General features: G+C 39.2%; 1 protein-coding gene across 1 annotated transcript; it reads right to left on the bottom strand.

The window, feature by feature from the left end:
* Nucleotides 1–44,064: 44,064 nt before the first annotated feature.
* LOC116488050 (follicle-stimulating hormone receptor-like) lies at nucleotides 44,065–127,979 on the bottom strand. The gene is given in 15 exon segments (XM_032185345.1): nucleotides 44,065–45,113; nucleotides 45,116–45,508; nucleotides 45,511–45,535; nucleotides 45,537–45,563; nucleotides 45,565–45,632; nucleotides 45,635–45,765; nucleotides 53,459–53,644; nucleotides 58,803–58,877; nucleotides 58,995–59,063; nucleotides 61,966–62,043; nucleotides 64,171–64,242; nucleotides 70,835–70,909; nucleotides 71,372–71,446; nucleotides 95,041–95,112; nucleotides 127,775–127,979. Coding segments are annotated over 15 exon segments (2,106 nt in total). The 5' UTR covers nucleotides 127,960–127,979; the 3' UTR covers nucleotides 44,065–44,538.
* Nucleotides 127,980–144,179: the final 16,200 nt, after the last annotated feature.

Here is a 144,179-nt window from a genome sequence, read left to right as displayed (position 1 = left end):
GTCCTTGCCACCATTAACAGAAAATTTAAGATGGTTTAAATGAGACAAGTTTTTATAAGATGCTTGTGGGTGAACGGTGCAGGGTTCTCTCTATCCCCCTCAATATTTATATAAATACAAGGCTTATGATAAATTTGGGCAATTTTCTCTTTTCCCTGCTTTCATTCAATTGCTTCCTCTGTGTCTGTGCAGGGCTGAAGCATGATAGGCCTTACGAATCCAGAGCCCAAACTAATCTTTTTCACGAGGTTCTGAATTTCTGTAGAAGTTAAACGTCTGCTCACCTTGGGAACTCAACATCCATTTCCAATACAACTAATATATCATAGAATCATAGTATGGTTTGGGTTGGAAGAAACCTTGAAAATCACCTAAACACCCCTGCCGCAGGTAGGGACACCTTTCACCAGAGCAGATTGCTAAAGCACCATCCATCTTGGCCTTGAACACCTCCAGGGATGAGGCATCCACAGCTTCTCTGGGCAACCTGTTCCAGTGCCTCGCCACTCTCGTAGTAAAGAATTCCTTTTATCTAATCTAAATATATTCTCTTTTAGTTTAAAACTATTACCTCGTCCTAACACTATGCTCCCTGACAGAGTCCCTTTCCATCTTTCCTGTAGGCTTTCTTTAAGTACTAGAAGGCTGCTATAAGGTCTCCCTCCCCAGATCTATAAGAACCTCCAAGATCCCCTCCTCAAAGGTGTAGAGTCTGTTGGTACTGGCTTTGCTGGAGGAGTTACTGGCTCCTTCTCAGGGTTAACTTCTGGACATTACCAGGTGTCTCGCATGACAGCCATCCTGTGTGGTGTTTTCAGGTTTCTGGTCAGCCTGGCTAGGAGATTGCCAGGCTTGGCTCCTCAGCCAGGCAATTAATGCTGAATGAGCTCCTTCAGAGTCACAGCCCTGTCCCTGACTACTTCCAAAGCTGCCTTTGCAAACCAACCCCTCCAAATTTCTGTATCAACTTGGGCATGTGGGCTAAGTCCTGCCCGGTACCTTACCTGTAATTGAAAGCTTGAACATTATTTTAGTAGGCTCTTTGCAGTCTGGTGTGGTTGATACAGTTGCCTCTGATCTAAGTGGAAAGTCCTATTATTCTTCTTTTGGCAAGAGCAAAAACCACCACACTTCTAGAACTGAAATTTTAACTGGGCTGTTTTTAGGAAGTTCAGCAAAATAAATCAATAATGGTGGAGATAAAACTTCAGTTTAATGGTAGCTATTATAGTAAAACAGCACTCAGTACACAACCATTTAACCACCCTATGGCCATGGTTTCTACAGTTTACTCTGACAGATTTGTTATTGCCTTCATTTAATAATCTACTCCTCTCTACACAACTACCATCATTCTAAGTTTAAAATAAGGTCTTTATAATTGTAGGTTGCTCAAAATAATAGATATTATATCTACTGCCTAGCTTGCAAAATATTTAAATTCAAACTGCTCATAAACAGAACAACAAATAAATACAGTTTAGGAACTTTTTTGGTGAAAATTGGATGAGCCTCATTGACTTTAGCAGAGAAATGTGTCTGCCAGCATGTAGGACGGGCAAGCCGGGGACTGTGAATCTTTGAGAAAAAAAACTAAGAATATTGTGTTGTGTGATGGGCTCCAACCAGCAACCTGTACCAGGAGTGTGGGATGCTGGAGGGTGTGTAGGACACCAGTGTCAAACTCTGCCTAAACAGGATCATGCCCATAGCTGAGGTTCAGTGAAGGAAGGGAAGGAGGGAACTGCTTAGTTATCTGCTTTTTTGTATGCAGCTGTGAGGCAGGGGTTGAAGCTATTGCCAAGACAACTTGTGAGTCTTATGTTTTTGTTTAATGGATTTGGGTGGTTTATTATCTGTTGTCTGTTCTGGTTTCATAAAATTTTACCTTCCTAATAAAATTGAATTTAAGTAATTGAGGGCTGGAAAGTCAGGGAGTACAGAAAACCATGAGAATCTGAAGTAACCTGGGGGGAATAATTTCATGCTTTGTCAATAAAACAAAGCATAGGCCAAGTGTCATGCTAACACAAGTCCACTGCTTCAGATGCTGGGAACTAAAGGACATGATCATTTTTCTGTACTGCCTTTTGTGGACATTCTTTGACCTGTACTGGGTTGGCTCACAAGAGGATGGGTTTTACATGGCATGCAATTTACCTTGCATGCAAGAACAGAGAATAAATGCAGTAAAATCAAATGATATTAAAGAGCTACAGGAAGAAAAACAGATAAAACAGGAAGGTGCTGTGGCTTTGTATGTTGAATGAGAATTTCAGTATTGCATATTCCTCTCATTGACATCAATACTAATACTCAGAACAGTAACACTGATCCAAGGCTGGACATTTCAGGTTGTCATGCACACACAGAGTGTGCATTTTCTCACACCATGCTTCTGGGGTTGTTCTGTTGGCTTGCTGTACAAAAACATGATGGGTAGGAGATTAGACATGCTGAACATTGTATCTGACCTGGGCCAACAGGAATGGCACACAAAAGAATGTCTGCATGAGAAAGTTTGAAAAGTTTGAAAGCAGAGAGGTCCAAAAGAAGGAAAATTAAGTGGATCTCTTGATAGGCATTTGCAGTAGACATTACTTCCTGCAGTATATTTTTTCCTCATGCCTTCACGGAATTTGAGTTTTCTTGATTTTTTTTTTTTTTTTTCCTGGCCTGTGTATTTGAGTGTGATCATTGATAGCCAGAAACATGTTAAGTCTTGTAAAAGCACATAGAGCAAGCTGTGCAGGAGCCAGGTGAGTTTATAAAGCACAAGATTAATGTCACTGTTCCACAGATTAAATCAGGATTGCAGTGAGACTCTGTCTCAGGACTAAAAATAGAGCACGGGCCTATGAGTCCCTTTAGCATAAAGCCATCCCTCCTCTATGAATGTGCTTGTCTGTTCCTGTTGAAATCCATCCCAATATTTCCACTGATTTTAATGAATCAGAACAGGCCACCAGCACCTGTTCCTTCAGGTCTGTCCTCTGCACTAATACGTAGTTTGAATTGCATTCTGCAACATATGTCAAGCACCTGATAGGAAGGTATTAGAGCAAATCCATTTTTTTTTTTTTTTTTTTTTTTTTTTTCCCCCAGTAGAATTTCTCAGTTAAGGAAGCATAAATAATTAGAATTATTTTATTACATCATCAAATACAAAAAAAGTTGGCACTTCAAAGCACAGAGCATTTCTTTTTTTAAATTAATACAAATACCTGCTGTACCCAGTTAGAAAGTTAATGAAAAATCTTCACCTGTATTGAACCATTTCCTCTGTGTACAGAATTACTCTACCAAAAATCTTTGGACTATGTCTAACTTCTCTGTCAGCAGCAGAGGAGCTGGCACTTATCTTTCTGGAATCATGTTTTTTTTTTTTTTCCTCATTTCTGCTAGTTTGGGGAGTAAGTAATACTCAGTTGTACCAGAAAGTTGGACCTGAACCAAACGTAGCCCTTCTGTACTATAGGGAAATGGAGTGCTGCAAAACCACACTTATAATTTGAATGGGCACAAACAGTTTTACGTGTGATTGGATTATGTGTCCGTTATATTTTCTTCCTTCTCAGCTGCTTATCTTTCCATTTATAAGTCCCCTTCCTGCAAAAGGAAAATTTAGAGAATTAGGTTACCTGTCCAAATCTAATAGATTGCCTTTGTGTACAATAGCACAGTACATGTCTGCATACTATTTTCCAACCTCATCATCTTCCATGTACAGAAGAGGTGGTGCTCAGGGAACAAGCAGATATTCTGTAGTGCTGTTTTCCTCATTGTTCGCTGTGCAGCTCCATGAATTATTTACGCACACTATTCAAAGCATATTCGGAAGACAATTATTAATTTCCTCCTGGGCTCTCCTTTGATGTTCATTGCTACAGTATCCAAATGCTTCACAAATATTAATGTACTTGCTCTTACTGTTCACTGTGAGAAGTATTAGCTTCATTTTAGTGATCAGGAGCTATGAGACAGGGATAGAGGTCAAAAACATCTCTGGTTGCATACCCACAGGGAGGCATCAGGGATTTGATCCAAGACTATACAACACATTGCCTTCGGCTGCAGCTGCACCTGCTCCAGCCTTCTGCAAATATGACTCTGGTGCCTTGCTAGGCACCCAGTGGTGCCTACACTGCCAGCCCCACTGAAATACTCTTTGGCAGAGTTGGAGAGGTAACACAGTTTTTCAGAGACAGGGAACCTCCAGCACTGCTAGGTCTGGAAACCGGATGTTGAGCTGCCTTGAGCTTGTATTGTCATGCCACAAGGCTGCCACAAGACTGGCTGGTGGCCAGTCACTGGTAAACTCCAGGACTCCATTTTGGAGAGCTTTCCTTGACAACAGTTACTTATACAACACCTGGGCACAAACATTTACATTTTCATTTCAGACCACTTTCCCTATTTATGTGATTCAGCAAAAAGAGGAATTTGCTTACAGTAAAACTTAGGGACTATGACTTAAGGAAGGACCCATCACTGATCTGAAGTTGTACAGGTGTATATGTAGATGTTTCCAACCTCCTTTATGCAGAAACGTTCACCACTTGGCATGGCTTCTCAAAGAGAGCTGCTTCCTGTGCTGGTGCTTGTCTTCAGGGTGATTTCACAGCTTTGCTCCTTGAAACTTGGCAGAATCATGGCATAGGGTGGTATGGCCTCAGGCCAGTTTCTACAGCTCTCAGCAGTTGCTGTTGGAATGCTTTGGAGGCATTACTCAGAAAATATGTCTTAAAGAAGGAGAGGAGAAAGGCTGAATTATTCTAAGATCTGCAAAAATAATATTCAAGTGTCTAAGCAGTGCTCCAGCATCCTTTATTGAACTAGAGGGGTAGGTCAGTCTTATCACTGCTGATCGATCTCAGGCACTGGTTAACGGCACCTCTCGCTGCTTCCACAGGAAGGTCATTTCTGCAACTTAGAAGAAGGGGGAAAAATACCTTGACTGCAATATTTTGCACAGGGTGGCAAGACTGCTTCCTAAGGGGATTTAAAAACCTCACAAAATTCTGTGATCATCCCTTCACTGAAGAAATAAGATGGATGAAGGATTAAGGTTCCTTAGGAAATTGACTGGTGGTTCTGAAGATATTATGAGACCCTCTGTCTCAGATATCTATTTAGGAGGTAAGCACTTTTGTTTTTTCAGCGATGGGCTTTTGCTAAACTTTCATCAAAAGCAGTGGAAGAAATGGACATTTCTATTAGAAACAAAGAAATTAATCAAGTGATTGGTGAGTTGCCTTCTGGGAAAGACCCTGCAAAGCATGGATGGGCTCCCGAGAAACATTTAATTTTTGTAGCTATCAACAAGAGTTTGGACTGAATTTGTGAACATCATTAAAAGACACATCGTTATCTGATAAATTGAAAGGGTACTGGAGGTAGACACTGGGATGACATCCAACCAGTAGTTCTAACAGAAAGCAATTATTGCTAAAACAGAAATAATAAAAATCAAAACTCAATTTTTGAGACCCAAAGATTGTCAGCCTTGTAGATGTGATTACAAAATGGTTCTGGACCTAATTTCTGTGTTTCATTTTTCAGGCTCAGAGGTGGTTACTATCACACAGTAATAACTGGGCACTTATGCGCAGTCATACAGCAATGTTATGGATTGCCTGTGGAGGATTTTCATCCTTAATTATTTATTTATTGAATTACAATGCAGAGAGATTGATTAGATTGAGGGTATGATGGGAATACTAATGAAGATTGGCTCTCAATTTGGGATGCATTTTGAAGACTATCCCATCATTTTGAAGAAAATCCCATTAGTTTTAGCCTTGGGGCAACAACAGTCAGTGCTGGAGTCATGCGTGTGCAAACACAGGGGTAAAAGGTGTAGAAATGTGTGGGTGACAATCATATTCTGTCAAACAAGGCTTGCTGAGAAGTATGCTGTGCCTATATTGCTCGAGCAAAGTATATAATATCGACATCCCTGGAATTTTGCTGCCATGATACTGCTGAAACAAGAGGTCTTTTCTGTGAACGTATTCTTTAGTTATAAATCTTTGCTACTCTGAGTTAACTGCCTGTAGTTTTTGTGTTGATTTCATGCAGTTCATCTTCACTGTTTCATGTTAACTTAGCCTAGTAGAACAGCTACCTCAAGTGGCATTGTTTCTGCCTTCTAGTTGGGTAATTTAAACTTCTTAAATGGGAGATTAGGAGATAACATTTGCTAAATAATTAATCACATATACTCTTGTTTGCAGGCTAAATTTTTTTCTTGTGGGGATAAATGGATACTTGCATGAAGAATGATCCTTTTGCACGAAACTTTGTTGCAGCCAATATTAAGTGTCATGGGAAATCAACATGGCTGCAATGAATAGCCGTTAAGAATATAAATGAGTGTGCTTAAAAATTCTTGGGTTATCTGAATTTCAGGCTGAATACAGAAGCAACACTCAAAGAATGATTTTTAAAATCAATAATTTAGTGCATGCACAAAGCCTGCATTTTATTTCTGTTCTGCTTTGGATTTGTAGCGTGTTTTTGTTAGTTAGTTAGTTTTGTTGTTTTTATGCTTTTTCTTCTTCCAGCATAAGGGAGATGTGGAAGCATATTCTTGGCTGCATCGTTATAAGGAGGGATGTAATTCTGCGAGTAGCGAGGGTGCTTCTTCTGTGCTGTAACTCTGCCACAGAGCTTGACCCATGATACAGACTCTGGTATCCTCTTCTCTTCACGCACGTCTGAGGAAGGCAAAAATTGAGAAGGATATTGCACGAAGGGGGCAGGAAGGCTGAGGATTTTCTTCTATCCTCTAGTGCTAGCAGCTCTGCTAAATGGAGATCAGCAATGGCACCATGGAAGAGCTCAGGTTGCCACTGAAACGTGCAGCATAACATACAGAAAAACAAATGAGCAAACCTTGAAAAGGGAAGCAATACACCATCCTTGCCTAGAAGAGCCTAAAAGGGACTGTAAATACCTTTGTGAGTTTTTACTCCTACTTCAACTTAGAATTCACTTCACATATTGCTTTAGTTCCTAAATAGCATCTTAGAGCTTTAAAGATCAGAAGCCCCTAGACCTCCTGCTAGTATAATAAGATTAGTTTCCTGCTTATTCGAGTGTGTCTGTGCATGTTTAGAGAATTGGGGCTGGAAGCAGGGGACAAAGGGAAAGGAAGGCAGGCTGAAGTACCTGTTTTCTCACTAATCTGCTGGGAACACATAATTATAGTCTGCACCTTAAAACATCAAAACATCTTTCAGAAATACTTGCACTCTATAGTGGATAATTATTGCTATAAAATCATGAGGAAGCAACATATTCAAGAACACTTGGTGTAGTTCACTTTAGAAGAACATCTATATTCAAAGATTAAAAGAACAATAAATGGAGTTGTTCCTCGCAAAGCACTGAAATTCATTTAAGCTGATGGATTTGAATGCACGCTTGTCAAATATAGGTAATGTTCAGCTATACTGTAAATCACACACTACCATAGCTTGTGCCTATTGATGTTACATAAAAATGATGTGCTAATGCTGCTTCTTCTTGATTTTATCAAATATATTCAGCCTCACATTGAATGGGCTAGACCTGTATAATTTAACATGGTTTTACTTATTAAATGCAGATTTGGTTTGACTTGAGGCAGAGGTGTGAGAACAGGTCAGGCAGGAAGCTGTCTCAGAATCTAAAAATTTAGTTGAAATTAAAATATTTTTAGGTTTTATCAGATTTAAGCAGTCTATCCTTTTTGCTTGGATTTATAGGCCTGAAAAGATGGTGACCTGAGCTAGTTGAAAACAGGGCTTTAACCATCTCCTGCAATAGCTGTAGTTTTGCTAACTCTGAAAACATTTAATTAAAAGACTGAAGATTTATACAACACTCAAATGTATCAGGTCTGGAAACTGCTTCTAGTCTTCATGTTGATAAAATTGTTCATGAGAGTTTATTTTTGTGGTAGTAAATAGTTCTGCTGGGTGGTTCTTCTAGGGGCTCAGAAATTTGATGTGCTCTTATACTCTCTGCATTGGGTTTGAGTCAGCTTGTAAGAGAAGTGGTATTAATCCTCATTCCTTCACTCATGTCTGTCATCACTGACTGAAGCCTCCTGTCCCCTACAAAAGGAGCTACTGCTTTGTTAAGAGTCCAAGTCTGACTGGCTGAAACACTGCTCTGCTATTTTTGCATCTACTTTTTGGTCTACATTTAAATACCCTGTCCTTTGAAATCTTTGAAATGTGTTATCTTGTTATAAGAAGACATCCTGGGAAGCTGGTGAAAGGAAATAGTCCAGCTAGATGATAATGAAATGACCTAAGCCTTAAGCTTCAGACACAAAGTGAAATATTCATTGTTTTTTAAGTGTTAGTATATATTTTTTTTCCTATTTTTCTCATATGGTTTCTGCTTTTCAAGGGAGGTAAGGGGGAAAACTATATTCTGTCCATGGGTATGAGGTTCTCAGAAAGCCACTTAAAGCATTTTACTTTATTACAAAAGAATAAAGACACTGGATGGAATTAACATTTGGGGTTTTCGTGTGTCAGAACTGGGAATAAGACGAGGATGTGCTGAGGGACCAGACCATGCTAACTTTTCTGCCTTGAGCACACTCTTACTCTGTAAGAGTCCTGCAGTATTTTGCTTCCAGGCAAAATTGAACCCAGTTGTTCAGCTTCTTGGGTGCATTAGTGCTGGTGGTGTGAACAAAACTTTGCAGAAGATGAGCCTGAAGGAGTTTGGTTTAGTTAGTTACTTGCAATAGCTCGAGAAGAGTTAGGGATTGTCACTGAATTTTTAGGGGTTAACAGTTTGGGATAAAAATGTATTATTTTATTTTATTTTATTTTATTTTATTTTATTTTATTTTATTTTATTTTATTTTATTTTATTTTATTTTATTTAATTTATTAACTACTGTTTTCATCCTTTTAAAGCATTTTAAACTGCAAAACCATTAATTTATAGAATCATAGAACCATAGAATGGCCTGGGTTGGAAGGAACCTCAAAGATCAGCTAGCTCCAACCTCCCTGCGGAGATGCCACCCATTAGATCAGGTTGCTCAGGGCCTCATCTAACCTGGTCCTAAACAATTCCAGGGATGGGGCATCCACAACCTCTCTGGGCAACCTGTGCCACCCTGACTCACCATTCTCTGAGTGAAGAATTTCCTTCTACTCTCTAACCTAAATCTCCCCTCTTTTAGTTTAAAACCATTCCCCCTCATCCTGTCATTATCTGAGAAAAGAGTCACTCTCCATCTTTTTTATAAGCCTCCTTTAGGTATTGAAAAGCCACAATGAGGTCACCCTAGAGCTTTCTCTTCTTTAGGCTGAACAGTCTCAGCTCTCTCACCCTTTCTTCGTGGGAGAGGTGCTCCAGCCCCTTGATCATCTTTGTGGCCCTCTCCTGGACCTGCTCTAACAACCACACATCCTTCTTGTGCTGGGGGTCCCAGACCTGGACACAGCACTCCAAGTGGGGCCTCACGAGGGCAGAGCAGAGGGGAACAATCACCTCCTTGACCTACTTGCCATGTCTCTGTTGATGCATCCCAGGATGCAGTTGGCCTTTGGTGCTGCAAGCACACACTGTTGGCTCATGTCAAGGTTTTTGTTCTCCAAGGAACCCCCAAGTCCTTCTCGGCTCTCAATGAGTTCTTCTCCCAGTCTGTATTAATGTCTGGGATCACCCTCACCCAGATGCAGCACCTTGCACTTTGACTTGTTGAACCTCATTAGGGTCACATGGGCCCAATTCTCAAGCTTGTCCAGGTCCCTATGGATGACGTCCCTTCCTTCTGTTGGAAGGGACACCTTCCAACTACACCACTTGGCTTGGTGTCAGAGTTGACCCACAGTTGGGTGGCATGATGAGCAGATGCTACTTACCTGTTCACTGGCATCCCAAGCAGATACTACCTGCCTTCTACCAGGCATTATAAGCAGATTTCTTGGCAATGTGAGAGAAAAACACCTTCTGTATTCCCTGGCAGAATGTGGAGGTGCTACTTGCCCTCTTCTTATTATTGTAAGTAATGAGCTGGCATGTACTTTCTGCCTTGTATCAGCAGTAGAGATCACAGATTGCCATTTTTTTCAGCATAATTCTCACCTTTATATACATATAGAATCACAGAATATGATGTTTCTTTCTTCGCTTACAATTAGTAGCGGAAGCAGTCATCATAGTAGTAACAGCAGTGTTGCGTTTGTATCTAGAAGCCCTATCTCAGATCTGAGTTTCTGGATTTTTCTTAAAATAAAATTTAGGGAATGTGCCAACTCAGGTTAGGTATTTTCTCATTATTTATCTTGTGAATGAAATTTATGGTAGTGTTCACACAAAGCTTGAAGAATGTGTGAATGCTTTGAAAGGCGTTCTTGGTGTTAGGGAGATTTGCTTTCTCTCTCAAATAATTGATCGCTAGAGGTGAAAACAGGCTTAGAAAGTATTCAGTCTGGAGTGGGCACAGTAACTACAAATCCTGGCTGGAATGAGCCATCTTTTGTAGCAAATGTGCCTACAGGATATCCAGATGTTAAAAGTAAAAGCTTCAGTAGATACTGCTCCAAAGCTCTGGAGAACAAAACAGAGTACCTTGGAGGCTTTTTAGCTGTCCTGTGAAATGCTGAGAACAGAATTCATAAGAGCTTTTTCCAGAGTGAAGGACCCTTACATTCATACACTTCCATGCAAAGTATCTGAGATGGTCAAGCACTATCTTTTATTTATGACTTGCGTGTATCGGTTCCAAATGATGTTGCAAAGAGAATTCTTCTAACCAGTCTCTTTGACTGTGTGCTTCATTTTGTACCTCTCTACAGCTCTCCCTTGTCTGTCAAGCCCTAAATACACATTGTTTGTCCTCACTTTCAGTGACATATTCTGATAACCTTTCGGTGTTATCTCTCAGTAAGACATTGACTCTCACTTTCTGCCTGCCCAAAACAGCAGCCTCCAATACCTTTGCTTTATTAACATTGTAAACACTTCCCAGTCTTCCATGTTGCCTTTCATACTTAAAAAAAACTTCCTGTAAAAATTCACTAACCCCCTCATTATTTTCCTTCAAATCCCTTTTAAAAACTCTTACACAAGAAACTCCTTGATAACAGATGACCAGGTGTGAAGACTGCTGTTCTTTGTGATGAGTGACAGCACCTTGGTGTTCCCTTCCATCAAGTGACACAGTTTTATATTGCCTTTAGCTCATTTATTGAGTGAACAGCGGGATTCTGATATTGTGTGTTTACAGCATGACTGTGTGGTCCTAGCCATGACCATGCCTTCATCCTAGCTCAGCAACTCCTAACATGGACAGGTGAGGGGCCAGGCAGAACTCCTGCACACCTGGAGGGGACACAGGTATCTCCTGCAGAAGCACTTACCCTAAGGAAAGGCCAGGCAGAAAGCTGCCTTGAGAAACTCTCTTGGGCAGCATGAAAGCCTAAATATAGAGCTAAATATAGGACAGTGTGTGTACTCCTTGTTTGAGCCAGGATAAAAGCATCTAAATTTCTTTATTTTCTCTTGCCAAGTTAATTTCAATTTCAGTTGTTAGTTCAATTTCAGTTGTTTTCAGTTTTCCATTTCTACACAGCTGTTATAATCAGGATCCAGGACTCTAAACTACTGATGAACCTCTTGTTTTAAGCATTCATGATGCCAGTATAGCAATGTTATGCCATGAGATGAGTGACCAGCAAGCTGTGTGGGCAATACAGACCAGTAGACAGACTTTCTAAGGATGCAGGCGTCTATTTGAGCTAGCTCTCAGGCACAGCAAACTGTCACATAGGATTTCCATGAGGAGCAGGCATGAAATTCAAATTATGGGCAGCTATTGCTTTCCACTCTGCTGACAATTTATTGGGAATCACACTGAGTCTCTGCTGCAGGCCACTGATTTAGCTTAACATGATCTGACAGACAGTGCCCAATACTGTGCGTCATAATGCAAAACAACACACAGCACATCTGAAGAAGAGAAAGGGGTGATCTTGGAGATAGACATGCTTTTAAAATGTTTCATAAGGAAACAAGAATCTTTATGCATGAAAGCACTGGATGGAGGTATTTGGCCCTTCAAATCCTCATGAAGTAAGTGATGTGCGACTATTGTAAAAACTACCTGGCATATTTTGTGTCTGTCCACAAGGCAATGGGACAGGACCAAGTCTCTTGATAGCACTGTGCCAGCACATGGATTCCTTCTGCAGGGATTCCAACCCCACTGTGCACATCACACCGACAGCAATTCCCTACTCTGCTTCACGCAGCTTTCAAACCAAAACACACCACCAGTCCCTCCTTCTGCAATACAAATTGCACTTAGACTCTTCTCCCTAATTTAATTTGGACATAATATAAATCTCAACTCTCTCAATGCAGGTGATCAAAACTGCCTGTGCTCTTTCAGGAAAAGACCGTGCCCAGAAAGTTAGTTTGGCACAAGTGGCTTTCTTTGTGTGTAATATATCTAGCTGCATTTCAGAACTCATTATAATTTATCTTGCTTTTTCCTTCTCTACTCCTTTCCCCCCATATATTATGTCCTATGCAGACTACAAACTTGTAAAACTTAATGTGCGAATAAAACTTTTCACTACACTCTTTTACAGTGGGTTTCAAATTTGATCAAATAAAGAGAACCTTCACTTGCACAGCCAATGTCTCAGCCAGCCTGGGTCCTCCCAGAAGGTCTGCTTCTGCAAATTCCATATTTCAGCAAGGCAGGTGGCAATGCATTAAGGCACATAGACATGCCAATGTGAGCTGGCTTCCCTGAAGCTGGCAGTGGCCAACACACCAGCTGCATTCTCAGTGTCGAGGCAGTTGCATTGAATAGCTGGTAGATATGTTAGAGCAGCCTGATTTGAAACGATCTGGGAGAGTCACAGCCTTCTGCCTGACCTCCGTGCGAATACAGATATCACAGTGTCCCTGGAGAGATCTGGCATGCCTTTTCTTATTTCACTGCTGCACTGTGTGACTTGTGTCAATCGAAGGCCAATGAGCTTTTCTAGCCAAGGGACTGCCAGCAGTTTGGTAGGAGGTGATCATGGGTTGCTGGTGTAATTACAATAGGTGAATGTGCTTTAGTAAGTGGCTTTTCATGCAAAGGGCTGCTGGGCTAAAGCAGGGGAGGAGGGCTGTGCAGTTTAGCAGCTGTGCTACTCTGTATGTGCAGAAAGTTAAGTGGTAGCCTACAGGACCAGAGCTTTTGGCTCCTCATAGCTCAGTTCAAAAGCAGAGTTGCAGTAAAGATATAAGAGAATGCACAGACACCATTCAGACATAGTGGAATTAAGGTTTTATGTGGATTTACATTCATTTTCCAATTTTTGATTTTCAAGACAGAGCTTTTCCAGAATTAGCAAGTTCTATCAGCCAACCTGAGCTCTTCACTTTGCAATTCAATCCCTCCTTTTCTCTGGTGGGAATAAAAGCATTATTTGTAAGAGTTAGGATTATACAGGGGGCTGTAATTGCCAACCATATCTTCAGGTCACATGATGGCTTGGATAAAGGATATGTCATTTCTGAGTATTTTCCACCCTATTTTGTTTATACTCTAGTCAGTGAAATGGATGTCATGAATCTTCCCCCCCAAACCAATTTCTCCAGTGCAGTATTGAAAATCCTGCTTATTTTATTATAAGAAGGTAATGGTAACTCTTTGAGTACTTGGTACAGCTTGCCCTCAGGTGTACCACCTCCCACCTCATCAATTCCCTGCCCATAAGATAGATTCCTTCTTGACTAGCACTTTCCCCAGCTGTCTATACCTCTCATACTGCTGTAATGAGCTAGCCAAATTTAGGCATTATATTGCTACACCCACTTCCCCCCCTTACTTAGATGTCCCTCATCCATGCTGCTGGGTATCCTTGTGGTGTACAAATGCAGGCTCATTTGACTAGTCCAGCTTCTCTGCTTGCCAGCCAACTCTCTGTGAGCACAGCCTAGCCCCCCTGCAACCTCTTGTATCCTCTTCCCACATTCTTGTCCTGATCCTGAGAGCTAGGTCATTCCTGGCTACTAAAGTTCATCTGGGTTGAGAGCAACACTCCCTGTTCCATCCTAATAGGGATGCCTGCTAGCTAGGGTAAATGCTGAGTGATTAAGGCTCTCTGAGAGCCTGATTAGAAACACAGTTCAATTAATCAAGTGCATAGGAAGAAGATAAGGAGCGGGGGTGAGGCCAATAGCTCAGCTGAAGTGCATCTACACCAATGCATGCAGCATGGGCAATAACCAGGAGGAGCTGGAAGCTATTGTACAGCAGGCAAACTACAACGTAGTTACTATCACTGAAATGTGGTGAGACCACTCCCACAACTGGAGGGTTGCAATAGGTGGCTATAAGCTCTTCAGAAGGGGTAGGTGGTGGTGTGGCTCTCTATATTAGAGAGTGTTTTGATGTTATAGATCTTGGGGCTGGGAATGATACAGTCAAGTCCTTGTGGATAAGGATCAGGGAGAAGGCAGACATCCTGGTGGGGATCTGTTATAGACTGCCAAACCAGGATGAAGAGATGGATGAGTATTCTACAAGCAGCTGGTGGAAGTCACACAATCTTCAGCGCTCTCTCTTGTGGGGGACTTCAACTTCCCAGACATAAGCCCTGAGGAAGCAGTCTAGGAGGTTCCTGGAGTGTGTAGAAGACAGTTTCCTGACTTAGCTGGTTAGTGAGCCTACTAGGGGGGTGTCCTGCTAGACTTGCTGTTCACAAACAGAGAAGGACTGGTGGGAGATACTGTGGTCAGGAGCTGCCTTGGCTGGAGTGACCGTGACATGGTAGAGTTCTCTATCCTTGGTGAAGTCAGGAGGGGGGGGGTCAGTAAAACTGCTACCTTAGACTTCTGGAGGTCAGATTTTGAACTCTCCAGGACACTGGTAGGGAGGGTCATGTGGGAGTCAGTCTTGAAGGGCAGAGGGGTCCAGGAAGGCTGGATGCTCCTCAGGAAGGAAGTCTTCAAGATGCAGGAGCAGGCTGTCCCTGTGTGCTGTAACATGAGCTGGTGGGAAAGAAGACTGGTGTGGTTGAACAGGGAAATTTTCCTAGGTCTTCAGGAGAAAAAGAGAGTTTATGTCTGGTGGAAGAAGGGACAGAAAACGTGGGGAGATTACAAGGAAGTTGCTGGCATATGCAGGGAGAAAATTAGAAACGCTAAAGCCTGGCATGAGCTCGATCTGACCACTGTGGTAAAAGAGAACAAAAAATGAAAAAGGTTTTTACAAATATATTATCAGTAAGAGGAGGGACAAGGACAGTCTCCATCCTTTACTGGACATGGTGGGGTACATGACAACTGAGAATAAGGAAAAGGCTGAGGTTCTTAATGCCTTCTTTACATCTGTCTTTATTAGCCAGACCACTTATCCTTGGGGTACTTAGCCTCCTAACCTAGAAGTCTGGGATGGGGAGCAGAAGAAACCGCCCACAGTTCAGGTGAAAACAGTTAGAGACCTGCTCCACCTGGACAGTCACAAGTTCATGGGGCCAGATGAGATCACTCTGAGGGTGCTGAGGGATTTGGTGGATGTGATTGCTGAGCCACTTTCCAAAATCTATCAGTGGTCTTGGGTCAACTGGAGAGGTCCTGGATGACTGGAGACTTGCTATTGTGATGTCCATCTATAAAAAGGGTCATAAGGAGGACCTGGGGAGCTACAGGCCTGTCAGCCTGACCTTGGTGTTGGAGAAGTTTATGGAATAGATCATCCTGAGTGTAATCACACAGCATATGCAGGAAAACTGGGGGATCAGGCCCAGTCAGCATGTGTACATGAAAGACAAGTCATGCATGACCAACCTCATCTTCTATGAGCGGGTGACCTGCCTGGTGGATGAGGAAAAGCCTGTTGACATAGTCTACCTAGACTTCAGCAAGGCCTTGCACATGGTCTCCCACAATATTCTCCTGGAGAAGCTGGCAGCCCATGGCTTGGACAGGTACACTCTTTGCTGGGTTAAAAACTGTCTGGATGGCTGGGCCCAGAGTGGTCACAAGTGGTGTTCCCCAGGGGTCAGTGTTTGGGCCTGTCCTCTTTGATATTGATGATTTAGGTGAGGGAATTGAGTATGCCTTCAGTAAGTTTGCAGGCAACAGCAAACTGGGGGGAAGTGTCTGTCTGCAGGAGGGTAGAAGCCAATGGGATAAGGTTCAACAAAACCAAGTGTTGGATCCTGTCCTGCACTTTGGCCACAACAACCCCATGCTGCACAACAGGCTTGAGGCAGAGTGGCTGGAAAGCTGTGCAGAGGAAAATGATCCAGAGGTGTTGGTCAGCACTTGGCTGAACATGAGCGAGCAGTGTGCCCAGGTGGCCAAGAAGGCAAGCGGCATCCTGGCTTGTATCAGGAACAGTGTAGCCAGCAGAACCAGGGTGGCAATCATCCCCCTGTACCCTGCTCTGGTGAGGCTGCACCTTAAGTACTGTGTTCAGCTTTGGGCCCCTCAGTACAAGAAGGACCTGGAGCATGTCCAGAGAAGGGCTACAAAGCTGGTGAAGGGCCTGGAACATAAGTCCTGTGAGGAGTGGCTGAGGGAACTGGGGTTGTTTAGTCTGGAGAAGAGGAGGCTCAGGGGAGACCTTATTGCTCTCTACAACTACCTGAAAGGTAGTTGGAAGGTACCTGGAAGTGTGGGGAGCTGGGGTTCAGCCTCTTCTCACGCATAACTAGTGATAGGACTAGAGGGAATGGCCTCAAGTTGTGCCAGGAGAAGTTCAGGTTGGAAATTAGGAAAAATTTCTTCTCAGAAAGAGTGTTAGGTATTGGAATGGGTTCCTGGGGAGGTGGTGAAGTCGTCGTTCCTGGAGATGTTTAAGGAAATGGTAGATGTGGTACTTAGGGACATGGTTTAATGGTCAATATTTGTGGTAGGTGGATGGTTGGACTGGATGATCTTTGAGGTCTTTTCCAACCTTCATGATTCTATGATCCTTTAACTCATCTGATTGAGGGAAAAAAAGAGCATAGAAGATGCTGTTTTGTTTTTCTTCCTACCTTGCTTAGCTACCTACTATCACACTGCTTTTAACCTCTTATTACCCTTTTCTGCTTCTCCACCCCTTATGTGAGTCTTCTGATCCTTCTTGCCTCTCATATGTCCTGTTCACTTCCCCTATCCCTTTCTTCAAGCATTTACATATGTCTACCACTTTCTTTTTGAAAATGCATCTAAGCATCTTCTGTTTTTCTCAGATCACATCTCCCCAAGATAAAACCACTACAATAAAACCCCTTTTGACAGAGTCAGATAGCAGCAACATTCTTTCCAGGCTCTTGCCAGTTCTCTGATCTGAGCTGACACTGACAGGGTGTAGGTCAGATTTGGTGGCTACTGCATGTCCCCCCAAGCTACCCAGTGGATGTGAAATCTGGCAGGCTAGACAGCCTTTCAGTTAGTTGGCCTGCACATGCACTGTGCAATTTATATGCTCTATGAGCATTAGGCTCTATCTTTATCTCTCCACTGAGCTTAACTCTTCACTGGATGCTGTTGGAAATGGTGTGGTTTCCAGGTGTACAGTAGATGTCATTAAGTGAAGTAATTGTCATTTGACTCCATTGTGTGGGAAGTATTGAGAGTTCAAGGAAGCCTCCCCAAGACAACTGGGCTGTCATGGTAACAGATGGAAAGAATTATATGTAACCAGATAATTATGCAGTGCACAAAGTAAGTAATGAGTGGTGCCATACTGCACAACATGGCTCAGTCCTATGCTGCTGTGACAAGGAGCATCTGCAGTGAGTGATGCTGGGGATACTAAATGAGAAGAAAAATAAATGTGAAGGGTTGAATGAATATTTAAAATCCAAAGGAAAGATTATCCTTAAAGAGTACTAATATTCACCTGCTAGGGCAGAAAACAGCAAATTCTTGAGGTGAATAGGGGTATCTGCAAATAGGAACCTTTGGATAAAAATAGTGGCCCAATGGTAGGTGAATGTTCTTCCCTGTGCCCCCCCCTTTTTTTTTTTTTTTTTTCTAAAAAAAAAAAAAAAACAAAACTCTAAATAAGGCAGAAATGATTTACCACGTAGTCTTTTTCTTGTTTGTTGGTGGAAAAATTCCAGCTGATCTTTGCATGATTTTTATATCATTTCCTGGGTATCCAAACTCAGGTTAACCTAGCCAATGCTACACCAACATATTCTGACTGTTGTGCTTTGTATTCTGAATTGATATTTATATTCTAAGTTGATATTGATTCTTATTATATTCTAGCTCTGATGGCAATATGATATCTGCATCTGTACCTGTATCAATCATAGAATAACAGAATGCCTGATGTTGGAAGGCACCTCTCGATGTCCATCCCCCTGCTCAAACAGGAACACCTAGAGAGTGTTGCCCAGGACCTTATCCAGATGGCTTTTGAGTATCTCCAAGGAGGGAGGTGTTCCTCCTTGCATGCTTGTTTTTCTTGCAGGCTAAATACTATTCTGGGGCATACTAAAAGAGCTACAATTACAACACGGCTCCATACCGTTGAGAAGCCAGAATGCTTTGGGCAGTTTCACAATCTATTTGAGACTCAGGTCCACATCAGTGGGGTACTTTAAATGCTCTGAATACTGACTTTTAAACAGAAGAAATTGTCCCCCTTAGCTTTGATAATATAACTGGCTTGTCTCTTGTAAGCTGGCTGGGAAGGTACCAGTTAGGCTTAATCAGTGAGCTGTGCTAGCACTTGAGTGCTTTTGGGGATCCTTTTGCTGTAGTGGCTGTGGTTCAAATAAATGTACTGCCTTTGGGAAGGATTTACCATTCCTGTAGGAAGACAGCAGCTCATGATAAAGTTAAAAACAGTGGAGAGGAATGAAATGGAATGAAAGATATCACTGATCCCATAAAAGGGCATTTGGAGCCAACTGAAATACTAAGAGTTTATTCTTTTAGTGGTATGGTCAAGTGGGGACATCTGTTTTTCAAAATTGAGCCTTAGGATAAATCACTGGCGTTACTGGGCTGGATTCACTATTTAGAGACCACACCATCCCTTTACCAATGTGCTGTTAGTTCAAATTAGGCCAATTAACTCAAATGGAAAAAGTCTGAGATTCACTCAGACAGTATTCCTGACCACTGATGAAAATAGAATGAATTAAAAAAAACAAAAACAAAACACAATTATTTTAGATCTTAGTTAAGCAAAATAAATCCCACTTCACAGATTTTTCAAACTAGAAAATAGCAGATAATAAGAACTATGGAACAGCAGATCTGATAATATATTCCATCAATAAAACCCAGTAAGCCAAAACATCTTCTGCATGTCAAAAGATGGGATTTCTTCATCAGACCTAATAGTGCACAAGGGTTATGCATAACCATGATGTAAAACCTGGGGGGGGGGTGGGGGGGGGGTGGCGAAGAGGCAGAGAATCACATTCCTGAGAAAACTTTAAATGCTCTAAAATGAGTTTATACATATCAGTGTATAACCTCAGATTCATGGTTCTGATACAAGTAATTATCATTGGAGGAGTGGATGACTTAATATATCTTTGAGACCAAAATCTGTGAGTGTGATATTGCTAAGGCACTTTTCTTTTTCTTTTTTTTTTTTTTTCCTTTTTTTTTTTTTTCCTTCCTACAACTGGCTTGATTCAAACCTACTAAGGCCCATCCTGGCTCTGTTGTGAACTCTGCCCAAAGCAGCCTTCAGTGCATGCTGAGTTATCTACAAAAGAGATGACCACAGCTACATATCCAGCAGCAGACACTTGATTCACAGCCAGGATATGGCAAAAGAGCCAGCCTTTTTGGCAAAAGATGGAGCACTGGGAAGATCTTGATGCAGGTTGTGACAGCAACCCTTTTTCTGACTATCAGCTCCCATCAGCAGGTCTGCTGCATACTCCCTGTGTCCCACTGTGGTCTTTCTGGCTTGCAGTGAGAGAGAGAGACAAAAGCAAATTGGCTTACTGATTATCTTACTCTGATCAGCAATTACATGCCTTTCTTACAAGGAATCAGACTGTGAACCTGAGGCACGCCCATCTGCCCAGGCTGTATTTCATGGTTCTCTTATGGTACAGAGCTGCAGTCATCTTCACATGCCCTACATCATCTTCCTGTTTACCAGCTCTTTGGTTTGGGCTTGGGAACTATGTGCTGAATGTAAGATGCAGAAACTGGATGTTTTTTCAAAGGGGACTCTTTTTTTTCTTCTTTTTTTTTTTTTTTTTTTTTTTTTTTTTTCCTTTTTTCTCCCTAATGATTTGCTTTGATCAGTAGATTCTGGACAAATGGTTAGTCTGGGGACTAAAATCACTTTTCTTTGAGAGGTAAGACAAATACTGGATACTGAAAAGTAAGCTTATAGGCACTGCAGTGATAATCTGATTTTAGAATTCAGCAGTCATCATTTTTTCTACATCAAGACAGGTAAGAAAATGTCTTGACTGTAGCTTTCTATTCCAGCTGGCAGAAAGGATTCACTTACCTTCAACAGGAGTTTCCAATAAATCTATATTTAGTAGCCTTCATAGTCTATCACTTGATGGAATTACTTTCTTCTGTGAATGTGCAATAAAGTCTGACAGTGATATATGTAAGAACATTAAATTTTCAATGACCGTGTTATGAACAAAGGTGATCTAACAAAAAATAATATACTTTAAGGAGCAGACAGCAGGGCCCTGTTTCTAATCTCATTGACAAGGCTTAACAGCGGCAGACTTCTCTTTACATTAGTAAAATCATTCATTTATATGGATGTATGGAGAGGAGGCCTTTCTTCCACAGGTCTGCTTCTCTCCCATACATACTTACAATCAAATGATTTTTACTAATATGAAGTGTATTATTTTTTGTTAGATCACCTTTGTTCAGTTGGTCCAGTTCAGTGAGACAGAGATAGAAATTCATTAAGGAAAAAAAGAGAACCAATTATGTATGTGACATAGCCTGAAAAGACTATTATTATCCCACCTAGAAAAAATATTCCCCTTAGCAAACTATGAAACTATGATTTCCCGGATGCTGTTTCCCATTTATGTTTGGAAAGCTAAAATTGTGCTTTTTCTCATACAGAATAAAATCTTCATGCTGGTAGCTGGATCTCTGTGGGTTCTTGATGGCTATTATCTGCTGCTCTGACACAGTTAAAGATCCAGTTCTATTTTTAGAGGTAAGAAAAAGACTTGTCTTTGAGGATTATGGTTAAAGTGATTGATGAGCTCATACGTGTTTTCTTATGACCGGGTACTTTGCATATTCACTTTTTGTTTCCAGTTCACCTGGGGAAACTGTCCTTGCACAGCCCCTTGCTTTTCTCCCTCTCTTTTAATTGTGTTCATTTATTGGATTTCATTTCTGGAGGACCCCTTGCAGAAAGGTTTCTTGTATCCTAGTTAAAAGGCACTGCCATTTTATCACTCGACTAAGGCTGAAATCCAATTTGAGCCCTCCTGTGTGCCACTCTTTATTTATGGTATCATTACAGTTTGTTTCAGAAGAGCAAACCCTCAGCAAAGCTTTCAGGATACTTATCTAGCAAACACTGTCACTTAACTACGGCTGGAGTCCAATCTGATGCCTTAAATTCTAGCCTCACATAAATATAACACTTTTAATCAGAAAAGTGAGACAAGTTATAAGAGCTTGCTTGCAGTATCTGTCAGCAGGGAGCTGGAGTGAAATCAGGACAAAGTCTAAGCTGTTGTTTCCAAAGATGTTTGCTTCTTGAGCTGCAAAGGCTTATTAATGGCAGGGCGAGATAAATGGGTTATCACAAAGAGAGGCAGGGTGAGACTGTGCCATGTTATCTTGTGTTTGGTAGCTGCTGCACCCATGTAGGGAGCAGATTAGGAAATGTCAGGTAGCAGATCCTCAGTTATAGGGAGGCAAACAGCAACTCCCTTTTGCTGCACAGCAAAAACATGTATAGGGGTGGATGCTGCAGAAATGTGGATGTGGTGCAGGAGTCCAGCAGTAGCCTGAGGGTCTTTTATGGAAGAGGTCAGAACGTGATGGCCCAGAAACACTTGTTGAAGTATCTACGTACATTGGTTACTGCAGGGAGTATGTGTCAAATCATTTTGCCTCTTCTTGGAGCCCAACGATGACTTTCTACAGAAAAGGTGTCAGCAGAGAGACTTTGGAAATAGTTGACTAATCCAGCCTGCTGATTGTCTTCTAGATGTAACTAAGATTTCTAATCCAACATCCCTGGTTCACTTCAAACACTTCCTCTTCTACATAAGATCAGATAAGAACAGACAGAAGTGCTTATTAAATTAATGCAGGAACTGATTTACATATATGAGGGTAAATTCCTGACTGGTGGAGATCAGGCTCTTTTGAGCTGTAATAATTTCTACAAACACAGAGCGATATTCTGATGCTGTATGGAAAAGAAATAATTTTATTTAAAATAAACAGCCCAATACCCGACAGAAATCTCTGAACTAAATATAAAAGTGTAGTAATGTTTATAAGCTTGATGAAATTCTACTGGATTCAAAAATTTCCTTATCACCTCTCTATAACTGAGTGTATAGGGAAGTGCTATCCTTACAGTTTAAAGGAAGCAACATACTCAGACAAGATAGGGATAGTTTAAACAGTTATAGTTTCAAATAGAAAAGATTTCTATTAAAGCTTTTTTTTTAAAGCTTTAAAGCTTAGTTTTAGCTTACTGTAAAATATAAATATTAATTGGCTTTGAGTAAAAGACAAATCAAAAGACATGCTGTTCTTAAAACCCAGCTAGGTTTTAGGCGTGTATTCAGCAGCATGGATCTAAAATCACAATTCTCATATAAACTGCCCATAATGATTAAAATACATTTCTGAACCTCACTACCTTACTCTTCATAGTAGTTTTTAGTAACATGGAAAAACAGCAGAAGCACTTATGACCCATACCTCATTAAGGACACTCAATTTTTAAAATCTTACGCATTAAAAATTTATACACTACTTGGATGCAAGGAGCTGGAGTTCTTATTCAGCTGGAACTCTGCTATGCACCTACACCAACTGAAAAAATCCCTGCATAAGAGAATATCAGGTCTATATGAGGCCTATAAGCACCTCACACCTAATCACAAAAACAGCATTTTGGGTTAAATGCCCTGCTTGCATCAGGATTGGTAAAGGATGCAACCAGTGAAGCAGGGTGAGAGTTGCACATACAGCTTCTCAAAAATCCAGTTTCTGGTCAAAGCACTAAGACACTCTGTGGTCAAACCACTCCTTGGGAGGGTGCAAAAGGCTGAATCTGAAAAGTGGTTTTATGACTCCTGGTCCACGTCTGCATGAGAATCAGAAATTGAAGTGAAGGTGTGAAGACACTGAGCAAAATTCATAGCATGCCTGGATGCTGTCCCTCAGGTGTTTTAAGTGGCTGTAGATCTCTAGTTTATGCCTCAGAGAATTAAATTACAGTGACTCTGCTGCACAAACTCAGGTGATTCATGTTGCGAAGATTTCCTTCCCCTAGCCTAAGACTCTTTCAGCAGGGTCATAGCTTGGCCTGCCCTCAGCCTCTCTGCAGTGCTGTGCTTATCACTGACTTATTAATTGCTTGCACAATCAATTGTGGTTTTCATTAACTCTTGAGTCAATGAGCTGTGGCACTGTGAATTAGACTCTTCCTGTTTCTTGAGCTCTTGCTTTGGTGACAGGAATAAGCAAAGAGGGCAGACAGGTGGGAAAGGCAGCATCCTCTGTCACACCAGCTAAATCTTGAAGAGTTGGACCCTGGAGCCATCTTAGCATCTTCTTGGGGGCTGATTGTGCTTTGAATAATGTGCATTGCCTCCTGCCTGCAGCAGATTGGCATTGACATACCCCAGTATGCCTGTGTGTGAACAAGTCCTTAAAAAGGAGCTTCTGTGCTTCTGAGGTGAATGGCAGAGTGTTTCTGAAGCATAGGATTGCCCTAGCAATAGTCATGTGGGATTTAAAAGGCACTTCTGCTGTTTGTCTGTTTCCTTACATTGCCTGGTTTTCTTACGGAAAGCATAAGCTTGAGATTGTTGCTACAGACTAGGATGCTGAGTGACAAAATGTATCATTTCAAGAAAATATATGCCAACACTGGGTTTGTGTGGATGGAGCTGAACTCCATTGAGGGGGGGGGCATGTAACTTCACACATGGCTGAGCATTATATATTGAAGGACAACAAATAAAAGGGGATGAAGGGGTGAACGGACTTGTATGTGATGATCTTGAGGGGCTGACCTGCCAGCAGTGGCTGGAGAAGCATGTGCTGTGGGTCCCTTTTCTGTGCGCACTGAGGCCTCCTGTGGTGGGACCTGCTGAGGTCCCTTTGCTGTTGATGGCAGGAGGGCAGGGAGGCAGAAAGCAGAACAGCTTTCTGCCTCTTATGTAGATCAGGAGAAGGAAAACAACAGGCCAAAACCTGAAAGCTGCCATCAAGGTCACAGGACTGCCCTGAGCTAATTCTCATTTGAATTATTAGTGAAACCAAACAAAATCCTACCCTTATATTACAACATCTTGTCATGGAGAATCCAATTTACCAGTGATTAAGTGCAAATATTTTTTAAAAGTTGTATTGGATTTCCAGTCTTTAGCTTTTCCTAGCTTCAGGTTCTAGCCATCTGATCTTTGATGTATTTTACTGTTAGATGTCAGACTGAATACTACTCAAAATATTTTTCCCTGGGACCTAACCAAGTAACCCTGGTGACCTGACGTGATAAATAGCTTGAGCTCCTTGAATTAGTTGTTCTTAACTGTGTTGTCATATCCTCAAATCATTCTCAGGATATTTTTTTCTTTGAGCAACAGACACAACAGTATTTCCATCACAGGTGGGTGAGTATCATGTGCAGAGAAAATCTAAGCTCTCTACTTCTCTATCAAGGCTCTTTAATTATGTACCTAATGATTATATTTGTCTGGGACCACAGTACTGTATTGAGTTCACACTGAAGTGATGATCTGCAGATCCCACTGAAGATAATGTTTTTTTACTTGCAAGTCATGGGGGGATGTATCCTACTGGTGCCTTAGTATGCAAATACTTTTTCTAGATTTTTGTGCAAAAACATGCAGGATGCCATTCCCCCCACTTAGAGAGGCAGGCTCAGCCCAGATAATGCTTTGCAGTGACTTGCTCATGTTTTACCATGTGGGGATGAGAAGGCTGTTTTTCTGCAATATGATGTGTCCCAGACTTTGTCTACGGACATGAGAAAGGATTTAAATAGACTGCTAGGTGCCAAGGGAACAGGGGGAGACACAACACAGTAACTGGCACCTCTCTCACTTGATCTCCTACCAAAGCTTTGTTATCAGGCCTAGCTGCACTTGTCAGATTTCCTCTCCCTTGCAGGGAAAAAAAAAAAAAAAAAAAAGAGAGAGAGAACAGTTGACAACAACACATCCCCGAGGGCTGCACACCCAGAGCTAATCTGTGCAGCTCATCCCAAGGCTGTACAGAACTGCCTGAGGAACACCAGTCAGTGAAAGCAAAACAGCTAGCATGCAGCTTATTTATAACAGCAACCAACACCAGGGAAATGGCGCTTGGGGGAGGGTGGAGCTATCAATCAGGGTTCCTGTATAACAGGGTGGATGTTTAGTCTTCCAGACCTCTGTTGATGCTGCAAGTTGGCATCACAATAAGATGGGCTGCCTGTAACCTCTGTTAGTGGAGCAGCAGGTGGTCATAAAGCTTTATATCCTAGGGAAATTATGTTATACATGGAACTGGAGGCACTTTATATGTGCTGCAGCAGTGAATTACACAAATAGTGGTCAGCAAAACCAGCATAGTTAATAATTTTGGTGCAATAGGTACACATCACTATGTTGTACGGACATACAGAAGAGCTTTCCATGGTGAAGGTACTTGGAAGGAGGAGGGGACCCCTGGGCTTAAAAATTATAGGATTTAGATAAAGGAGGAAGTACATCTTAAAAAGGCTTTGGACATGATTCTCGACACCAGTACTTCTAAGTGAGAGAGGGAGTGTTTTATACCTGCAGTAAATCGGCATTGCAGAGTTGCAGGTGACAGCACACTGCAGGGCATGACAGGGGAGGGCTGGAAGGCGTGTGAATTGCCTTGGGTCTAAGACAGCTGTCCAACTTCTTGGGAGTTACCTGCTTAAAGTGACTCCAAGGATTTTAAACCAGCATAAAAATGAGACTGAATTAAGGGACACTAACACAGTACATTTGTTCAAGTTGTATTACTTAAACTCAAGGTTACAGTGATGCAAAGAACCAAAGCACTGAGGGGTTTAAAGAAAAACAGTCCTTTAAGAACCTTTTTACCAACACAAGAATCTTGGGTCATAAACAAGAGTAATTACACATTCCCCTTCGTGAAAAGGAACTGGATATTATTAGTATTATTGAGAACTGGTAGCAAGACCAAGATAGCTGCAGTGCCCAAATCACTGGCCATAGCCTCTGCAGGAAAATTAAATTGGGCAGCAGGCTTTGGGTTCTTGTGGTAGCTTGGAGAAACTCTCTGCATTCAAGATGCTGTCTGTACCCTGGAGTCATCTATTTCTCAAGTTGAAGAGCTCCTGCATGTTGATGGTCACAGGCCTCCATACGGAAGGGCTAAGAGGCAGTGGTTGAATGGAGGAGAAAGAGTGAGGGAGAAAGACTTTTGCAGGTCACCAGGAGCATCTCTTTATAATTTGAGTGAGATAAGCAGAGGGAATAAGCAGTTGTTAAAACTGCTTTCACGTGAGTTTCTAAAAATGTTATGTAGCTTTCTAAGAATGAAAGAAAAATCGCTATTAAATATTATTAGGTAACACTCATATTAGGCCTTACTTTGTTGTGTAAGGCAACTTGATTGCTGTGCAAGAAAGCAAACAGTATTGATGAAACATGAGAGATCAAACCCAGCTGCATTTACTGATTGTAACTGGAAGACAGATATATCCAGCAATTTCTCTCACTTGCTTTTTCTCTTCTCTAAAAAGGGATAATTCTCAAAAGACAAACTGATAATGAGAAAAATTGAAACATCAGTCTACAACTGATAATAGAAAACTCTTGAAGAAAGATTTATTAAATTTCAAGCCCCTGAAATTCAGCAATCAGGGAAAAACAGGTTACAGCCTGCTGCAGATTAGAAGTGAGAGCAGCAATTATATGAGAAAACAGATATGTTTACACATTCATACATGTTACCATATAGGAAATGGAATGTGAGGCTCTTAAATCCTACAGAAAATTCAGAAAATAGATAAAAGAGGCTAAAGAAAGTACTGAACAGTCTAAATCTCTTTGTTTTTAAGGGATTCCTTAAATGTATGAGAAACAGATGAGACCTTAGCTTTGGTGCATGAAAAGTCATAGACAAGCATGATAAAATTAGTCCTGACACTGAGTTTTTATTTTTTTTTTCCTCATAATGGTACTGTTCAGAGCTATGATGGTGTAAAGATATAGGTAAGTCAAACTTTTTTTGGGAATGATAGTCTTTATTCGACTTGCTGTCTTTATGATCATGCTTTCTATTAGTCTAATAAAGGTATTGTTTATATAGCAAAAAAAAAAAAAAAGGTTTGTTCTATGGTCACAAAGAAGCAGAATGATGATTTTGTGTCTCAGCATGGTAACATACACTTTCTGTTCTATTCTTAATTAGGGAGGATGTTAAACAACAGCTATTGAAATTATGCATTTTTAAATCTCAGAAATCTAGTGCCTGTACCCAGGAGCATGGAAAGGATTGCCTGAGGGTATTTATGACCTGCTTGCACTGATTTCTAGCAAGTCTCGCAGCATGAGGGCTGAGGAATGCCAGAGCTAATATTGTGACACAATTTAAAAAGGTGAATTGAATGACTCAGCAAATTATAGACCAATTAATTTTGCAGCACTCTGGAGGAAAAATCATGTAAAAATAAAAGAGAATCAATAAGTAATGAATTAAAAATAATAACAGAATTGTTGCTTTGGGTTTATGAAACATCAGTTTGCTCAGTTTAATGATGTCAATATCACATTTTGATTTCTGCAAAACAATTGAAATCTGCCATCTTGATTAAAAGATTAGCTGTCTGCAAATGTCATGGTGGGCCCTTACTAGGTGGTTTGTATGCCAATTAATCTGCTAAATTACAGAACGCAACTGTGAATGGAAAAATTGTTATCCAAAAAGAGTACAAGATTGCATATAAGATTGCATTTCAGTACTATTTTAACACTTTAGCAAATATGAATTGTTTGGCTGCTGCCATGCACATATCACTATTGGAATTGTCTCTCTGGTCTTAAAATACTAGAAGTCAGGAAAGTTTCACTGGTTTAAATTAGCAGTAACTTCAGGCTGAGGAGGTGAGTAAGCTCAGCTGGCAAACTAGTGGATTTTTGCTAGAGTTAAAAGGGTGGTTGAGGCTGTCTGAAGGACTGTTTTTTTCTCACAAAGCAGCTTATTGTACTGCTGTTTACACTGGCAGATTCATATTATTATTTTTTAATTATTTTTATTTTCCCTCCTCCAGACTCCAGAATTTTAATGATCCTTTTCAGTTCTAACTTATCAGCAAATTGTTCTTTCTTATGAACACAAGTGCTCAGCTTGAAAATCTCAAACCACCTTTAAAATCTCCATCCCCACAATAAAAGCTTCTGGATGGCATAAACTGCAGGACTCCTGTCTAGCTTTTATGAAATCAAACCCTTAGGCAAAACTCCTTTTTAAAAAAAAAAAATAAAAAAAAAAAAGCAGATGGAAATGATGACTTTATTTTGAAGCACTTTGTACTTTTCTATGTATTAAAATATATTTTGCTCTAATCTATTCCTATACTTGCAAGAAGAATCTAAAAGGAGATAACCTGCTACAAAGAGTGCAGTGACCCAATACATTTACTATTACCATATACTTGTAGAAGCTAATGTAATAGTGTGTTTTCAATTCCATGTAAATAAATATGTATTTTAATAACGCTAATGTCAGTTCATAAAGAGAAGCACACTAGGAGGGTTCTTTAGGAGATGATTACACTATCAGTGCAAAAAACCTTTCCTAGAAAGTGACTGAAAAGAAATAGGTACTTACAAAATATCATCTCCAACACAGGCAAGTATCAGTTCCATTTTGTTCTTCTTCCTTAGGAAAGGGGCAAGGCATTATTAAGGCCTATCAATCAATTTGGCAGGAATTTATTGCCTAATATTGTTACTGTGTACATACTGAAAACTTTTCCCATGTTATTTACATAGTACATTTCACCAGTGCCTGCTTTCTCCATGTAAAATTTCTCATAAAAAAGTGCGTATCTTGAATCACAACACGAGCACAGCAGCCCTTGGTTATCCTTTGACGTTAACCACCATTGGCAGATCTTGGGACAAATTTGAAGAAAAGTAGGCTCCTTTTGCACAAGCATCATAGCTCCACAGTATTAGTCATAGTCAGCACTCCTCATCAGCTTTGTCTTCATATTTTCATGAGGAATGTATCATGCAGTGGTGAATGACAAAGAAATAGTATAACTAGAATTTTTTAAAAAAGGCACTTCTTTACAAATCAGTTGTCAGACTCTGGTTTTGGCTAGGCTTTGGTACAGTTTGGATCTTGAATTTCAATTCAGCTCATCACAGACATAGAGGCAAGGTCAAGACTGTGGGTCATTGTCACAACATCTCCTTCATCTCTTACATTTATTGCTTGCTTAGCCCCAAATAGCATGTAGTATATAAATGCTGCCATGTGGGAAGGTGGAAGGAACTAGCTGTGTCGCCATGACCCACCCCTCACATTCACAAACAAACATATTTTATGCATTTTATTTTAAAGAACCACTGAATGTTTGTTGCATGTATCATTCCTTTCTTCACCAACTACAAAACTAACTGAAGAAATGTAGTGTAAGACCAAACCCCCCAATACGCTGTGCCATGGGACAGATGAAGGCATTTCCAGCATCGCAGCTCTTGAAAAAGTAAAGTTTAAGTTTTTAAGGAAAAAGTTCCAGATATTCAGGAAGTAGGCCACACCAGCAACAGGAAAAGATGACAACAAAAAACTGAAGCAGTCAGCCAGGAAACAATGAGCATCTCAAACTAATTTGGAGGAAAAATTTCTTTTCATTTCTAGCCAGATGATGACTTTGTCTCGGATCCTGTAAGGGACACACACTAGCTGGACACCTGATTGTGATAGCATCGAGAGCATGCTATCATGTCTCCTGTGACAAGATCTCGTGCTTCACAGGAAGGTGGAAAAAAGCCCATTCCTTCAGGATTCTTATTATGGGATAGAAGGAAGAAAATGAGCATCCATATTATAACTTTTTCATTGTCATATTCCAGGTAAATTCCACAGTATTCTGATCTTACATGAAGCCAATTTCTTGTAGGTTTTCAGACTAATCATGGAACAGAGGATGAAAAAAAAAAATCCATTATTTCCAAACTATCCAGTAAAATAACAAGAATTAGAAAAATGAACTACGAATGAGATCACTTTTAAAAGAAAAATCATCATGTAAACTCTGTATTCAGCACATGTCCTCCTATGGTTACACTACATCACTGTGGTTCAGATTTGAATCCTAGAACAACAGTTTCTTGGGGCAATAAGTTATCATTAATGTCTGCTTTTGCCTCTCTAATATGGTAGAAACATCTCTTCTTGAGACCACAGGATGGGTATCCTCTGGAAGAAGGGTTTGCTGCTCAGGTGAGTATCTGTCCTTACAGGGCACTCAGCGCTCAGCATGGACAACTGGCTCTCATATGAAGATGTGTTGAATAGTATTCACACATTTAAATCATTCCTCTTTACACCGAGTTAGGCTCAGTTAACAGCATTAATGAGCTCTTTTAGGCACATTTTTGACAATAGTTCCAAATTATGTTTTGTTGTTTTTTTTCTCTCTGATGTGAATCAAAGACATATGACCTGCATTTTCTTTCATTATTATTACTTATTGTTATGATTGTGCTTGAAATAATTCAATTCAGTAACCCTTTCTACTCAGCAGTGAGAAATATTTCCCATCAACTCAAAAATCATATGAAACTCACCTGCTGCTGTGTTTTTGACTGGCTCTGGCAGGTTTTCTTTGATATCTATTAGACACTGCAAATCTTCATCAGAATTTGCAAACGGAGTAATTTAGCTGCCTCCAGAGCAACACAAACTTCTGGTGTCAGAACACTTGATTTGTTTCAAGATCATTAATGAAAGTCACATGGCAATATTCTGGCCTTCATTTGTCTGGGCTTACATGCAGGAGTTACAAGAATAATCTCAGCTAGATATTTGTTATTTATCAGATTCTCTATTTCCTCATGGTTATTTGATTCCCAATGAGCTAAATGTAAAACACTGCTCAGGTCTGTAAACCTCAGTTGCTCAGCTTGCCTGTAGGAATGGAGATGTAATTAATTGGAGAGGGACAATTAATTAATACAAGATGTGAGGCCGTTGGAACAACTTGTTCCAATAAAGACAGCCCAGTCACTTCACATTCTAGAACAAAAAGCAATAATGTGATGTGTGACAATTAAAAAAAAAAAAAATCTGATTTTTCCTCTATACTTCCAACCAAGGTGGTGATGAATGAAGAGATTTTTCCAAATCAGTTGGGCTTGGTTTATTCAGGAAGGACAGTGCTGGTGGGATCTGGATGGCTGTCACTGCAATGTTTCAGTGTTAGTTTATTTTGTCCTCATCCTTGAAGCAGCAAAACAACTGGGGAGCCTTGAGCTAGCCTTGAGAAGAATATAGTCCTCTAGCAATCTGAAAAGCGTAATGTCCATACCCAATGGGCAACTGTATTTTTTTAATCTGGATCTACACAATGATTTAAACAAGGAGTTGTCTAGTTTTGTTCCTTTGTGGGTTTAGATTAATCCATGCTCTGACCATGTTGCTAGTGGTTATTCACCATATGTTCAGCTGATAAATCACATATATCTTGAATGTTTAATGATGGAGGATGTGAGGTAGGATGCCTTTTATTTTAAATCTTCATTGCTCTTAGAAAATCAATGAGAGAGGAAGGAAATATTAAAGAAAAAAAAAAAAAGCACACACACTAAGAGCATATGAAATTACACTTTATGTTGCAGGTTCCCTTGCTCATTATTTCATGAAATTCAAGCACACCCATTGGAATGAGTCTCTGATCTACTGGGGGAAAGATAGGACACTACAGTAATTTCATTTTGCGTTACATTATTGCACAAAAAACCAACCCTCATTCCTCAACAATCATACATGCTTAATAGCACCACTTCTAAGAAGAAATGAGTGTTTTCCAGGATAAAGCCCCTGCTTACAGTCTGTTCTTTCTGTAAATGGTATCTCCAGCCCTTTTGGGAGCAACAAGTCCATATGGAGCCTGTTCTTCCTCAGAGACTGACTTTCCCTTCTGTGATCATATTTTGCTATTGTTGGCAAACTGGTTGTATTTTTTTTCTTGCAGTCTTCTTGTTAATTGTTGTGGATCTGCTATGTTTGGTGGAAAAAAGCATTACATTGGTACCTTTCCCTTCTGGTGTCAAAACACACTAAAGGCTTGTGCAATCTGCTTTGGCAGTGTATCTCCTTTTGGAACATATTATTATTAAATTTATCTAGCACTGTGGGTGGTGTTTGGCATTCATGCTGAGCAGAATGCTTGCATACACTCCCTCCCTGTGATTTCACACAAATATGACAACCTTTTCAATAATAAGCTCCAGGAATATGTTTGAAGGTTTTATTTTGTGGAGATTTTGCTGCTGCTGTATTAATTTTCAGACATCTCTCTCTCAAATAAATTATCTCTTAATGTGATTATAATTTATAAACAAAATTGAATTGGCTAGGCCAACATATAACACCGATATTCTTGATATTATACTAGGTAACAGTGCTATAGCTAGTAGTTTAGAATGTTATGCCCTTGATTATTAGTTTTTTCAAATATAATCTTATTTTCTTATTAAAGAAGATTTATTACTAATTTCTCCATATAATCACCACACAGTATCTGATATCATTAAATAAATGAAGAGTAAACCTTCAGTGAGCACCACCACTTTTAAACTACCTGTATTCATATATGTATTCAAATATGTATTTCCTTGTCTTCCCAAGGCAACTCTGAGGATGCTCTTCATCCTGAGGAGGACATTAAACTGTGGAACATTTTATAGGAGATAATGAGAACCTCAGAGAAGCTGCCCTTTTACAGGAGTTGTTCCTTCAGTACAGCAGAGCAAATTGTATTTTTATTGATATAATTAATATCTGTCATCCCATAAATGGAAAAAATATATGAAAAAATACTGAATGTATACCTTTACCCATGCACAGAGCGAAAAATCCTGAAGTGAAAGTGCATCTATTATAGAAATAGAAATAAATTTATTTTTCTGATTTTTTTTTCCTAGGTGAAACGTTTATTTGAGAAGGAGAAGAAAGAGCAACAAAATGACATATTTGCAGCAGTAGGTGACAGAAAATATATCAAGACGAATGTCTGCCTTTTTGCTGCAAGCAAATCTTTTCTGTCAAACTTCTATAAGGGTTCACCCATGTGTGCAGCACCGTCTCAAACTTTTCACCTGGTATTAAATATATCCTAACTCCTGTCATCATCAAGAGCACAGATGGCAGAAATGAAATCTGGGGATCTTTTACATACCACAGGAGAAACTACAACACTGGTCATGGTGAGCTGACTCAGGCTGATTGCAGCTCTTGTTTTTCTGTGCACTTTGCAGATGCTGTTGACATGAAGAGTGAAGTGAATTCACTTGTGGATGAGACAAGTTAAGTTTCACCTGTCTGGGCTGAGGTCTGTGCCTCCCTCCAAGGGGCTAGCAGGGCTGGCCATAGGTCAGGGCCATCTATGTGGGCACCACCTTATGTCCCCTCTGACCCTCCCATGTTGATGTTGAATATGTGCTGGGGTGGTCCTGGGCTCTTCCCAGGCCCACAGGAGACATTTGGTACCTTAAAATTTTTACATAGGTGACATACAACATCCCCATCATACCTCCTTTTAGTACTTCTTCTGGTACTTTCTATCATAAAACTTATGATTGCAACATGGACAGCAGAAGTGGAGGCACCGCAAACCTTCCCTTGCATGCCTCATCCTCTCCCCTGTGAGTTATGTCCCTTGGACAGGGAGCAGATGAGCAACACAGGCAAGGTCACGAGGTGTAGGAGTGGAAGGATCCAGCCTTGCCTGTCCCTACCTGCCAGCACCCTTGCATTTTTATCATGCTTTTCTGAGATAAGCTTTCTGCTGTTGTCCTTAAGGAAGGAGTGTTTCTCAGTATAGGCATGATGTAATGCTGCCTTTTATAATCCTGGAGGAAAACAGGCATTACCATCTGTACTTCAATAACATCTATGCAGTTAAATAACACTCTGCAGCTGTGTGTGGGAGTGCTCTGCCATGCCACTCTTGGAGTCATTCATTTTTCAGGCACAGCAGCTTCAGGGAGGAGGACTGACCACAGTACTGACCTTGGGTTGGGGGAGCAGCCAAAGACAGAGCTGTGCCAAAGGCTGCTTTGCCCGCTGCGTGGGGGCTGATCCAGGAGAAATTGATTCCTTGGCTCTTCTGCAGCAGGAGAAAGCTGTTTTTCCCTTAAAGCCTGTGCTTGCTTTGGGGTGTTTCAGACATTGCCCGTGGATGAAGGAGGGCACTCCTTTCCACCACCTCCAGTTTTCCTGGTCACAAGATTTGCTGAATTCCCTTTGGTAAAGCATCTGATTTCTAGACCCTTCAAAAGTTTTTAGGCATTCGGATACTTCAGTCAGCTCCTGCTGCACAGGCCTGCTTTTCATGTCCTCCTCTGAGCCTCCAACATGAAAGCTTATTTTATTGCTAAAAAAACAAGCCCAGAATTTATTAGTATTTTTATTATTTTGCTATTATAAAGTGATTGCCATGAAAGCACCTCACAATAAATTCCTGTGAGATGTGATGGCCTGAACCTGATCAAAGATGTTAGGGAAGCACAGCTCTAAGCGAGCGATTCTAGTCAGTGCATACGTGTGAAGTCGTGTCCACAGGCACCATACTCCCAGAGGAGCACAGCAACATCCTGCACACCAGTCTGGGAAGGAGATGGGATGCTATAGAAAGGGATTTTTTTTTTTTTAAACGTCATACCTACCAACTTTCCAGCTTTGCAAGTTTGGAAATGCTATGGCACAATAAGCACATTTTCCTGATGTATGTAAGTTTTTTATTTTTTTATTTTTTGAAAATTAACTGTATTTTTCTAATTGAACTGGTTATTAAAAATAAATCTTCCTGACCATTCATAGAACCTTGCTTTCCAAGAAATACAAAGAAGTCAGAGGTCAAAAAGGATCTTTGACCTGAGCAGCTGCTGACTGGGTTTTACTTCACAACAATCATTAAAGTGTCAGGACCTAATGCCTCTGTAGAAAACTTTATGCTGTTTGCCCAAAATGACTCAGAGGTGAAGAGAAGCTTGAATGAACATGTAGGGCATATGCTGTAATGCAAAAGCTATCATTTTCTAACACTGAAAGCATCAAATAAGTCCTGTTTTCTAGTACTATACATATGTTTTATTACATTACACTAAATCTCACATCCTTATACCAGATAAACCAGAAAAAGCTAATGGTGGAGTCATTTTGGTCTAATTGCCCTAAGACAACGAGTCTGGAGGAAGGAGGATAACAATTTCTTAAGCCTCAGTCACAGCAAAGGAAAGGGTTAACCGAGCTGTCCAGAAAAAAACTTGTCAGGCTGCAGGTGTGAGAAAGAAAGCCATGCTCATTGCTGCCTTTGGAGCCACTCTGAGAAGACAGCCTGAAGTCCATTCCTGGAAGATGCATGGGCTGAGTCTAGAAAGCATAGTAATCAGGTTATAAATAATGCTGCAAGATATGACAGGAACTGCTACTGAGCAACAGGAGTAACTAATGCCACCGCATTCATATTCTAAGCACTGGGTGCTGTAGGAATCCAGGACAGCTGCTTGTGACTTGAGGAGGAAAGGGAAGCTTCTGAATTATTAATATGATGGATTGAGATTGATTTTTTATGCAAGTGTGAGTTATCTCATTAAGAGAATGGGCAGGAAACTGTGAGGAAGGCTTACAAATACAAAAATAGCAGATGGTCACAAAACACCGGTGCTGAATGGGGGGGCAGGTGTGTGCACAAGCTCACCCCATCTTCCTGCCCAGCACCAACTCCGGTTCCTTGAGAAGTGTGGGGGCATTTTGGTGAGTATGCACCTCCCCGGCCAGCCTGGTTTTGTGGCTGGAGGCTGCCAGCAGTGCAGCAGTGCTTTTATTTTATTTTTATTTTTATTTTTATTTTTATTTTTATTTTTATTTTTATTTTATTTTTATTTTTATTTTTATTTTATTTTAATTTTATTTTTATTTTATTATTTTTATTTTTATTTTTATTATTTTTCTTGGCAGGGCTTTAAACACAGCACAGCTTCTCTACTCTGCTATTGCTCTTATTAACTGGGTAAATGCCAGCCAGTGTCATGTAAATAATGTGACGATCTATTCTCATAATTGTCAGCATCACTCACTACCTTTCTCCTTCACAGCAGACAATCTCAATCTATCTAACCCAGCTTGTGAAGGGTATGTTCTTTGGTTGTAAAAGGCTATCCCAAGTCAGGACATGATACTTTCAGTTCAAGGCTCCTGCTTCTATGTCTTCTAATTTTCTCAGACAAATCATCTCAACCATCAGCTTCTGCTTACCCTAGGAAACACTGGCCAAGCTCAGGCTTCCAAACCTCTGCACAAGTTGTTCATGTGCTTGAGGAGTAAAGGTAATTCTGTCCAAGAGCTGTGCCTCTCTGTCTCTGCTTGTAGGCACAGACTAGAAAATGGAATGGGAGAGAAAACCAGAGAGTTTTGTGTGTACAGGGGAAGAGAGGAGACAAATATATGTGCAGAGAGAAAGAAGAGAACACTAACATTTTCTTTGATGAAAAGTCCTCTCAAATAAATGAGAACTGTCAGCATCATTTCACAGTACCTTTCAGGATGACAAAGAATGTTGTGAAGGAAAAAGACAAAAAAAAAATCAAAGGAAAAGTATATTGTTAATTTTTAAAGAGAGTTTTCTTGATTGCAATATTTTTCTGTTTCAGATATTAGTTGTAACTCTGTAAAACTGGTGTCCATTACAGGCAGGGACAAGTGCTGAGACAAGAGGGAGATGTGAAAGCATTGGTTCAAAGAGATGTAAAAGAGTGAGAAATGGCATAAACAGGAAAGCACTCAACCAGCTCAACTCATTCCCGTGGATCACTCACCACAAGCAGCTAATGCTGTTCAAGCACCATCTTATTGCTGTGTCCTGGTTCTTAAAAAGTAGCATGAAGAATGCAGTAGCAAAGCACAAGCTGCCAAACATGTTTATTTCCCCAGCTCAGGTCTTGATCCCTTGCTTATCATACACATTTGCATCAAACCTCCTGGGAAATTTTGCAGTAGGATGAAGGATGCTCTGTGAAATGGGGGAAGAGCAGGGACTATCCAGCATATTGTCTGCTCTCTTCTAAGCAGCCCCTACCACCTATTTGCTTTATGCCTGCACAGTAGTGGGACAATATATGCTCAATTATTTCCCATGCATTTTTTTTCTGCAAGATACTCTCACATGGCCTATGAGCAAAAGCAATTTTGAAAAAGCACTGAGGGCTTGATCTTGTTTTGCAGTGTCTAACATGCTGCCCAGGGAAAGCATGCGTTGCATATACATGTGTAAGTTTGCCAGGACGTGCAGCTCTGGTGACCTCTGAGGAGTGAAGAAGAGGCCTGAGTTAGTTTGCAGGCACAGCTGTGACTGCTGATTTGGACATTAGCACTCCGGGAACAAAAAGGGATGGCACCACAGAGTGCCTGTTTCTGCACATGACAAGGGTGCTCATTCCAGACAAACTTTTTGATGGTAGGAGGGACTTGGTTAGAAATGGATCATTTTCATTAAAAATGAAGGAAAAGGTGAAGATAAAGCCTGGTGATGATGAGGCAGGGTTCAGCAATGGTACAAGTGGTGATGAAACAACTTCTGTGTCTGGGAGTGTGTGGGGAAATAAAGCTGTAATTCAGCAGAGGAGCTCACCTGTTTATTTATTTATTTATTTATTTATTTTTTTAATAGGTACGGATACAAAAACATTTTCTAGAAGCAACAAACATCCCATCTGTTTGACTGTTAAGAGAACAGCAGCTTCCATGGGCTCTGTCTGCAGAGGAGAGGGTGCTGCTTGAAGGCTGAGACCTGTAACACCTTCCCTTTTCCTTGGCTTTCTTCCCTTGTTCATTTTCCATGCAACTGGAGCAGATAGGAGCTCAGGTGCTCCTGTAGCCTGGCTGTCTCCTTGCTGGGCCTTTCAACTCAAAAAATGTCCAGACCCTGGGTAATAGCTAGAAACCCCATCTTTTAGGGCTGTATTTTCCCATGCATTTTTCAAAAACAGCAAGTTACTCTGCTGTAATTTCATGATGCAGAGCCTGCTAGTCAAAAAGACATGTAAAGAAATGTGCATTAAAAGTGGCTGGGCGTGGGGTGGAAGTGAGCAATTTTTCATAGGCGAAAGGCAAGCATTACCTGCTTGATGTGCAATTCACTGCAGTGCAGAGGGCCAGAAAGAAACTTACACATCATGTCAGCCCTGCTTTAAAGGTCATTTGTTGTGGAAATGGTCCTTGTGCTGGTACTCTGAGCAGGGATGAATATTAGTCTTGGTGCAGACCATTGGTTGCAGGACACCCAGCTTAGAAAAATTAAACATTTTTTTTATTAGCCTCCTCTGTGCAATTCTTTTCACTGCCCCATAAGAATTATTTGTATAGTCTTATTTTAAGTGAGAGAAATTTAATTCTCCCTGTCTCTACCTCCCTCCCTCCTCAATTGCATTTCTTCAGAGTTTGCCAACATTAAAAAAGGGAAAAAGCCTTAGAAAGCCTCCTCGGGACTCTCTCTGACTGTATCTTCTCCTTGCTGGCTGAAGGGCACAGGACATGGAAGATTTTGTCCCAATATCATCTGGTGTCTGGATGCGGCCTTAAGATTAAGAAAATCATTCTACTTCTGATGTACGATTGAAACTCCTCTTAAGTGCTTTGTTGCATCTTGTTTTCCTGGATGCTGTCCATCCATTCCATTTGTCATTTTCCTTACTCAGCCAGCAGTGCTCACCTATCAGGGTATTCAGCCAAAATAGCCCCTTTAATGAAGAATTTTAGCAATGGATGTTACGATGACTCAACAGAAAAGTCTATATCGTGCCATACTGCCCTGCAATCTTCTACCTGTTCATATATACAGTATGTTCCCATACATGCACTGCTCTCATGGTGGTCTTGCTGATTTTTCTGGTTCTTTTTTGATGTGGATACATCTTGCTGCTGGTGGTTGGGTTGGGGTAAAAAAGATCCAGGTGACACATGGCAAAGACTGCATGAGACAGAAAAAAAAACACCACTGTATTTCAGTGACAACAAAGTTAAGTGAAGCACTCATTTGCTCTGTTAGACCTGGAAATATATTTTTGTCTCACCCAGCACTATTTCTCTTGGAAAACCAATGCTTTACAAAAGATTTTCAATGGACAGGGTGAGAGGGAGTACTCTGCAGTTTTTTAATGCTTGAAATCCATTCCTGAGTACTTTCATCCCAAATTAAAGGTCACCTACTGGTTTGAGAACAACTGTTAATGAAGAGCTTAATTATCCAGATGACAGCTGTAAAATCCTGTTCCTGTGCATGAATATTTTAAAGCAACAAGGCCCAGATTTTCAAATATGTGTCTGCAGCTAAGTACTTAGACTAAAAACTCCTTCTGAAGAAAAGTGTTTACATGCAATTCATGTTTGCAATTCACAGTGGAGATTACACATGCCAATATTAAGAGTGCAAACGTGAGGAGGTTTGTATGTGGTTACCTGACCATTTGAACTGGATGTACCTTCCTTTTCTGCTCTTTCTTTCAGGGAGGAGGAGGGATGGTTAAATTATTCCTTAAGGATAAATCATTTTGCATTATTAACTCTTCTTAACAACAAAGCTGCATAAATTAAATGTAAGATTATCTGCTGTGTTCTCAGTGGAATGATTAGGAAGGAATCTACAGGAAAGAAATGCAGTCAGATGATCTGAAGGCTTGCTAAATGGGATGCAAAGCCTCATCTTGCATTCCTAACAAGCTCAAATGTAGACCTGCCTTCTAATGAGCAAACCCTGCTTGGTGTATCTGTGCAACCCCCAGAGCAATGCTGTAAAGAAAATGGCTCCTGGTTCATTTTCTCTACTGAGTTAGATTTTTGCTTTTATTGATGCTTTTGACCAGCAGCTCCCATTAACTTTACCTGTGGTGGCAATGTTCATGATGTGACCTTTAGTCCATCATGCCAGTGGCCCCATTTCTCACTTCCCATCACAACACCAGCAATGTGCTGCTTTGGGAGGTCAGGTATTGGTTCCCCTCAAAATACATGCCTGAAGGAGCGATGCCTCTATCAGGCAGATCAAGAAAAAGTTTATGGTGTCCCCAAAGGCAGAAAATTCACTTCCAGCACAATCTCTTATGTCACTCTGATGATGGCACTATAAGAGGAAAGAAAGCCATATCTCTTTAACTGGACATTTTTTGGGTCTTGGTGGAAACTGAAATACAAGGGCCGTGTAAGGGTGTGAGGCACTAGTAGCAGGGTGTCTAGGATGTCTTTCAGATTCGGGGAGTAATCAAGCAATCACTCACAGGAAATGTAAATCAAGTAAAAATGGGAAGAAAAAAAACAACAGCAGGAAAAAAAAAAGTTGAAAAGAAAGAAAAAGTTTGCAGCTAGATAAGTCATCACAATCAATTGATTCTTTAAGGCCTTTTCTCCAAACTACACATATTCATGAATTATTGCTCTCACCCACATCCAATGAGAGAAGAAACAGTCCTCTGGTGTTGTTTTTCCCTGGAATGTTCTCACCAAGCTCAAACTGTGCCTGCTTGGATCTTATGCCTTGTGCTCAGCCCTTTCAAACTAGTTAAATGTTAGTCTGGTGCTCATGACGAGCTCCTGGCGCTCAGCTTCTGCTCTGGGCTGTCTCTAACAAGTCACTGTCCTTGCGTTTGTTCAGCACTTTTACATTCCTTTGTTCTCTTTATCTCTGTGAGTCTGCAGTGTCACTGGCGGTTCATGGGAATGGGGGAGATCACCAGGCCTGTCATGGTGGGCCTTTGGTCTTCTTACACAGAACAGTGACTCAAGCTGTGACATACCCTGGAGTTCTGCACCGTCTTGAAACCTTTCCTTGCTTGTGCAGCACCTGTCAAACGGTAGGGAGGAAAACCAGAAGTCATTACAGTATTGTCAGCTGTCAGATGGTCTTTGGAGCAGGCTGGCAATGGGCTCCTGGATAGAAAAAGATTGTCTTTTCCTGTGAGACAGAGCTTAGCAAAGACTCAGTTTCCATGGTGCACCTCATGACAGCCGAGGCTTGGAATCTCTGTTTTGAGTCTTCAGATCAGACACACTGCCTGTCAAAAAGAGGGACAGAAGAGTGTCTCATCTAAGAAGAGTCATTTATATATATTAAAAAGGACCAAACTCTGTCAGTGATTTGTATCTTACTTCATAAGAAATGTGAATTAATGGAAGGGACTGATTAAAACAAAGACATATGAGTGTTGCAAAGTTACCTGTTTTAGAAGTTCCAAACATACAGTTTTCTGTATTTTCTTAGCTCTCTGCAAGCCATTTTTTTTTTTTTTTTTAAATTGTGGAGGCTTTCATCACGGGAGTTTCATTCGCAGGTCACAATGACCCAGTTGTGGAGGCTGCACTGCATAAATGGAACTCCAGATAAGCAGTAACATTAATTGCTTACTTCATCAGCATATCTCTGACTTGTTCTCAAGGCATTTTGTTTGGTTTTATTAAAACAGATTTCAGAAAGGAAAATGTAAAATAGTTTAAAGATTACACAAATAAAACACATTGTTCAGTGCTGAGAAAATCCACACCAAACATGAGCTGGCTTTTTTGACATTACAAGCATGAATAAAATGTATCTTGCATTTTTTCTTATTTTTTCTTTCTCCAGTGTAAAAATGACTACCTTGAAAACAGCTATAAAAGGACCAATGTCCCACAAAAGGAATGGTACAGGCCCTACAACACCCTTCCCTTCCCTTCCCTTCCCTTCCCTTCCCTTCCCTTCCCTTCCCTTCCCTTCCCTTCCCTTCCCTTCCCTTCCCTTCCCTTCCCTTCCCTTCCCTTCCCTTCCCTTCCCTTCCCTTCCCTTCCCTTCCCTTCCCTTCCCTTCCCTTCCCTTCCCTTCCCTTCCTTCCCTTCCCTTCCCTTCCCTTCCCTTCCCTTCCCTTCCCTTCCCTTCCCTCCACCTCCTCCTCCTCCTCCTTCTAGGCTTTGCCTTTTGACCCAATACTACATGACCAAACACAAAAAGCTCCTTATGCTCAGTCAGGGTGAGTTGTGCTTGATCCTGAGGGCAGTAATACTGATCACAATAAGCTATTTGTTGAGCGAAGTTCACAAGCACCAGGGACTGTGCCCCGTGGAAATAAGAGCTTGTTGTTTAAATGTTGTGTGAAACAGTCACAGGGAAATCCAGAATGACTACCTTTCAAGGTTTTTGAGGTCTCATTCTGTTGTCTTTGAAAATGGTCAGGCAAACATGTGACACACTGCATAAATTTGTCCTATTTATCAACAAAAATGGTCTAGCATTTGCCAAAGAATACCCCTAATTTTTGACCAAGAATAGATTCAGGAGCTTTTTTCTGAATGCAACTACACTGTGTATGACATAAAGTGTTTGTGAATAAATGATTCCTCTGAGTACTCAGAAGGGCTTCCCAGAGATGGACAGTCTTTGTGGTTTAGCTCTTCCATTCTTCCTCCTCCTGGATCTTGGAGGAAGTGTTACTCATGTCAAGTAACAAAAATTCCAACTCTCTCTCCCCCATCCCCCCATCTTTGTTTTCCCCTGTTTTATGCTAATTTTATGCTAATACCTCCTTTCCCAGCTAGGACTCAATCATCTCCTGTAGTTATTCACATCAGGTTCAGGTGCTGACATGTAAAGCAGATGACAGGAGAAATTATGAATGGAAACATGAAAAACAGCTGCTGAAATGTTAGGAGTTGTAAACAGGAAATATTCAAAACTCATCATATTAACCCGTGAAGACTCCAAAGACTTTTAATATCATGGGGAAAAAAAGTGAATTGTCTGTGAGGTGGAAATGAAGTTCAGACTCCTGCCCTCATGTTTTTTGATTATTTCTTTGCTTTTTTATGTCTCCATATCTTCACATAGATGCATAGTCACCAGGAGAAAACACAACCCAACTCTAAATACTCAATGCATTTCGGAATGATTAACCTGTAAACCATTTCATTTTTAAGCCTTGCAAAAAGATTGCATTCAGATTCAGATGTTATTCAAAACATCTGTAAAATCTGGAAATCTTGATTTTTTTTTTCCCCTCTTGTTTCAACATATGCAGCTTATGCCTTTCACATCTTTCAGTCAGGAGCCTCATTTTATAAGCTGCACATGAACCATTATTTATAAGGGAAGGAGAAAGAGTACGTCCAGGATATCATAAAAGCTTTTGTTCAAATATTCATAAGCCAAAAGGATGCATCTGGAGACAATGACCCTGACATAGCCCAAGGAATCATATCAGAACAACCCACATAGCTAAGGGGTCCAAATAACCAAGGGGTCCAACCCCAGAAAAGCTATTTCAACACAACTTTGTGAAATCAACTTGAGGAAGCATCCTCCTTGTTATGAAGGATTTCTTCTGCTTTTGTTCCTCTCTTTCTTGTCTTGGAAACAAAACCAACAAATCAAACTAATCTCCTTGATATTAATTCACGTGAAATCTGTTTCTTTGAGCCTACCAGTCTAGATCAACACAATCCTACCCAATGTGATACTTTTTTGCAGATTAAAATATGTACACACAGTGTGGGACAGCTAACATTAACCTAGCTGGAGAACATAGCAGCCCAACTGCTATGGTAAACACAAATGGAAGCAACAGAAGATATTTTCATTCCTGTAAGTTGTACTGAAGGAGGGCTTAAAACTGTAAAGACTGGACTTCTTTCTCCTGTAACCTAGGAGATATGATGATTAATGAAAAGAGATAATTATCAGTCATTGTTACAACATGCTTCACAGACAAAAAAATAATTCTACATATTTTTTTCTTTTGACTACATATAACCATTATTTAATTGTCAGTAAGCAGGTAACATCTTCCTAGAATGAAGGCAATCTCTGCCTGTATAGTATGAGATACCCGTTTATAAGCTCATTTATTTCTGAAGACAATTCTACAAGGACACTCTGAAATATACTGCCGTTTTGTTCTTTGTCCTTCAAGAACTAATGAAGATCATGTGTCATCTCTGAAGACTGTTCATTGAACAAAAAAGCAAAGAGGAAATAAAAATGTTTTCCCATCAAAATAAGTTTCCATGTTATGTTGTAGTCATTATTCAAATTCACAGTTGAAAGTGATTATCACACTGCCTCAGACACAAATTCATGCAGGCATTTCAGTTCAAGTGATTTAGAGGAACCAGTGAATAAATAGTCCCATCACTGTTTTTTGATGCGGGAGGATAATGACCATTTCTTGTGTGGAAATTATGAGCAGATGAGGAAGTGTCTGTTCTGTAAATCTGGGCTTGCATTTCACAGCAACCAAACTTGCTCAACAGAATGAAGAAATCCCTGCGGAAAGTCTTTGTGAAAATGGCATAGAGGAAAGGGTTGGCACAGGAATTGATGGGGTAAAACAAAACCAGGAGGATCTTGGATTTGGACACTGTGATGAGAGGAACCTTGAGTGAGGCTGATATTGCAAAAAATGATATTGGCGCCATGCAGAGGAAGTCTGTGAAGATCAATATAGCCATGCGCTTGGCAATCTTGGTGTCACTATTTGAAGAGATGACGTTAGGGTTTCTTACAGTAAAGTAGATGCAGATGTAGCAGGCACATATGATCACAAAGGCGAGTACATTCAACACTAAAAGAAATATAACATAAGCCTGAGAAAATGGTGTCTCAATGTCCATGGGTAAACATATGCTGACCTTCATGTAGCTGCTGACACCAAATATGGGAGAAGTGCCACCGTGAAAGCAAACATCCAGCCAAAAATCATTATAATCACGGCGTGCCGAAATCGAACCTTGCGGTCCAGTTGCATGGCATAGGTGATAGTATGCCACCTTTCCAGAGTTATCACAGTCAATGTGTAGACTGAGAGTTCACTTGCAAACACTGTAAAAAATCCTGCAGCATTGCATCCAGCCCCTGTTTGCCAGTCTATGGCATAGTTGTAATACTGGCTTTTAGTCTGTATATCTACAGATGCAATAAACAACAGATAGATACCTATGCAGAGGTCTGCGAATGCGAGATTGCACATTAGAAAACGAGGTACAGTGAGTTTGTATTGACTGCTTATTAAAATAATGAGAACAACAATGTTCCCAGTGATAGCTAAAATGCTGATAACCATATCAGGACTCTCAGAATGTTGTAAACCCATGATATCTTCACATGGATTGAAAGGCATCAGGTTTAGGTGAGCAAGCCACGTTAACTACTTCATTGCATAAACCATAGTCAAATTCATTCTCTGAAGGTCAAAACCAATGGCATAGTTGGAAATATAATCTTCAGCTGCAGATCGTCTATGTATCTTATTGCCAGGTTGCTCATCAAGGTCTTGCTTAGCCTGAGATATGCTACATATTGGATGTAATTCAGTGCTGAAATTGTAGAAAGAGAAGAGTTAGAAACTGAGGCACATAGCACGAGGCATACAACAAACATTGAATCATGAAGTTTACATTAACAAATCAGTTTTTGGGTTAGCTGATTGTATCGATTTCCCTGAGCTTGAAATTAATAGGCAGAGTAGTGCCTATTTATCTAATATTACGTGAAAATGTAGATAGATTTAAAACATAAAACATATGGGAAAGGAAAGCCTGATGTTTGACTTACTAACGATCATGATGATGTTATCCACCTGGACAGAAACATTCAGTAAGAAGCTTCCACTATTTCAACTGAATTTCCCACGTAACCTGACAATGATAAGTGATTCTGCATGGGGGAAACACATAATGATGAATTCCTACATATGACTGGACTTTGAAGAATGAGACAATTCAGTTGTGCAGATAAGGAGTCTGTATAATCAGAATTACTCCACTGTTCATTACTATTACTCTTAAATTTCCTTTTTCCCAAAGTTTTTGTCAGTCAGTGTGTCATATTCATTATCAAAAGTCCTTCATGGCACAGAACAGCTCCAGTCTGTGCAATTCATTTAAAGAAGTATATCTATCATATTGGTCACTGTCTATTAAAGTAAATAAATAACATAAGTGAGATCATACAAGGTTTCCAGACAGTCTCTGAAAGAGAGTCCATCACAGATACAAACACTAGACATGGTAGAATATTTTGCTTAAAAAATGTTTTTTGAGGAAAGTGAAGTGAAGTGAACAAGTAAAACCAAACCAAAACAAACCAAGCCAAGCCAAACTAAATCAACATTTCTGTAGAAACAATAGTTGCTTTTGTTTCTGTCAGAAAGCCTTTCAAAATGTGTTGGGAATTTTTAGTAGGAAAAAAAGTCAATAAAGGAAAAGAGTCTCAAGGAAAAAATTACTTTGAAGGTAAAACTTTTTTTTTTTTTTAATATAATTATTTTTATTTTAATTTTAACAGTATGTATTTAGCTTTGTTTCCTAGAGGATTAACCTCAAGCCCATCTTCTCCATGTACAGACCAACTGAAGAAACAAGTGTTTTGGCTAAGAAGCTCAGCTCCATCAAATTAACAAATATCAAGGTCTGTTAGCAAGAAATAAAGGGTCAGCTTTGAATAAGTTTCTCCTAGACCTCCTTTAAAGTTTGCTGCCCCAGAAACTTGCATCCATTACATTGCATAAAGATGGACCCAGACTTAATTTGAGTTAGCAAGTAAAACCATTGACAGTGTGTTGCAAAACAAACAGAGTTCATCTCTGCCTATTTTCATCTATCATTTAGACAGCAAATTAGGTGTCTATGTTCCAGGACAGGACCACAGGTTACCTTCCACCCTGATTTGCAGTACACTTGAGAGGACAGCTTCCTAGGCAAGGTAGGTCGAAATGGTTAAACAACTTGTAGCAGATTAAAAGCGAGGATTCTTATTTTTTTGTAACCCAATTTACCCTTTGACTTTGTGCACTCACTACATCTTCCAAAAATCAAGTTGAAAAGGAAGAAAGAAAAACTAATGAAGGCCCAGCACCAGAAGGTGAGGAACATTTCCTATGAGGTTTCGAGCATCCTCTGCTATTATCAATATTTTTTATCTTGCCTGTCAACTGAGGCAGAAAGCCGATTTTCTGTGAGGTCAAATATGCACTATGGAGGTCACAATAGCAATAACAAGGCATTACATTTTGCTCCCCTGTGTTCTGCCTGCGTAAGGATGAGTGAGGGGCCAAGCATATTGATCAATATATCAACAGTTCTCTAGCTGAGAGGGAGTGTATGCTTCCAAGGAGCAATAATGGATGAGAAAGTCCCCCAGCTTTCAGTGTAACATGCACTTGAGGACACTGAAAACTACTGCAATTAGTAGTTCTTTGTAAATGAACTGAAGAAAACTGGTTTCATCCAATTGCTTCCCAGCTATGAGTTAAAAAAAAACGTTTTCCTAAATTACGGAGGCACTACCTAGAGTTAAATCCATCTAACAGATAAGACAGCTATGTAAGGCCAATGAAATATTTCTAATTATTATTATTATTCACTTCCTGAATATTTAACACCCAGAGCTCCCAAACAAAATCAGACTCCCACGGAGTTAGCCACTATGTTTGTTCTGAGGATAGGTAGTGAGGAGTCCTCCCGGCTGCTTCCTTGCACTGTAAGCAGAGTGACGGGCAGTTGCAAACTCCCAGGGAAAGAAAAGCCATCATCTGGTACTGACTGTCCTGAGATATTTGTCCCTTGTACTCTCAGAACAATAATTTAAAACATTTTTGGCAAGAGATTGGGCCTGCTTTCTTTTGAGAAGGCAAGCATCATAATAATTCATTTATTCAGACTATTTTCAACACTCTGCTGCTGGTTTAACATGGTTTTGCTCAAGTAAACACTCTGAATAATAAACCAGGGAAAGGACAACTTAAAAAGCAACATTAAAATTGGCAAAGCACTCTGACAAGTATAACTACCCTTGTGCACGTAGTTATTTCATGACTCCATTCTGGACTGGTGACAACAGGATCTCATGTGCTGAGAAACGTAATTAGCAGAATAAATAGTCCAGACCTGAGTTCTGTGTTAGGCCCTATCTTGGAACATCCTTACCAAAAAATGACATCAACTGAGTAGGGAGCAACTGGTATTACCGTTCTCATGATAACAAGGCCCAACACAACTCTATGTGCCATGTTCTTTAAAAAATAGGTTTTCAAGTGATAGCTTCTCCAAAAAATAATGATCATGTGTAAGGACAGTAATAATGATGCAGATATTTAAACAGAAGGTGATCTTTATACCAAGGAAAGCCTGTGGGATTATATAATGGTCTATGTCAAGTTGAGGGTTTTAACATCCAGCTTCTACCCTATCTGAGCTTGAAAGATATTATTTTCCAGTCACAGGAGAATGTGAGAGTTCAACACACTACACTGGACTTGTCCTAAAAAGCAGGTTAGCTCCTGTTAGGCCACCATCACAATATTCCAGTGTAATAAATCTTCAGATCAATATTTATTGTAAAATCCTGCTTAGAATAGGGAAGAAAATAATCAAAACTGCCAACATTTTAATTTGTGTCTCAGTCTGGCAGGTCTGTGCTTGATGGGACATCCTCCAAAATGTAGAAGGCACTGCCTCTATAACAGGTTTAACATTTCCATTAGCACAACAGAGCTGGTGTAAATGTGTTTAGGAGAGGTGATCACTATCGGTGATTTATTTTGTCTAAGGTTCTTGAGTGCTGGAGAAATATCAAAGATAGGAAATCTTTGATTTGTGGCAAATGGGGCAGCCAGAAAGGGGCCACACACCCCTGACTTAATTCCTTCTGAGATTTCCCACATGAGCATCAAATGCTTCAGTGATTCTTAGAAATGCACTTACAGTGTAATGAGGCATCCTTCTTATACTTCCTGGACTACCTGGAAATATTTTGAGATCTAAACTGTTACAGAGGAATGTGTGGCTCCTGTGAAGATGCACAGCAAATCAGGTAACATCACTGTTCCCACCAGAGTAAGAAATGTCTGCTGCACTAAACCAAATGCAGCTCTTGCCAAAGGAATACTAGACGTTGTGTGAGCAAACATTGCAGACTATTAATAGCTCTTCAAAATCCTGAGCAGTCTTGAATGCACACACATCTTGTCAAGAAAACTGCTTTGAAATGCAAGTGGATGTAGCTGCTGCAGATGTGACTAACCTCTGCTGAAGTGCATGGGAATACCTATCATATTCAGACTCACAGCACAGAACTAACTTGCACACATATTCTCTCTTTAAACTGGAGAGAGGATATTGGTCTCCCACCAATTTCAGTACACGACACGACTCTATGAATTAAATGAACATTTTTAATTGCATTTAAATGCAGTTAACAGGAAAAAAAAAAAAAAAGATCTAAATAATTCTGTATTTACGTCTGGTATTTTTAAAAGATAATTCTGGCAACCATTAAAACCATAGATAAATGCATTCAATTTTGTTCTGTTGATCAGGGAGATACAGTTTAGATGTATATGTTTATTCACATAATCATATATCAGAGCATATACAGATCTCACATCTGAATTTTTATATTCTTTACCCAGCAGTGATGCATTTCTTTTACAGGACAATGAATGCTATATTCCTAATGATTCCTGTCCTAGTCTAGTTGGCTGAAAACTTAACTAATATTTAAATGTGGGAAACCAGGAATTGGTTGTTTTAACAGTGAAATAAAACTATCTTGAATGTACTGTATACAGAAAATGGTTTATCTAAATGTATTTAACACAGGAGTTCATAATGATAGACAGAGATAGACACAGTTTGTTTCTTGCTCCCTTGTCCTTCTAGATTTCAGCGTGTTGCTCCTCTTCTACACCTACTCTATAATAAACAAAAGCCTTCTTGCCTTGTCAGCTACAATTAAGTGGAATATTCTTTGAATTAAATTACTAGAATAAAGTGAAATGGAAAAAAAGTCTCTAACTAAAGAATAGCTATTCTTTCAAAAGTGTTTTTAGCTTTTAAAATCAGAAATTAACATCCTTTTCAATATTTTAAGTATAGCTACTGTAGAAAAAAACAAAAAGGTTTTTAATGCACCTTAAAAATTCAGTTTTACTAACTCTACAAAAAAATTACCTTAAGTCATTTTCTTCTGCTGTTTGAAAGACTCTTCATTCATTTAAAATAGATTGGCCAACTCACTGGCCATCTGCACTTGTCTTTTGAGTGCTGCTCAGTGCATTGACATGTCTTTGCAAAATTACACTCACCCGGGTTTTGGGAAGGGTTGTCAGTATCCTCCTTGGTTTCTTACTTGCCAGGATAGAGGTGCCCCAAAGTGGAGCTGTACTATGGGGGAAGTGAGTGCTGTGGGCTTCAATTCCCCTGGGTAATTGTGGCACAAAAGTTATTCAGAGGGAGGGGATGCTGAGAGCTTACTAAAAGCTCATTGCCATCTCCTCCTGTTGCCTTCCTTCATCAGTAACTCTTAACCTGATTTTAAAAAGCCCTGTTGCCTACTTTCCAGTGTGGATTCTAGGATTTGGGTCTTGATTTGGCTCAGGCAGCCCAAAAGTCAAGTACCGTCAAAAATATATATGATAAAGTGACATCAAAAATCCCTTTGCTGATTTATCTTTTTAGAACTAAACATGCTTCCTTTGAACTCATTGGAAATACCACTCTGCCACCACACTGGAAGGACTGGAACCATTTCTAATTAGCAGGCAACCAAGCACTGTGCCTGAGTAAGCCTGTAGAAAATATGTGAAAATATCACCTGCTGATAACCACTTGCAGCAAAAAGTTTAGAATTTTGGATCAGAAACTGGCAATGAGGGATGGATTCTGCCAGGTACTTTCCTTACCACTGTAGTGTCCAATATCAAACTTGCACTTTTCCAATCTAGTTTTTCAACACACGTATAGGTGATATGTACTAGCTATCAGCATAGCAGGACCAGGCATCTTTCATTGCCAGGTGACAATACACTACTAAAAGTAAAATAAACGGCTATTATAAGTATCTAAATGAAATTTACAAATAGTTTGTACTGTTTATGCATGGTTTTACTTTTCTTTGAAATTTTAGGCATGTTCTGAAGACAATGTCTTGAATTATAACAATGATCCATAACATTTTTTTTTTGTTTTGTTTTGTTTTTGTTTTTGTTTTTGTTTTTTTCTGCCATGGCAATTTCCAAGTTTTTGAGGACTTCCAGTAAAAGAAGAATTTCAAACAATAACGTGTTCCCACAGGAACCAATCATTCAGGTTTTCCAGTGGCACAAATTCATGAGGTTCATTAGATCACATGTAACATTTAAGGTTTATCTGAGCAGCTGAAAATACTCAATGTGAGTCACTTCATACCTGAAGTCTCAGTGCATCTTGATGATGGCAAATTAAAACAAGTACTGAAAATTAGTTTGGGAGTCTAAAAAGACCTCCCTGACCCAGTGAATTTGAGTTTAAGGGGATTGCTCTAGCTCAACCATTTCAGAAATTATGTCCAAAAATCATGTGTATGTAGATGTGACAGATGAAGTATCTGTGGCAGAGGTGATTCTCCCACTATATTTAGCATTGGTGAGGCCTCACCTTGAATATAGTGTGCAGTTCTGGGATCCACAATATAAAAAGGATGTTAAGATACTTGAAAGCATCCAGAGGAGGACAATACCAGTAAAAGGGCTGGAAGGCACGTGCTATGAGTAGAGGCTGAGGACTCTTGTATTGTCACCTGAGCAGTGTGCTCAGGTGGCCAAGAAGGCCAACGGCATCCTGGCTTGTATCAGGAACAGCGTGACCAGCAGGGCTAGGGAGGTGATCGTCCCCCTGTACTCAGCTCTGGTGAAGCCGCACCTCGAGTACTGTGTTCAGTTTTGGGCCCCTCGCTACAAGAAGGACATGGAGATTCTTGAGCGGGTGCAGAGAAGGGCGACAAAGCTGGTGAGGGGCCTGGAGAACAAGTCCTACGAGGAGCGGCTGAGGGAGCTGGGCTTGTTCAGCCTGGAGAAGAGGAGGCTCAGGGGTGACCTTATCGCTCTTTTTAGGTACCTCAAGGGAGGCTGTAGCGAGGTGGGGGTTGGCCTGTTCTCCCACGTGCCTGGTGACAGGACGAGGGGGAATGGGCTTAAGTTGAGCCAGGGGAGTTTTAGGTTAGATGTTAGGAAGAACTTCTTCACTGAAAGGGTTGTGAGGCATTGGAACAGGCTGCCCAGGGAAGTGGTGGAGTCACCATCCCTGGAAGTCTTCAAAAGACGCTTAGATGTAGAGCTTAGGGATATGGTTTAGTGGAGGGCTGTTAGCGTTAGGTTGGAGGTTGGACTCGATGACCTTGAGGTCTCTTCCAACCTAGAAAATTCTGTGATTCTGTGATTCTGTCTAGTCTGGAGAAATGGAGGCTAAGAGGTGACATCTCTCTACTACTTCCTGTGGAGGGGAAATAGAGGGGGAGGTGCTGGTCTCTTTTCCCTGGTAACCAATGATAGGACACATGGGAATGGTACAAAGCTGCACCAGAGGAGGTTCAACTGGATATTAGGAAACACATCTTTACTGTGAGGGAGCTCAAACACCAGTGAGACAGTTGATGCCCTGTGCCTGTCAGTGCTCAAGAGGCATTTGGACAACACCCTCATTAATATGCTTTAACTTTTGGTTAGCCCTGAAGTGGTCAGGTGGTTGGACTTAATGATTTCGTAAGTCCCTTACAACTGAACTGTTCTGTTTTGTTCTCTTCTGTTCTATTTGGTTCCAACATCAGTGTGGCTTCCTGAGGTTAAGAGGTTAACCCCACTCCGTAGTTCTGTCACCCATGTGAATTGGTGGCAAGGTATTTACCAGCTTCTCTGGAAACACAAATATCCTTCCAGTTACCTCCTGAAAAGTTATCATCATGTTTCTTGTCGGATATCTTCAGTGTGGCTCCAGGCTGATCCAGGACAGCAGGTCCCAGTGAGAGATGACCCTATGACGAATGTGGTCTAGAGTCTTAGCTGGAGATAATAGTGATGCTAGTACAACTATCAAAATTTATTACCAACCTGGAATGGAGAGGCAGTACACTGTGTAACATGAATAAACATGTATGTATTATATGTTTATTTATATCCAGATTTTGAAGAAGTTTGTTTAATTCACTATCAATGTCTGAGAAGCATCAAAAAGAGAAACAAATGAAGTCACTTACTTTTGTCTTTTCCAGTTTGTAAATGCACAGCAATGGCTAGGATAGGTGAAATTTGCCTCAATCAATGATCTAAATTTGCTTAAATCAGGAAGTTTTTTTAAATTATATGTAGACCTTGCTCTTAGCTTCTTAATGAGTTCTAATCCGTGACCTGGCAGGAAACTGATTTTTGTCCTGGAAATATCCCTTTAAAAAAACATATGAAAATTATGATAAAAAACAAATTTACTTCAGCTCTACAGTAGATACGTGTTTTAGACTGTCCTAGTCAGTATCAGAGTACCGATTAAAAAGAGATCAGCTGGAAATTTGTGCTGAAAACAGGTTCAGGTGATAAATTAAGAGTTTCTCAATGAAACATTAAATAATATTCATTGCAAACAACAATCAAGTGAAGTTAGTCTGATTTGAGAAAAAAGAAAAAGATCCCACAACCCTCTGGGTAAAGATTAGCAGTGACATAAACTATTAGATCCATATGATTATAGGTTTAGTAAATACCAAAAGAAACACACTGCTCGTCCAAGAATGCTGTTACAGGCGGAATAAGTAAGTAAGTAAGTAAATAAATAAATAAAAAGGTTGATGAAATAGATTGATGAACTCACAAGAGAATTTTGTGATGTTCTTCATGAACATCACATCATGCAAAGCCTACCATGGAAAAGGCAATAAACACAAAGAGAGAATCTCACGGGAGGTTACAGATGTGAGGAGATGTTGAGGATACCAGATTTTGTACTAATTAAGAAGGAAAAGAGACTAAAGAGAGACAGAAGTGATGTAGTTCAAACTTTGAAGAACAAAAATATTGAAATATTTCCAGAGGTTTAAAAACCAAAGAATACAGACTGAAGCAAAGGAGTAAGATTACAGGAGGTTAGGAGAGGTGCATTTATGTGGAAGGCAATTATTGTGTGGGATGGGCTATGAAAGGCAGCAACAGAAGCAGCAGCTACAAACATATCACAGAGAGTAACAGCGAGGCTTTCAGGGGGAAAAACATTATGCAAACACTAATTCATGACTTGCGCTACACAGGTAGGGAAAGGGAAGAAGGACTAGTGGTGCTCCATCTCCACAGAACCTGTCTCCATGGCTCCAGGGTGGTAACAGCTGGGGCAAAACATCCACATATTTCCTTGGCTAGGAACAGACGGTGTCCCTCAGCTTGTGACAGCAGAAGTGCATACTTCTTTCTCTTAGATCAACAGTGAAATGGACTACATAAAAACCACCCTGTCCTCCCTTAGCTCCCATGCTCTTATGGCATGAGAGTAATGCAGAATGCAGTGTTTGCTGAGGCTGCTCTTTTTTATTCTCTCACAAAAGAAAAAAATTCCCCCTAACAAGGGAATAGAACTGACAATATTTGCCATTTTCTCCATGCCTCCCCTCCCAAGGTAAATTAATCTATAACAGTACGATATCAGGACAACATATTATTTTATCTCTATTACATAACAGGCACAAATTGCTTTTATTACCATATTAATGCAGTAGAGTGGTGCTACTTGAAGGGGAGACAAAGTTTTGGCAGTGTACAATGAAGTTCAGACCCTCTCTATGTACAACATGCACATTTGCACCTCTTTTCCTCTCTGAAAACCAGAATTAATACCAGAAAATGTCTCTGTTTTGACTCTGTCTGTAGGGTAGGGTGGTCACATCTAAGAAATGTATATTCATCTAATAAAGCAGTTACTGGCTGTGGGTAAAGAGGATCTTTGTGTCGATACTGTGCCCATAGCTGGAGGGTTTGGATCCAGGCTCTGAAAGAATATCCCACCTTCAGTTAACACCTTCAGAAGGCAGTCTGTGCCTGCCCCACTGGTATGCCTGTTTTCATATTGGGGTATTAACACCTGTAGCTTGCTGTCAGCTTCAGTTGCCAACTGGACAGTGAATTGTGGAACCAAAGGAATGAAGATGGACCACATGCTGCTGCCCTGACCTAGGGTCATAACTTCTGTGAACAAGGACAAGATGGGCTGGTGGAAGCAGAAATACTTCTGCAGGTCAGGCTGAGAGAAGCCAAGGTTTGGTCCTGAGGTTCTTTTAGGACTGATCTGTGTCTCACAGGAGCAGCTGAAGAGAAATTTTAGGCTTTTGATTTCTGACTTAGACACCTAAAGTAGTAATTGGGTTGCAGTGAACAATCTCAGTTGTTTCATTGACTGACTATTGTCCTTAGTTCACTGCCTAATGAAAACTGTCACCTAGAGAACATGTTCATTATTCACCAAAAGCAGCTTTCTATTTAAATCCACAGACAGTATCACTCATGGCATCAATAAGAGCCTACAGAACTTCACAAGGGTTCATAATTCTGAACAAGAATCAGAAATGTTTTCCTAGTCTCATTAGCCAGAAATCTTCAGTACCTCCGAACTGTTATTATACTGCATAGAAGTAACAAGCAAATATGAATAGGAATATCACCTTGATATTCCAGCAGCTAAAATATTACTGGGTCTCTGGCCATATCTAAACAATTTCATAAATATTCAATATTTTCCCATGAAAATTCTTCTTCTTTTAAAAAGTGTTTTTTTTTTTGTTTTTTTTTTTTTTTTTTCTGTTCATTATTGTCCATAAACCAAAGTGAGCTGAGGAAAGTGCTTTGTAAACTACTGCAGGGCTTGCTGGGATGCCTGTTAGATGCCTGTTAGGGATAGTTATTGATACACCATCAGCAGACTATACCCCCCCCCCCCCCCCAGACAGAAACACAGATGTTGTGTATGTAGTTTGGTTGCTTTATCCATTGAATCATCATCGAGCAGAAGCAGAACTCAGCGCAGAGTTTCTTTGGGATGTTTTCCTAGTTACAGGAATGGTAAATTAAATAAGCAAGATGAACTAGAAGATAAAATAGCAGAAGAAATCAAACCAGAAAGCATCAGTGACAGGAATACGTCGTATTATTAATGCTTGGCTGCTAGTCATCAGCTTTGACAGCAGCCGGTGCAGGAACAGTGAAATGAATCTGACTTTTCTTACAAACACTTCCCTTTTCCTCTGGGAATCAGTTACTGGGGTTGGTCAAAATACTGACCAGCTGATAGTCCCGTTTAGGTCTGAAAGGAACATAGCAAGAGAGCAAGAACAGACATCAGAGAGGAGTGATCAGTGAGACCAATTTTCTAAGCAGTTGTATCTAAACTACTCTCTGGCTGTGCTTCAGGGATTCAGCTGTCTAGCTGGGGATCTACTGGAGCTCTCCCATGGCCAACATATGTGTGTTTTCTGTCAAAAACAAATTGCAAGGACAGGACAGACCACAGACATACCTTGCCCTGTTTCTGAGGCAGGACACAGCCAGAGAACTCAGCCCAGAATGGACCATCATTAAGCAGCTGAATTATATTTATAGAGATGGGGAATCTGTGAGGCTTCCTACAGCTTCCTTTAATTTGCTGGTACTCCCAATATGATCTTAATGCTTGTGGAATGAAGAGTTGTGTAGGGTCTCCAGTAAAAGCTCATGTAGGCTGCTACAGCTATGGGAGCACCAGGAAAAGACTAAACGAGACAATGTGGATGAAAAGTGAAGCTACAAAATTTCAAGTTAGCAATAAAGTGTATTTCTGTATAGAAAGAATGTATATATGTGTGGGATTAATTAGGCATTTGATTTACTTGCTTACTGTCAGTACTGAAATTCTGTAACTCAAAACTTGATGTCTTTCCAAAAGGCATTGATTGCTGAAACTGTGCAGCCAAGTATGAAGCAGACAAGGTGCTAAGGCTTGTGCTTTCTGACATTACTATTTGTGTTTGACTATCTTTCATGCTGTTTCAATATTCTGAAATATAAAATAGGAGTTGTTATTAATTGACTGTAGAGCACTGGCTCAGGAAGAACAAGAGTTAAAACATCCTGACATTCAGTCTAATAAAACATTGCAATTTGCAACACAAATTTTATTTCAACAGCACTGTTTTTCCCAGCAAAGATATTATTATGGGTCAATCATTTCCACAAAGCACATTCGAGGTGTAAGCTATAGTGACAGATGTAGCTTTCTTGATCTCAGTCAGGATAAAAAGGTAATTTCCCATCCATAGAACAGTGGATATACAAGTAATGGAATAGAAAACTTCTTGCACAAATAACTTAGTGTTAGAAATTGAACTATCAAATGAGTCTGAACTACAGACAAATCTATTTGATAAACCTTGTGAATCAGCTACGACTTGCAAAGAAAATGCTTTTACTCTTTGCTACAGGAAACAATGCTTTTCCAAAGAAACATCAATGATGTTATTGCTGAAAAGATGCTGAAAAGATACTCCACTGCTAGTCTTTTCCAAAGGAGAAAGTCACTGAAGGAGTGATGGTAACAGGGAAGAATGCGGTAACCCATAGGTTAGCTCTTTCTATCATTGGTGTAGCATAGGTGTGTCATAACAACATGTAAAAAGGCCTTCAGGAGTGCTCTTATCTGAACTCAAAGTTAACTAGTCATTTTCTCCTCTCATTTTTTTAGATTTCTAACCACTTTAATCTCTGTGTAAAATCTTCCAGCAGCTCCCAATACCTGCTTTCACCTTTTCTGGGTGACTCCTAGCTTTCTCTGGACATCCAGAAAAAATGGGAAGAAAGAAAAGAGCCTATGAATTTGTGACACAAAAAAAGACATCATTGTCTTTGCTGCAAGTGTTATGTTCTGTGGCTGGTGCTCACAAGAAGTTGTGCACACTCACAGGTGTTTTACAACTTGTCAAAGTGTAGCATGAGGTGCTGATGACTGATAGATGTGAGCATCTTATTGTTGAACTCTATTGCTGAGATCTTGCTTTCCAGCCTACCACCCACCAAAGAGATCCTGCTGTAACTGTGTGATATATATGTGTAATATATATATGCGTGTATATATATATATATCCCTATATATATATATATAGGGATCCCTGTCCCTGCAGGGTAGGGATTTTATCTTTAGGACTAAGCTTTAGAGATGCAGGGCAGATCTTCACTGGTTTTAAATAGTTCAAGGGGGAGCAATTCAGATTTAAGCACTGAGAACTAACTCAGCTAATCCACCGTTATGGTGATTCACTGTGTGGTGAATCTGGATATAAATCCCTGGATGCAAATACTTCAAAAACCCTGAGGAAAGAGTGAAAACATGGATCTAGACTGACTTGGCTTCCAGTTTTTTATATTCAGAACTACACCTCCAATTTTGAATTGCAGGAGTTGTGAGATGTTGAAATCCAGGCTTGTATTCATATGTTCTTCTTTGACCTTTTCTGGGGGCTTAATGATGAGAACAAACAAACAAACAAACAAACAAACAAAAAAAACAAACAAAAGTCAAATCTGAATATTACTTACAAAACAACAGGCCCGTTGGCTCCTTGGAAGACCTCATTTGGTAATTTTTCTAAGTTTTGATTGTCACTTAGGTTTCTGAAAAACACAATATTGATGCTAAAACAATCTGAAATAAATAAAAAAAAATATCTTGCAGAAATAGCTACCTTCTAATAATTTATTTTCAGAATAGTAAACAACAGAAATAGTTACAGCTCATCCAGATAGGTTCCATTAAATGCATGATTCTCAATTTCCTGAATCCCATTTTTATTTAGCCATCTGCAACAGAGAAATAAAAAATGTTCTTATACATGTTCACAGTTTATATGTATGTAATTAAAATCAGTGAAAAGGATCTCAAACAAGTAAAATTTTTAAATAAATGCTTAAATTATGATATTTCTATGAATCCCAGCTGATAAGCTCCCAATAGTTACAGGAAGGATTTAGATACAGGTATGAACAGGGAAGATCAGCATTACCGTAAGAGATGACAGCTACAGTAAGTTTCTGAAACATAAGTAGAACTGATTAAGACACTGGTGCTGCTCTGCTGCCCTGGAAAGCCTCCAGTGAATCTAACAAAGCTGGTCCAGGTTAATCCCAGAATGGGTGAGATCAGAACCTTTCTGGTGCTGTTGGTGCCATCTACAAGATGTTTTTTTTCAAGATGCTTTTGAAATAGCTTAACCTTTGCCTATAATTACAAAAAAAAAAAAAAAAAAAAAAAAAAATCAAACCAAAACAAAAACCAACCAAACAAATAACAAAACACAAAAACAAAAACAAATCAAAACAAACTAACAAAAAAAAAAACAACAAACAAACCAAAACCCAAACCAAAACAACAACAACAACAACAAAAAAAACAAGACCCAGGAAGTAAAAAAGGATGAGGCTAGTAACAAACTGCCTGGTTCTTCCTGCACCTGCTGTCTCTTCAAATTATATTGCCTTCCTGCTCCCCATCTCCCCAGGATCCTTCTCCTGAGAGAAGACACAGGTAGTGAACTGGGGGGGCTTTCTGCCAAGTTTTTACTGAAGTGCATTAAGTAATTAATGTTTAATGTCTTTCCATCTCTTCCCTTCACGGTTCTGAAAATTTACACTTGAGTTAGTTATATTTATCATCTTTACAGAGCAATCTTTCATCTTGTTGCTTTGTAACTCATGCTCTTTCCAACAGGGCATGACAAGCTTGATAGGTGGCAAAACTGGCATGATTTAATAAAACTATCAGCAAACATGGATGTAGGGTTTCTAATTCACACTGAAAACTGAGCATGCAAGTGACCCACTTATCTGAGGTCTGAGGTGGTGAGCTCAGGTCATCATGAAAATCAGTTATGGGTCTGGTTGAAAGGATTACTCTTTAGACCATGGAAGGCAGATGTGCATAATTCCAGTGTCTGTCAGGTCAGATCAAGAAAACTGTCACTGTCCCCTTCGCTTTCATACACTATTAGACATGACTGAGCAGGCACACAGGAGAGACATGTCCCTGCTTATAGCATTTAAAACATTTATTACATTACATTGGTCTTACCCATTCATAGCTGCCAAACTGATATAGATGCATTTAATCACTGGATTAGCTCTTACTGTTTTCTCTCACTGAATATTATGCTAATACAATGAGATACTAAGGACATAAAATCTGAATTACTGTTGCCATGCAGTGTGGACTCCTGTCACCTGGTAAATTGCATTCAAGCAGTAAAAAGAGAAAACAAAATTTTAACTAAATCCCAAGGTTTCATTGTAGTTCTTTCTGCATTGTTACCTGGACAAGCTTCTATTGAGACAAATTCTCTCCTCACTTCAACCAGCATCCTTACTGACTCCCCTGAATAAACTGGAAGTCTTATGATAGCAACAAGTGACAATAGAGGCACAGATCCAGAGCTTGGACATATGGGCTTTTACTCACAAGTCCCTGGCTAGATCAGTATATTTAAAACCCACTTAAAATTCACCTGCTCTGTATTGACCCCTGCATAGAGTAAGCTTAGATGTAATCCAAATTACTGGCTTGAACATGCTGGGAGCCTGCTACAGTAAACCTAGTAAAACTGGCTCTCCCCACACTGCGGAGGTTCATTGGGTCCTGGGTGTTTGGAATGCTTGAGTGGTATAGGGATGTCAAATCCCACTAAAATCCGGCATGTATATCTCACCCCATAGTAGTATTATGGAAATAAATAAGGTATGTGTTATGTAGTAGTCTGACAAAAACAAGTCTTATGTAGTTAGCAAATACTATTATCAGAGGAGAAAAATAAGTACATTTGGTGTATTGTTACTTGAATATGTTTGAGTTAACTGAATGCATATCTCAGCTGTGTGTGTGTTTGTGTCTGTCTGTTTAAAAACTTCAGGGAACTTGACATACAGATTGTGGACAACTGATAGGGAAAAAGGAGAAGTAACAGTCAAGTGACTTTTTACTGTCCTCTCTTCAAGTATTGGTGGCCTGACTGTGTCCCACCAAAATCAATGCGAACCAAATCAATCAGTTCTTGCTTGCCTGTTTTGGTATGAGAGGTAAATGGCACACACACTGGGAAATTTTTCCACTCTGGCTAGGCAAAATTAAGGCAGCTTGTTATTAAGCACACAATGCATTTTGATATACTAACAGAAAGGATCAAAGAAGCTAAGTAGTTTATTAAAAAACATGACCGTTCAAATCAAACAAAAAGTCATCTAACCACACAGCATGAAACTGCATAGTGAACTGGCCTGTATCAATGCATTAACTCTGTATACAAATATACCATATTTCCAAAACATCTACATATATTTTGCCTGAGTAATAAACTTCTTTGAATGATGTGTCTGACTGTAAATATTTATGTCACACCATCCTTTTGAACACAATTTGTACCACATGAGTTGTTGTTGTAGGTGGAATACATTTAACCTTGGCACCAGTAATTATGAAATTCATTCTACACTGTGGTTCTAAAATTAGGGCCAGAATTAGAATACAACAAAAACCACAAAAGCATTCATTTTTCATGACAGTAAAGCAGAATACAGAGATTTTGGAGGTAGAGGAGAAGTCTAAAACTTATAATTGAATTTGGAAGCTGATAGAAAAGAGACCATCCTCTCAACCCATTTCTGAAGAAGGAACAAGCTAGAAAGAAGAAGAATGGGTTTGTTATGTCTTACTCACAGAATCACACTTTCAGAACTCAGGCCCATGAATGAATTTCTTTCAATTGTACGTATATTGATATTGTCTTGAATATCTCTGAAAAATAAAATACAATATAAACTACACCTTTTTGCATGTCTGTAAGCCTCTCAATATGCAAAGATATTTCAAACATGGTATTTTTTCTTATATTCAGTCTGAGGAACTGTTTTATGCAAAGGCTGATGACTTGAGTTTTTAAGAGAGCAAACCTTTCTGACAGAAAAAGGTAAAGGCAAAGCATTTCTATATTCTTGTTCTCCACATCCCCATACCTGCCTCCCAGAATGGTTTAAGCCATTAGAATGCATAGAACCTTGGTCTCATAACCCTAATGTGGATGGAATAGTTCCTCCAGAAAATACACTATTCAGAAAATGCAAGTTGAGTGGTTGGGAGGCCACCACTTCTCTGAGCCTCCCAAACAGAAGATGGAAAAGCTATTAGCCTTTTTGGCCTGATTCAGCAGGGTACCTAAATGAATATAGTTCCATGAATAGTTTCCCTCCTAATGTCAATGTGTTTGATTATAAGCTTTTGTATGTGCTTAAGAACTTCAGACATGGGACCCCTGTCAGTTCAGTTTGTTGAAGTGACAAGTATGCATTTCAGTCTTTCAGCAGTTTTGACTGATGCACAAAAAGAACGGCAGATATACATTCTGTTGCTTGCTCAAAATAGACCTCAAAGAAGTTAAACAGTATTACTCATAATTTAGACTGGGGATATGGTTGTTTTCATGCTGTTTCTGTTGGAAAGCATGGAACAAAATGAATTATCTGCAAAGCTTGAAGTTAAAAGCCATTCCAAAATTATCTTGCACTGACAGTTATTTAACCACAACTGTGTTACCATTCACAACACTGCATTAGCTGACACTTCCACACTTCTGCACGTTGAGATCAGCAGAGGTAGGAATAGGGAGGGAGTGCAGCAGCCATAGAAGCAAAAGTTTCCTACTGCTATGGGGAAACAATGAGGCCCTTATAAACCTCAATAACCCATCAAGATCTATCTTTGAGATTTAAATATTGGCACAACTGATGCCAGCAAGAATCTTCTTATTGACCTCAGTGGGGTTTGAACTAAGGTCTCCTTCAGGTCTTAAGCAATGTCAAGGCCTAGTTATTCTTACAGAAAGTAAGGAATTTCACCTGAAGAAAATATCTCTTTCTCAGCAGAACATGGTAATTCAAGTCTAGTTAAGACTGATGATAAAGGTATGCGGGAGGAAGTTTCTGTAGCTCCACACCTATTGTATTTGCTTGATGGTTTCAAGGAGCCCTGAAGGGCAGTTCTCAAAATTACAAGTGTATTACAGAAATGTATTTTGTATATTATATGGATATACAATATTCAAGTGTCTCCCTGTATGCTTTCTATGCATTTTTATTTATATTGATGGCTCTTACTAAGACAATTGCATGATTCATGTTTCTGCAGATTTTAATCTTCTAATCAGGGACTTGAAGATTCAAAACTTGTCCTATGCACCAGTAATATATCTTGTTCAAAAGAAGAGAATAAATATTTGCCCATTTCTCAGGTTTTCTGCATTCAGTTATACTCAGAACTGATGGGAAAATTTATGTCAAGATATTTTTCCATCAAAAACCTCGAATTTTGATATATACATTTTTTTTCCAGAAAAAAAGTGTGTTGGCACTGGAAATTTTCTTAGAAAAATATAATTTATTCCCTGGACAGTTTTATTACCAGTGAAAAAAAAAATGAGCACGGTAGAGTTATTTTTCCTTGTTTTTTGTTTTCTTTGTTGTGGCCATCTGTCTACTGAAAATGGCACCAAGATCAGCAACTCCTTCTATGCAGGCTAGAGAATTGTCACCAGATGCCAACAAATTTCCACTTCCACCAGCCTGGCTTGAATTTCAACCACTGAAACAGAACTCAGGGGACTAGTAGTCCCCTGAGACATCTGGCTGTGCATTTATAATGTAGTTAATGGAAGAGTAGTCAGTAGACTGCAAGCTACAATGCTTGATAGAAAGGAGAACTAGAGAATACTGAGACCATTTAGGCGACATTAACATCAATGCCTACAAAATTGCAACCCAAAATGCTATCATGAAGCTAATAGGCAAGCATAAGGGCAATCACATCTTGAAAGATTTTGTTAGAACAGCAAAATGTTCAAAAGGAGCTTTTAAAAGCATTACAACTTACAGTAAAACTTTCTGGAAGGAGTGCACCTTCTGGACAACAGGTAAAAATCTAAGGCCAGTATTTGATATCAACCTAAAGAAGAGAGGAGAAATTACAATTATTAATTCTGTCCCAAGAATGAAGCAATAACTAAAAAAGAAGAAAGTAGATTGTACTTAAAATGTAAGTCACAAGAAGTAGGCTTTCACCACATACCCAGCATCTACCCACAAGAATCTTGATATTGTAATGTAAAAAGGTTTTTGTCAAAAGTGCAAGTTGAGTTCTCCCCCACTGCAGTCAAGGGAGAAAACATATCTGGGATAATTACATTTTCTCCTGATGATCTCAGGATATCTTCAGTGTTAATTCCCACACCTTATTCTAAGAAATCAACCACACTGACACAGGATAATTATTTTCAGAGAATCATAGAATCATTAAGGTTGAAAAAGACCTTCAAGACCATCTAGCCCAACCATACCACTACCACCATTGTCACCCAATAAACCATGTCACTAAGCACCACGTCCAACAATTTTCATAGTAGCTCTTCAAATAAAAAAAATACAAATTCACTTACCACAATTTTAATCTTCTTATCTAAATGATGATACATTAATTCAATTGGAAATATTATTATTTCATGAAAGTGAGAGAAAGTTAGGACACTGTTCCCAAGCACTGTTGATAGCAAGAAACCAAATACATTGGAACATTTCAGCAGTTTGCTTGATGGGAAATGGTCTTGATTCTCGGCATTTAACCACCTTCCTCCATACTGGGCACTGCTGGCTTCTGTTTTGCTGTTCACATCTGTGAAACACTGTCCCAGAAATGCTGACTTTGAAGGACAATCCTGTGCCCACAGCCAGGGAGGAAAAGGAGGCACAGCTATTGATAGAGCTGCACCATGTCCAGTTAAGCAATTTTTGTTGTCCAGAACAGTAGTAAGTGTAGGACAGGAGCAACAAACGATATTGCCATGCAGAAAGAGAAGGTTGTTGGCTGTTTGATGGCTGGAAGGAGGGTGGAGTGCCTGGCTGGGGAAGTGCAGTAGGAAAGAAGAGCTGGAGTTTGTCCCAGCCACCAAAATGTCTCATTACCATGCTTATGCTACCAAAGAAAGAAAATACGGGTTCTTGAAAGGGTAATTATCTCTTTGTATTTTTACTGTGTGAGATGTAGAGAATATCTTACTGAACATATTGGTTCTTTAAGGTGTAGTATAATGGAAGTATATGTAGTATATGGAAGGTATTTTTTATCTTGGCACTTAAATAGAACAATATCCTTCCATTACTGGATGCGATTTTTTTGGGGCAGATTCATTCTTGAATGGTGTTAGATGGTGATGAAAAGCACTGCTTGAGACTGGAAAAAAGTAAAGGCATTCATTTGATGTTTATTATGAACCTAGACCATTTCAGAACAGTTGCAGACTTTCAAGTTTTATGAACTGAACTGAAACCAAACAGCCAACTGTGACAACCAAATCCATAAGGACCAAAAAGGTCCATAAATAGTCATTCACTTGTAGGAATACTCATCTGAGCTTTCTGAGGCAGTATTTGGATATTCTCAGAGGTTCATATTGAAAAGCCAACTGGTTATCTTCCTCATAACAAAAAGCATTGCATTATATGTAGGAAAAAATTAAAGAAGTGTAGTGAATATTCATGAAGCCAATTTGGAAATGATGAAATGTCATTGACTGTTTCATCCCAGGAGTCAGAGTGGTCTGACATTACGTTAGCTTAAAAATCACAGCTGTCATGTGTGACCAAGAAAGCTCTACAAAAATGCCTTTGAAAAACTATTGCATGTAGTTAAATAGAAAGCAGGATTAATGAAACAGGTGGATTTCATAAGCCTGTTATTATTTAAAGTACTTCTGCACTTATACTTTGTGAAAGGAATTAGCAAAATAATAAAAAAAATATTAGAAGCAATAGAAGAAGAACCTTCAAATCCCCCCTTATAGTATTTTAAAGTACACTCTTTAAATCATTGGAGAAGTAGAGGGTTTTATTTGAAAGGTGCCTTTACTTTTAAATGAGTCATACGCTAAAAATTCATGCAATTAATTTTAAGAGCCACTTGTTAAATACAAATTACAGCACGCATTTGCTTTAATAGGTAAATGAAGAAGCAAACTGCTTCCAAATATTGTGTGGTTATTGCAGAACCAAGAAGACATGAAAAGCTTTCCTTTCTACTTTACTTTCCTAAGGAAAGCTCGATCCTCTTGTTCTGGTAATGAAGGATGATGGTACTCTACTATATGCTGTTCAAGCACTACTCCCAGTGGCAACTTAATCCAAACTCAAAATGCGATACTGGTTAGGAGGGGTTTTGCCTTATATATGTGAATAAACACATTCAAGGCCTTGCGTGACGCAATACTACTGATCTTTCAAGTAATCCAAAATTGCTCAGGGTTCAGTTTACACTGGTGATTTGACATCACATGAGTGAGCAGCATGAGATGAAGAGAAAAGCATCTTCAACAAATTGTTACATATTGAAGTAAATCTAAGGGTATGAGGTACTGATTGCACAGAGGCACAGAACAGTGATTAGGAATAGGAGAGGATGTTCTTTTAATTAATTGCAGAAAAAGAACTGAAAAAATACTTAGCTAGAGTGCGGCCTAGATCTCTCTTCTCTTTTTATTCAGCCAACAAATCTCCAGAGGCCTTTAAGTGGATAATCTTGTTAGAATGTAGATAATCCAATTTTCTGAATATCTTTCTTGAAGGACAGTTTTGTCAATATGTTTACCATATAATGTATACATCCTTAGTAGCCTTGCTTTAAACAAGTGTCCTCTTTAATCTGTGCTTTAACTAAGTTCCCCCTTGCCATATATAAACAGCTCAGTAAGAACCTGTTTTTCAAATGGCTGATGGCTGCTTTCCAAAGCTTTAATTATCTTTCTGAAAAGGCTTACTGGAGTCAGCATTTAAGAAAACATTGCACCAAGAGCACCAGAGAACAAAAATTTTTCAGTAACTAATTCCTGGAAGATTCTGGCTGCTTATTTCCAGATAGAGCAAATTTCCAGGCCTTTTTAATACCAAGTTGGTAGGAGTTATTCTGACAAAACCTGGACCATAGTTTACTCCATCAATTTATTGAGGATGTTGGCTAAATTGCAAATGCAAGGTAGGCTGAGTTAAATAGAGCATCACTCGGGAAGTATTATTTATGTGCCCCTTAATCACACTAGTGACTTTGTACTGCACTCCAGCAAGAAAGTCCTCTGACTCATGTGAACTGGCCTTGCAGGCTATGCTGAGTCTATAATCCATGGCACTCACTGCTGGGCAAGGTCTTTAAACATGAGGCTCCCATACAAAAGGATGGAATGGATCATCTCTTCTGATTGAAAATCCCATTCTATGAGAAGGGTCATCAGTTTGTGGACAATTGCAGACAATGTGGATATCTCTATTAAGCATGACTAGCTGCATCTGCAATAAATACAGACTGGATTTAAGAAGCATGCCAGGCATACATGTGTCAGGCTCTCCATGAGATAAGGACAGGCATGTACAAGCATCTGCGAGTCTTTGGGGCTGGGCTGTTCTCTCCATAATGAAAAATATTTTAGAGATAAAAAACATTTTCATGGCCTACCTTTCCCTTCCCACCAACAATCTAGCTGTATGCCCTTAAAATTGATCTGAAAAAAAGTGTCACATTTAAACCTTTCTATTTTAAGATGAGATTGCTTAATACAGAACATCCATGCATGCACTGTAAAAACAACCAAAGGACATAGAACTAATTTTGGAAAGAAAATAGGTTTGAAAAGCCATCACTGCATTATTAAACAGACAATGCCACAGCTCTCCCTAATGAGAGCCAGACAAATAATCTTGTACCCATGAAAAGGTCAACAAGTTACCATTTCGAAGCAGTCTGTCTCTTTGGCACATATCCAAGAAGACCAATTAACAATCCTCTTCATATCCTCTTCTAAAAGACTGGCAGGAAAGTTTAGGTTGCATTTTTCTAGAAGGCTTAGGAAATTTCAGCATTGGATTTTAGAAGTATTTTTCTTGCCATAGTATTTTGGCCATACTAGTAATGATGATGCAGGAGACAAAGGGAGTAGGGTGAGTGGAAAATGTATTTGTACTCAAGTTGACACAGATAAAAGCATATTCATGTTCAACTGCTAGTGGCTATAACGAGCCCGTAAAGCTGATGAGAGGGCTGACAATGTTAGCCAGAGCTTCTTGCCTGCCAATAAATAAGATCTAGTGGCTATATGACTATTTTTGAAGCAGCACAGATAAAGTCTTGGAAGCAACAGTTGCAAAGGTCATTAAACTGATGGACTATGGTGCCTAGCCTCCATCTCATGCATTAACACTGATTAATTTTTCTCAAATCTTTTTTTTTTTTTTTTAAATTTTCCTTCTGAAAATGTCTAGTAAATACATACACACACACACACACACATATATATTTTTTTCCTGCAAGATTTTCTGAACTGCATTTTAACAGTTCTGTTATAACCATGGCACTGTCATAAAGAATCAGACAGACTACATGTCTCATACACTGCCAGCCTGCCACTGAGGCTGGAAACTTAAGGAAGAATCACAACAAGCTCAAAGCAATGTGCACATACAAGAGCACCCTGCTTTTCTGTGCTGGTTGCAGGTGGGTCTCACTAAACTTCTTTATTCTAAGATTCAGGGGTGCCTGTGTCAGCTATTCTGCTTTGTGGGACAGACCAGGAAGGATTACAGAGGTCTTACAGCAAGGTCTACAGCAGAAGATTGGGCCAAGGACCTCTCCAAGTACATGACTTCCTCTCCAGCTCTCTTGCCTCACTGTGGTCTATTTGGAAAATTGGTGTGGACCCCAGCTGGAGATGCCCCTGGGGGACCAGGGCATCTGAGGGTAAGCCAATTTACCAGCAGGTATCTGCTCTACTAATTCAGACACATCTGCCCTTTTTAAGTGGGGAACATAGCTCAGAAACTGCTGAAAAGCTGTCTCGATTAAAGTGTTTTAACCATATTCCTGTGATGTTAACTGATGTCACTTCACCAAAGCAAAAGGTGCAGCTACCTCAAACCTTGTCATTAATATGAAAGACACATTCAGTAGTTCAGACTTTAGAAGCAATGATGTCTGCAGCTTTTGTATTATTCACAGTCTTGCAAGAGTCTTTTTTTGCCTCCTAAAATAAAATAAAATAAAAACATACAGTGGAAGAAATATGAATCCATTAGTGTATTAAACACCAAAGATGGATTTTTTCTATTTAAATTAGAGAAAAGTTTTGGAATGAAAATGAACTTGAATTAAATGGCCATGGATTAAATCTGAAGAAATTTTCTAGTCACCAAATCATTGTGTTTCTGGAAAAGCTTTCTATGAAAAACAGAGAAAGGAGGGACCAGTGGAAAACATCAGTAATGCCAATAAACTACCTAATTAATGGGATACAAGGAATGGAGTCAGTAGGAAATGGGATACATTGTATAGCGCTAAATAAACCTTATCTCTTAAAGTCCAAATCTTAAATCTTGAATCTTGAAGTTCAAATTCAAGCCAGTGTCTCTTGCCATTTCTGAGCCCAGAATCTGCCAGACACCAGTGATTTTCAGAGACTCGAAACACTCATGCTTATTGGACCACTGACCTGATTTTATCCCATCTTTAAGAAGCAGCTAACCAGACAATTAAGCACTTATTTACTCAAAAGTAGATATTGTGATCAGCAAAGCTTCTTATGTGAGCAAGGAAAAGAAGGTTGGGTATATGTGCTCAGCAGGATGGACATATGAAAGTCCAGATAATATCCTGTTTGGTATATATGCTGTTCAGCAAAGAGCACTGTAGGAGCCTATTTAAGCTACAGCCATTAAAAACAATTACCGCTAAATGGAGTTAATTGGACTTCATTTGGGTTTTAATACATAGCAGAGGAGATGTCATTAGTCATGTTAAGGTCACATGCTAAAAGCTGTGAAAATATTTTGGGTAGTAGTTTATTTTAAGGATGGCTTAAATTATCACTGAATTGTGATGGCAACCCCATGAGAGCAGATGTGGCAACCACAGTTGTGCAAACTGCATTCTTGATGAAGCTGACTAATAAAATAAAGTTATCGCATACACCAGTACATTTGCATTCTAAGGTTTTAATCATCTCGCATCCAGTGTTAGTGAAAATCATTGCTATAGCACTGTCATTGCTAAAGAAAAGAGAATTTGAATGCTTAAGACCATGTGTATGAAGTTTAACAGAAGACAGAGCCATAGCAAACAGAGATGAGAGATTTTTTATCCTAAAGTTTGCAGGAGGAATTTCCACCTAGACCTGTTTTCATTGCCATGAAAAAAATTCCCACATCCTTCTCTCATCACTCAGTTTCCACTTGTTACTTAGAAAAGCTCAAATATTTAGTGTGTGGAGATCATTGGAGAATCTCCATAGATTCTTCATAGACATTATTACCTTCAGCTTTTCTGAGGACCACGTACAGGCTTGTGTATGAAAATGTGGATTGACAATACACAACTTAGTGTGTGGGGTGGGGAAGCGAAGACATGGCATTACCTTGTCATCATCAAATTGCTTAGCACAGGTTGGATGGAAAGACATCTGTATCATTTAAAATGATTATAGTACTTTCAAAAAGCAAAAAAATCTTACAAATATCTAAGGCTTGGAAGGTGCTGGAAGGCATCTTGATCAATGTACACGAGGTTGTTGGCCTTCTCAATTCTTCTGCAAAGAGAAAGTGAAACATCAGAAGAAATACATCAATATATTGATCTTAAACTGTCTGTGCTTGCATCCTAAAATATGTGTGGTTGCCCCAGGATGTAGTGGTACTGTACAATACTGTGACAGATTATTATTTTATATATATATATATATATATATATATATATATATATATATATTTTTTTTTGGAGAGCAGATCTACTTCCAAATAGCAGCCTACCACAGACTGGCAGACCCCACTGCTTTCTGATATCAGCAGTGGTTTGAGGATAGGTTTCAGACTGACCAGGGAAAGAATGAGTGTTAGATAAGAACATGGGAAAGACAGAGGGAGATTTCCAATGTTCTTGTATTACTATGGATTCTTCAGAGTTTACCTGAACCAAACTGCAAAACCTTGATACTTGCCTATAATGCATCTTTATAATTGTATTCTTTGAATTTAGATTGCTCATTACTTACATTTCATGTAGTTTGGGAAGGTTGGAAAACACATTTGCTTCTATGACCTCCAAGGCATCATTCTGTGAGATCTCTCTGAAAAATAATTAAAAAGTCAAGATATTTCAAGCAATGCTTTCAGCCAAAGGGTGAAAGCAGAGAATGGACAAGAGAAAAACTCACATGGAACTTCTTCCTAGATTACAGATCAGTTTTAAAAATCAGGTGATATCAGATAACAAAACAGACCTCAGAAATGCCTATGAGTTGCCACCAAAGGCAAACAATGACAGTCCAGAACAATACATCTTCTGAGGCTGAAGCCTGTTTCTAAAAAAGCAGTCTTGCACCTCCTTCTGTCACCACAACCTGTGTGTATTGAAAGGCACCACCACTGGCTACTGGATCTCTGACATCACTAATTACCGATGGAGACTTAATGAAAGCTTTTAACCCAGTGCAGAAAATAGGGCATGAAAGGTGATTGAAATGGAGAAAACAGCTATGAAGTTCCCAAGAAATATGACACAGCCTCAGCAAGTAAGACATGCTGCTATATTGACCCGATGTAAACTTCAGAGATTAAAATTAAGTCACCAACAGACACATCCTTATTGACAGAAGCTGGAGACCACAGATGTTAAGAACTCTTCCATACCCTGGAGAAAACCCTATTTAATCTTTTATATATATGATTAATGCCCACTTGCAGCCACAGAACTGCAGAATAAAAATGGCTAGTTTTCTGTTATCAACACACCAGAATACATCTCTTGCTAGTCCAGAGGACATATATCATTGCTTCCTTAATCTATGGGATGGCAAAGAGATAGCTCAGGCTTTAATATAATTCAGAGTTCAAGAATTCTCCTGGTAACTAAGGGGGGAATTATTGCAGTGCAACCCATACTGATTCCTTCCCTTATGCTGACAATGACCAGGAAAGTTGGGGTGAAGATGACTATGCCAAAAGATTCAACATGACCATTTTTGTAAATGTTGCAAAAATGCTATTTCCCGGGCTGGGATCAGTAAATAGTAAATATAATAATGTAGATATAACTCGGTGATAGTGTGATGGTCTATTGGATTTTTCTGGTAATATAACTTTGCACATTTTTGGAATTAAACCTTGAATAAATAGTCAGATTGTAAAGTGGCTATCACTTGCTCCTGGATAACTTGTTCTTTTGAAATTGTGATAGCTGCAAATAGATTCAAATAGGTCTGAGGTACAATAATGGATTGTGTTACAATCGATTCAATGCACAGTCAACAGTCAAAAAAATGCCAATATTATTACAAGTAATATAAAAATTATTCCACTACCTTTAAGTAACAACTGGAGTATACCTGACAAATTACCCACCCATTTAAGACAACAAAAGCCTTGCAAAAGAAGATAAATTTTTCATCTGACCTTTTCTGCTTTAAAAAACACTTCAGTGGTTTGGTAAATTTTAGTTTAATAACTCTGTATACTCAAGGCTTTGAGAGAAGAAATCCAGCTCTCTGCTCTGGTAACTAGAGAATAAGCAAATAAAAGTAGATGAGGACTGACCAATAGGCTACTGGTAGGGGAGCGATTTGTAGTCACACCTTGATGATCCAACCTTTTAGGTTGGATCTTAGGAAGAACTTCTTTACCAAAAGGGTTGTTAGACATTGGAACAGGCTGCCCAGGGAAGTGGTGGAGTCACCATCCCTGGAAGTCTTTACAAGACGTTTAGGTGTAGAGCTTAGGGATATGGTTTAGTGGGGACTGTTAGTGTTAGGTCAGAGGTTGGACTCGATGATCTTGAGGTCTCTTCCAACCTAGAAATTCTGTGATTCTGTGATGGGAAAGAGTTTAACAGTGCTGAAGCACCAGCTCACATGTGAACATGCCCCTCTTTATCAGTTAGGTTTCATCACCAACAAAATGCTTCGGCTGGTTTCCTTCATGCTATGTGACGTACCCAGCCATCACAAGGTATGCTGCACTTGAAAGCTTCCCACCTAAACAGACAAAGGGAAGTGGTGAAAACGGGTACGAAATGAGAAGTGACTTTTTCAAGGCTTCATGCAGCAAGTCCATGGGAGAGATAGGAGATGACTCCCAGCTCCCAGGGTTATCATTCATTGTGGAGGGAGCTGGTGCTGCCCCTGCTGTGCTGTACCATAGTGAATGAACACACAAGTCTCCACCAAGGATGTTTTTGTGGCATTTCCCACAGTCTAAAAAGCAGTTTTCTGAAAAAAAAACATACAACCAAACAACCCAACATAGAAAAAGCAAAACTTTTAACACCAAAATAAATCTGTTTAGCCAGAAGAGATTTCACACCGCAAAATAGCTCAGGGCAAAGTGCTACAGATTTGTTGGCCTTACACAGACAAAAAGGTTTATTAAGAAACCACAATGTGGTAGTGATCTCTTCCTCAAGGCTGTCAAGAATAATAATTTTTTATGATTCAGTCTATTATCTAACTATGAACCAACCTGGACAATATAAGCATTTTAATCTAATTCTTACAAAAGATTGTTTCTGCATCAAGAGAGTGTTTTGGCTTTCTAGGACTGGGATAAATTATGTGCTTTGTTTTGGTTTGAAAAATGGGAGATACAGGCCTGATTAAAGTAGTGCATGAACAGGTCATGACATTTTGGAAGGTTAAGAGAATACAGATTTAAGAAAGGAATGAAAGAGGAGTAAGAATAGGAATCTATAAACTGATTTTAAAAGATTAAGTTTATAAAAGAATTAAATAATACTTGTGTGAGGGAGGATCAGATATTTGGGGAGTGACTTGGTTTCCATATGAATGTCCTCCCCCCTTCACATTCATGAAGACAAGTAAGTTCTTCAGGTAGGAATCAGTCTTCTGAGCTTTTTCCCAGCATGGAAGTTTTTTTTTTTTTTCTTTTTTTTTGTTTGTTTTGTTTTGTTTTTTTTTTTTTTTTCTAATGGAAGACATTACTATTCTTGGCCTTGGGAGTCTCCATGTACCTGTTACAGGCTGTTATTCAGGTAAGAAGGAGAAGTAAAGAAAGAATTCAGTTTAAGAGAGCAGTCACATGCTGTGAACAATGAGCACCGGTCTGGGTTTTGTTTGCATGATTTCTGTGAACAATTTATTCAAACATAAATAGTGCCAAATGCACACCCTGATCATCAAAATCCTGAAGAACACTGTCTTGGACAATAGTGGTATCTTTGCCACTGGAAGTGTAAGTCAGTGCTGCTCACACCAAACAACTAACTCAACAGACTCAGATCCTCTCTAGAGGAGAGCAAATAACACCTGCAGCAGTAGCTACAAACAGAAAAAGCAGATTGCTGGCTAGTATTTGTGCCTGAGATTTGTTTTACAGTATAAATACACATCAGTAGATGATTGCTCATAATGCAGATCTTATTATATGTCATCATGACAAAAGATGGGACTGTTATTACATTGTTTGCCTGTAATGAATGATAATATTAGCACCAGTGCTATCTATCACAGAAAATCCAGTCAGTAATTTGAGCATAATTCCTGATGCATGCAAGCCTTTGAATATATGGTATGTGAAACGATCAGGGGCAATTTCTTAAAGAGAAAAACCAACCACCCCCAAAATCCCAAACTGCCCACTAAGACCCCAATATTGCAAAATGGTTAAGCATCTGCCTAAACTCAGTTTCCACTGCATGCGCAACTTTACTGAAATAAACAGAGATCCTTAAAAGCATAAATTGTTTACCCAAGCACAACCTAAAAGAGGGAAGAGAATTCAGTAAAAGTGTTTTATGAAGGATAATTATTTTTTTATTTTTCTTTAAAGAGAACAGATGACTTTAAGGTGTGACAATAGCACACAAAGAAAAATCATTTAGTTTGCTGCTAACACAGCAAAGAGTAATCATTATTATCTGTTCAGAAGGAACTGATTGTAGTGCAGTGTTTCAATGTGCAATAGTCAGAGGAAGGAGAGAGCAGGAAAATGAAGAGGAAGATGACCTGCCTGAAAAACTGCCCTCACGCAGGGCTGGTACTGCAGCTTCGATGACATCTGCGACAGAGCCCAGCATGAGGCATAGGAAATACTCTCCTTCAAGCTAGCTGCATGCCAAGCACCATCTATAAAAATCGAGATACATTGAAATGGCCTTTTAAACAATTCTATTAGCAAGGAATTTATAGTTCATGCCAGTTTCTTTGCAGTCCTCTAAAGAAGTCTCTTAAACCAATCAAAGTCTTACAGTGAAAGCAAGACTACACTAAACTCACAAACTAATGGTCTCACTGCCAAGTGATCTCACATTTTAAATTAATGTAAGAATAAAAGACTGGGTATTTATTCATCTATTATGAGAAAAATGTCTTTCAGGATCAGTGTGGGGCACATAGACAGGGATAGGGCAATTTCTTCCCCAATAGAAAATGTGTTATTTAAAAAAGTATGTGTGTGTGTTTCCATATACAGGGTGTGCCACTACAGAAATGAAGGTAAATCAGATCTTGGTATGTATCCACAGGGACAGTGCTGGCAGAGACAGAAATGCAGTCATCACTCTCTACTCAGTGCTTGCCAGGCCACACCTGGATTACTGTGTCCAGTTCTGGTCCCCACAAATCAAAAAAGATGCAGACAGACTGGAGAGAGTCCAAATGAGGGCCACAAAGATGATCTAAAGGCTGGAGAACCTGTCCTATGAAGATGGAAGGACTAAAGTAGTTAGGTCTTTTCACCTTGGAGAAAAGGAGGCTCAGGAGGGACCTCGTCACAGTATTGCAGTACTTAACTGGTGGCTACAGAGTGGGTGGGGGGTCTCTCTTCACAAGAAGCCACATGGATAAGTCAAGGGGCAATGGATACAAATTGCACCAGGAGAAGCAATTCTTTCTTTCTTTCATCTTGATAGAAGAAAGAAATTTTTACAGCGAGAACAATCCATCACTGGAACAACCTCTTCAGGAATGTGGTGGAGGTTTTCAAGATGCAATTGGATGGGGTGCTAAGTAATCTCTTCTAAGACGAGCTCCATTTTCTTATGGAAGGTTGGACCTGATGATCTTTTGAGGGTCCTTCCAACTTGAGTTTTTCTATGACTCTGTGACTCTGGGATTCTAGAGAGAGATAGATGTTTAACATAGATCATGAAGTGGAAACCATTGATGCTACAGGTACCAGGTACCACTTCCCAGTGCCGGTGACCTCCCTTGGCACTCTATATTACAAAAAAACAATAGCTTTGCATTGATTTAACAGAAAAGGTGGTGGTGGTAAGAAAGCCAACATTTTATTTTATTTTATTTTATTTTATTTTATTTTATTTTATTTTATTTTATTTTATTTTAATTTTTCCTTCCTTTAGATATACATATTCTTTAGAGTACTTCTGCAGTTATATCAGGCAATTTTTCAGGTTGGTTTTACTCATAGATTTTAGTGATTCAAAAATTTAAGCCAAGTTTAAGAAGGAATTAGCAGTAGCTGGTGTCACACAGAAAATCCCACCACCCAGGATTCATTGGGTGAGCACCCCTGGGAACAGCTTGTGATGTGTCTGAAATAAAAAATTAGACACTCAGCACTGGTATGTCAGTCTCAGTGTGGAAGACAGAGGAGCTCTTATTTGTTTTGGTCTGATCAAAACCAGGCCAATCTGGAATCTCCTTTTGAAAACTTCCCTCTATGGTGACAGCAAAATACTACTACATTGATTTAGACAGGTTACAAAAGAAAGGTTATTTTTCTTAAAAGTATTAGAGAATTTTAACCTTTTAAAAATAGATACTTGACACTTTATTCTGCCACTGTCCTTGTGAACATGAAAAACTTGTCTCCCTACTATGATTTATTGAACACCAGGGAGTTACAGGCTAATATATCTTAGTAGTTATTGACATTTCAAAAAATGAATTCAAACACTGACTCTTCTCATCATCTCTTTACTTTTCTGAAGATACACACACACGGCATACTGACCTGACTAAGTGTAATGTCCATTTAGCCAGCTGAGTATTAATACTGATTTCACACTTAGAACAAAATAGTCTATATGTAAGTCTTTGAAGGAGATTATCAGGAGGCGCCAATACTGTGCCTTCCTGCCTTCTCCAAAGGGTACCACACCATATTCTCAAGTAAATCAGTTCAGGCATGGGAAAAATAAAATGTAAATTTCCACATGGCTGACTGAAGCAAAGGGGTTTTTAATTCTATCAGTACTTTAGCATCATGCCAGCAATCCAGATGAAAGTCTTTTGAGAGTTTGGTTGCATTAAATTAATTGTCCATGTAACAGTATTAAATTGGTCTCTCTAGTCTGAAAAAGCGTGTGATTAGTCTGCAGAATTGGAGCTGATAATGACCAAGTCCAGCCACAGAAGCCACATCATCATAAGAATTGATTTTATAATCAGTATAGTTTTGGGGGGGATAGATATCTCATACTCCAGAGCTGAGGGGATGTATTATACTAATTTTAGTTTATTGCCAGTAAAGCTGAAAAGGAATGAAGCCTTGCAAGTCAAACAAACCAGGATCAGGTCTTTGGAGGAAATGGCAGCCTTCAGCAGAAGGAAGGCTCCAGGGCTTGGAGCCAGTAGTATACATGCTGACCTTGCACCACCAACCCTCTACTTCACATCTGGGATGGAGAGCTGCTACCCTGTGGCTGCTCTCTTGGTCTAAAATTAAACTCCAAATCTCCACTTCTTTTTTTGAGTAAGCAGTTCCAGGCTGCTCTTAATAGAGGAATGCTGATGTGACTCTGCTTGCAGTGGACTGGGAGTTATTGTGGCCATGTGTGCAGTTTTGGAAGGTGCAAACTACAGGGAAAATGTAGTAGCTATAATGAGTAGTAGCTATAAAGCAAAAGTACTTAATAAGCAATACCCATGCAGGTGTTGAGATTTAGGTTTCATATGTTCATACGAGATCCTCCGTATATATTGGGAGGCTCTTTCTGAAGCATTTAAAAAGAGAGATAGAGGCCCTGCCTGGACCTCTTCTGGAGGAGATGAAACACAAACTCTCAGTCCTCCCGATCATAGCTGGTGGCACAGAGAAAGATGTTTGTACCCTGGTGCTGCCCAGCCACTTGGGCAGATAGATATACCTGTTGCCCCAGCATCCTGGCTGACCAACAACCAAACTGCTGTGGGGAAGGTGATGAAGCCACTAGAGTTTTACATTGACTGTGAAAGCTTATAGGAAAGGCAGAAAGATTCCTTGAAAATATAAGAACCCACCCTAACAGTGGTACTTCTTTCTCAGATGTGATGGGCCCCAGAGGATCTTGAGACCCTGGTGGTAAAGAAGGTGGTTGTTCAGCTGAAAAAGGGTCCTCCTCATTCAGAGATGCTGACACAAGCATTATGCCTGCCTCATAACTCCCATGGAAATGGGCTAGCAGTGTTTATTGCCACTTATCTTTTATTGCTTCTTTCCTGGCTTTGGTAGTCAGCTAATGATGAATAGTTTTATTGAGAATGACCTGGGCAGATGAGAAAATTATGCTGGGGATAATCAACCAGGAAAGCAGCTGAATGAAGAAACTGGAAGCCTTGCTCCAGAGAAGACTGCTGCTTGCCTGACCCCAATACTCTTCCTGTAGCAAACTACAGTTCAAATTCATTTTAGGGAAATATCAATAGGAATATTGTCTTGGACTTTGGCTTACAGGACCCAAAGTCTTTCAAAAGAGACCATCTTGAAGCAGATATGCCTGGACACTTTAACAGCCAGTTTTAAAATGTTTTAAGCAAGCAGACACACAAAGGAGATGCCCCTGGAGAACTGTTCATTACTAACTCCAATGCCTTACAGAAATGAGGAGATCCAGAATAACAAGTGTCTCACAAATGCACAAATAAACTTTTTATCTAAGAGGGGGAAATTGTAAAAAGAAACTCTTACTCCTCAGTTATGGCAATAAAGATGTTCTTGGTCTTATGAGAAGACCCTGAATATTTGCCAGAGCATCATGCAGTATGTTACACCCACTTCAATGAAAATAAATCCCCCTGACCTATCATTAGAAAGATATTTAGATTGGCTAATGTTAAATATAATTATGAATACAGACATTATCTTACAGCTGCTTCATCCACTACATCTTCCAAATGTCTTCTTGAAGGGATTTAGGCCTCTCTTAGTCAGAGTTCCACAATTCCTGCAAAATATATTTTTCTATCACAGAGATTTCCATCTGTCTTAATTTCTCTTTGTGTTCATTTATTCCTTCCATAAAAACTACTTACTATTCTTCTATTTTCTGTCTAATGAAGGCTTGACCCCACAAACTTATTTTTGAGCTTTGGCTCCAGATTCAGCCAAGACCCTACTGAATAAATATTTGCTTGATTGGTGCACTCAGATATAACCTACTTGGTGAAGGGATCTACTATGCTTCCAAAGTTAAATCCAAACCCCTCTTTGCAACAGAATACCATGGAAAACATGAACACCAGAAAAAAAGCTACTTAGTCAAAACCTTTACAAAACGAACATGTAATGAGGATGACTTACCTGATTGAGGCAACTGTTCTATCAAAAGCAGACAAAAATCATCAGTAAGCCCAAATCTGCAGGTTCTCTCTTGGAAGACATACAGATGACACACTATACAAAAATGGGAATTACATACAATCCCTAATCTTTTTTTTTTTTTTTTTTTTTTTTTTCCAAGCAGCTGATGACAGCAAAGAGGAGCCTGATTCAGTAAATCTAGAGTCTTATTTGACAAATAACTGATCAGATCTCCACTATGAAACCTTTGCTCCCAGGAAAATCACATGTTCCACCTGCATTTCCCCGGCATAAATAATCCTCTTCACTTGCAAACACTGCAAAACTGCACACAGGTACGAAAGTCTTCATGGGGGGAAGGAATTATGTCATATAACTTGTCTGAAAATCCAAAATCCAATATATTAATATATTGTATGGTATGTATTTGTGTGTTTATACACAGAATATTAAAAACAAAAACAAAAACAAAAAAACAATAAAAATAATAGCTGCATGATGGTGCTTACTCACTATTATTAGTGAGCAGGAGCCTTTCTGCACATCGAACTCCATTTACAGGGAAGATGCTCATGAACTTTGTTTATGAGAGTTTGTGACACAACTATGCTGTGTAACCTCATATTTGGAGAAAGTTTAGACAAACAAGGGCTTCCTGCTACCATCTGCAACTACAGTGCTTTCAAAAGAAGCTCCTCAGGCTAGACTCAGCCCTTTCAGAAGTCTTCAGTACCAATTCCTCCAGAGAAGTCTTCAGAGGAACAAGGTGCAACCTTTGAAAAGGCAACTCCTGATGCTAGGAAGTGATCTGTTTCTCCTAGGTAAGACCACTTTGGTCTCCCTGGGAGCTCTTCTCCACATATTCCTGTGTCATGGCTAACTGGAGACAGAAAGAAGTTGAAGATAGAGATGATGCAGAAAACCTTATCTGAAGTAGTTTTTCCTCCTTCATCAAGGGAAAAGTAAGTGGGATACTCCTCTCTAGCCACACAGCTTAATGGAGGAGGCTGAATGAGAAATGTGGTTTGAATACAGAAACGATGCTGTCCTTGGAAGTTGCTGTATCTCTTCCCCTGCTGTACTCCACTGCATATACTTATGACATTTTTCTGTCTGGCTTCCTGTAACAGTGTAAACAAACTGGGACTTGCAGTGTACTCACACCACACAAGCCTGGCAAAACCTTTCTTGTTTCCAGTAAAGCATTAAAAAAAAAATAAATTACTGATAAGGGAGGGAAAAAAAAAAAAAAAAAAGATAAAGCAGAAGATGTCCCAAACCACAAAAAATACCATTTGGAAAAATTGTGTTGATGAAATACAATTAAAAAAATAAAAAAAAAGGAAAATGAAGTGCATGATTTCTGATTACTATCATTGCTTTGGTTGAGACTGAAGAAGATTTCACACTTTACTGTAGAAGGCATGGAAATCCATTGATTTTAATATATTGGATCTGTATTTACATTAACATTCTAAATTTTAGAGAGCTGTATAATTTTTCTGTAATTTAAAATAAGTATTGTCTCTAGAAACCACACAGCTCAATACACAAAGAGACACAGAAGTGAAGACACTTGAAAGCAATCCTCTGAGAACAATTTAGCTTTCAGATTTAAATGAATGTTTTGTGTATGTTAAATACCAAATTAAAAACAATAAGGTAAGTACTATAGTGCTTTTTCGTCATACTAAAAAAAAAAACAACAACATGCATTTTGAGTCTAGAGCAGCTTGTTTTCACAAGAAAATGAGGAAACAAATATAACGCATATTATGGAACATCATCAGATCTCCCTCTGAAATATTCTCTATCTTGAAGTTACCCAAAGCCCTAAGGATTTAGAGTGGATCCCTGGGGAGGATTGTATTTTTCTTACATGCAGGAATGTACAATAAACAGAAAGCAAACATCAAGAATAACAAATACTTTGTTTTTCTACACAGAATAATTTGACAGTCAAGGCAGCGTAGTTTCATTATATTATTTCTACTAGTTTGAAGATACCTCTGCAAGATTTCTCTGGTTAAGAGACATGGAAGGGAAAAGATTTCCCAGGTGAATCCCTTGTTTCCCATTCTCAGCTAGTAGCCTTTGGTTTGGATGGATTAAGTAGCAGGTAAGTACACAGGCTTTTAACTTGTGGCATCCCTGTGCGTTAAACTGCTGGTAGAATGAAGTGAGTACTTCAAAATGGTAGGCTCAGGACTTATTTCTACAGTGGCACCTATTTAACTGAAGGACCATGCAAAACCTCCAATTATATGCTTTCATTTCACTGTTAGTGTAGTTTTATTCAGATTTAGTTGATCGTAATCAATAAGCTTCTACTCTCTCTCTCTCTCCTTTTCTTTTGTTTAGGTGGCATACACTTCATAGTCATCAATTTTATATCTCAGTTTCAGTTAAATGAATACAACTCTATAAACACACAAGTCCCAACTAACAAAAGAGATTAATTTATGAGACCTACAGATAGTTTCATGCTAACACTTCTGCTCACTTTTTTCTTTAGCTGCTGGTAAAGTCATATAGTGGAGACTGAGAGAGGCTGAGAAACTCACACTCACTCGGGTACTACCTGAACTCAGTACACTCCTATATCCCATCCAGTTCAGTGATTCTCCTAGATATGTTTTGCCTCCTCATTCAAATGGTCCAGAAGAGTAGCAACAGGTGCATGCTCTTTTATTTTCCCTCTCCTTAAAGATCTGCAGATGGAGATGAAGACTCACTAGGAGAGTTAAATGTTGTGCGTGACATGACTGGTGAGTAAGGTGCCATACGAGGAGAAAGAGAACTCCCATTAAATTGGGAAGAAAGCTCTTGGTTTTCCTTTGGGTCACATTTAGTTAGAAGTAAGATGGAAAGACTTTATTAGATATGACTGGTGAAATCCTCCATCCATCCAAAAATGAGCCACAGCACAGCTGAAATAATCCAACCTTCCCACAGTGTCCCACAGTGGAGCTTGGTCACCCACTGAGTGACCAGCTCTTTTGCAGAGACATTTCAAAACTTGGCCAAAGGAGGCTTTTGATTAAAGCTGGCTGCAACAGCCACACCTTGTAATGAATCACATCTCCTGAGGGTACAATCTGAGATCGGCATTTCATGGTATGCAATCCACCAACCTACCCATTTGAAAATACACCATCGATCACACATACACGGACCGGATATGAAAAGTGACCTAGAATTCTGGAGGTTCCGAGTCCTACTACCCTTTGCCTGAGTCATCCTTCTGTCATAGAAAGCTTGTTGTGACATATTTTGTGTGGGAGGAAGGATGGGGGAGCAAGGAAGAACAACCCAAACTCTACTTTGTCCTTTGGTCCTAAAATTATGCATAATTCACAACAGACAAATAAAAGAACAAAATGACTACAAAAGAGTAAAGTTTGGTAGCAAGGGAAAAACTTTCTTGTTGCATACTGTACCTTCATTTGAATGCCAGAATTAATCTGAATGAATTATATTTTTTAATTTGTTTAACTATGTTAATAGTCACCATGCACCAGTGGTTTTAGTTGTATTTTCTCTTTATATATATGACTCAAGAATTACCATAGCAACTTGCTTCCTAATTAGCCTTCAGTTAGTAACAATCAATATGATTAGACAAGGTCATTGCTGGAATAAGCTCAATAGATTTTAAAAAAGGCTACTGAGAGCCAATAATGGCTGGAAGAGAATGAGCAGACTCCTGGACAATCTCCCCCAGTAGATGGTTGCTATTCTGCTGTTACTCACTCTCCAATGAACAAAAGAAGTCACAGCAATGGAGAACCTTGCCATTTACCTAACTATAGAAAGCTTTTAAATCATCAGCAAATTCACAAAACAAGGAGAATAGAAACATTCTTAGATTTGCAGACAAAAAGATACCTTATGCTTACATTGTTGGGACTGATGTTGACCTTACACCATAACAAAGCAAGAATAAATATGTCATAGATTTTTATCAGTGTCCCTACATTTGTAATCAGCATTTCTATGTGGGAAGGATACTTTAAACCTGGAACAAGGCGAGAACAAACAGTACACAAGGAATGGGATTTAAGCAAGTTCAGTGCTCAGATGACATCGCATTAGGAAGTCCTTCCTCTAGTGACCCAAGTGATTGCACATCACTGACAAATTTTCCCATCATTTTTACCATCTTTTTCAACTGTTAACATGTTCCCTCTTACTCTGAAAGCTCTGTGCCTGGCAGCACAGTTGGATGAAAACATGATGTGCTTTTCAGAGGTATTCTGGGCCTAGGGAACACAAAACAGGCTCCTTCGTACTGACAGATGCAGGTTCATGAAAAGCCACTTTACTTGTTAGCACTTCTACATCTGCTACCAAGAAACACAGGCAAAAAAAGCTTATTTTTAAATAAACAGTGTGTGTTGTCAATTATGCTGAGGCAGGAGGCTGTCACAGATGTACTGTGATCTATTTACTTGCCTCTCTGTAAAAATGTCCTACCATTTGGCTCTGCCCTCTGTTCTTCTGCTGGGGATAACCTCTCTACTGCAGCTCAGCTCTGCACAGAGATTTGGGCTCTGGGAATGGAAGAGCAAAGGCACTGCACACAGTGAAAATGTAATGGCAAGGAAATCTGGATAGTGCTGTACGACAGCACTTCAAGTTGTGAGCTTTGACACAATCTGTTTTGACCTTCCTTTGTATAGAATGATCCAAAGAAGAATAAAAGGCTTTTTAGCTCAAAAAAGGCAGTTTTTATTAAAATATAAACAAGGATACTTAACTATAAAGCAGAAAAACCTCAAAGAAAATTGAGGCTAGGTGGAAGAGAACTTAAAAGTGTTTAAACACCCTCCCCTTACTTCCAGAGCCTTTGGAGAAGGGTTAGAGTTCCTCAATGACTTATTCCAAGTGGCAGTAAGCTCTGCTCAGACCTCCTTTGAAACCTGTTCATCACTGGATACTGCTCCCCAGTGCAGTTTCCAAGTGGCACATTTCCACCTCTGCTTGCAAAATTCCTTCTACTTGTAGTACCTCAAAGCTGCTCCCCTTTGAACGTTCTCATTCACCTACAAGTGGAATGTCCAATCCCAATTCCTCCATGGAGCTCTGCCACTGTCACTTTTCCTAAGGAGCATCATCTAATCGGGAACAGAAGTAAATAACCAAATCCATTCCACTGTATCCCACTTGTTTGTTTGAACAGAGCAGGTGAGAAAAGCCAAAATCTTAAGAATCTAGCACAAGAAGTCTTAAAGTTATGGAAGACAAAGCTGAAAAACGTAACCATAAAATCTCATTCAAAATAAACAACAAGACTATCAAAAGAATCTGACGTGTCTAATGAGAATCTTCACTTCATAGAAAGGATAAACATTTCCACATAAAGATGTAAATCTCTGTGCTCTTGAATAGACAAACAAGACAGAACTAAATCATGCTTCCAAACAACAAAGACTATTTTACTTTAGTTCACCAGTGAAATTCTGCATTATTCCCTGTTTTAGTGGTGAAACTTCACAGCACAAAGGCAACACAGAGAGACCATTCAAGGAGTTTGTGCTTAGTATCGGCACTGGACAGCTATTCCTTATCGTTTATTACACACATTTCTCCTCCTCAGAGTAGAAAGCACCCCAGGAGATGGACAAAATGTATTCTCCATCTGGAGAAACTACTCCGTAATTGTTACAGAAATGTTCTCTTGAATGTCCTCCTTCAGTAATTGATGTTAGCAGCTCTCAGGGACAAAGTTCTGACCGGGGAAAGACACCAGCCTGTTACTGTCCCCAGCTTCTGATTCTCTGCTGACTACATTGAAAAACACACAGACACCAATAGCTTTTCAACATTCTGCATTTCTCTCACATTTGTTTGTAATTTCCATCTGCTGCGTTGGCTCCCTTAAACATTCAAAATATTTTCTGACTTGGTTTCTTTCTTCCATTCTAAATCCTAACAACTGAAATCATTTCCAGACTCCTATATATAAACATATATACATATACAGGTATGCATGTGTGTATATACATACTTACGTATATATATATTCTTTCATGTTTAGTTTACTCACAAATGGTACCACTCTTTATTATTCTTCATTTTTTAAAGGATGAAGCACGTATATGGAGACCTTCATCAAAAACATATTCCTGCTTAAAAAATCAACACAAATATTCACTGTATTTTGTATGCAAATTGTTCTTGGCTTGGTCACAAAGCAAACAATGGGCACAATGAAACTGGATTTCCACCTGGGATGAATTGAGGCTAGCAGTGTCTTATAGAAAAATCAAAATGCAGCTCACTAATAATGATGAAATGCTCAACTGCCTCTCCACTGAGCAAAACAGCCATCAAACTAATGATTAAATCCACATCAATCATTTGGCATAATAGAAATAAAGGCTGTGCAATATAGTGTTGTCAGAGAATCAACATCTCCTGCTTAGAAAATAAATGTCTTGACTTCATCTCAATATTTGTTTTCCATAAATGTTGAGGTTTGTATCAGCATTTGTAGAGCAATGGGAAGCAATTCTTCATTGCAACATGCCAATTCCACTCGCGTTATTTCTAAAATAAATGGAAAAGCTAGATAAAATTAATATGGGAAGATGTTCCTGAAGTCATCCTCAAATTGAATTACCATTTCTAATCTGGTGCCAACTTTTCTCTTTCTAATAAGAAGCATTTAGTAATGGTAACAATAAATACTGAATAAAATCCCATCTAAAATTAGTCGGGCATAGTGTCATCTAGGTCACACCTTTTGCACTCACTGTTGCAGTTAGAAACACACACAAATAAGATTAATAGAAAAAATCATAAAAAACATTGATAATGAAAAAAACCCTACCTTTCTTTTAAAATGCATACTTTTATTTATTTATTTCAGTAACAGTACTTTTTAAAGCAAACCCAGAGGCTGGATATACCTGGAAGGATATGGCACTACTATGCCTTTGGGATATGCTATCACCCAAATTCCCAGAGATTCACACTGAAACATCACTGTGGTGCATCAGGAACCATAGACCCCCCACCAGCAAGTCTGTCAGGCACAGGAGGTGAAGTTGCTTACATGTTCGATCTAACAGCCAAGTGAAGTGAAACCTCTGTGACATTCTCAATACATGTGTTTGAGTTCTTTCAGAATTGCACTGTTTGCTTACAGAATTGCACTGTTTTGTTGTTGGTGGTGGTGGATTTTATTTATTTATTTATTTATTTATTTATTGTAGACAGAAACCTTTTTATAATAATCCTCTTGCAACTCCTTTACATTTCCTTTCCTTGATTTTACCATGGAAAATCTTTGTATCAGCAAGCATTGAGATACCTAACCACACAGAAAGAATACTCTGGTTTTTGCAGTCTAACCTACTTCAATTAAAATCATACACTAACCATATTAGTATGATTCTCAGGGACATTTTAAATTGGAAAGTTAGAAAATTCTTATATGGACACTATGAACTGATTTTACATTTCCTAGCTTCTTCTTTTAAGTACTTTAATTTTATTTGTGATTTTGTTCCATTAAAGCATTATCAAAAGATTGAGATCAGGTTATGCATTTACTGAAGTATTACAAAGCTGTAATTAAAATCTCTGCTCTTTGACATCAGCAGTGAGTCACTGACATGGATATTAAATGTCTACTTCACTTTTTTGTAACTGTGCAAGGGGTGACAACAATTACAGCATGTAAGATCTCTTCCACAGATAAGCCTTGGCAAGGAAAAGCAAAATGCTAGGCAAGGATACAGCAAAACATTTATAGATTAGAATATAAAAAAATGGTCTTGGTTCATTACTTATTGTATTTAGAAAACAAGGCACAGCTTCTACTTTCAGAAAATAAATTTAATTAAGGATATAACAGGCCTCATATGTTTTCATATCAAACACTAAAATTTGTTGTCCACAGATGATATTTGCAGAGGCTGGAGAATAGTCATTTGAAGTAACAGCATTCATGCTAGAAGGAAATTTGTCTAAGCCACTCACTGAGAAACAACATCAAAAGGCGGTGCTTTGCCCAGCTCCTCCACTGATGATATGTTGCAGGTGCTCTGGCAGAAGCTTGCATGGCTGCTCCCCATCAAACCCCATTTATGGGAACCCATTTCAAAGGGCAGAGCATAGCAATGGGGAAATGAAGACTGAAACCCTGGACACTGTTCGGCTAATGAATGCATACAGTGCAGGATAAGCTTCTTTGCATGATTTTTCTGCTGAACCAGAGGCCTGAAGTGCAAGCAAACACTCCAACACAGACAAGAGAGAGTTCAAAATCATGGATCACTGTTCAATGTGGATAGTCAACTGTGTCAGGGGCTTCTGAGACTTGTGAGTTCACCCACAGGAACCTGGAAAATTCATGTGATTTATCACGGCCCTCATACCAGTGTGTGATGCTGAGCAGTCTTTAGATGCTGCTGGTTCACACAGGATTAGACCAAGGAGAGGGAGGGCAAAACCCCATATCATAAAAGTGGCCCCAATGAAAGATTTATTCTTTGGGATGTCAGCCTGAACTTTGAATTTTTTTGCTTCTGCTGATTACTGGCTTTAGTATTTTTGAACTGTAGTTCCCTGTTCCCTAACAGAAAATGCATATTTAGACTCATTTAAAAGAATTCAGTAGCATACTTATTTTCATGACATGCCCCTAAGATGCAGAATGTTACGCATAACTTCCTCTAGTATAGATAAGAATTCAATATCCATGGAGTTTCACTTTGAGAATATACCCTGGAGTATTTATTACCAAAGTATGATCCTTACCTGATTCAGTACATATTTTTGATACTCAAATTGCACTGTGTCCCCCTTTCTCCTTTCCACCTTAGGAATAAATTTTATATATATATATATGCACTATTTAATTTGCATATCACAGCAGCTCCTGCAAATTCTTTTTTTTTCTTTTTTTTTTCCCCTCCGGGCAGGGAGGGGAGGGGGGCAACAGATTTTTCCAGTGGATACAATGAAAGATGGAAAGGAGCTCCTGACTAGAACCAAGTTCCAAATGTCTTGACTACATTGAATCCTATCCATTTTCTCAGAAGAATTTTAATGATCATATTTAATCACTACCTCACACATAATGAATGAGGCAGAACACAATACACTGTGCAAGAAAAATTGGAGAAACTGCAGCATGCTGACAAGCTTTCTTTTGACCAGAAGACATAAACTCATCCTTCGGTGATCACACAGTTCCTGCCTCCCAATCCCTTCTTTCTCCTCTTCCTGAGCTATATGCTGCCAAGTGTTACAGAACCATGTCTGGGCTGACTGAAACCAATTTCAGGAGCAGAGGGGGTGTTGGACATCCCTTAGCCAGTTGCTATCCCAGGTAGCTCTGGTGGTTACTATTGAAGAAGGTCTGGACTGTGAGTCCACCAATTTGCCAGGTTGCTTAAATTTGCTAAATAAAGCAAAAGACTTTCCATTATGCCAGAGTCTCCTGATAACACTTTTACAATCAAATGAAGAACTTTGTTCCTTCTCTATTCATGGGAAGCAAGTTATACCTTGATTTAGCACCTTGATTTAGCATGTCTCAAATTACTCTCCTGAGGAATCTTCACAATTCTCAAGTACTTCACTTTGGTTTGGACACTGTATGATAATTAATTTTGAAAAGGAATGCATGACCTGCCTTTTAGCCTACAGAGCAAATGGGAAAGATTTTGGCATCATATCAGATTGATTTTCATATATGAAATAAGCTGGTGCCCATGTATCTAGGTCACAGCAGACCAACAACATCTGTACATATGAACTATCAGCGGGTCAACAGTCCCAGCAAAACCAAAAACAAATAAACAAAGAACAAACCATAAAATCTTGAATGCACTGAGTGATGAAATAAATATATGATCCAGAGATATTTTCTCTACAAATTCATGTGGATGCTACAGATAGCTAGTGCTTACATAATCTTTGTCTTCCATGGACAGAAGACTTCAGTTTCCAGGACTGTCAACTCTAGCAGATTCCCTCAACTCTAAAAGATTTAATACTTTCCAGGATTTTCAGAGCTCTCATAAAGGATCTAACTCATCAAGCTCCGATGATGTGCTGTTGCCAGAAATGTAAAAGAAAACCACTTCTCACATTAATGCAAATTATAAAATAAAGTCAATAAAGGTGTTTTTCTGTGATGTCTTGCAGTTCAAGAAATTTTTCATCCACATGGTTGAATTTTCTTGGGTTGCACAAGTTAGATTTGATAGCAAATGATGAAGTAAAGCACTATTTTTTAGCTTAAACCTTTCAAAAGAAATAACTGTCAACAAATTTTCAAGGATGCTTCACAATACAAAAGTAAAGGCTATTTGGCTTGCACAGGGTAAGGCAATACTATCCACAACAATATCACTGTTCATAGAAAGCTGGATACGCTGAGTATCTTTCCTTGATGACACAGAGCAGGAACATGACAAAATCCTATGTCAGACTTGGTTTGTCCTCCAAAAATCTTTACAGGGGTATTTCAAGCCAAGGGAGACCAGCATCCTCAGACCGCTTCTATCATCCACATGATGACTCAGAGCTGCGATTGTTCTCTAGCTTCTTTGGCTAAGGTTTACTAGTCACCATCCCTCTTCTTCTCTGCTCTACCACACTCACCCCAAGACTTGAAATAAAATCTAATACTTAGCGCCAGGCATTTCTGACAATTGATTTTTCCAAGTGGGACCAAGGCATTCACCTTTCCCTAGAGTAATAACAATATATCCTAATTCTCCCCATCATTAGTTCAGCCACTAAGGATCAGACCAAATTCCCTATAAATACGATGCCTGAGTCATGCATTGTTAAATCAACATTCAAAAATTTGCTACATTGTAGAATCCGTAGGAAACTTAGCAAGAGAAAAATGAGATTTCAATATTGCTTCAGGCTTTCTCTTCTCCAGGTTAAGTACTTTCAGTGCAGGTTGAAGATGACATAGCAGCTGCAGAGTATGCTGAATTGATTTTGCCAGTTATTTGCCTGTCTGGCATTGCTTTTTATTTTAGTAACTGAAGAATTAATCAGTTCTGGTGGTGTGTAAATATGTTGGTTGAGCAGGAGTCTAGAAAAGCTGCCATGGTCCAGTTTAGTCTTGGCCAAGACTTCTTAGCAGCAAACTAAACTTATAATAACAAAGCTGCTTCCCTGAACATCTATTTGTTAAATTAACATGAACTCAAAGCTGTGTAGAAGTCGCAGAGCTAAAAGCAATAAGCTGGTTGGGCTGCTCCTCAGACCTGTGGGTTTCTGAAATAGTTTTCAGTATGAAAACTTAAGTTACACCATTATTAAGAGAAATCTCTTATAATCACAACCTGCCAATTTATTTCATATCTTAGAGCATTTTATTTAACAAAAGAAGATCTTTTTCCTGGAAAATATTTGTCCATGTGACAGTCTGCAGGATGGACACTTTATATTTTTTCAGTATCTGAAGGACTTTAGATGGGCAAAAAGAAAAAGACAAGCTGGAGTTGCTTCAAATGGGCTCTCATTCTTTTAAAAATCAGAAAATGGTAGAAGTTTTCTTCTTCCCCCAATATCTGTATTTGGCATGTGATGAAAACCAAGATTTTGATCTGCAGCTAAAACTGGAGCTTCACAGGGAGGGCAGATCAGATTTTCCATGCTGACATTTTGAGGTCACACTAGTTTTTTCCATATGGATTTATGGTTTCTACTGTTCATATTGGAGATTCCTTGGACAGTACAAATGGAAAACAAACAAGATCTTCCATGACTATGACTGGAGCCTGACTGAAAGCACCTGACTGGAAATATTCAACATTTTGTGGCAAAAAACATTTGTTCAAGGTTTTCAGTTGTTTAGATATATAGGATGAAACAGCAATGCATAAAGAAAGCATGAACAATTAAAAAACGTATTGAATGAGTTTTCTTTGAAAACCAGACATTTTTAGTGACCGTATTCAAAAACCTTCATTTGCTTTGAATATAAACAAAAAAGACCTAAGATTCTTATAGAGGACTCATCTCTGACTTAACTTGTATTTAACTACCTCATCCCCTATGGATGATTCTAAAGATGACCATTCCCTGCAATTTGTGAACCTTAAAACCTACCCCATTCTCAGAAACACTGTTGGAAATCAACCAGAGATCAACTGGTGAAAACAAATACAGATATTTTGGGTTTCATAAGATACTGCTTTTCATCAGTAAAACACTCGGGATATATTGTCACTCTCCTAATTTTTAATCTATTTAGTTCTATGCGAACACTTACGTGCAGTACATTGAAGTATCTCATTTGTATACATCAGGCTATCTACATTTTACCACATGGAGATATCACATTATTAATAGTTCTGTTCCTTAAATAAACTGCAGTTTGCTTTAAACTTCCTTTTTGTGCATGATCTTGCAAGAAAAAAGAGGCTTTAATACAAAGACTCAGTTTTTATATGCAAATATATCATTTGATTGCACACTTTTTTTTTTTTGCCCTACATTATCATGAATATTTCTGATAAATGTTTTATGGGTTAGGTTTTGGATTTGTGATCATTTTCAAATTTTATCTGTTTGCCACACCATTTGCAAATACTGCATTCTTGGTTGATGTTGATTGGTCTCATTTACATATTTATCACACTTTTATTTTCAAGGATATTTTGCTATAAACTGCCTGTCCCCATTTCTCTTCCAGGTACTAATAGCACATTGATACATTTTCAAATTTACCTCACATTCATATGTAATTTTTTTGGTCAACAATAAATCACCACTTAAGAGACATCATATTCAATGTGATCGTTAACTTCATACATATCCGACATATGGTTTCTGAGTAATTAAAGATAATGGGATTAATGCACTTTGCAGCACACTTCACTGTCCAGAGAGCTGAATGGTTTTCCATAAGAACTAGGCTTAAAGGAATCCAGCATGACTGCAGGGAAACAAGTGCCAAAAAACTGGTAACACAGTACTGATACTACCCCTAACGGGTAATTCCTTAACACAGAAAATAAGACCTTTTTATTTTCTTGTCAAGAAAAATAAGCATTTACTGCGGTTCTACTTGATATTGGCCAACAACTCTTGAATCCCCCTAGCATGTTCACTGCTTGTTCTTTATCTATCTATACTTTTCTAGGTTCAAAATATATTTCCTTTACTTGCCATGTCTTCTGGTGTGCCCATCTTCTGCTATATCCTTTACTTATGCAAGAGTACGAGGGGAAAAAGAAGCTGAAGCAAAGAAATGTTGGCAATTGATTCCTTTCCATTTTTGCCCTTACAGAGAGAGAATGAAAAGATAAAATATTAAGGTGTATTTCCCTACTTCTGCTCGGACTCCTTTCTCCCCTTTTGGACAAACAATATGTTTGTGATCCTCTCCAGTAAGAGTGCAAATACCGGATACATTTCTAAACAAAATGTGAGTTGTTTACAGATGAAATAATTTAGAAAAAAACATACGTGCCCCAGAATAGTTCAGATTTGATGGTGACTGTTACCTTTTCTGGTGCTAGCACCAGTTAACCCATAGATTTTTCTGTAGCTAAAAAATATCAAGAAACATATGATCACACTAGTGGTGGAGGGCTGCAATACTTCCATAATAGACTAATGGGTACCTGATACATCTGTTCATCAAGAGCGCTCATAATTATATCTTCAGGTTTATCACTAAAATTAAATGCTTCCTCTCTTTATGTGCTAAGATTTTCAGAACTATCATCTGCAAAGAACTTCTCACATCCTCCCAGCTGGCTCTAAACATGAACAGTACAGTCCTTTTTATTCTTTAGAACTGGTTTACCTGTTATGAACAGCAGTACTTTCCTCCCTAATCTTTCATTGATTTATTGTGACCTATTAGAAAAATCTCAAATTAATCAGTTTCCCATGATCTTCTGGCACTTCATTTATTAATTCATAGAATCATAGAAAGGTTTTGGTTGTAAGGGACCTCAAAGATCATCTAGTTTCAGCCCCCCCCTGCCATGGGCAGGAACACCTTCCACGAGACCAGGTTGCTCAAAGCCCTATCCAGCCTGACCTTGAAAACTTCCAGGGATAGGGCATCCACAATTTCTCAGGGCAACCTTTTCCAGTGCTTCACCACCCTCACAGTAAAGAATCTCCTGGTAATATCTAATCTAAACCTACCCTCTTTTAGTTAAAAGCCATTACCCCTTGTCCTATCACTACACTCCCTGGTAAAGAGTTCCTCCCCAGTTTTCCTGTAGCCCCTTGTAGGTACTGAAGGACCATTATAAGGTTTCCCCAGGGATTTTCCTTCTCTAGGTTGAACAACCCCAATTCCCTCAGCCTCTCTTCATAGGAGACTTGCTTAAGTCCTCTGATCATCCTTGTGGCTCTTCTCTGGACTCACTCCTACAGGTCCATGACACTTCCAAGGTTCATGTCCTGGGGACTCCAGAGCTGAATACAGTAAGTAATACAGCTAAGTACAGTCTAAAAAGAGTAGGGTAGAGTGGAAGAATTGCCTCCCTTGACCTACTGTTCATGCTTCTTTTGATGCAGCACTATGGTTGGCTTTCTGGGCTGCAAGTGTGTATTGCTGGCTCATGTTGAGTTTTTCATCAACTCAAGCACTTCTCTTAATGGCTGCTTTCAATCCACTCATTTTCCAGCCTTTATTACTGTTTGGGATTACCCTGACCCAGGTGCAAGACCTTGGGCTTTGCCTCGTTGAACTTCATGATGTTCACATAGGCCCATGTCTCAAGTTCTCCCTCCGTTGTGCTAACTGCACCACGTAGCTTAGCATTTTCCACAAACGTGCTAACGGCACACTCAATCCCACTGTCCAAGTCACCAACAAAGATATTAAACAGTGCCAGTCCCTATACCAACTGCAGAGCAACACCACTTATCACTGATCTCCATCTGGACATCAAACCATTGAGCACACTCTTTGAGTGTGATTGCAATGACACTCCCTGCTGGCCTTTGACCAAAGACTGCCCACTTGTTGATATGAAAATGTATTTATGACAACAGTGTTTTGGAACATAAATTATCTTTTTTTTTTTTTTTTTTTTTAATAAAAAAATACAGAAAGATGAAACTAGGTTGAGTTCAGAGACTGGAGCTGCTTACAGGCAGTAAAAGGAGCAGCATCTAGAAACTGTTGTTTGAAGTAAAATGGTTGTTTCCTAGTAAATATTGATACAATACATACATTTTCTCTAGGTCATGAAGTCCTGCAAAAGCTCCTTTTGGAATGACTCTCATCTTGGTAAGGACAAATCTCCTGAAAATAGAGAAAATTATGTGATTATTCACTGTTCACAATACACACCTGCGTGACACCCTTTGTCAGTACAGAAGAGGCCAAGAATAGAATAGAAGAGGCCTAGAATAGAAGAGAAGGTAAATCGAATCATAGAGGTTGAAAAAGACCTCCAGGATCATCTGGTCCAGTCAACTCCTTATTACCACTAAATCATGTCCCAGAGCACCAAGTCCAACCTTTCCTTAAACACCCCCAGGGATGGTGATGCCACCACATTCCTGGGCAACCTGTTGCAATGCCTGAATACTCTTTCTAAGAAGAAATGTCTCCTAATTTCCAAACTAAACCTCCCCTGACACAACTTGACACGATTCCCTCTAGTTATCTGGGTGAGAAGAGGCTGACCCCCAGCTCCCCATACCTTCCTTTCAGGTAGTTGCAGAGAGCAATGAGGTCTCCCCTGAGCCTCCTCTTCTCCAGACTAAATGACCCCAGTTCCCTCATCCTCTCCTCACAGGACTTATGCTCCAGGCCCTTCACCAGCTTTGTAGCCCTTCTCTGGACACACTCCAGGGCCTCGATGTCCTTCCTGTAGTGAGGGGCCCAAAACTGAATGCAATACTTGAGGTGCGGCCTCACCAGAGCAGAGTACAGGGGGACGACCACCTCCATGCTCCTGCTGGCTACACAATTCCTGACACAAGCCAGGATGCCGTTGGCCTTCTTGGCCACCTGGGCACTTTGCCGGCTCATGTTCAGGTGAGCATCAACCAACATTGCCAGATCCTTTTCCTCTGCAAAACTTTCAAGCCACTCTGCCCCAACACTGATACAAAGCTGATATCACTGATACAAGGTGAGTCTCCATCCTGAAGGCTTCACAGTCTAAATACAGCTATAAAGTTCATATGCTTCATAGGTCTCCAGCTGCCTGCCTGGGCCAAAATTACAGCACTGTGTTGGTCTGCTGCTGGAGCTGGTGGGAAAAAAGCATCCACCAGTGAGTTGCAAGTACCCTGTTGGCTTCAGTAAGAAACAAACAGCTGGTCACCACAGGTGTGTTGTATGCTGGTAGGTAACAGTGTTTTTTTTCATCTTGTCCTCTCTTTTGAGAGATACTCAAGCATAGAATGAAACAGCTCTGTGGAGCTGAACCTGGATGAGTTGCTTACACAATGTTGTAAGGTGCTACATGCATGCTTATGCAAGATAAGCCTTAAGCTGTTGCAAAGATAAATTAAGGAGTCAGATAGTATCTCCCATCAGTGCCACTTTAATACTCTTCATTGTTTCTCACAGTCTCTCTTCTAATTAATTCATAATATGCCATAAAATTGGGACTTCAGAATACACACCTCTATCACACAGGAACCAAGACAACATTTTAATCATTTGTAAAGGTCACTGTAGATACTTTATGAAGAATAAGTATTTAAAATACCGTATAAACCTTTTTGTTAACCTGAACTCTTCTTTTATCACAGTAAACAAAGAAGACTACAAAACTTCTGATGTTACTCAAAAAACAAAATGTAGGATATCTACTACACTTAAGAGCAATAACTTAGGAGCAGTAATTTCACTTAGGAGAAATAAGGTATTAGCTAGGTAATTATTTTATTTCATGCATTTAATGATTCATAGGTAGTGAGTACAAATCACTGCATATATAAACATGACCTACTCATAAAGACACATAATTCACATGATATGCTTATGACGAGATGCCAGGTCAAGAAAGCATAGCTGAGGCATGAGAAACCCTACAGTGAGTTTGTAGGGAGAAGTACTGCCAGAAATAAATGTCATACTCAAACTCTCATGTGTTAAACACCAAGCAGATAACACAAATTAAACATCAGATAATGTTTGCTACATACATGAGATCAATTTGTCATTTAGTTTGTTGGTCAATGCACACCTCATTTAGCTCTACAGATGCCACTGGGATTACATCAGGAGTGAATTTTGCCCCATACTTTTTTTAAGCATTAAAAATGCATTGTATTCTCAGTCTGAAAAGATAATAAAGTAAATCTGGTATTCCATTATTCTTGTAAAATTATTAATGTAAGTCAGAAAAAGCTTCTAAATACTGTCACACAAGTATTGCAGAATTGAGATCATTATGCAAATGTTAGAAGGATTAAGGAGCTTCCAGAAAAGGCCTAACCTGGATCAGGCAATTTGTAAAGCCCTACTGAAAACATGGCTAGTGTAATGCATGCAAAGCTATGTCTGTACTTTCAGAGTTCAGATATTGGATCTGTGCAGAACACCCGGCAGGCTTAGTGCTGCAAAGATGAACCATCAGGCAACTTTTTGATCTGCTTTGAAACCTTTTCTAACCTCTCCTTTGTAGAAACACATGCCTGAATTTGGAGCCCTAGAAAGTGGGCACAGTCTGAAAAGCCACCTATATTTTTTTAATGGCAATACTCTAAAATGGATCCTCTCTCTGTAGATCATCAAGAGGTTTGCAATTCTTTAATTAGATACTGGCCTATGCCATTCTTTACCACAATAAGAACTTACAGCCTGATCCTGAAATTTATTAAAAGAAAGAACCTTCATTGATGTATGAGGTTACCCACAGAAGTAAAGCCATAAGTGCATAGAAGGATCAAACCTTGGGTTTCTTTGTTGAATAGCCTGCCTTGTGCTAATAAGGTGCCAGAATTCAGGAGCTTCATATCTGATGCCCTGGAGCTGCTAAAGTAGAACTGAAGTTTAATAGCTGAAGTCGCACATTCCACTTAAAAAACTAAGGTTAATTGTATTTAAATGTCCCTGTTAGGCTAATAAAGTTAGCTTTAATGTTATAACTAACACTGAAAATTAGAATCAGCTAGTTGTTGAATTATCAACTGTATAATGAATAGGAGTCCATTATAACTAGTGGCATGCTGTATTGTCAATAAATCTCACAAATTAGGCTCCAAGAATCAATCTGTACTTTACTTGAGATACTGGTATTCAGTACGAATTCTTGCTAGGTCACATGGGGAAAATAATTGATAAGCATTTCCTTGTTTTTGTTACTGGAAATATTTAAAGTCAAAGAAATGAATACAGTCCACTTTTCTTCAAGCATATTTTATGTCAAAACAAACAAAAGCATCCTTTAAAAAACAGGTGCTTAATGGAAAGATGCATTATTTGGTAGTAAAAAATAATGCTAGGACTTAGGCACCTGCAAAGAGAGCACAGAAAACCATAAAAGTTATGCACATGACGTAAAATTAAAAACCAAGAGCCAGGTGCCTGGTACAATGTGTGAGAAAGGTTAGACCAAAGGTTAGGTGATCCAAAAACCTGTACCCTAAGCAGGGAGCTGTGCAGACTTAGACCCCAGGAAACTAAATGCATGTCTCCATCTCAACTCCAAAGCACCCAGGTCTTGTATGCCCTCCACAAGTACAAAAAGCTAAAGCTCCTGCTCACAGCAGCTTTGCTGAAGTGGAGGAAGGCTTTGTGCTCTCTCAGTGCTGCCCTGGCAGCAGAAGGACAGACACAGGGAATGGGAGTCTCAGCTTCAAGTACCCCTCTCATCCCAAGTGCTGCTCAGCAGCCAAGAGACCTCTCCCTGTGTCCGGCTGCAGCTCAAGCATTGCACAGCCAGGGCTATGATACTCCTTGGGCAATGAGGGAGGACAAGAGGGATCTTAACCCTAGCATTCTCTCTAAAGGCATTACAGTTAGATTTGATTTCCTTTGGACAGATTAAAAAAAAAATAATTTTTTAAAGTCCAAAGTTCAGTACGGTTAGTGTTATCAATATATAAGCTACAATACATCCTAGAAATTCTAGCAAGGCCCCCAGTGTTGGAGCCACCAAAAACTTAAAAAATAATGAGAAAGCAGAAACAATGACAGGAAATAAAACAAACCCCAAGTGGTGAACATGATTATCCTGCATCCTACATGTCTGGAAATAGAAGACGGATATAATAACTACTGTTATTACCTATGTACAGCAGTATAAACTAGATTTAAATCTAGCCCATTTCTCATTGCATAGAACCCCTAAAGTGCTGGAGAGGTTTCTAAATTCTGATTTAAATACATCTGTTGAAAGCTATTTTTTGGGAGGTTATTGATAGAAACTAAAGTTAGCTGCTAAAGTTGTGCAAACCCACTTGCACTTTATATATATATATATAAATTACAGTATAAACATGCACTTAAATATACAAATTTGCATAGTATTTAACTGATTATTCCCTACATAGTTTTTCCTAACCATTGGGAGTAGTTGGTTTCTTTTGTGCAGTAAAATACTTTTACATTTGGAGAGACAATAAAGCTTACTATCAGATATTTCTCTGGACTGAACATGCACACTTTCCACAGGTTTTCACGTTTCATTCCTAAGTTTTGTGCATTTTATATGCCTTTTATCATTTTTTGTTCATCTCATGAATAGCTGTCTGTATTTTTTTCTATTAGAAAACTACTAAAAAACTGTTTCTAATTAAGGCTAGACCTGTCAGGACTAGATCAGAACTATCTCCTACTGATTTATTTATTTATACAGAGATATCTAAACCTGGCTATTTAAGAGGGCAAGGTTTCAGTTAATATGAAGCCACTGACACAGATGACTTATACAACCTTATATCACAATGAGTAGCAAACAACCCAAATACATCTTGTTTCTGTAAGGCTGTGTCTAGTATAAGAGAAATATCATAGTGCCAAGTTAATCTCAAAGCTTGTAGAAGACATGATGCAAAGAACAGAAATTATCAGGTACTGGTAAAGTGATCCTGAATAACCCTCCAACATTTTCAGCTACAAAGAGATTTATTGAACTTTTTCCTAAAATAGAGTCTTCTGCAGCTGAAGTAGTTCAGACAGACATAGCATAAGACATGAAGGGGAAAAAAATACTCCAGAAAAAAACAATATTCTTCCATTCAGCCCTATGTGAATTCAGGTACAGAAATCAGACTGGCTTCACCAAGAAGAGACAGAGGACTGTATGCAACTATTCAAGTATCTGACGCCTAAGGTGCGGATAAGTAAAAAGACTTGGTAAATGACAAGATTAGAAAAGTAGATCCATAAAGGTCTTCAAATTGTCTCTAGAAACAAAAGTACATGAAAAACATGTAAAGTGGGCGCAGTGAGCAAATCAGTGTAAATACACTGTGTTTGTGAGGTTGGTCACTTAAGTGTGAAATGCTGTATTTTCTATGTTCATCAAATGAATTCTCAGACCCTGGTCCCAGAAACTTTTTCTTGAGTAATTATGAAAACACTCTTTGGCAAAGGTCTCCATTAGAATTTGTTTCGATTGAGCTGGTGTCCCCTCTTCCCACCTCTTTCCAGCTCCTTTACTTTCCTTCCTCAATAAAGCTCCTTCCCACCAGCAATAATCTTGCACATCAAAGGACTGCATCAATTATCATAAATTAAACTAGTAAAACAACAACAACAACACACCCACCCACCCCCCCAAAAAAAACACACAAAAAACCCCAAAACAAACACACACAAAAAACCACATTTATTTCTGCTTCATTAAGCATGGCTAAATTTTTTTTTTTTTTCAAAACACTCTAAAACCAACTTCTCTGATCTACACAGTTAATCAGAATGTACGCATCTTGTAGATTTGTCTATCCTGGCTTATGTAAATGGCAAATTCATGATGTTAAAGTGAACAGCATCAGTCAGATATGGAAACAAAATAAAAAAGCCCAAAAGATTTGGTGACCATAATGCTAAATAACCAAATTCAGTTCTGAAGAAATAAATACAGAATTTTGAAAACCATTTTACTCTAGTCTCCGAGCTAATAGACTGATGCTCTCACCTTCTAATCCTCTACAGCAGTGTGTATTTTGTCAGATAGAAAGATTTACAATAAAATGTAATTTATTTTCTTTGTAATTCTTTTGTTGTTTCTTTGTTTTTGCATCTTGCTTTGGAGATGCACTTGAGGTACCAGCACAAGCAACAGGTGAGACTGCGTTATATTTCTGGATAAGACAATATGATGCCATGACCTACTTGGTGTTCTTTTGACAAAATACAAGGACCAACAAAATCCTGCCCCATGTTTTTTTGTGTTTTTGCTTGGTGAGTCAATGCAACAGCGAAGGATTATTTTGCTTTTTGTTCTGTAATAGAAAACAAAGAGGCATTGCAGATTGTGTCCTAGATGGTGTAAACCAATCTGTCTGTGTCAGCCTGGCCCTAAACTTTTATATTAATTCTCACTGGAATGAATCATGAAATTCTTTTGAGATAAGATTTGATTTGATTTAAATTTGTAAAGAAAATTTATAAGCCCTCAGCTCATTGAAATGCCTTATCTTTGACTAGGGTGTGGGTCTAGTTAATATGTCTCTAGGAAGAGGAATATGCAGAAATACATGAATATAAATATATTTTTCCTCGAATTAGTCATAAAAATATATTTTTCTTAATATTTTGAAATACTTCAATGAATCATTAAGGGAAAATAGAAATTTGATAATATAACAGGGCAAAACCTACTTTGTTAATGGTAAAGAATTAAGAGTTTTGATTTTGGAGTAGAAATTCATACACTGAGCACAGAAATCCTAACAATAAGTCAGTGAGCTGCCTGAATCTCTAACCAGAACTGTCTTCTTTAGACCCTGTGTTCAGCCTTTTTTTTTTTTTTTCTTAGAAAATTTATTTTAAGGCAGCTGTTGCATGTGTTTTTGGCATGAAGGTGGCTAGATTACTCAGCCCAAGGCAGGTTCCCTGAAGCAAATGGAAGAGCACTGTTCTGAGTGCATACAGAGCCTAGACAGACTTCAGACCCTGTGAATCTTGAAGCATGAGTTGCAGTATGTTCACCTAAAAACAAATGTATGATGTATGAACGTATGATTCCTTTCTCAAACTGTGATTAAATCTAAACATTCTAAATTTAAAATTTTTAAAAATTATTTTCATGGATCAGTGTGAAAATCAGCTGTCTAGGGGGAAGATATCTGTAATCTACAAAGCAGTCTGCAGCTGCTTTTGGACATAGCTATGGTTCCCCTTCCTATCAGTATGCAGAGAGGAATTCAAAACATATAAACCAGATCCAAAACCATCACAAAAAAGGCTTCAAATATCATTGAGCTAAATGCAAAAAGATTGCTTTTCTGGTTTCCATTGTCTTTAGAGTGCATTCATATAATGTTTTAAAGCTATTTTCAGCAGTCATGAGGATTTAATTTGGAAAAAGAAAAAAAAAAAGAGTGAGATCTATATAATTTTCCTCAGTTCCATGAGACATTGAGGCTGAGACTTCATATGTCTGACAGTATCAGGAGGAATGGCATCAGTACTGACAAAACACTGCTCCAGCATACTACTGGCTCCTGTTTTCACAGAGCTACTCCATCATCCAAATGAAAACTAAAACCGAGCAGAAGTAATGACTATTCATATAACTGAAAAGTTATCCAGACTGCAGCTGGTTAATGAACATGGGGTGAGAAGAGCAGTTAAAGGAGAGTATTCCAAGGAAAAACAAACATCCAAATATCCCCTAAGTGAGACCTCCTAACAGAATCAATGGGCAAAATAAAGATCTAATTAATATATATCTATACATATATTTTAACAGAGGCATCAGGTCCTGAAAAAGGATTAATTCAGTCCAAAACCAAAAGAAAATTGGATACAATAAATTTTTACAGGTATCTTGGTGCCCTTTCCCTTTAATTTCATACAGAAATAATTACATTTGCCTTTGTTATACAAACACAAACCAGAAGATATTTTCTTAGACCACAGAGGAAATTTGTCACATGGTCATGGCTTGTAACTAGAGATCCTGAGTTTCAGGTCAGCATTATAATCAGAAAGTCACCCCTTTATTTTTTTCTGTAAAAGACTACTACATTTTTTTTTTTGTCTTTCTAATTCCACTAAAATGGAAGAAATGGAAGCAATCTGATCACAGCTGGCAACCACAAACAGAAATAAGCCAACTGATGAAACATTAAATTTTTACAAGAGACTACTGGAGTGAAACCCATAAAGTGCAAAGATTACAGCTGCATGCAAGTTTGTGTCCTTTCTGAAGATAGGACAGTCACACCATTCTTCTATTTGACTGAAAAATGTACTATAAATTTGACTGAAAAATGTCCTATAAATATGGGAGACAACATCATCTTTTCAGGTATGCTACTCAGGAATCTCTCCAGGTCTGGCAGTGACGTAAGTAGGCACCTCTGGGAAAGAAAATGTTTTCATTTGTGCACTATTAGACAAAGTAATGTACAGACAAAGTAAATACAATTAGAACTGTGATGGTATGGTTATTAGTAATGCCTGCCTGCTTTGCAGGGCTGAATTTAAAAGGCAATATGTGCAGTCGCTCATGAAAATTTACTTTTTTTTTTTTTTTTTTTTTTTACTAGTCGTCTCCCTTAAAATCAATTTCCTTTTCTTTTTTAAATTAGATTAGAAGTGCAATGAATAGTAGTGATGGCATTCCTATTTTAAATGCAGTGAATACTTACTAGGTGAAATAATTCCATCCAGACACAAAAAGCTGTAGTGAAGCATTTTAATGGAACAGCTGATGTTTCATTTGAGTGCCCACCATCCTGTAACATAGATAACAAGGCACTTCTCTGCCTGCCCTGCTGAGGTCCCGTTTCCCCAACAGAGTTGCAATGCTGCTCACAGACACACATAAATATCTCTGTGGGATTTGTTTTTCTACCAAGTCCCTGCATAGGTCAGCTAATAAGTTGCATGCTGTGCCTCTCACCAGTTAAGAGCTGATAAGTAGAGATGAGGAAGGACACAATTTTTTTGTAAGAGAAAAAAAAAAGCATCAGTTAGACTACAAAACTGGAAAAAATCATCAAAAAAAAGCCTGTATGTTCACTCCCCTCCTCTTCTTAGTTTTCCAAAAAACATGGCATGTTTAGTCTCAGAACTGATACACTTTTAATTTCTGGACAAAGCATCCACTGAACAGTAACACTGTTCATACCCCCACTATGCTGTATATAGCTCCTTTCTAAGGACACATGTGCAGACGGTTGAAAACAAAGCTCCAAAATTACTTTAAATACCTCTGCTTGAATAGCTTTGGGTGAATTTGGAGTCTTGGGATTTAAAAAAACAAAAAAAAAAAAAAAAAAGAGGATGGAGAAAAAAAGTAGATTACAAGAATCACAACCAGGAAAAGAGATGAAACACCGAGACCATAGCTCAATTTGAGATGTTCTATGCTCCTTGCTTAGTGAAAATTCTGCATCTATTTAGGCTGAGTTGCTTTTTACACTGAAATAAAGCTGGAGAGGAACTGAGCTCTCCAGAGTTGTGATTATTCAGGCTAGTAACCTGGATGTGTCAACTCTTTTTGCAAAGTGTCTGACAAATAATTTTGTTAAGATTTAGATGCAAGGCAGTAATAAGCAGCACATTTGACAAACACAAATGATGTGCCCAGAGCAGAATGACTGCAGAACACCCTCTGACGCAAGGATGTTGGTCTCTTCAGTACATACACAGAGAAAAAAATGGTTTGTCACAGGTTACAAAGTGCAAAAACAAATTAGTCCTCTTTAGGTTCAGAGAACAGAATCACAGCTACCATGCTCACATTCAGGAACAGTTTAACTGGTAGGAAGGAGTTACCCACAAAAAGTGCCAGCAGTAAGCTTGAAAACTCAGACAAAATTGCTTCTATTAATGTCAAAGACATGCTGTGAAAAGTGTTTCATCTAAGATAAATAACATAAGTGAATGAAGTTACTCTGTCTCAGTTACAGAGAAAACAGAAAATAGCGATTGCTTTATTTTTACAAATAGCTGTACTTTATTAGTATTGATTATCCTGTGAGACACTACACTACTTTTGGAAGAGCACTTCCTCATTCCTCATTGCTTAACTTACAGGGGTCTTAGAGAAATGTACAGCATGTAATAAAACATGCAACTTCCTTGAAATCTGACCTTGATGTTTACAACCATCTTTATGGTGAGGAGCTATTAAAAATTAATTCACTCTGAGTAAACTCTCAGTGTTGTATCTATTTATATTAGTATCTCTTCATACTTTCCTAACAAAAGGAACATTGCACAAGTCCGACGTATTTTATTCTTCCGCAGAGAGTGTTTTATTTTATGTTCTTTCCTGCAGGCAACTTGTCAAGGAAAATAGAGTAATGGAAAATGTCTACAATCTAAGCAGATGGGGGGCTTTTTAGGTATTGTCTTCTTCAAAACTTTCTTCCCCTCTTTTGATTTGGAGCAAGAATAGCTATCTGGCTTACACACAGCTGGTCACTTCAGCTTTTTTCCTGTCCCAAGAACGTGTCTAAAAGGATCTTATTCCTCAGCAGGGAGAGGAACAGTGGTTTCTTCATCAACTGAGGTCATACCAGAAAGGTGACAGGTGTTCTTTGTGTGTAGTGTTTCTACCTCTAAGACCTCAGGACTTGCTGAGTTGGCAATCTCTCCATATATGATGCTATTTTTATTGACCGAAAAAATTTGTGTAGGGACAAAATTCCATAAATTCTGTGTTGGATGCCTTACTGAAGGTAAAACCCTCTTCAAAGTGGAAGTATTTCTGCATAATGTATTGCTGAACCCTTGCTTAGCAAAACACCAAATAACATGCCTTTGTCATCTTGCTTGACTAATTCATTAGAAAGATCATAGAATAATAGAATATCCCAAGCTGGAAGGGACCGACGAGGATCAAGTCCAAATCCTGGCTCTACACAGGACCAACCAAAAATCAAACCACGTGTATGACAGCATTGTCCAAATGCTTCTTGAACTCCAGCAGGGTTGGTGCTGTGACCACTTTCCTGGGGAGCCTGTTCAGTGCCCAAACCACCCACACAATGAAGAACCCTTTCCTAATATCTAATCTGAACCTCCCCTGATGTAGCTTCATGCTGTTCCCTTTGGCCCCATAATTGTCCTCAGACAGAAGAGATCAGTGCCTCCCCACACCCTCATGAGGAAACCATAGGCCACCATGAGGTCTCCACTCAGTCTTTTCTTCAGCCTGAATAAACCAAGTAACCACAGCCACTCATATGTCTTGACCGCTAGACCCTGCACCATCTTCATAGCCCTCCTTTGGGTATTGTCTGATAGTTTTATGTCCTTCTTATGTTGTGGCACCCAATACTGCACACAGAACTTGAAGTGAGACCACACCAGTGCAGACAAGTTGCAGGACAATCACTTCCCTCAACCTGCTAGCAATGCCATGCTTGATGCACCCTGGGATGTGGCTGGTGCTTTTGGCTGTCATGGCACACTGTTGACTTGCCACTGACCAGAACCACCAGATCCCTTTCTGTGGGGCTGCTCTCCAGCCTTTCATCCCTCAGTCTGTATCTATATCCAGGGTTGCCCCATCCCAGGTGCAGAATCTGGAACTTGTTCCCATTCAACTTCATACAACTAGTGATTGCTCAGCCCTCTAGTGTGTCAAGTAGCATGCTTTTCAACCTCTTTTAACATTCTTTGTATCCTCATAACCACTACGACAACTTTGTTTAATGGGACCAAGCTGAAATATCATGGAATAATAACATAAAAAGATACTCACCGTAACTTCCCTTAATTAGTGCACACAGCCTAAGAAGTACCAGGGCTGCCACCAAATATTGGGATTTATTTGGATACATCGAAAGCCTTGTTTGAAGTTGCAATGAGATGTCTGATATTCCCAAATACCTGAGCAGTCAAAAACTGTTTAAGAAATAGCACTTGGAGACTCAATTGTACTTTTTTTTTTTTTTTTTTTTTTTTCCTTCAGTCTGGGTCTGAGTGTGAGCTGTGTAATTGTAAATATTCTTTCTGCTATCCAATATGTGCTGTATTTTCCAAAGAGCATCATGAGTGCCAAAATAACTAACTCAGCCTGCAGTCTGGGGAAAATAGCATCTCCCAAACGCAGGGTCCAGGATGTGAACGGCATGTCCTCTGCTGTTCTCAGGGTACCAGCTAGACTTGTGTTGATTCAGTTAAAACATAAATATGCTGGCCCTATGTCACGTGATCTCACATCCCACTGTGGCGAGAGGATCATTTCCTTCCTTTTACATACTAAAACGTACATTTGAATTTTAGATACATATGTTTTGAAATAACCAACACCAATAGTGACAAAGTTGATAAATCCCATCCTCCTCTTACTCTGGCACCATGCAAAGAAGCAAAACCTCCTGTTCATGTCCTCTGCTCAGGCCTTCCTCTGATCTGAATATGCCAGCTAACTAATGCTAGGGGTCAGCAGCTGTATCCTGGTTGTGCTGCTGTCTGTGCAAGACGAATAAGGACATGGCACACCAAGCACGGGAGCACCAAGAGCAACAGCCTCTTCTTGTGTGCATAAGAGTGCTTGAAGTCCATGCACTGCAATAGCAACAGCCACAATGAGGTTTTCAAATAATGACTGCCACACTTTGCACGTTGCTTTCAAGTTCAGTAAACACTTCCGTTTATTGCCATTGCTCACCATGTATTTGCAAGGCACTGGTGCTCTTTCAAGCTCTTTCTAGTTTCCATGTCACAAACTTTTCTCAGATTAACTATTAACTACTGCTGAGGGAAACATTCACAAGGATATAAATTGCAGGTGGATGGATTCTTTCAATTTCATTCTTCATTCCCCTGACAGTTTCTTTTCTTCTTCACAGTCTTTCAGAGTTATTGAGATCTCTTCCCCACAGACATCACCAATTTGATATACAGAAGCAAATGACAAACCCAGGAAGCCTTAATACTTCCACTTGTACTAAATGAAATAAAATAAAATGCACTTTCCATGATATTAGCAAAGACTAGCTCACCGCTGCAACCATGTGAACGTCGTGAGGTTCAGCAAGGCCACGTGCAAGATCCTGTACCTGGCTCTAGGCAATCCCAAGCACAAATACAGACTGAGTGGAGAATGGATTGAGAGCAGCTCTAAGGAGAAAGACTTGGGTGGTTGTTGGGAAGCTCAATAAGAGCCAGCAGTGCATGCTTGCATCCCAGAAAGCCAACCATATTCTGGGCTGCATCAAAAGAAGCAGGACCAGCAAGTCAAGGGAGGTGATTCAGGGAGGCTCTTGTGAGACTCCTCCTATAGTACTACATTCAGCTCTGGAGTAAGACATAGACCTATGAGAGTGAGTCCAAAGGAAGGCCATGAAAATGATCAGAAGGATTGAGCACCTCTCCTATGAAGAAAAGCTGAGGAAACTGGGGTTGTTCAGCCTGGAGAAGAGAAGGCTCTGGGGAAACCTTATAGCAGTCTTTCAGTACCTAAGGAGGGCTACAGGAAAGTTGAAGAGGAACTCTTTACCAGGGAGTGTAGTGATAGGACAAGGGGTAATGGCTTTAAACTAAAAGAGGGTAGGTTTAGAGTAGATATTACCAGGAGATTTTTTACTGTGAGGGTGGTGAAGCACTGGAAAAGGTTGCCCAGAGAAGATGTGGATGCTCCACCCCTGGAAGTGTTCAAGGCCAGGTTGTATAGGCCTTTGAACAACCTGGTCTAGTGGAAGGTGTTCCTGCTCATGGCAGGGGGATTAGAATTAGGTGATCTTTGAGGTCCCTTCCAACCCAACTATTCTATGGTTTTATGAAATACTGAATTTATTTATCTACCTTCCACTGGACATGGATTTACCTTTAGATGCTAAAATGATGATCCTGAACAAATATGGTAGGACATACTAACTGCAGTATTTTGTTTAAGGTTGACAGATCAATAGCAAACAATGACAATCTTGTACTAGTGTCAAAAATGGATCTATAATGAATTTGAAAGCAAGTATTATTTTTTTCAGAAAGATGCCACCTTGATGACACTGGTAAATGAAAGTTTAGCTTATATTCAGAATAAAGATATGCTTAGTGCTTTCACCTTCCAAGTTCTGCTTGAAGATGAACCCGCTGTGGAGAGACATTTCTTTTTTAAACTAAAATTAATAAACATAGATGATCAAAGAAGCCAACAGAATGGTGAAACAGAAACAGGAGAAACTTGCTCATGTCATAGCTGCAGATTATGAAAGACCCCAAAGAAAAACCTTAGCAGTCACGCTTGGAAAAATATATCCTTTCCAATATCTAGCCTCAGCAGATGAAACCTATACCTCTGCCCCCTTCCTACGCACCTTTCCATCAGCTCTCTTGAATTATAAGGTCTCTGAATGGCAGTGAAAGACAACATCTTGCGTGAAATTGGATAAAACCTGACTGGAAGAAACAAGGATGTAACAGTTATCTAAGTGAAGGAATGTCATAATAGGCATTCCACAGAGACCTGCACAAGGTCTTCATACCATAATCAAAAATGATCTGGAAGGGGAGTGAGGAGCAAGGTGACAAGTGTCCATGATGATCAGGGCAGTAGCTAGGTGAGAAGAGTTACAAAAATGGAAGGACTTAATTCTTACACAGCATCTAGTTAAGCTATGCAGCTCCTTTCTACAGGACTCTCTGGGTGGTGGACATTCAAGAAGGAAAGGATAAATTCATGTAAGTGAAATATGTAAAGAGGATTGGCTACAAAAACATTACAACACTCAAGATGTCCCTGAGACAGACAGGGCTGGAGAGACACACATATCTCCACTGAGAAACACATCAGAGGAGCAAAAAACCTGCCTAGGGCAGCTCTGTCAGAAGAGGACTTGCTGTTTGACATGCCAGCATGAGGACAGGCAAACACCACCTGTTCTAGCACTATTGGGAGCAGGTGATCTCTGTCTAGACTGAAGTGATGAAATATTATTCAATATTTACAGCTAGTGCAAATGTTTGTACATCACAGAAGAAGAGGTTGCTCCTTAGATTAAAATGATTATAGGATTAGTGTACTGTCTTTGACAGAAGATCAAAAGGTAAAACTGAATCAGAGGTCATGCTTTCAGTGTCTCCACTGAGAATTGGCTCTACAAAACATTTCCAAAAATAAATGCCACCAAAATGTTTCAGCATTCTACAATAATAAAAATATTAAAAGAATGCTTCATCTCTCCACTAACTCTTCTTTAAGGTCATTTTGCTAATCTTTGTAACACCAGGGGATATATGCTGCCAGTATGAAATTTCAAGTTCTTTCTTACTGCCCTCTCCACCTGTACTACTTTTATTTATTTATTTATTTATTATTATTTTTCCATGTTCGAAACACTTTCCTCAAAACCATTCCTCCTTGAAGCTTGCTGCTTCCCGCTCATCATATCAAACTGCAATACATAATCTACTGAAAAATAGCCAGGGAATCAGAAACTCAGCAAGACTGAAATTTCTTTTCACATAGACTAGGTCCTTCAGGAAGCAAACTGCTGACCAAAAGGTGATCTCTTCCTTCGCTCACAGCTTGCAGGCATTATGAATTGGCTTCTCCCAGACTTCACACACAAAGCCCTGAATTTTGTAGCAGGGAGAAGTGATGGTAGCAGCTGGAATAGATTTCTTTTTGAACTGTAAAGCAGACTCAGGCTCATAACACTCCAAGTGCTTAAAGGCTCTGTGTGACCTGTTTGCTGCACTATTTTTCTAATAACTTTCTCCCCGTTTTCCATGTAAAAAACAGTGGTTCACACACTGTTTGAATACAGGTTACAGTTCTGATCCCCTTCACCTCCAAAAGGTTATGTTACCATTAGAAGAGGTAAAGAGAAGGGCAATACCGCTGATCAAAGACATGAAATAACAGAGGCATTGTGCGAGGCCAAGAGGCAGCTAGATTGTAAGCAAACAAGATGACATGGCTTTTCATGCTGCACACAGACTGCCAGAACTCCTTCGTACAGCTTGCCTGGATGCAAGAAGCTGGCATAAGCTCTGGAATAGATTTAATGAATAATTTGTGAAAAGATAATTTAGAACCATTAAGGTTGGAAAAGACCTCCAAGATCATCTGGTCCAATCATTCCCCTACCACTGATATCACCCACTAAACCATCACAGAATCACAGAATCATCTGGGTTGGAAGAGACCTCCAAGATCACCAAGTCCACCCTCTAATGTAATACTAACAAGTCCTCTACTAAACCATATCACTAAGCTCTACATCTAAGCATCTTTTAAATACCTCTAGGGATGGTGACTGGGCAGCCTGTTCCAATACCTAACAACCCTTTCGGTAAAGAAGTTCTTCCTAATATCCAACCTAAACCTCCCCTGGTGCAACTTTAGCCCATTCCCCCTCATCCCTCCAGGGTTATCCTGCTTTCATTGATCTTGGGATTAACCAAAGGATCCCTGAGCAATTCTCTGCATCAAATGCCTTCATGTAGCACATAGCCACCAATCTCAGCAGTTGAAGATATGCTGAAGATGTACTGAATTAGTAAAACCTAGACTAGGTGTGCGGAAATGTGAAGTGTGGGTGTCATGTGGTATGCAGAGAGAAAAATCTGCACAAATATGAGCCAGATAAACTTCATGGTCTCACTTTGTATACCAGAAAAATGAATCCAGACCCAGACCCCTCTGCTCCCATTAGCAGTTTTAATTTAAAATTAAATGCTCTCTCTTCCCGCCCCCCCCCCCACCCCCCCACCAGAGAGAGAGGAAAAGCAACAAAACAAAGCAAACAAAACAAAACAAAAACAAACAAACAAACGAAAAAATGAACACAGAACAGAACTCTGCTTGAAAATAGAGTGAAATCAGCAGGGAATGGATTAGCTTCAGATCAGACTGCTCAGAGCAGCCTGATCTGGAGCAGCATAGCACTTAAGGTTTATGTTTCTTGAGATTTGGTTTTAATAAATATAATCAATAGCTCAAATTGTGATGAAGGACAAAAGCACAGATCAAATCGATCTAAGCAGTAGCTTAACGTTATAAGCCAAGGGGTGTCTTTTCTTGTCTAAATGAGGCTGTAAAACAAACAAACAAAAAACACTGTAAAAACAAAAAAACAAAAGACTGCTTTTCTTCCCCATTCAGTACAGTTTTCTTAATAAAATTAAGCCAAGTCCAAACTACCAGTCCTGAATGTATTTAATCAGATACAGTATAACGGAATTTTTTTTTTTTTTTGCATACCACATGACACCTTAGAAGTGTGAGAGTAATGCCCAGTACAGATAACCTTCACTAACTCTCATTCATACTCTCATTAAAAAGCTGCCATTGGTTACATGGGTTTGGTGCCCACATACAGAACATAAGACTCTTTTTCATTGCTGTGGCTGAATCACAGATAAACAGCTAAAGGGTAATAATAACCTTATTATAACTGAGTACGTGCCAGATGTACTACTGAAAGTCATTCACATACTCTAGTGATGAGCATGGTTCAGAAGTGATCCAGAATAGCCTCACACCTCGTTAATAAATATTCAGAATTTTTAATCTTCAAGGAGATAATACTGGCCATCTGACAGAAAATTCAGTTTAGATCCATAAGCGTTTTTTATTACATTTTCATTGCAGTAGATTTCATAATGTTTCATAGCAAGCAGTGCCCTTGCAGAAGACACAGAACTTCCTTGGCCAAAGAAGTCAGAAGTTGACTGCAACTCTCACAAAATAAACAAAATACCAATTATGATTCAACTGTAGTATAAGTTATTTTCTATTCAATTGGGAAGAATTGATTTTCCCAGCAGTGTCACTTACACTGAAATGATTATTGGACATAAAACAACTTAAGAAAATGATCGGAAAACAAATTAGATGGGCTGCAGATCACTGGCTTATCTTGACTGCTCACCTTGAAGACAGAGTTAAGGAAACATAATATACAGTACTTGATATCAGGATATGTGAAATCTCTGCTCTCCTTACACCCCCTGACATTTCATATTAAAATTTCAAAACAGAAACAAACATTTCCATCAGGGATAAAGCATGAGGCAGCACATCTTGCCACTCCAAAGACATATGCTTAATTAAAAGCAACGATAATTTGCTGTGACATAAGATAATTAAAGAAGTAAAAATTGTATAATAACTTTTCTCTGTCTAATGCTCTCATTTTTATATACACATCTATTCATGAGTAGTATGAGAAAAATGTTGCCAAGGCTCCTTGGCTTTTATCAGCTGACATTTTAGTACTGATGACCAAGTTTTAAAGCAATGCAGTAAAAGACCAGACCCAATATTCTTGCACAATCCAATGGAAATCAATAGGAATTCTTCCACTGATTTTTCAATGTGTATTGGATAGACCTTTTATCACATGCATAAGCCCAAATAATGGGAACAGAGGTTAAACTAATCAGGAACATAATGATAATCTTTCTATGCAGAGATGGAATCGTCCTGATCAGAGTTTGTAACAAAAAAAAAAGAGTTGGCCTCACATTCTTCTCCAGTGACATCTACAATCAGCAAATGTACTGTACATTAAGTGCTGCACATCTTATCTAGCTGATAGAATCCGCTGCAAGAGACTTGGTTAACTATGTTTGGTTTTGCTTTAGGGCCAGTAAAAATGACAGTCAGTGTCACTACTGAACCTGAAACGTCATTGTAAAGTTTCACATTTACCATTGCAGAATCTTTACCTACATACAGCTTTGTTTCAAAGGCCTGTATCATTACTTTAAGATCTCTTCTAATTATAGGTTCCTTGCAGGATCTCCATTTTTTTCCCTCTATCTTACATGGTAAAAGGTCCCTTACATTTTAAAAAAAAGTTTAAGTTAAGTTCTTGCAAAAAAAAAAAAAAAAAAAAAAAAAAAAAAAAAAAAAAAAAAAGAGACAATGAATGGTTATTGGTGTTACTAGCTTTCTGAGAAAACGTACCACTAATTTATACCCTTTGAGCTGTTGGGTTAGATGTAGCACTTGGTAAATGATCAGTATTTCTGTTTATTTCATCTCACCATGCAAGCACTTTTTTTTTTCTTTTTCTTTTCTTCCTTATTTAAGGTAATATTTACATCTATTCTTGCAAATAGATTGAGGAATAGCTAGCATGATCTTGGTCATTTTCTACCACTTTCTTAGTGATGAGAAAATGAACATTTGCTCTGAGTTTGACAGTTGTAAAGGACATCTATTTCCTGGGCTTTGTTTATTAGACTCTACTATTGAAAAGATTATTTAATGCTGCTTTTGGCAAAAGTCACGGTTTGTATAAGATATAATTCACCAAATCAATATTTAGGGTCTGTATATTAAGTTACAAGAGAACAAATAATACATAAAGAAAGTACAGAAAGACACAACTAACTTATTATCTGCCTTTGTGTATGTCTTTTGATTTTCCTGCCTCCTTCATTCAAGGGTAATTACCTGAAACGCACAGGTGTTTCAGATGCTTATTCATTTATTTGGCATAAGTAGCCTCTGACATAGTGAGTATGGCTATTTTAGCATTAGGATGGCAGGAATTGGTCTGACTCCTTCTTTTACCCAGAAATTATTTTCAGCTACCACTTTTTCAATAAGATCCATGGACTTTTCTTTTTAAATAAACAAGAGGGAATAACATTTGGATGAACATGCAAACCAAGCATAATTTGGAAGTATGCTGTTAGGCATGCTAACACAGAAGCAGGGTCATTGGATTCTGTGGCAGCAGCTATGAAATATGATGCTGTTGGAAGGGCTCAGTGCAACAGAAACTCCTACAATGATGTTATACTTAATGCCAAAGGTGAAATTTAGGCCTCCATCTATTCTAGGTGCACTGTCTTTAGTCTTTGGAGTGTTTTAAGAAAAGCAGTTGACATCACATTGAAGATTAAAGCTTCTGGATCTTGTGGGTTTCTAAGGTTGAAAGCCCACATGAATTCATAGAGTTTGGACCCACGAAATACTGAGTATTTCTATTCAAGATAAGCTAAAGCCCAGAGATGTTGTTCATAAAAGTAGGATACCAGCATAAAGTGCTTTACAGAAATGTATACATTCCTTTATAGAGAACAGCAGCCTGCTAGCCCTTCAAAAGCAAAGGTTAGCAAGCTTTCTGAGGAACACAAAATCTTCAGGTAGGTGCAAGCAGGAACTTCTGAAGCAACCCCTGCCTCATTCCCTATTTTAGCTGATAATCACAACTACATTTCTTCAGCCTGGAGGACACCAAGCTGATGAATCTATGCCTAGAACCAAGGCCGCCTCTTGGCAGCCTGACACAGACAAAAAAAAAAAAAAAAAAAAAAAAGCCTTGAACAAAGAGCCACATTCCCTGTTTTCTAGTACCATACAGCACTTCATCCAGACAGTTCATACTTATGACAGACAAACAAAATGGCAAGCAGCAGTTGCTGCAAGTCCACAGCCCTGAATCTACAAGGCTGTCCCTGCCAGACCAGGACACCGGTATGCCCAAGGGAAAGTACTCTTTGACAGGTGCTTCATTGAGACTCATATCTCAATGTCCAGGCTGTACAGTCTTCCTGTAAAGTCCTAGAAGAATGCACTCTGAATTCTATGGTTTCAGCCACAACAATATAACATTGCAAAAACATACATAAAAACGAAGGAAGACAAAGTAATCTTATTTGCAACATTAATACTATGTACCTTTTAAAAAAATATATCCTGTAAATTTATTCATGTATTTATGAAGGGCTATAGCTAAGAAACTGCACAAAGATAGTAGCTAAACTCATAATGGATGAAAACCTGTCAATTAGTACTCTGTATGCAGACATAATGAGTTTTGAGAAAGGCTGTAGAAGTTGTTCACCTCAATTTTATTAAAGCATTTGAAGCTGTCTCCCACAGCATTCTCCTGCAGAAGGTGGCTTAGGGAGGTGTACAGTTCACTGGGTGAAGGACTGGCTGGATGGCCAGGCTCAAAGATTCATAATGAGTAGAGTTCAACCCAGTTGAAGGCCAGTCACAAGAGGCATTCCCCAGGGCTCAGTCTTGCAGCCAGTTTTGTTTATCGTTTTTATCCGTGATCTGGATGAAGGGATTGAGTACTAAGTCTGCAAACGACAACAGGCTGGGTGGGAGCATTGATCTACATGAGGGTAGGAAGGCTCTGCAGAGGGATCTGAATAGGCTAGATCAATGGGCTGAGCCTGATCAGATGAAATTCAACAAGGCTAAATGCTGGGTGCTGCACTTGAGTCATAACAAACCCAGGCACTGGTATGGGCCTGGGGAAGAGTGGGTGAAAAGTAACCCAGCAGAAGAGCATCTCAGGGTGTTGGTCAACAGCCAGATGAACATGAGCCAGCAGTATGCCCAGCTGGCCAAGAAGGCCAGTGCCATCCTGGCTTGCATCAGAAATGGTGTGGCCAGAAGGACTATGGAAGTGATCGTCCTCTGTACTCAGCACTGGTGAGACCACATCTCGAGTACTGTGCTCATCTTTGGGCCACTCACTACAAGAAAGATACTGAGTTGCTGGAATGCTTTCAGAGAAGAGCAATGAAGCTGGGGAAAGGACTAGAAAGTATGAGGACATGAGAAGTGGCTGAGGGAACTGGGATTGTTTAATCTGGACAAAGAAATCTGATGGCAGACCCCATCGCTCCCTATAACTACCTGAAAGGAGGTTCTAGTAAGGTGGGTGGGTGTCGGTCTCTTCTCAGATGACAAGTAATAGGATGTGAGGCAATGACTTTGAGTGAGGGGATGTTTAGATTAGATGTCAGGAAGAATTTCTTCAAAGCGGGGTGGTCAAGCATTGGAATGGGCTGCCCAGGGAAGTGGTGGCATCGCCATCCCTGGAGGTATTCAAGAGATGTATGGACATAGGACTAAGGGATGTGGCTTAATGATGGGACACAGTAATTTAGGTTGATGTCTGGACTTGATGATCTTGAAGGTCTTCTCCAACCTAAATGGTTCTATAACAGATCCAACAATTATCTGTAACTGAAATGCTCACAAAAATCTCTACCTCAGCTGTCTTAGAATTAGACTGTAGCACTACTGTGCAATGCTGCTCTTCTAGTGAAGTGACAGAAACTGATACAAGGAAAGCACACAAGAAATTGGAAAATGTAATGATGCACTGGTAGCATGTCAGTATAAATACATTTGAGGAAAAAAACCCGCTGAAATTGTATATACATTGCTTGAACATTATGACTCCTTATTTAGGAGATCCAAAACAGCAGGCCTGCATTTCATGCTGCTGAGCACAGTCTTTATGATAAGAAATATTTATCAGAAAGTAATATGAATGTGCAAAAGTTATTTTTATTTTTTATTTTTGAGTAAGGGAATACATTGTCATAAGAGTATGGTCTGGTGAATAAGATCCTGAAGGGGCTGTAGTCCCAGCTACACAACTTATTTGTTACCCTGCACTTTTGGGAAACTACTTCTCCTTTGTATCTTACAGCTTTACCACTTCTGAAATGGATAAAATTATATTCACCTACTTATCAAGAATGTTGTGAAATATGTTACTAATTATAGCAAACTTTGTGAGCCCTAAGAAAGTCTTCTCATCTCCATATGGCCTATTAAAACAATTAAAACCCTCATTAATAACTTAAAATATATTTTAACTTCTATATATATATTTCATTTGTGCTTTCAACAACTCTTTATTTTTCCCTGGAGTGGTTTCCTGTGCAGTGCAAAAGCACAAAGTCCTGAATCTGCAAATACATACAGATGGGTAGTTTTGCACCTGTGATTTGTCCCACTGGAACGCCACAGAGCTGCTTGGGCAAGCAATTAGGATGTGTACAAATATTTGTGGACTCAAACTCTACATTTTCTTGTAAGGTATTCCCTCTCAGGGGCCACTAATAGTGATTTCAAAGTGCTGAAGAACAAGGTCTGGGCTTCATCTGCCATAGCAACAATACTGCAAATAGGAAATTTATAACTCCTGGGATTCAGATACAGTGAACGTTTCCCCAAACCAGTAATTCCACCCAGAGAGAGTTGTTGTTCTGTTGGGGCATGTCTTGTTTTGCTGTCATTTTCTGACTCAGTCTGTACTTCTTTTATGACTCTCCACTTTCCAAGAAAGAAAAGAAAACAATTTCCATAGTAGCTCTGTTGGCCAAAGAAAACTTAAGGGATGAGGCAAGTTTTTTTAGCATCAGCCCTCTACCTTCCAACAGTAATGGGGAGTTGGGGGATTTATAGCCCCTCTTCTCACACATAGTTTGCTCAGAAATTTCCACGTCTGTAAATATTCCAGCTGCGAGACAAGGCTCGTCTAAGAAAAGACTTCGGCATTGATTATTTCTCAGTAGTTAACAAGGAAAAAATGCATTTGGCTGATCTGTGCTCATTTTCTGCAGCTGTGAGGAGACTGTAGATGCTAGACTGAGCAGCATGGGCAGTAACTTCTACTGCTGGAGCTAAGTTTGTTGTCTTGCCTGGATGAGTGTCTGTGGCTCTCATATATGCAAGTACTTGCCATGCCATTCGACATAGGCTCTGTCCTCAAACATGTTTACTGTGCTACAAAAGTAAATAGCCAAATATATTCATCGCATGCAGTGATGTAATGAAATCAAAGCTGAAACAAAGTTAGCACAGAAATCCACACTTCTCAAAGCCCAGAGTTGGCAAGAGTGTTACATCGGGGATCATTTCTAAGCATGAGGCATAGCACAGAATATAAAACCACTGAAAGTCTTTCCAGAAGGTTCGTAAAGAAAACCACTAGAACTCCTAGCCTGCCTGTGTGACAATGCTCTTTAATGAAGAAAAACAAACCCAAATAAATACACATCACTTTTTCCCACTTCCTCTTCCAATCTTCAGGGTAATTCCTATTCTTCATTTTTTTTCCCTGTATGAAGTGAGTGGCCTGCTGGTAATTTATGTATAAATTAAATCTTACGTTTCTGACTCACACAAGCAATCCCACCCATTTTGAAAAGTCATCTCAGAACAGGGAAAGCAAGATTTGTCCTATACCTACTGAAATGTTTTAGTTACAACCTAAGCTTGGTAGAGACTGGTCAGCTCTAAGAGACTGATGAGAAATTATTTAAAATATATCTGTTTGAACGACAGTCTATGACTAGAACTAGTGCTAATTTTTCAAATAATATAAATGTTATGAGAAGTAGGTGCTCAAACCATTATGTCAATATGCTGCAAGCTGACAATTTTGCTTATGGAACATTAACAGTTAAAATTGTGGAGTGGTTTGTCCCTGCTTATGAACTTTCTGTGTAAATTGGGCTCTCCCCAAGCCTTCTGCATTCCACTAATATTTCTCCATTAATTTGTTCTTGGGTGCTACTTCCCTTTCATGCCTCTGCTAACCACAAGCTTTCTATAGGAAGGGAACCTGGAATATCAATTGGTCAGAAATGCAAACAAAAATTTCTTTGTGCTTTACTTAATATAACAGTTCAAATCGGTATGAATCTAAATTCATGACTTCCACAGTCCCCTTTCAAATGAAAAAAAGTCCACTGAGCATCGTTTCAACATATGCTCCCTCCTTACTCTATTCTCAAACAAGAGATTAATCAAGCACAGAAAACTTGGAATTTCTCCTCCACCCCAAGTTTATGCACATTGTGTTTTTGGAAAACCACTGAAGAGTCACAGGTTACTTACAAATAACTATTCACAAAATAGTTCCAAGTAACTGGCTATATTTGAGCAAAGCATCATATCAGAAATCACAACTTCATGTGTGCTATGGGGAAACTTTAAGTAAGTAGGAACATTACTAGGGCTGTCTGGCAAAGACTTTCCTGAAACAGGATTTCCAGGCTATTTTCCATGCTAACATGCTGACTAGCAACCACATTCTTGTGCAGATAAGAGGGTGTACAGAGGGGAAAGTTTCAGCTCACAGCTCACCCAGCAGCTACAAGTTCAAAGTCCAGGCTGCCCTGACTATATCAAGTTTTGAATGTGTTACAGTCAAAGATAGAGAATTATTTAACCAGTCCAGGCAAAGACACAGGCTCAGAAAGCTCACAAGTTATGGAAATATACTTACGGAAAACAAAGATTAGTTCATGCTCAGTTGGGTTGAAGGCTGTTTTCATTTCATGCAGAAATATATCTCCCTTTGCATGTAATAAATCTGCAAATTCTCCTCTAGTTAACTATGAAAAAATACATTGAAATGGCCTGATAAGGTAATGAGAGATAAGAAGCATCCATATCTTTCAGGCTGAGCTCCTGAAGCGCATAAGGATGTTTGAAGGAAAACATTAAGCAAAGCAAACAAATCACATGCTTTTCTAACCTTAGATGACAAAAATCAAGGAAGCTGCACCTGAATAAAGGCAGCAATTGGGCTCCTTATTATAGCTTACACAAGGCAATTAGAAGAAATAATTTTCTATACTTTTATATGAAACCCAGGCTTGACTCTGACCCATAATTTGATATAAGCTTCATTTTAATGACTTAAATTTCACTGCTAATAAGTGCAGTCTAATCAAACTACAGGCAGAGACTGTGAAATAATTTACAAGTTTTATCTGGAAAGGTCAAGGTCTTAAACAAAGAAAAGTGACTTTTCCTACCAAAGTGCTTGTCCTTCACAGTGCAAAACTAATACACCATTATGAAAAATGATACTTGTCTTTTGTGCCAAGTAAATCTTGTTTACCAAATACACACACAAATAACTGCCAGTCCACTGCCACCAAAATGAACAACCAGTGCCTGACAGAGGTCCTCATTGCCAGACCACTAAAATGAACTCGGTTCTTTCCACTGAAGTTAATGAAGCTATGACAATTTAAATTAGCTGTGAACCTACCCCAATTATCTTTTAGCTTGCTTTCACAAGGACACTCAGGAAAAGTTAAGCAGAACTAAAGTAAAAAGCTGTCAAGTTAGAAGAGATTGTCTGAAGTATGTTGAACTTTGCATGGATTTCTTCCATTCCTCAGTTAGGTGTCTGACAGGTTTATTTTTCTTTGCTATGCTAGATAATTTGGTTTGGCTTCAGAGGACCCCTTCCTGTATACAAACTGCAGGCACTTAGAGCAGCTATCCCCTCCAGGACAGTATATTCACTTGAGATCTTAAATATGACCATTCATTCTGTTCTGGCTCTTATCCGCTCTCTTTCTTGTTCTCTTTCTTCTTTTTAAGCTCTCCATGTACCTAATATTTTCAGTGATGATCCCAGGCCAATGAGAACCCCTTTGGCATGGGGGAGGACAAACATGCATCCTTCTGCATCCACCTCAGCATAAATAGCCTGAGGCCCCTATGAAAGGAATGGGAGGGTAATTTAGCTAAGCTGAACAACTACAACAGAAACACAGAATCATCTGAGAAGCATGTCCTTCAAACTCATAAAAACACTTAAAAACTTCATCCTAGAGCTCTCCCACCCAGTAATATTTATACACAGGTATCAATAAGATTCTGGGCCAGAGAATCTTGGTATCACAGGATGGGATGTGACATGAAACTAACAGATTTCAATATTAGGAAAGAGAAAGCAACAAGGTCTAAAAAAATCAGTGTTTCAATTCTGGGCAGTGAAAACCAATGAGTTGTGAGAAGGCATAGAAAGGGGAGTAAATGAAGCTAGGAAATCATTTATATGATTGAAGAGTTTAGTGAGGCATACCGTTTAGAGCAAAGGAAAATTAACTGCTGCAGGACACTAGTGAATTCAAGATTCCTCAAGTCTGTTTTTTGATTCATATTCTTATCAGAAGGATAAAAGGTTGAGCTCCATTCTCCATTGCAATGCCCCCTGAGCTTAACAACTTCTCCGTTTTAACCACATTTTAGTTTGAAAACTACTTATTTCTGATCTTACCAGGACTTTTCTCTCTTGCTGTGCCTCTGTGCTAAACCTTGGTGCTTACCAGCTTGCATCTTATAAATCACATTACTGCCAGGCTCTCCTAGGTTATAATTAAATGAGACAAGATTTGAATGGGGAGGCACCCAAGATAAAGATATCCTATTCCAGACAAGAGAAGAAAATGAAACAGCTACAAATGATTTGTTTAATCCTCCAAACACTTTAGAAAACATTGATAATAAACTCATTCAATAAGCAAGTTACGATTCTTTGTAAGTAGAAGTGAAGTAGGTTGTATCAAAAATGTCTGACTTGAAGACTGTACACAGAGCTGACAAGACTCTTTCTATCTGCTATCAGACATTTGGGAAGTGACCTGAGCCCAGTTCTTTTTGTGCTTGGGACAGTCTTTGAGCTAATGTAAAAACAAGCATATACTTCATTACCCAATCTTTATACAAATCTTTGATTCTGAATATCACTTATACTGTAAATATTTTTATCTTCCTCATTAACACAAAAAGACACAGGAAGAACAGAAATGTCCCACATCAGTGAAGTCCCAAACAAAATATTTCTCTCCTCAGTTTCATAGCTTGCAAGAATTACTTGCCTTTTTATCAATTACGAAATTCAGAGATCAGTGCTTCTGTAACTTCTGTTTCCTAAACTGGAATGTTTTTAAACATCCTATAACGAGCACTTCCATTTGACAGTTACAGTTTATGACTTCAGTGCTTCAGAATAGTAAGTAAAATAGTGAAGACTGAAGCTACTGGTTTGGTTGGAGGAGAGCTGAAACACCTTCTGTCCTAGGGACACCTGTTTGCATAGACAAGCATCTCCAAAAATGCAATGGGAGTGGAGATGCTCCAGACAGACTAGGATGCCAGTTTATGCCTCATGGGGAACCAGCTCTGTTTTCTATGTGCATGTGCAAGACAGAGACTACTAGGAAAGTCAGTATTTGTACAGCAGAAGTCAATTGGTAGCTGACTCCAGTGTCACAGGCCTTGTTACCCTCTCAGTGCCCTGTGAAAGCAAAAATCAAGTCTTGTCCTTCACTGTGTTTCCCCGGAAAGAGCTTACTGATTTAACAAGTCATATACATGTCATTGCATTTTAAGTGAATGCACTTTCATTTCAAAGATACATTACATGAATATGAATCATTTCAAAGATACGTGCACACACCGATCCATCTTCAGACTAGATCATATATCTCAGTCACTGTAAGTCAGGTGAAAGTCACACATATGTATTTATTGCCACAGTACAATGAGTAATCCAGCAGAGTGGGTTGCAGCACAAAGCCCCTCGTATTGCACACAGTGCACTGCCTCATCTTAAAATGCTTCTAAAGCTGTAGAAGCTGGATGTTTCTATAGAGATATACACTTGGCGATTTATACTAGCTGAGGATCTGCCCTGCAGAGTTTATTATCCTTCTTTAGTGTCACTTCCTTCCTTGGGCTTTTCTTTATTCTCTGTTATGCTCTGCTTATTTCTTTTTATCCTCACAGTGAAAATGTCAAATACAGAATCCAACATAAGCATTGGACCTCTCAGGCAATATACAGCCAGCGATCATACACCAAGTTCTATAGCTTTCTGCTTCAAAGTATGAACTGGTCATAAATTTGAAAAGAGAAGAATTTAACACTACAGACTTTTTTTTTTCTTTTTTTTTTTCTTTTTTCCCTACACTGATAGCAGAAGCAATGCTGCTTAAAAGGGAAAAAAGAGTCTTAGATAGCATGCAATATACTCTGAATGTGCTCTGCAGTGCAAATATTTTCCATCCCTTTCTGATAATGCACGGATTTATTGATTAACTATATAATTAACTACTGTAACATAAGTATTTGACAGCTTCATGGGTCTTCATTTCATTAGCTTGTCTTCATCACCCTGTCTGTCTTATATTAAGGTTAGTACTCCAGTATAAACACCTGAGTAAGAGCTGTAATTGCTTGCAGGTTTCAATGTGCTTTCAACTGTATGTGTGAAAGCATAAAAAATTCTAATTGCAGCTGTCTTTGACAGCGTTGCAGCTACTGTTCACATCATTTGTAGCTTGTGTCTCGGGGAAGCGCATCTGACTCATTTAGTTCATAACAAAGAACTTGCTATTTCAAGGCAGCCACTGTTCTAGTGGGCAGACATCTACCCAGCCTTGACTTGATAGTCTAAAATAAATATCCTTGAGCAGTTGTACAAAAACACCTATGCAAAGGGCAAGAAAAAATACCACTGTTTATAGTTTGCAGATTCTTGGGAGAAAATCTTCTGCATAACATACATCTAAACTGCTCCATCAATGGCTGAACTGGTTAGTGAAGCTGGTGAAGGTATTGTAAAATACCTTCCATATGACCATACACCATATGACCAGTCCTAGGCCTTATTTGTTTTACCTGCAATTTTCCTCTCTCTCAGGCAGCATTTGGATGGGTGCAAAATGATTGACCATTTCTGTTGTCAATTATTTCAGTCACCTTATTTGCTTCTTTCCAAAACTGGCACCATTCTCCTGCTGAAGCCTCTGGCTTGCTAACACTTTAAACTATTGCTCACAAGGGAACTTTTAATTATCTGAGTGACATATTTGCAAGCTTTCTTTGAGTAGCCTCCATTCTCAAGAGATGTTTCTTATAACATCTCCATGGTGTTGAATACAGGGAAGCAGAAGGTATTTACTGGTCCACATCTCCCTGCTGCTGTGGGCTGCTTCACTTTTGTATCAGCTAAGGAGAATTAATTGTCAAAACAGCAACCTTTAGGAGCAGCAGCAAATCAGGAAATTAAATGAGTTGGAGACAGTTTCTCTTTATAATGAAAGCAGTATGACCAAATTTGATTTCATAGCACTTTTTTATAATAGCATTAATTACAGGATGCAGATAAAACACTGATATTGATATTTGTCTCACTAATAACTCTGCCAACTGCAAGTAGAATTGGACCATGCAGCCTTTTCCCACTTCCCTTACAAAGCTGCCTTGTACTGATGTTTTATTTTGTCAAAGAGGTATATTATACTGCCCACATGAGTGCCCCTAACTGCTGTGTACTGCTCCCTGTTTCCCTGGGGTAAGAATGGTTTAAGGCTCTTCTCAGATGAGAAACCCAAAAGCAAGAAAGGGTGCTGTAAGAGATGAGTAAGCTTTTCCTGGCATTTCTAGTTGATTCCCAGTTGAAATTTATACATTTCTGCTTAAAGTACTTTGCTAAGTCTTAGGAAAGATCCCTTCTATTCTGAGAACAAGTTATTTTTGTTTACGTTACTTTCTCTAGTTAAGATCTCCAATGACTAAATAAAATCTCAGTGAATAAGAATGGACTGCTAAGATTAACACTGACTCCTAAAAACTGTTTTAAATCTTCAAGGACTGAACTGCCATAATTAGTTGAACCCTCCTCCCCCCATGGTGATTAATAATACACTGACACAAATGATCCTAAGCTTTCCATCTCAACTTTTGGCCTCCTTTTTCTTGTGACTTGTCTCCAGTACTTTAAGTCACAGACATATGAATTTCTCACAGTCATTTCAGTACCTACTTCTATCAAACCCCTCTTCCCTTTGTGCCACCCTTGCCAAAGCAGGGGCTGATCCAGTCAGGAGCAGAGCCCCAGCTCTTGTATCAAGAGTGTGAACTTTGCGCTGCTGTACAGCATACAGCTGGTGGTTCTGTGAGGACAATGTTTTTATACTGAGATTTTTTACTGAGTAACATAGTACTTAGTAATGCCACATACACGGTCCCAACTTAAACATCTTTAGTGAAACAGAAACACACAGAAACAGAAGTGCTTGAGACTTATTCTGTTCCCTCTCCAATGCTTTCATTGGCATGTTTTTCATCATTTAAATGGCACTAGGGTAGCTTAGGAAAGCTGTCTAGACCACCTTCTCATAGAAGGTGAAGAGCTTCAAGAATGCTGACTAACACAGACACACACACGTATGTCTAACCATAAACCATATCCAGCACATTCAGAATGAGTTCTTAAGTGAAAAAAGCACCTTGCAGGAGCTGTACTTGGCAGGGAGAAATCTGTGCGCATGTCCTACAGAGGATCCTTAGATGCCACTGCCATTTACACTCACGTTGCTACACTGGTTTTAAAACCCTTTTGACTCCTTGAGGTGTTTGGAAGAAACATGAAGAGATCTTATTCTCTGCTACCAACAGTGCATTTGCAACAGCATCTGGAGTGGCAAAGTCTGTTTCAGTCAGCTGAAACAACCCACTGGGTACTCAGTTTAGGAAAACACCTTTCCAGAAAACCCTTTTAACCTTGAATGGGGATCTAAGGTTTATCTGTCACTTTAAAACTCCTCAGCTAATGCATCTGTTTTTTTGCCACATTAGCACTAGAATCTACAGAGTTTTCACGGACAAATTCTTAAGGTATACTAAAATTAATTCCAGGGCTATAGTGATTTGACAGGACAAAAATTGCCCCCTGAGGAAACAAAAGTTGGTGTAAATGGGAAGAGAGTCAAGTCAAGAGATTCAAACTGCAATATTTATACAACACTGCAAGAAGAAAGAATTCAGCTGCTGTTTACAGTCACATCATGTTGTAGTCAGCCTGTCTCAGGGAACACACAGTTGTGCCAAAGAACCAGCACATTAGCAACATGAAAAAACCCTAGAGAAGTTAACAAGAATCTACTGGAAACAAACCCCATTTTACTAGCAGGTGTTTTTGGTGATTTAAAATTCTACTTTGCAAAAATAAAGTGGTTTTTTTTTTTTTTTTTTTTTTTTTTTTTTTTTTTTTTTTAAATCCCTGGAAGGCAACCCTTACCTGTCTAATCTAATGAAACAATCAAAGCAAAATTAAACAAAATTAGCAGTGTGTGCCTGGAGCACAATTTACCCAAGATTTAGATGACACAAATTACAGATGGATTATTTTTTCCCTCTAGTTGAGAGAATGATTTAAACTTTTACTGACCTTATGTGGTTAATTCAGGCATTTTTCTCAAGTTTTCACCACAGCCTGCTTATTCAGTGAGCATAATGACTACTCCTTCTGAATGAAACAAAACTTCTGTGCTAGGAAAACTGTGGGACGTTAACCAAGGATATATATGGTCTGTAAGGTCAGGATACGGACATATTTATAGAGACATATTTTTCAGCCAGGGACATATAATTCCTCCTTGTGTCCTCCCTCCAAACTTGCCTCTCTAGTTATTAATAAAAGGGTTTACCAATGATGACTCCTTTCATTTTTTTTGTGTTAGGTCCTAATGATGCCAGACACCTGTGGGTGTAGGCAATGGGCAATATAAATTGCTTTAAAAAAAAAAAAAGAAAAAAGAAAACAATCATTTGCACAGTTATGTGCTTGACATTGCACGAGTTTTCTTGCTGGCCTGTTCTAGTGACACAGAAAACAGCTGCCATACAATATTCTTCATGTTACTTTATGGAAAGCAAAAAGAAGCTTTAAGATAAAAAAAAAAATCTTCTCTGAGTAGCGCAATATTGTATCTTTACAAGGTTCACTCTCTTCAACTCAGTCATGCTGCTCCTCTGATAGAGGAGAGTCACTCTCTGAACCTCATTGCAGCCCCTTCTTTAATGCCTTCATGATTTCCAAAAAAAAAAACAATAAACTACTTCTTGCCAAATAAGCCCAAAGCTTCTGAAAGCTCCTCCAGCACAGACAGAAATGCTCACCAAGTTTTTTGGGGCAGACAAGTTGTACTATGTGCTTTGACAATGTGAGAGTAAGCTGTAAAGAAAGCTTAGACTTAATACTTCAAGTTACTGTTACAGTACCAAGGAATCCTGTTTAAAATGTACTCTGCACTTTGCATTATACCATATTGCATCTTTTCTTAACAGAGATTTTAAAGTGAGCACGATAAGAGTGAGGGAGAGGAGCTTCAAGCCATAATTAAGTGAGTGTCAGAGGAAGCTCTGTGCCTTTCCAACAGCTGGAGTAAATTTCCCCAGTGATCCCTCCAAACCCGATCCTTGGCAGCAGTTTATTTTGAAAGCCAGCAAGAAGGCTGCTACTCACAACCCTTCCCTCTCCCCACTTACAGTTCAGTGGCATTGGTGGGGATGTCCCGAGGAAGCTGGACCACCTTGCTCTCCTGACAGATGAAAATCCTGCCTGCACAGTGGCACATGTGGTGCTGGCAGCTGGAGCAGCTTGCCAGGAGAATCAGTGAGCATGTGAGAACCAAGAACATCTCTGTCTTCACATCTGCCCCCTTATCCTCCATCTAGAAGGAAGGAGTGTGAAGACCTCACGATGCAACTCAGAGAGACTCCCTGCGTCAAAGATCCGCCCTAAAAGCTGAGACGAAGCACGTGACTTGTAGGGGAGGCCTTCTAAGCAAGTTTCACTTCATTGCCAGAAATCCTTTATTGACTTGCTGTGGGATGGACGAGAAGTGATGGCTTTCCATAATAAAGTTCTATTATAATATTTTTGTAATATTTATTTTATAATATTACTTTCTATTTTAAGTGTCATTGAAATCACAGCCCCAGAGTGCTTTTGAGCACTGCATATCTACACTGGGAAAAGGGGCCTTCCATCTCAGCTATGTTTTTTTGTATGTTTTACTTGGTAAGGACAGGAAACAAAAAAGTTTTTCATGTCCTAGATTCTAGGCACTGTTGCCACGGAAGGAGAGGTACTATTTGTTGCTTCCCTTCATGGATCCAAGAGTCCACTGCTTTTACGTTGCTCCTAGGTTAAATATATACATATGGTGTGTATTTGTATTTTATAAAGTATATAATCAATTTGATTAAAAGCTATATAACACTGAATGCTAGAGCTAAATAACACACCTTTATTTTTAACTGTGATTATTCTACATGCACTTTCTGATTCTTTTCCTTTCTTCCTTGGCACCTTCTAAATGAACACAGAGAGAGAAGAAAATGCCACAACCCAAGTGGTCCCTGGAGACCAGTTAAACCTAATGTCATCATCTGGAAAATTAACAGATTTGAGACACAACAGGAGGAAACTAGCTTCAAGAAAATAATCATAAGGCCTGGACACAGAATCCCATCTTTTGAGACCTTATCTATTTACCTTGTTGAATGAGTAAAATTATCTTTCTTGTTACAAATATTAATCCTTGTGGAAGGGACCTTACTAACTCTTTCCTGTCTCTGTCATTCTGCTACTAGTCTGTCATCTGGAACCAGGATTTGTCTAGAAGACACTTGAAATGAGAGTTTAGTAGAGATACATAAGTTTTTTGTTTGTTTGTTGAGTCTGTAAATGGCTATTTCAGACAACCCACAGCTGTTAAGTTGCTTGCCTGATAAGGTAAACTCAGTAGATGGATTTCCATGGTGTGTTAACTTGCTGTAAATTGGACTCACACTCAGTTATTCAGATTGCTTGTAAAGATTGTAATCTTGTTATAAAAGTAGCTGTTAAATAATTTTTTTTTTTTTTCCTCTCCCCCCCCCCCCAATTCCTCCATAATCAAAAATGTAGGTAAAGCTAACGAGACACAAGGAGAGCATCTTTTTCTCTATAAGGAGCTGATAGAAAAACTTCCACCATTCTCACCTTTAAAATAAGTACCAAAAATTACATATTTCTGAGTGGGGTTTAATTCAGTTTAAAAAATAACTCAACTAATTATTTAAGTTAACTTAACTGTTACCATAATTTTACCAAATATTTGCTGTTTTCCCCCAGTCACCCAAGCCTACTCAGGATGAGAAGAGTGATATTTACACAGAAAAAGTTATTAAAAAAATAATGACAATCTCTTTCTAACAATGGTAGGCTTGTAACGAATTGTAAGAGCATTAAATTAGCTATATATGTAAAATAGAGTCCATTTTGTTAAGCCATCTTAAGTAAGTGTCATGAGAATCAGAGTGATTGCTAAAAAAAAAATGATTTTTTCCTTGTTCTTTTCATATATAAGTATATGAAATATAGAATATATAGAACAGAACCACAGAATCATCTAGGTTGGAAAAGACTTTTATATACATATTGTTTCCTTTGAAATATCTTAGACCTACAAGATCTTCTTTAATGAGCAAAACTTTTACTTTCCTTCATGTTCAATGGGATGAAAACTGCAGGAGTAAGTTTTATGGTCAAACAAATTCCAATTTAGTGAAAAAAAAGAGCTGCATTCCACTGAAAGATGAACAACTAACTAGACCCTTCATGATTTAAGTGAATGCCAGGAAGACAACTTATACTAGGTTTTCTGTTTGTTTGTTTGTTTTTTTTTTTCAATAGCAAATCTTCATTTTTGCAGCTACAGACTGAAAGTCAGCTGAAAAAAAAAAAGAAGAAAAAAAAAAACACGAAAAAAAAAAAAAAAAAGAAAACCCACCAAAAATGAGACCTCAGTAATATACAGGGCACATTTTCATTTGTTTACAAATGAGTGTAAGCCATATCTCTTCATTCTGAAATACATCAGTATAAATGGTCATGTTATACTGATGAAATGGATAGTAATATTTATAATAAAGTTTAAAAAGTGGTAACATTCTCCGAATGTCAAAATAAATAGGACAAATGTGAAGACATAGCAATTTGATTAACTTTGGGTTTCATATATCAAACTACAAAATTTGTTGCAGATCACAGTAACAATTTTTCTATATGCACAAGTCAGGAGATTAAAAAATATCACTAGGGATATTTTCAGTTATTAATGACTTTCAAAATTATGCCAAGTGTGCTTTATTTTAAAACAGTTAGTGAAAAGGAGACATCTTAAAACATCAGGTCATGCCCAGCAACAAATTATGAGTTTAATAAAGAAAAAATTGGAGGGAGGTTCTCTCCTTCCTGTTTTTGTTTGGTGAGGCATTTTTATCAGTGTGGTACACACTGCTCCACTTTCATTTACAACAGGTGAGATGCTGATTATTCAATAATATAAAAATGCCTAAACCCATGGTTCTGTCAAAATACTGTGGAGGTAAGACTGAGGGAAATATCCAGTTATCATTAAATTCAATGAACCAGGTATTTCTCTCCAAATTTCTGCTCTCTATTGTCAAGTGACGTACAGCCACGTCACTAAAGCCCCCTGGATTAATCAATCAGGTGATGATCCTCCCTTTACAATTGTGTTACCAGTTCAGGAATACAATCGTCTCCCCCCAGGATGAAAACCCATGAAAAGGAGGAAAAAAAAAGCCAAGATATCTCCTGGTCTCTTCCTGGGGTGGCTGGACTCACAAGCCCTTCCTGAGCACCATGGTAGAATAAACAACATGCCTGGGAACCCAAAGAACCATGAAAGGAGATCCATTGTGACTAGCTACTTAAAGCTAGTCACATATATGTCCTGCATCTTTACGTCACCACAGGGCTTTTTACTTTTTCTTCAGTAGCTTGTTCAAAGCAACAGGGGGGGCAAACTAACACCTTCATAGACATGCTCCAGAAGCATACTCTGCTAGCCTCAGACGCTCAGACGCTAGGAGTAAGGACCTTTCGTGCAGATAGTTAATTGTGATGTGTCATCACTGACATACATACTAGCAAAAGTATAAATGCAGAGATGATGATGCCTTCAGATATTTCTAGGAGCCTTTGCATCCTTTTGTAGAAGAACTATGCTCCAGCTGGCAAATTGGTCTTGAGAGTGTAAACTGTTTTCCCGAGTAAGGAAACAGAAATTTCCTCAAATTGATGCACTGTAGCAACAAACATGCAATCAAGTGAATTATGCTAGAAACTCAACAATGATATTGTAAATTATGTAATTAGATGACTTCTGGGATAGACAGTTAATTCAGTGTTATATGGTCACTGAGAGCTCTTTTTAAAGACAGTAGTAAATGAATCTGGTTAATAGGATTGGCCTCTAAATTAGCATTGGCCTAATTATGCAAGCACTGACCTAAAGGAACTGAGGTGTTTTGTAGATGCCACCCACTGACCAAGGTGCCTGTCACCTGGATTGTTGGGTATACAACGAGAAGTAAAAGGAAACATCCCAGCTCTTTACCTCTTGTCCTAACTAAACTTGCCTCAAATACACCAAAATAACTCAAAGTCCTTCCACTGCAGTGCAAAGACATGGTCAACTCAGCACCCAAATATAACTTCTGGAGCTGTGGAAAGTGTTTTCTTGTACAGCAGAATGTTTACTGAATATTGGAGTACATCAACCTACAAGCAAGCAAGTTTGCAACAGTTTCTGCTTGTGTTTCTCTGTTTTGAAACATAACATGATATCTAATTAAGTAAACACTCTTTCTAATGATATTTCCTAGTCTCAGAATAGTGTTTAATTACTGAATACCACTGTAAGATTGGCTTTCCTCAACTATAATTGTTCTATAAAATATTCAGGCAAATAAATTGCCTGTATGAACAGATGACATGCAAACCACATCCAAAAGAAGTTCATAATTCAGAGTGAAGATTTTTCACTCTTTGATGGTTTCCAGCACGTTTTTTTTTCTGTAGGCTTTGCAGGCAGTAATGACATTTATTTTCCTATTGTGTTATGATCAGAAAATGGCATTTTCTGCCCTGAAAAACTTAGTGTGAGACATAACAGATAGACAAAGGAGAATAAGAGGAAAATAATAAGAGGGAGTTGGACACATCATTGATTTACCTTTTGTGAATGATCAACTTGGGTTTTAAAAGAGTGGGTCACTGAGGCCAACAAAACATTTACCTGATATATATATTTTTTTCATCTCAGAAATTTTCTTTTTGAATAGGTTTTGTTGTTATTTTTAAGTTTTATTTTATTTATTTATTTTTATGAATGGAGACTATTTTAAAAGGCATTTGAATGGCTAGACAGATACGGAGTCAGAAGGACTAGCTCTCTCCCTGATAGACAAATAGAACAAAATCTGACATGTTTTATGAACAGATAGGCCAAACCTTTACTATGTTTAGCTACATAGAAGGAAATCTAGAAATCTCTGGTGCTACCTTACTCACTAATTAGTCAGCATTATCTGTAAGACCATGAAGAATTGTATCTCAGGATCGGGGAGGGGGGGCAAGATAACTCAGACCTGGAGGATGTGTCTGAAAAGAAGCAGTGAGGAACTCATGGTATGCATAGGTCCTTGGATATATAAATGACTTAGCCTAGTATGCATGTCTAAATTGAAACAATAAGATAAGGAAGAAGGAGATGACCTGAGCATGTGCAAGAACTGGGTTCAGCCACTGAACACAGTGGCAAGACTATCTACCACAACCAGAAGACCTCCAAAGACCACCAGCAGAAACAAATGCATGTGCATCAAGGACATTTACGTATGTTAATGAGTTACAGGAAATTATATTAATATGTTAATAATGTATTGGAAATCTAATAAATATGTATAATCCAATAGCATATAACCCCTGTAGCTTGAACAATTCAGCATGCACACTAGGTGGAGTGGTCCCGTGTGTCCAGTGCCACAATCAAAGAATGCCTCTTTTCTAAAACTCCAAATTGAGTCTTAGAGAGTTTCTTTGACTGACTTTTATGGTAACAAAACTTTATTTATGCCCTCAGTGCTGAGAACATAAAACATTAAGCTAGCTGAATAAAAGCATAACATTATAGCTCTCCCAGTTTTTAGCCAGTTGCTTGCATGCAGCCTTAACTGAAAAAGAAATGAAACGGAGATAGTAAATGAGCCACCAGAGGGAGCGCATTCACTCAAGAAGAGAAGAAACACTGGTATAAAGAAAGGATAAAAAACTGTATGGAATTAGTCTCACACAGATGTTTGTGACCCCCTGCCCTTTGGCTTCAAAACTTGACCGTGCTCAATTCCCTTACTAAATAGCACCTGTGCAGACCACAGAGCTGCATGCTGTACAGCATTACATGTAATAAAGCAATAACCAAGTGCATTGTGCTTACTTCTTCCCTCCTGTTATTGTTGCCTCCCTGCCCCACCTTAAAACCTAATTAGCATCTGCTGTCTACCTGTTTAAACTAGGGAATGACTCCTCTCAGCATGAAAGTCTCACCTCCTTCTAACATTTTTGCTGATGCTTTCCTGCAGTGAGAATTATGATCTTGCATTATGATCTAGGGGGCAAGGGAATTATGACTACTTCACTCTGCCTGATACTTCTGTGGCTTTGATGGTGGACAAGTTCCTGCCCAGCCTTTCATCTACATGATTTTTCAGAGGCAGCCTAAAAATATAAGCACCTCATGTGTTTTAGGAATGAAGAAATCTTATGCAACAGGCAACACAGAAATTAAAGAATAGGCCTTGCCACCCCATCTAATACTCTCCAGGCTTGAGTCTGTTCATCCCCAGTCAATAATAAGGTACAGCCCATCTACTAGGTTTCTTTCATTTGTCTGCAAAAGCACAGTTAGTTATGCAAGTAATTTTACTTTGCACAGTCTGTGAATCGGTTTGACTAGAACAAAATAATGCACAAGAAGCATTGAAGCCTGCCTACCTTTGCACGATGTATTCTTTGTTGCCTTTTGCCATCAGCAAAGTGTATCTGAAGGCCAGAGGTGTGAGGCAAGAGAAACCTTGCATAACTGTAGCAAAAGATAGACATATCCATAAGAATAGCAACAACCCATTGTTCATGTTATTATCTGTAGAGGAATAGTTTAAATGGGAAGACACCAGAAAACTTGTGTACCTAAACCTCATTAAAATTCCACAGGAATTAAGGATCTAATTTCCGGTTTCCAAGGAGCCTAGACAGACTGGAGAAACAGCCTGACAAGAATGTGGTGAAATTCAACTGGGACAAATGCAAAGCCCTGAACCTTGGACCACAAACCCTGAGGACATTCAAGCAGTGGCACAGGTCAATAGAGAGGTTGTGCTGTCTGCTTCCTTGGTGGTTTTAAAGACCTGATGCTTGAGCAACCTGGCCTGACTTCACAGCTGACCTTGCTTTGAGCAGAAGATGGGACTGGACACCTCCTGATGTCCCTTGCTACCTGATCTTTTTTTTTTTTTTGTTATCCTATTTATGGCTCAGAAAACAAAATAGAGGCCAACTATTCATGCTTTTCCTCCAACCTATATTGTCAGCTGTTTTTGAGCATGGTTACAATATCCTTCTCAGCCATTAGTCTTTAATCCATGAAAAAATAGCCTGGCAATGCTTCCTACCCACTGTTTCCAAGTTCATGAGCCTACCATCCAGAAAACCATGCAGTTTAGCAGCAAACTTGAATGTCTTACTTATTGAAATTCAAGAATTCATTAATACTTTCAGGTACAATTTATTATGAAATAAAATGAATTAAAAAAAAAATTATCCTAATGATGCCTCCATAACGTGTAATGTAATTACCATATCCTAATATTGAAAGAGAGCAGCCTGGCAGAACACACATGAGGAATTTCAAGGATTGAAGTGCTGAGATATCCATAAAGGGAAAACTTGCTTAACTCCTCTAATACTTATGACCTGCCTATGGACAGAACTGACAACCTGTGGCTTGGCCAGAGCAACTAGATTTGCTGAAATTCTTTCAAACTGGATGAGCGTTTCAAACACTGAAATATAGTAAAGATGTCTGAAGTGGAAATATCTTGACAGATACCATAGATCACTTAACTTTCTACTTTTGTTTTTATTTTCAAGTCATGCTGCAATGTATACCTTCTCTTTTGTTGACCTCATACATCTTAGGAGAAACCACCTCTGCATGAGAAAAGAAAGAGCTTAGCCCAGGCTGATACATGAAAGCACACTAAATATCCTTTTAGGAAACACCATTTTTTTCTGGCACTTAGTACAAGAAAAACCCAACAAGACAAACAAAACCCCACAAGACAAGAATACAAATTAACATCTGTTAAGGCCTCTAAAGAAGATGCAAATCCCTATAGCAGGTTTAGAAAAAGGATAAAAAGAAAGCATTGTGCAATTAGTGCAGTTTATTAATATTGATAGAGGAAGGCTAGAAAGTGGCCCAATTACTTTGTGAGTGTTACAGTATGTTGTATACTTCTTGCCTTCATTGCAGGTAGGCTAAATAAGCTGCCTGAGGTGATAATTAGGAGCCAAAGAATCATGGAGTCTTTTTTAACATGATACAGTGAGAATGAATATTGCAATCTGTGTTTTTAAGGCATCCCTAGAAGGGCAAACAAGGTTCTTCCTACTCTGGCTGAGGCTTTTACAGCAAATTAAACAAAAAAACAAACTTCAATCAATGCTGATGTAGAGCTACATTAAAATCTAATAGTGATTGAATCTCTTGCAGCTGTCTTCCTCTTTCACTTTTCCTTGCTCTTCCTGCTGGGATTCCTCCACTGCTATTCAAGTGTACTCCCCCAGGTCCACTGGAGCTAATAGAATTATTTTTGAAACAAGGTTCTGACAAACGTGGCTTAAAAACATCAGAATCTGTCCATTAGCATATAAAATAATGAAAAATGACATTCACATTTAAATGCAAGCAAATAAGCACTGAAAGGAAAGTTGGGCATGTCTAAACAAGGAGCAGGTTCCAGCTGTGTCAGCAAGCTAGAACTGGTGCTATAGGACTATGCAGTGATAAATGCTTCCTTGCAGTAATTTTTGTTTGACACCTCTTCTGCCAGGAAGCAGATTATTGCATGGAAGGTGGCGGAGAGGCTCATTCTTCATCTGCCTGCAAGTGATCTCAGCACATGGTAAGGAGGTCAGTCACATTTCTTTGTGAGAGGAGGAGAACAATAAGGTCCTGCTGTTGCTCTTAATGCAAGGAATGAAACAGCTGGTGGACTAATGAGTTTCTACAGGTGATGAAAACAATCTTCTCCATCACACTCGGGTACTTTTATAGCCTTCGTTATCATGTTAATAAAGCACTGCAAAATTCTAATATTGATTTTTATCCCTACTTCTAGGTACAGAAAGAGCTCTAGTGTCACTTTACAGATGCATCCGGTTTAGGGTCAGAGAAATTTATAGCACACCCTGGTGTATTGGGTTTGCATGGCAAGGCTTTGGTAGCAGGGGGGTGTAAGGCTGGCCTCTGAGAAGAATCCAGAAACTGCCCCATGTTAGATAAGGGCCAGTTTCAGCCAGCTCCAAAGGGACCCATCACTGGCCAGAGCCAAGCCAGTGAGCAATGTTGTTTGTGCCTCTGTGAGAACAGATTTAAGAAAGGGGAAACTCCTGTGCACAGCAGCAGTTCCCCTATGGCCTGTGGAGAGGCCCCTGCTGGAGCAGGCTGTCCCCCTGCAGCCCGTGGGTCCCACATGGAGCAGATCTCCACGCTGCAGCCCATTGAGGAGTCCCCAATGGAGCAGGTGGATGTAGCCTGGAGGAGGCTGCGGCCCATGGAGAGCCCCCACAGGAGCAGGCCCCGGGCCGGAGCTGCAGCCCGTGGAAAGGAGCCCATGCAGGAGCAGGGGGCCTGGGGGGAGCTGACGCCCACCCATGGGGGACCTGTGCTGGAGCAGTTTGCTCCTGGGGGATGGATGAACTCCATGGTACAGAGCCATGTGGGAGCAGTTCTTTAAGAGCTGCTGCCTGTGGGTAGCCCCCGCAGGATCAGTTTGGGAAGGATGGCATCCCAATTGAGGGACCCCACATGGAGCAAGGGTAGAGAGTGACCATGACAGAGACAAAGCATCAAGGACTGACTGCAGCCCCCATTCCTGATTCCCCTGTGCCACTTGGGAGGAGGAAGTCAAAGAGGGTGGCTGGGGAGAAGGTGTTTTTGTTTGTTTCTCACTGCTCTAGCTTGTTAGTAACAGGTAATAAATTTCTCTAATCTCCCTATGCTGAGTCTGTTTTGGCTGCGATAATAATTGTTGAGTAATCTCTGTGTTCCTTATCTCAACCCTTGAACCCTTTTCATCTATTTTCACCCTTTTTCCATTTGAGGAGGGGAAGTGAGAGACTGGTTGTGGCGGAACTCGGCTGTCCAGCTGGGTAAAACCACCACGCTTGGTGGGTGGATTCACTAGGAAGCTGAGCAGAGGTCCCCAGAGTCCACTCTGCAATACCAGACATAGACTCCTGGTCTCCCCTAGCTTAACCACTGTCACTTTGGGTACTTGCACTGTACTCTGCATGTACAGTTAAAATTTGACTCCTTGTGTAGACGGAGTTTCATTGACATCCATTGGGAAGCCTGAGGAAGGGCAGAGATGTGCTGAGGTTCCCGCTCACGTTCTAGTCAACATCCAATCTTTCCCTTGTCTCTAAATCGTCATTAGACATGATATTTACATAGTATTTAGGTGTTCTTCAAAGAATTCAACCAAACTATACAAGCCACATTTGAAGTCCACAGAGGCATATAGTTACATAGATTAAAACCTGGCCAGTGTATCAGAACATCCTGACCTTTTTTTTTGGGTTGAAAAAAAGTGCTAAAATATTTCCATAGCCTCCCCATCTAAACACCTTAACAGATTATGTCTTCCACTCAGAAAGAGTCTTCAGGCTGCTATCACCCTTGTGGTAATGCTGGAGCATGGCTCACTGAGGGGTCAGAGGAGAAAAGTGTTAAATATTTCTCCAAAATATAAATCTATTGAATACTGTAAATTCAAAGCAAAATTTAAAGCCATGCTCCACCAACATTTCATTTTTTTCATTCCTCTGCTACAGTTTTCTGTATCCTTTTGACTCACACAAAATGCTTTAGTATAATACAGTTTGTCTACTAATGACACATCCTATCATGTTACATCTGGCTAAGAGAAAAACAAACAAACAAACTAAAAAACAAACCCAACCTTTTGGACTAAGCTGACAACTATTCAGGCACAGCAACCCAATGAACCAATCTTGCTCATATAACTTCTGATTGGCCTGGCATATGGCTAAAATGGCTTTGCCTCTGTTTGCAAAATAATGTGTGGTGTGCCCTTGGAGAGAAAGTACTGTGTTCCCAGCCTCAGGGAGATTTTTGTTGCATGTTTGAAAACAAAGCAAATTACTTTGCACCCTCCCAAACCACAGCAGCTTTGATAGTTTCAAAGAATACTCATGGCAACATATTGATGCCCTCTTACTGAATGCAGGACAGCTGAAAATCAACTTTCTATCCCAGTTAGAGATTCCTCACCCCACCATAATCTGTGAAACCTGGGTATGCAGTGCTGTCCTTAGCCAGTTATGCTTATTTTCTACCCTGCATGACAAAAGCAGTTTCCATCTGCTCAGCTATGCAGCTAGTGCTGGGGACTATTTTATGCTGTCTGGCCACTCCACACATGACAGTGAAACCATATGGGACAGTGAAGACATCTTCCCAGACTGGACTGACGTTCACCATACTTTCAGGGTTTGCTGTTTCTGTGCTATTCCCCACAGACCCTATAAACATTTTATCATCCATGCAAAAAACATGAAGCAGCCCAGATTCCAATAACGGATCCCTTGAGTTAATGCTGACACACTATTTATACCACTTGAAGATGAATGTGACAATAATTGAAATGAAAAAGTACCAATGAGATACAACTAACATTACGGAGTATGAAGGAATGTAAGTTACAAGAGGCCAGGTCATATTTCCCTTGACCTCAGTGCAGCTATGACAGAGCACCATGGCTGAAGATTTGGCCTGCAGCAGTCTGGCTAAAGAGCTTGCCCCTGCATCAGAGCAGCAACAGTGAGACATCAAAAAGGCAACAAATCTAGGAGAATGGTGATATGGATATGTTGCCAAGCTCTAGCATCATCAACTTTAATAGAGAGCTTTCCGTTGCTTACTCTTAAGACCTAATTGCAAGGCATTGTCTGGCCAAATAGTGTATGGCAGTAACTTGTAATAATGACTGCCTGCAGGGACCTCAGGTACTGCAGCAGACAAGATGAGGATCTATTCTTACCTTGATTATTGCCCATGAGCTTATTCAAGCAGTATTTTATTGTTGAGCCATTAAGCCACTGGTCACCCTAATATACCTCAATTCAAATACATTTTGGAGTGATTTTACCAAATGCTAATGGTGACGTTGAACTGTGGGAAGAAAACTGAGTTTTGAATGAGAAAGAAAATCAGAAAATTACTAAAGAAGGCATTGTGGGGAAAAAAAATAAAAAAAAATAAAAGCAACTCTAAGAAACTGAAATCTTTCACTTCTGCATGGTGGTTATGCAACCTTACCATACTGGCATAACAGTAGGCACAACTGTGCCTAAATAAAAAAAGAATAACAACCATGATATATGAACCACCATAAAGGTCTATGAAATTACAGTTTTTGGGGAAACAGAAAGCAAGCTGAGGTGTACCCTCAGATAGGATTTGGATTTTGGCCAAATCTCGAGCTAGCATCATCTGACAGAGCACCAGAAAGTCATGCAACTTATGGTCATACAGTATGCCAGCAGGAACAAGTTTGCAGGGCTGATCCTGGCCAATATTCACACTTTCACATCCTACTGCGAACTCCAGTATTCATCACTGACAAACCACAGCTGTTGCAGGGTGAATTCTCCAATGTGTGTAGGAGAAGGTGATGTTTCTGCCCTATATGAAGGTGACAGCACCAAAGTTAAGCCATGAATCTGTAAACAGCTCCTGTTTTATCCCTTTTCTTCTTTTTTGTCTCCAAGTGATTCGTCAGAGGGCAATGTGGCATATTTCTGGCAGCAGAACAAGGCAGAAGAGTAAACATTGTTTCTGCTTAGTCTTCAGATCCTACAATGAGATTGGAGTGCCAGATTCATTTAAAAGATTCAGATCCACCCCATTCTGAAAAAAGCTTGAAACAATAGATTCCATAGCTCCAGCTGTATATGGCTTTTCAGATCAGCCTACTTCTGCCACCTTGGTTCAGAGGAAACTGGTTATGGCACAGCATGGGACAAGGTCAGGCCTGATGCAGAAAAAGGTCCAGCAGTCAACCTGGCTTACATTTATTTTTAAATGCTGCTACCATGAAGAGGATGGAGAGAGGCTTGTAGAGGACGATTAGCCCAAGAAACATCACTGGATGTTTTGGATGAATCAAATGATTAGATGTTTTCAGAGGGTGAAGTGGTAACATCGGACCACATCCACAGACCCTCTAGCAATAAGGATATCTGTTAGGAGACATCTTCATTACTGACTGCCCTAGTAGACCAGTGACGGTGCCCACTTTGTGCTGAGAGGAATCAGAGGCTGTGAGGGAAGAAAATACAATTACACTGGTTAACTTAAGCTCCAGATGAGTGGTAACTTATCGGAAGAAACAAATGGCAGCTGCCAAGGAAGTATAAGAGAACTTAAGGATAATAAAGTTGAATTATTAATGGTAATATCCACTTAAAGTATCCACTTAAAACTTCCTCCAGTCTGAAGAATGGTTGTAATGTCAACCCTAAAGAAAAGGTCCCAGGGAGACCTGGAGAATCACAGGCCTTTAATCATGATGGAGCACTGACCAAATTATCAGAAACTATACTCTGAAGGATGAAATTACAGAATACAGAAAAATGCCAGACATATGAGGAACTATAAAGGAGAATCCTACTTTTCAGATCCTCTGGAATGCTTTGAAATGCTCAAAAAATGTGCAGAAAAGGAGGATCTAGCTGATGCAGCCTCTTTGGATTCCCAAAAGGCTTTTGACTAAGTTCCTCATCAAATGATTTTAAGGAAGTCAAATAGCTTTGGTAGAAATGGGACTATTCCAACCAGGACAGAAAACTAGCTGAGAGACATGAATCAAAGTAAAGAGGCTATGAAAAAAGCTGATGTAGAAGAATTTGGTACAAATCTACAAAATAAGAATTGGATTGGAAGTGACTTTTTTTTTTTTTTTTTTTTTTTTTTTTTACTGTCTCCTCCACTCATAGACCTAAGGGGCATCAAATTAATTCAGAAGGAGCTAAACCAAAAGACTCGTGTAACCCTGCAATTCTTTCTTGAAGTATATTGTGGATACAAGAGTTGACACTGATTCAAGGGAAGACTGGACAATTACTTGGAAGACAGATGATTTAGGGTTGCTAAATGGGCTGGAAAGAAGAGAATTAGGAAATCTCCATGTATGTAAGTTTTCTCCATCATATAAGTTTTTCCTGCTTTTCTTCTTCTTTAGGTATCCATTTATTAGCACACCTGGAGACGGAATAGTGGGTTCTTAGCATACACACTGTCACCATTTTTAGGCATGTGAGACCCTACAATGGCCAATCCTGACTTAAAGAGTATTAGCTTTTTACAGTAGCTGAGGACATTCTGCTATGTTAATTGGAATACTGTATTTAGTTAAACCTCCTAAGTCTTTCTGATATGCTCACTGTCTTGTATAGAATTCTAAACTCTAAAACTGGTAATTCTAGAAATCAGAGACACTTTCTAGTAGTTAGCTCTTGAGTCATATATCCCTACTACCTCCAAATTCACGCAAGGACAGTGGTTCATTACTAAGAGTTGAAATCATTGCTTGCCAAGTACATGTCTAATTTTATGCATCTGAATTGTTTCATGCACATTAAAATGACAGCTCATGCTTAAACTTGGATACTTGATTGAGAATATTCCTCAGTTAGGGGCTTAAACTGGCAGGGGATGGTATCTCCTGTTTTGGAGAAAGTACTTCAAAGTATTTTCTTTTTCCTCATCCTTTTTGGAGAGTGTCCAGAGGAGGGCTACGAAGATGGTGAAAGGCCTGGAGGGGAAGACGTACGAAGAACGGCTGAGGTCACTGGGCCTGTTCAGCCTGGAGAAGAGGAGGCTGAGGGGAGACCTCATCACAGTCTACAACTTCCTCGTAAGGGGGTGTCGAGAGGCAGGAGACCTTTTCTCCATTAACACCAGTGACAGGACCTGCGGGAATGGGGTTAAGCTGAGGCAGGGGAAATTTAGGCTTGACATCAGGAGGGGGTTCTTCACAGAGAGGGTGGTTGCACACTGGAACAGGCTCCCCAGGGAAGTGGTCACTGCACCGAGCCTGTCTGAATTTAAGAAGAGATTGGACTGTGCACTTAGTCACATGGTCTGAACTTTTGGGTAGACCTGTGAGGTGTCAAGAGTTGGACTTGATAATCCTTAAGGGTCCCTTCCAACTCAGGATATTCTATGATTCTATGATTCTTTATTTAAGCTTTCTACTTTTGAACAACTGTAACTGAAAGAAGACTTCCAGTCTCTTGGCTTGTGAAGTAAACAAGGAAAGAAACATGTTTCTCCAATGATTCATATTTCCTTGAAGAAGGAAGCAAGACCACCTGAAATAAGAGGCAAAAGTACCACAGGCTTGCCTTAAGCAACATTACTGGCAAATTATCATGAGCTTACAAACCATCAGAGCAAACTTCAGCTATGAAACATATGTATCCCTGACCTTATGTCATCTCACAAAAACACAGTGCCACAGGACATGGAATGCTCTCTTGATGGTTTCTTTTCTCAGGCTGATAGAGAAATTAATTCACAAATTGTCTTTGCCTTAGAGGCTTTAACAAAATTACTCCATTTAGTGAATTATCCAGATAAAATGCAAAAACAAAAACAAAACAACAAAAAAAAAACACAAACAGAAAAAAAGATTTTTTTTTTCTTTTTTAAGAATTAATCTGATTAATCTGTCTTAAAAGCTGCTTGCAGTCGTGTAAAGAAGAGAGATGCTTTTAGGAACAGCAGAGTCCCCTCAAAGAAAACAGCATAGAAAGTAAAATGTTCAGAGGCAAAGGTCTCATACCCTGTACTTCTGATGTATTTTAACTTTATTCTTTTTATCCTTTGATAATGACTTTACTGAGCTTTAGTGGCTCTGCAAAATTACGTACTGATAGCAGTCCATATAACAGTATACGAATAACTGTTTCCCTATAGGGTTCTGCAAATACCTCTGAGTCCTTCCTTCTATGCACCTATTATTCAAGCTATTTGCCAGACCCACAGGAACCCACTGCTACGCTAGACTATGGATTTTGTTCATTAATATTTACTTTGGTTTTTGTTTGTTTTTAGCTTAATTTATACATAGTCCATTGAGTTGATGAAACATTTTGTCAATAAATGATGATGGTATTTTGCATATGTCACGCTACTTGTCCCTGTTTGTATAACCGCTGCATTAGCAGAATACTGTCTGACTACAGCCTTTGCAAACTGTTTTACAAATAAGCTTGGATATAAAAGCATACCTTTTTAAGGATGCTTCAGCTTCTAGAAGACTCCCTTGACTTGAACACACAAAAATGCATCCAACCACTAATGAGGTGGTTTCATTCCCTGAAACTGAAGTGCTCAAATCTTGCTATTGGGAATGGTAAGTTGCAGTTCAGTACAGCTGTACATCCTTCTTCTTCCACCTATATTTTGCATAGGATTATACTTATTTTTACTAAAATGTAATGCCCACTGCCACACACTGGCTCACTTACATGACAGATGCTGCAAGCGATGGCACTGGTTGTGACATTGGTGGTCAATGCTGAAAGAAATAAAAATGATGCTCCCCAATGAACCTGCTGTGTGATCTGTACAAGAAATAAACTTGTGCAGATCACACAGCAGGTTCATTGGGGAGCATCTGTCCTGGTGTTTTCACTTACATTTTGTGCTCCTGTAAGGAG

The sequence above is a fragment of the Aythya fuligula genome, chromosome 3 (genome assembly GCF_009819795.1).
Source record: "Aythya fuligula isolate bAytFul2 chromosome 3, bAytFul2.pri, whole genome shotgun sequence".
NCBI classification, from domain to species: Eukaryota; Metazoa; Chordata; class Aves; order Anseriformes; family Anatidae; genus Aythya; species Aythya fuligula.
The sequence above is the reverse complement of the archived record's forward strand: the minus strand, read 5'-3'. Positions and strand labels throughout refer to the sequence as shown.